This window comes from Ctenopharyngodon idella, chromosome 6, assembly GCF_019924925.1.
Source record: "Ctenopharyngodon idella isolate HZGC_01 chromosome 6, HZGC01, whole genome shotgun sequence".
Lineage (NCBI taxonomy): Eukaryota > Metazoa > Chordata > Actinopteri > Cypriniformes > Xenocyprididae > Ctenopharyngodon > Ctenopharyngodon idella.
The window spans coordinates 18,180,859-18,325,037 of NC_067225.1; the positions used below are offsets into that span (position 1 = coordinate 18,180,859).

General features: G+C 36.9%; 3 protein-coding genes across 14 annotated transcripts in view; 2 read left to right on the plus strand and 1 right to left on the minus strand.

Moving 5' to 3' along the window:
* Window positions 1-573: 573 nt before the first annotated feature.
* Window positions 574-53,152, plus strand: tprg1 (tumor protein p63 regulated 1). 2 transcript variants are annotated; one of them, XM_051897515.1, is made up of 6 exons: window positions 574-780; window positions 30,976-31,224; window positions 32,277-32,368; window positions 35,690-35,866; window positions 49,531-49,684; window positions 52,350-53,152. In XM_051897515.1, exons 1-6 carry the CDS (start codon window positions 589-591, stop codon window positions 52,542-52,544), a joined length of 1,059 nt encoding a protein of 352 aa, XP_051753475.1. In that variant the 5' UTR covers window positions 574-588; the 3' UTR covers window positions 52,545-53,152. The 2 variants fall into 2 exon arrangements, with proteins under 2 accessions (XP_051753475.1, XP_051753476.1); XM_051897516.1 differs by lacking the exon at window positions 574-780 and adding an exon at window positions 30,172-30,333.
* Window positions 53,153-87,079: 33,927 nt separating this feature from the next.
* On the plus strand, window positions 87,080-138,235 carry tp63 (tumor protein p63). 10 transcript variants are annotated; one of them, XM_051896836.1, is made up of 14 exons: window positions 87,080-87,094; window positions 100,785-100,919; window positions 101,333-101,462; window positions 120,065-120,313; window positions 128,821-129,007; window positions 129,106-129,221; window positions 129,383-129,492; window positions 129,598-129,734; window positions 129,966-130,048; window positions 130,660-130,784; window positions 134,781-134,923; window positions 136,279-136,465; window positions 136,571-136,664; window positions 136,871-138,235. In XM_051896836.1, exons 2-14 carry the CDS (start codon window positions 100,840-100,842, stop codon window positions 137,171-137,173), a joined length of 1,944 nt encoding a protein of 647 aa, XP_051752796.1. In that variant the 5' UTR covers window positions 87,080-87,094; window positions 100,785-100,839; the 3' UTR covers window positions 137,174-138,235. The 10 variants fall into 10 exon arrangements, with proteins under 10 accessions (XP_051752796.1, XP_051752799.1, XP_051752797.1 ...); XM_051896839.1 differs by lacking the exon at window positions 87,080-87,094 and adding an exon at window positions 92,229-92,458 and having other exon boundaries at window positions 136,315-136,465; XM_051896837.1 differs by lacking the exon at window positions 87,080-87,094 and adding an exon at window positions 92,230-92,458.
* A 66-nt stretch (window positions 138,236-138,301) lies between these two features.
* tbc1d23 (TBC1 domain family, member 23) overlaps window positions 138,302-144,179 on the minus strand; it is an 18,425-nt gene continuing 12,547 nt past the window's right edge. For both annotated transcript variants that reach the window (XM_051896835.1, XM_051896834.1), the window contains 4 exons: window positions 143,188-143,276; window positions 142,723-142,858; window positions 141,454-141,648; window positions 138,302-139,738 (listed from right to left, as the gene is read on the minus strand). In XM_051896835.1, coding sequence (XP_051752795.1) covers window positions 139,654-139,738; window positions 141,454-141,648; window positions 142,723-142,858; window positions 143,188-143,276 — 505 coding nt within the window. In that variant the 3' untranslated portion in view covers window positions 138,302-139,653. The remainder of the gene's footprint in view (window positions 139,739-141,453; window positions 141,649-142,722; window positions 142,859-143,187; window positions 143,277-144,179) is intronic.

Sequence of the window (144,179 nt, forward strand, 5' to 3'; positions counted from 1 at the left end):
TGTGAGAGACTGATAAATTCATACAGAAAATGTTTACTACAAGTTATTGCTGCTAAAAGTGGATAAGCAATTGAATCATAGGGTGTCCTAAGTTTGTTACCCACGGCTTTCCCATCTTGGCTTTATTTTTATTAAATAAATAATGATACAGTGTAATATGTCATGTGTTGTTGTTCATCTGAGGTTTTATTTTCCAAATTTTAAGAACTGCCAAGGACAAGATTATTTTTTTATTATGTCCTGATACAGAAAATTGATATGGAATTCAATAGGGTGTCCTAACTTTTTCACATGACTGTATATATATCAGTGGCATGTAGTGGTGTTCTGAAATATATATATATTTTTTTCATGTACGTGTGCACCGTTTACCTAAGGAAGTGATGGCACCAGGATGCACTGTTGGACAACGACAAGCCGGTGGAGGGACTGTGATGTGGTGGACAATGTTCTGCCTCATGGGAAGGCTTGGATCATGCCTTATAACTATTTAACAAGTTTTTTTTTTTTTTTTTTTTTTTAATCCCTATGAGAAAAAAGAAAGGAAAAAATATTTCCAGAACCAGTGCTGAACCAAGGGCAGCCAAGATGTCACTTCTCTCCAAGAAAAACATCAACGACAGACTGAAATTCAGCAGGAAGTACAAGGACTGGATAGCAGAAGACCGGTGTAAAGAATGGCACCACATCATCCTGCAAGAAGGACTTCATCCAACGATCCAGGAGCAATTTGGTGATAATCTGTGCATTTTACAGCATGATGGAGCACCATGTCACAAGGTAAGAGTGATAATGAAGTGTCTCAGAGATCATTACATTGAAATTTTGGATCTGTGGCCAGGAGACTCCCCGGATCTTAATCCCATAGAGCAGTGGTTCCCAACCACGTTCCTTGAGGCCCCCCATCACTGCATATTTTGTATCTCTCCTTTGTCTGACACATCCATTTCAGGTCTTGGAGTCTCTACTAATGAGCTGATGATCTGAATCAAGTGTGTTTGATTAAGGAGACATGGAAAACATGTAGCGTTGGGGAGCCCCCAGGATTGTGGTTGGGAGCCCCTGCTATAGAGAACCTGTGGTCAATCCTCAAAAGGCGAATGTACAAGCAGAAGTCCACAAATTGTGATAAACTCTGAGTACTAATAAAGCAAGAATGGATCGCCATCAGTCAGGATTTGGTTCAGAAGCTGATATCCAGCATGCCAGAGTGAATTGCAGAGGTTACGAAGAAGGGTCAACATTGTAAATACTGACTCTTTGCATATATTGAATGTTTTTGCCAATAAAAGCTTTTAAAACTTATGAAATGCTTAGCATTGTTTTCTGTTGTTTTATGTATACCATAGAAATGTTAAAAATAATCTACAAATACTACAAGTATCACACAATGTTTATAGTTCGGATATAACTCGGATATAAATCATGTTTTCATATGAAAATCATATAAATTTATACACATTCACCACCAATTTGGAAAAAGTGAAATAGTGAAATAATGAGATCGGGTCCACATATTGTTGGAACGCCACTCTGCCAATCAAATTTAAAGACCAGAGTTAACTTGTAATACAACAAATATAATTAAAGTTAACATACTGTAATGTACTGTTTTTAATCTCCAAAAAAATTAGATTTTTTTTGTTTGTTTTCACTTTGTTGTGATAGTGAATGTGCAGTAAGACATGAGAAAAAGGTCAGTGATGTGGCAGAAATGCTCATTTTCTGCCTGAGGGTTGATATTTCAATTCTGTTGTGGTCCTAATTTACCCTCTGCTGTTGGCTTTGATTTTCCTCTCAGTGACTCTGTCCTCGAGAAATGGCAATTAGCTGTGCACAGCTAGCAGGCTGTTCAGTAGTCTGTTTAGAAAACAAAATAATGAGATTACGCTAGGTAATTAAACCCCCAGTTGTGCTGTGCACTGTGCTTATCTTTAGCGTAGGTGGACTGGGCTGTTGGTTGGTAATGCAAGGTCATGAGGTTTCATGTGTCTGCATTACTTCAAGCACCCTGCAAATTTACAAAAAAGGGTCATATAAAAGATGCTGTTTAGCTTAAAGGCATTGTTCACACAAAAAATTAAAATGTTGTCATTACTTATCGTCATAACTGTACTTATCCTCATGTTGTTCCAAACCTGACTTTCTTTTTTCTGTGGAACACTTTGAGTAATGCATCAGGCACTTTCTATGCAAGTACGATGAATGTGCAGTGAAACTTTCAAGCTTTAAAATGCACCATAAAGTTATTATAAATCCAGTTCATAATGTTTGTACTACATTCCAAATATACTTTATCGAATAGCTTTCTGTGAGGAACAAAACCAACTTTTAGCCAATACTTAATCATTCTTTTGAGTCAGATCTCTTCAATGAATCAGTTAATCCAATTAGCAATGCGAGTCTAAGTGATTCATTTACGAATCTGACATTACATTTCAGTGAATAATGATGTAAAGAGATGGTAACCAAAATAGTGGTAACATTTTTCAAAATATATCTTCTTTTGTGTTCTGCAGAAAAAAGAAAGTTGTACTGATTTGGAATAATATCAGGGTGAGTAGTCGATGAAACTGTCACTTTAAAGTGAACTGTCACTTTAAATATTGGTCTATTCTTCACAGAAAGCTATCATATGACTTCAGAAGTTTGGGATTGGAATGTAGAAGTCATATGGACGATTTTGTGTTCAGTTTATGGTGCTTTTGTGTAGTTTTTGAGTTTTAATTCAGTGTATTTGCATGAAAAAAAAAGAGCCACCAGAGCGACATAAGAGTGATTGTGAAAAAGTGTAAAAGTGTTTCATATGTTATTTTGTTCCACTGAATTTTTGTCAATCTCTTGGTAAAACATTTCATATTCCAAATTGTATTAGATGTAACATATTGATGTATGTCTGAACAAGTAGCTTACAGCTACCCATGGGGTACTACATGTATCTCAAGAACTGTCTGAAATTAATTTGTCTGGGCTATATTAAGGAAGTTGCTGTCAGATTCAAGAAGATACATTTAACGCTTGAAAAAAACAAAAAATCTCAAAAACCTAGATGTCTCTGTAGCAATGGAGAACCCAGGCCACTGCATTGGCAACAAGGCCAAAAAAAACAATATGATTTCCCTCATCAGTTCCTTCTCTTGGCGCTCATGAGTAATAAGCACATGAGTGTTTGCTCTCACTAGCTATTTTAGAAGTTCAAGCTGTCTGCTCTGCATTGACAACCATTAATCAATTATGAGCTCTGCTAGTGCCCCTCATAAAGATTTACTACCTCATGTTCATTTAATTCAGTCTGGCTGCACACTCTAACATCAGCATCCAATGAAAGCAAGAGCTCATACTTTTATGGTTTCTCAGTAACTTTAAACTCTTTTCCCAAAACTCAAAACAAAGCAACAGAGAAGTACCCACTGAGTCAGGGACCATTAGAGGTTGAGATATGCTAAGATATTTTTGTTTTCCATGCTTTCATGCAAACAGTTTGCCACCCTGTGAGAACCTCTGCATTAAGGTAACAAAGTCAGTTAAATTTAATGGCTGGTGTTCTGATTGGTATCTTAAATTTTGAAGGCTAATTTAGGTTTTCTTTGATAGAACTTAAGGGCCAATGCTGAAGAACCTTGTCAGCTTTTCACCCTTGCCATTTTTGTCATGCAAGCCTTGACAACTTTCCTGTGTTCATCTTGACTGTTGTGTTCTATAAAATATCATACTATACTGGGAAAATCCAGGCCATGCCAGCTTAAGGTGGTCAAGCTGGGGTTTTTGTTTGTTTTTTTCTTTTAACATGGACACTGGTTTAATATTGGTTCAAAGTGGTTTATTAGGTCAAATACAGGTCCATCAGCTGGTAGTTCATTTGATCGACCAGCTATGACCATTTAGAAACACTTACCCTGTCCAAATACCCACACTTGCGGTCTTTGCACTTGACCACTTGTCTACTTACATGACGTATTTCCTGTATTTGGCTCAAGTGTTCAAGTGGGCGAGAAGACTGCAAGTGTGTGTAGAACTTTTGATTACCCAATGGGACACACTTATAGTCTTGCAAAAAATGCAAGCGTTTACTGCTTTTTTTTTTTAATTATTATTTTCAATACTTTGCATTTTAAAATACACTTCTAAATGTCTGTTCAGTGGTCGCTATGTAACTAACAGAAGACACAATTTTAAAATTGTGGTGCTTCTTTAAGTGATAAAAAGCAGTTGCAAATGATGTACAAAATACACATAGCCTACTCATCTTTGCTTTAGTAAAATGCAACACTTTATATTTTACTACCAAATTATATGTAATATATAATTAATTTAACTTGCAGTCGAATGTTTTCCTTGACATCTTGTGATTTCAGGGCATGTGAGTTCCCGAACATAATGCATGATGGGATACGCTAAGCCTCGAATACCGCTCCGAAGTGGTATTCAAGATAGTGTGGGTTTAGTGTGCATTAAGGGTACTGCACTTGGGGCATTTTTAAGACATGGGACAGTCTTGCGCACTTGCTTCCTGTCGCGTACACACGCTCTCAAGTGGCCAAGACCGCAAGTGTGGGTATTTGGACAGGGCAAATGTAAAACCAGCTATGGCCTTAAAGGAACAGTTTTTTTGTGTCATTACTCAACCTCATGTCATTCTAATCAATGAATCGGATGAACCAGTTCACAAAAACTCGACTGATTCATTCATGTATCAGATAAATGATTTGGTTCTTGACTCAATTTGACAGCCCACCACAATGTTACATTATCAGTGCAGAATGACTTAAATTTCATCCATTCCTCACTCAAAGCTTCAAAATAGTTGGAATATGGTGCGTAATTTGTATGGACTGTTTTATGGCACTTTTGCGTCCTTTTTTAAGTGTGACAGCCCCAGTCCTCATTCACTTTAAAAAAAGTCACATGGGTTTTGAAAAACATGAGGATGTATAAATAATGACAATTTCCATTTTGTGATGAACTATCCCTTTAAGCTGGTTTTGTCATTTTATTATTATTTTCTTTTTCAGAAGAGTAGATCTACTTTTTTATCTTCTTTGCTGTGTAATAAAGGATGGCAGACCATTTATGTGAAGGCATTAATCCTTAGTCACTGCTTCTTATTCAGTGAAATGTGTTTGACAGCTTCTTCTTCTAACCTGACCTGCTCAGAAAGGAATGCCTCTGCCCTTCAAAGCAGCTCGATGCGCTTTCCCGTGTCACTCAGTTATGTCCTTACCTTTGATCCTTAATCACATCATCCACTTTCAGCAGCGGCCTGCACTGCACTGTTAAAATATATTCTCACCCATTTACTTTATTTCACTTGATGAGATACAATCGGTAAAAAAAAAAATCACAGCCTTTTACAACGGCAGGAGTTCGTGAGCAGTTCCTCGTTCTCTTTCTGGATCAGCACGGTCTTTGTGTAACCTTAACTAGTAAGCCGGTCTTGGACGCTGCCTGTTTTATATGCACCTCAAACCGCCCCTTAGATCCTGCTAAGTCTACTGACTTTACCCACCAAAGCACCAGGGGCCTCCTCTCCAGCCCCATCTAAAGCTAATAGAGTCTTCGTAAGTTTAAAGAGATCCTTCACTCCATGACCTTCTAACCTTTAAAGACAGCTGCGCGGCTCAGTGTATGTAGTGCTTCATAGATTTTCCACCCCCCTCCTGAAAATCCACATTTATTAAGCATATGAATATTGAATGACCACAGATAAATATGGTGAATAATTTAGCGCGGCCGCATGGCACGCACGCTTGATTTAGATGAACTCAGTCACTCGCTGATGAGGTTCACGACGCCCATGTGAGGATGCTGGTAGCTGCTGAAATATTCATCCCTTCCATGAAGTGCAATTAACTCAAATTTCTAGATACTTATATGTTTGTGTATAAGTAATGAGATCATAAAGCCTCTTTAGTTCTGAGCAGACATATTAGTTATTATTCACCGTACTACCATACTATTTTTCAAAACATTAACATGCATTTGATCACTCTTGGTTAATTCAGTCTTTTAAAAATTACAGTGCCTTTCAATATGCATGTAATTCATGAACAAAGTGTGTGATTAAATCTAGGCCAGGTTCCTGGAGACCCTTTATCTAATAACCTTAAATAAATCACAGAGCGAGATTATTTTAGGCCGCGCCACTGTAGTACGATCGGATGCATGCATTTATTGTTGGGAGAATGTTCGCTTTGATAATGTGAAATTCTAACAAAATAAATGTTTAACGCTATGAATAATTTAGGCCTTTCTTATGAAGAGCTAAGTTTTTAAACACCCAGGACATAGTTATATATTTGTAATTTTGAAATGAGGAAGGGATAAGGAGCTAAAAGATAGCATGCCCATGTGGCTTGCATAAGTTCTGACAGCTGAGAGTACTAAAACAAGAAGCCTTCTTTGAAAATCCCTGGACTGAGAATTATTTGATCACGCATAATAACTTCAGCCATAAATGGTATTAAAGCTTAAAATGCATATCCTTTGGATAGAGAACAAAGCGCGTCGAAACACAGGCGTGATAAATTATTCAGATCAAACTTGTCGAACTTTTCTCCCACCCCATGTTTGAAAGTGCATTGTGCAGAGATGCTTCAAACTCTCATTCTCCTCCCTTTTCTTTGTCTCATATACACATATATAAACTGTCTGCCCAATTGCACGTCATTTAGGGTGATGCACATTGTAATCCCTAAAGAGAGCTTTTTTGTTTATACTGTGCATATGAGAACATGCCGAGGATCACAATAAATATTGGTATATATATATATATATATATATACATATATATTGGTATATATACGTATATATATATGTGTGTGTGTATATATATATATATATATATATATATATATATATATATATATAATTATTTGGACATTTGAATAATAATACTACCAACCTAAATTGGATCAGTAACAAAAACGAATGTGTTCCCTGTGCCTCTGGTTCCCTCCTACACCAAACAGTGACGGTCTTGCTAACAATTTTGTCAAGGATTAAGTGGTCCTGCTTAAGGGGATTGTGGGATTTGGCAGATTACTGCTCTGACATTTGTAAATAAACAGTGGAATTTCAGTTCTTCAGATCCTCACTTGTAATCAGCTGGAGGGATTAACTAAGATGCACTAATCAATTAATTAATAAAAACATGCTGACTGGTGGTACTTTCGTTGTCTTTTATTTTTTTAAACACACATCCTGTTTTTAAGGCTTACGGAATAAAGGCTGTGGGAAAAGTGCTGTGTACAGTATATTGCCTTATCATTGCATCATGAAAGCACAAGGTACAGTTTCTGTATGGGTGGTCGCCCCAGTTTTAAAGAGTTTTAGGCAAAGGATATACAATTTTGAAAGATACAACACTGGCCAGCTTGACACCAAGTGCTGGGCTGATTTATCAGCTAGTAGAAGTACAGTGGCTCTTCCCTGCACTCAGATGTCTCATTGAACTGTTAGTACAAGCGAACAAAGTGGGAATACTTTGTAGATCAACCAGAACTCATAATAAAGACTATCAAGTGGAGCTAGTTTTCTAATTTGCCTCTGCTAAGCGGCTTTATGAGAATTTTGGTAACACTTTATTTTACAGTGTCCTTGTTACATATCTTACATGCACTTACTATAGTAATAACAGCATAATTACAAGCAACTATCCCTAAACCAAACCCTAACCCTAATTATGTAGTAATGCTGTGTTCAAGACCTCCTGGAAAGTTCGTATTTATGTGTTGGGAAGTCATGTTTATGACGTCAGGTGTGTTCAAGTCACTTTCGTCAGAGCAATGGCAGAGTACCTTAATTAACTACACAAAAATACAGGAAGGTGTTTTTAAACTCTAATTATATAAAATGAAGAACAATCAGGTGTGTTCCCCAACTTCTCAAAGAAAGCTTCCCACTGGAATTTACGACTTTGTGGTGGCGTTCATGTACGTTCAACTCGTGAATATAATCTTTCCGACATGAATTGAATGAACCATTTGTACATGTTGTTCATCAATATTACTCAGTACTTAAATGTATAATTAAGGCTTGTTCACACAGAATGAGATGCAGTGCTCAGGAATGGTTTTTAAAAAAGCGCAGCTTTTGCAATAGACGTGATGCAATAATGGCAATAACAAACAAATAAAACAGTTGCCACGCCAACTTGCTACACTGTAAAGGACACCTAAAAATAAAGTGTAACCAGAATTTTCTTTTTTTTAACCAAGTGAACCTTCTGTGCAGTTGTTCGGTGTAACAGCTCTTGCAGTGTTTTTTACTTGCTGTTTAGAGATGATGTGAAACATGATGAGTGTTCAGAAGATGAACATCTGGTTATGCCAACCCACCAGCAATTTGTTCAAAGGTATTTTCAGCTGCAATTTTCATCAAAATCTTTCTCTCACCATGCTATCTCCCAGCCTTTCATAAGCCAATTGTTACATATGCAAGACAGGATTGTAAGATTGTCTGTTTCATGACCCTCTTCTGCTTGTGTGAGGGAGTTGCCTGTGGCTTTGTTACAAAGGAATCTTTTCCTGAGGATATATAAATCAGCTGTGTTTTACAAAGGATTCGTTCTTCAAAGTCTAGAGAGCATTGGGTTGTTTTCCCTCTTTTTTCTCATTCTTTCTATAAGATTCAGATGCATGCATCAAAGTATGTCTGTTTATGATTGTGCTTTATTAATTTGCAATATAATCCCTACAAAGGCTTCCTGGCATGAGCACCTCTACAGTATATGCAGTCACTAAATACCAGGCCGTAGAGGTGATGCTTTTTATAGTCTCACATTAATGTTTAAATCTCAAGCCTTATGAAACGCTCAAAATTGGCTCGTTTGCTTCTGGAAGTCTCTTTTGAAATCTGAATTTGCGGATGATTCGGCTGCTAGTTTTTTTTTTTCTTTTTTCTTTTTCTTTTTTCCTTCTTAATGTAGAACATTTATTGCACATTTCATATGATTTTTTTCTGTGAAAAACTGCATTTTAAGCACAACCCCTTAACCTCCATTCCTTCAGTCCATGAACTCCTTTCTGTCACAATGCTGAATCAATCTTGTCTGATAAAACCTTCATGCTCCTAGTCCATCTGTTTGTCAGTCTTCCCTGTGACAGAGGATCTACCCTCTCTAAAATCATTAGCTGTGCTCCGATTCACAGGGTCCCTACGCTGTGTACACTGCTCCTTACACACTAAGCAGGGTATATCTGTAGTTGACTTGACCAAATTTGTTCACTGAAGGTGATCTACAGTAACACAAACAAAAGTTAAATTTGAGCAGAGGTGAGGTTTTGAGTATAATGGTGTAATATCTGTAGAAATAAATATAAATTGATTATACTGTATATTAAAGTATGGTAATTTGTATATACACTGTGGTTTAAAAGTTTAGGTTTGGTTAGATTTTTAAATGTTTTTGAAAGAACTATCTTTTAAGCTTACATGAGGATGCATCTATTTGATCAAAAAGTTAATAAAACCACTAATATTTTGTAATATTATTAGAATTTAAAATATTTTTTTGTTTTACTCGGTTTAATTGGTGGAATTAATTAAATTAATTAATTTAATTAAAGCACCATTAATTGGTGCTCAAGAAACATTTCTTATTATCAATGTTGAAAACAGTTGTGCTGCTTAATATTTTTGTGGAAACCATGATCTTTTTTTTCTCATAATCCTTTGATGAATAGAAAGTTTAAATTAACAGCATTTATTTAAAAATATATTTTTCTGTAACATTGTGAAAGTCTTTACTGTCACTGATCAATTTTAATGCATCCTTACTGAATAAGTATTAATTTCTTTTAAAAAAATCTTACTGGCCCCAAACTTCTTAACAGTACTTTATAAAACAAATTATTTGATAATATATAATGTAAATATATAATATATTCATATATAAACACATATCGAAGTTGATGTACATTTCTTTGGATTGAGCGTAAATTCTCCCTCTGATTAAAGTGGACATGAAATGGATTTTTCGATAGTCTTTTCTTCTCTATTGTGACTTATATTTGAGTGAAACTGCTTCTGGAATGAGATAAAATGTAGGGCAGGACCATAGGAAGTTAGGTGTTGCTACCTGAGGCAGATCTGAATGGCAGTTTGCGGTCGGTTGTGGAAGATATTTAGCCCCACCCTCAGTATGTCATATGTCATGAAGAGAACAGGGTTGCGTCCAAAAACTTGTTGCCTCACTGCCCTATCCGGCAATAACTTTGCAGGCAGCGTTTGCGCATGAAGGTACCTCACAAAACTGATTTCGGACCGACTTCTGAGGCAGCGTATAACAATTTAATGATCTACAGCAAAATAGAGAGAGCTTTGGTGAAAACTAAGCGAATATTTAGCCTAATTACTACAATAGTAATTTCTCGCTAGAAATTAAATCAAAATTGGAAAACGTTGGTTAAAAACATACATTTACATACAAACTGATCACCAACCCCAACTTTCACACGCCATCTTTATTTATTTATTTATTTATTTATTTAAGCTTACCTGTCACAGAATCGAAGCGACAGGTTTGTGGGATATCAAAATCAGTGAAGAATACATATATGCTGCCTTCAAAAATCGATCAGATGAAGGTATCTTAGGAGACAGGAAGTGAAGCTAACACTGGATTCGGACATGCCTTGATGTCTTCCTACCTTGCAATGCATCCTCTGAAGGCAGCATTTTTAAGATTTCAGACACAGCCCAGATGTCGTTTAGAGGGGGAGTAGAGGTTAAACTTTTGTATTAAAGATTATGAGTGCACCTGAATTAAAAAAAAATAATGATGTGCACGGATAAATCATTTTAAACACGGCAACATTGTGTAAAAAAATAAGAATTGTAAATTTTCATTTCATGGTGACTTTAAAAATGTCACCTAAAATGACTGAATTCCCTGTGAATTCCACTTTGCAGGGCACAAGTGGTTGATTGGAACATACCTGTTGTGTCCCTGGCCCTCCATATCCAGGTTCAAGACATAAGCAGGTGGCCAAGAAGGGATGTGACAACACAGCACTGCCGGCAGTGCATGATAAAGTGCACCTGATGCTTGTTCTGCTTCGTCACCACTGCCATAAATCCAGCATTGTGTCTGTCTTTTGTAGAGACTTGTCTCCCCACACATGTCCCAGGTGTCGTCGAGATCCACATATCCTAGCATCAGGGGTACAAAAAATGGTATCAATATTAAAAAAAGTTTATTTATATTTTTAACACATATATATATATATATATATATATATAGGCTGTTCTTTTTTTTTATTCTTTATTATCATTTTTGAATGTCAGTCAAAGAAAACCTGGCCCCTAGAGCACCTTTCCTGCACAACCCAGCATCAACATGCCAATAATTGAGAATAAGGATGGTGTTTTGGTGTCCACATGCAATAATTTTATAGTGTATATCTATCTATAAAAATGATATCTGGCTCATAACACTCATAAGTCTCACCATTTCAGAGAACATTTGCATTTGAAAAATGCTATTTTTAATGTGAGATCAGCTGGTGAGCATAGACAGATGCAAAGGCCACATTATGGTGTAATTGGTCTTGCTTGTTTTTGCCACAGACCCATTCACGCTCATTATTGCACTTTTAATTTCATAAATCCTTATATGGCTGCACATAACGGTCAGTAATTGTGAACACAAACTGTGCAAGTTAAAGCCCCCTCTATGTCGAACAGCAGTCAGGTGTGCTGGGGGAATGTGGATATAAGCGAGAAAACATGTTCCTACAAGAAATCTCATCCGGACATGAATTGCCTTGACCTTTCAGTTGCTAGGGTGCACTGTTAATTCTAATATGTAACTATGACAACCCCCGCCTCTGCGAGCTGCTATGACGCACTGGCCAAATCGATAGCACGTTGTTCGTAAATGTGCCCTGGCTTAACCTCTGGGTTCTTCAATTTATTTTCATTCACACTGCCTCACACACACACACATGGAACAAGGCAAGTCATCACTTAGCAGTGGTTTGCTTTTCTGCTTATCACACACATTATCTGAAGGATGTTTTCTGCAGCAATCAGAGGCACAGCATGCGATTGGTTCGGTCCTATTATTCGGACACACAAGTGCCTTCCTTTTATTTTTGAGAAATGCTCATAGAGCCAATCAATACGCTGTACACTGGGATCCATTCGGTGGCAGAAATTCCAGTCACAAATCTTGATTGTTTTTAGGTCTCATCTGACGCTTTGAAACTGAATGCACACCAATGATAGTGAGTAAAAAAAGATGAAAGAGTGTGAGTGTTTAATATTGGAATCTTGATTGAGCCCCTTCAGTGACATAGCTTTAAAAGATCCAAATCGCTTCATGCCTTGGGGGTCACGCTGTCAACATTTCAGAAAAGACATGCTTAAATATTCCTGACACCTTTTATCCTCTAGACTAGAGTGCATCTCAATGTTCTAAAAGGCTAGCTTCAGATGCGTTACATCGGCTTTGTGGGAACACATCGGATCTTGTCAAGTCTTGTTAATTATTCAGATGACGAGTGAAACAGCATCATCTCGGCCCTCATTTCTTTCCGTCCTTCTTTGCTGTTTTTTTTTCAGTCACCTTCATCCCTGTGTCATGTAAGCAAAGGTTTGTAATTTCTGTCTTTTATGTAATTAGATTACACATGAAGTTGTTTCTCGAGTGTAGATGGATCATTTGATGGGTTTAATTGGACTTTCACTGCTCAAAATCGACTTGGCAGCCATAAGCTCTCTGAACCCTTTGCCCTGTTAAAGTTTAATGGTGTCTCTGGGGGCAATTCTGATTTCCGTGTTGTGCTGGTTACTCGCATCCCATGCTGGCCATGCATGTTTGGAATGCTCCTCATCTTCATGGTAAATCATTCAGAAGCTACATGATCAAAGACATCTGAAGATGTTGATAGAGGTTTAGGGTTTGCGCAGTAAAGTGTTTCGTTCCTCCCTTTTCCCTGCCGAGTGGCAGACTCCATACTTAAAAACCAATCGTGTGGATTAATCTCTACATTACACCTTGGAAGTACTGTACATCTTTAACAGTTTTTTTTTTAATACACTCAGAAATATTTTCTTACTGTAGTCTTGGCCAACCCTATATGTGTCCTGCAAAACTATTTGTGGCATAACTTCCTAAATACAAATCATGCCACAAATTTAGCAAAATGGCATTTGGTCTGGCTCAATCCTGATATATAACTTTCACTTTTTCACTTTTTTTATCAATCAGTTCCCAAAGAATAAAGCAAAAGTGCCTCCCTGATTTAATTCTCATTGAACATTGAGTTACAGTCTCTCTCTCTTTAGGTAATGTATTTAGGAAGTTATGGCACAAATAATTTTTGAAGAAACATGTCATGCGTTGCACAAGACTACAATTAGTAATTATTTGTCACTTTGTTCATAACCATTCATTCCACAGAAATGTTTCACAAAGTCAGACAAAAATATTTAATAAATATTAATAATTATCAACTCACGCACATAGATGTATGAAACACTATATTTTTTTTTCTCATTGAATATTTTCAATGAGTTCCATTTCAAAATCCATCAAATGATAGAAGAATACACCTCTCAGGCATAACATTATGACCACTGACAGGTGAAGTGAATAACACTGATTATCTGTTCATCACGGCACCTGTTAGTGGGTGGGATATATTAGGCAGCAAGTGAACATTTTGTCCTCAAAGTTGATGTGTTAGAAGCAGGAATGGGCAAGTGTAAGGATTTGAGCGAGTTTGACAAGGGCCAAATTGTGATGGCTAGACGGTCTGCAGTGGTCAGGTCCAAGAAAGGAACAGTGGTGAACCAGCGACAGAGTCATGGGCGGTCAAGGCTCAATGATGCACGTGGGGAGCGAAGGCTGGCCCGTGTGGTCCAATCCAACAGACGAGCTACTGTAGCTCAAATTGCTCAAGAAGTTAATGCTGGTTCTGATAGAAAGGTGTCACAATACACAGTGCATCGCAGTTTGTTGCGTATGGGGCTGCATAGCCGCAGACTAGTCAGGGTGCCCATGCTGACCCCTGTCCACCACCGAAAGCGCCAACAGTGGGCATGTGAGCATCAGAACTGGACCACGGAGCAATGGAAGAAGGTGGCCTGGTCTGATGAATCACGTTTTCTTTTACATCATGTGGAAGGTCAGGTGTGTGTGCATCGCTTACCTGGGGAATACATGGCACTAGGATGCACTATGGGAAGAAGGCAAGCTGGTGGAGGCAGTGCAATGCTTTGGGCAATGTTCTGCTGGGAAACCTCGGGTCCTGCTATCCATGAGGATGTTACTTTGACATGTACCACCTACCTAAGCATTGTTGCAGACTATGTACACCCTTTCATGGAAACGATATTCCCTGGAGGCTGTGACCTCTTTTAGCAGGATAATGCACCCTGCCACAAAACAAAAATGGTTCAGGAATGGTTTGAGGAGCTCAACGATTTGAGGTGTTGACTTGGATATGTTGACTCAATCCAATCGAGCATCTGTGGGATGTGCTGAACAAACAAGTCCTTCCATGGAGGCCCCACCTTACAAGACTTAAAGGATCTGCTGCTAACATTTTGGTGCCAGATACCACAGCACACCTTCAGGTGTCTAGTTGAGTCCATGCCTTGACGGGTCAGGGCTGTTTTGGCAGCAAAAGTGGGACTATCACAGTATTAGGAAGGTGGTCACAATGTTATGGTCATAATAAGGTGGTCATAATGTCATAATGTCTGGACACCCCTAACATCTGATTGGCCACCCCAGGTGCCACCCCAAAATTTAATTCAGTATGCTGGCAGTTTGAAGCTGATTGAAATTTAATTTCACCTCTTGTTAAAAGAAGCATTTATTTTGACGTGCGGCGACGTGGCATATTGATAATATATATTAACGTTGAATATTAAGAGAAACTTAACATTAGTTGCAAGATTTGTCTTTCTGTGGATTGAATAAAGTCTATGCTTCATATAATAATAGACTATAGATCGCCCTTTCTCTCTCCGTTTGCACTGTTTTGGACCCTCTGAAGTAGCCATGGCCACCTGGCCACCCCTTGTATAAAACTCTAGGTCCACCATTGAAAATGTGCCTATGTTTATTTGTCTAACGTGTTTTCTGACTTTCATGAGTGCTTTAATGTTACATAGCCTTTGTTTTCATGGAGGGTTCTGTAGAATGTTTCTGATGTGAACTCAAAGTTCCCGTTCAATGATTGGTTGTGTTTTCTGTTAGAAGTTGCATTTTGTCCAACAGGATGAGAAAAGTGCTTCAGGCTCACAGCCCAGAGGAGGATTTAAGTAAGGGGTGTATCCAACACATGATCGTACACGTGTGCGGCTGTGCGCGTACTGTATGTGCCCTGGCATCTTATTTTTGGTCTCAGCATTTAGCGATTTATATAAACATCTTCAAGTTTGACAGAGAGTTAAAGAAAGACAGAAAAACTGTTGCTGTTATGGACAAGGAATGAGCTGTTGAGTAACAGTCTAACAGTTTAAATAATAAAGATGAAATCGTACTTTCTGAAATGACTAATTTTTCTGAATCGGTTTCTATGCCAGTGCATTGTTCTTTTCCATACATTTATGTGTACATATGTTTTGTTGGTGAGTATATACCTGTTGTTATTGTCAGAGTGATAATTCCTCCCAGTTGTCCCCTTTTCATGTTCCTGTGCTCAGTTCTGGCCTTGCTCCAGAGTACAACTTGTTCTTGGCTTCAAATGATGGCTAAACTATGACATCTATAAAACATACACACACACACACACTCACACACCACCCAGCCAAAATAAAATGAGAACAGTAAGTTAAAAGAATGCTTCACCCAAGAATGAAATTTCTGTCATCATTTAATGACCCTGATTCATCTCTTCCTCCTCCTATTTTTTTGCAACTGGCCAGTGCTGGAAGTTGGGGACATTTTTGCAAAAGTTATGCATCACATGGTTTCCTTTGCAATGCTTTAATAGCCAAAACTTCAACACTGGAATCAGATTTGCATGCGGGGCTATAACAAGGGAAGCTAAGTGTCAATTTTTCTGTGTCAAAGAGGATATATATATATATATATATATATATATATATATATATATATATATATATCTATATATATATATATATATATATATATATATATATATATATATATATATATATATTCCCCTGAATTTCTGAAGAGCTCAAGTTCCTCACTTTGTTTTATTTTTTGTTTTGTTTTTAACCATGTGAAGCTTTTCAGCAATTCTATCATTTCTGTAATTGTTTTAAACATCTTTATGAGTTTTTTTGTGTAAATGTCAAATACAGAAAGCCCTCTTTCCTGTTCAATTCCTAGTCTATTTGCGGCAGTCTTAATACAATTATTCCCCTGCCGTGACCTATTTAAGCCAAGACTGCTGCCAGCCATTAGTGTTGTGAGAATTCACTAAGTTGCCACGTTGAGAGGTTCTGAGAGGTTGTATGTTTCAAGTACACACGTAGGTGGAGGTTCAGAGACCTACTGTTTGTCATCATTTAAACTGTATTTTTTCTGTTGCTATGGAAACATGCTTCTTTTTTTACCCTTTTATGAAATGGATTTGCTGCACCTCAAAGCATCCTTGTTGCTGGATAAGAATACAGGTATGAATTAAGTCTGGTTCAATACTTGTCCTGTGCCTTTATGCAATATTAACTGGTTAATAGCCAGTGACCTAGTGGTATTAAAGATTAATTACCTGTTTAAGGCTGAAATGATACGCCATGAAATTTGAACCTTAGATTTAAATGATTGGTTCACCTTTCCAGTACTAAGAATGTCTACTACAGATCCACAGACACACAATCCTAGGCCTTGATATGATACATTACCTACCTCTATGTGTAGTCATTTCTCTGTTAATATCTCATTAAATCAAACTAAGTCTGTATAATATAGTGCCAGTTATCCATGGAAACGCAGACCAGCTCACAATCGCATAATTTAAACTGCTTTAATCATTTGATTGCTGTTGCTATAATTAAACAGAAATCAGGCTCTCCATTTTACTGTTAATGTCTCTTTATTTGTGTTTACAACTGAGTAAGATTGCTCTAATTTCACAGGGTGTCATTCCCGGGACTATCTGTAATCTTTAAATTAATAATGAATCATGCTTCAGGAAATTCCCAGTCCTTTATCTCCTCCCAAAGGGCAGAAACTGGTCAGCAGATGGTTTCAAATATAGCAACATGAGCAGATTCTTGGTGTATTGCAGTCAAACTTTGATTTAGGGTTTGCTTTGATATCATGTGACTCATATTGACTGAATTCGGCATACAGATTCTATGACCTTAACTCAAAAAGTAGTTTTGTTTGTTGTATGTAGCTACTGTATTTTCTGTATCAAGCAGACTTGAATACCATTGGCAAATGGTGATATGAAAATACTTCACTTTGCTTTTTGTAGTCCTCTCAAACGTGAAACGTTCAACTTTACCCATGGATGCTGTTGTGCTGCTGAAATCATTAACGTACGTGCGTGTGTGTGTCTGAGTCTTTCATCTTGTGAATTATATTCATTAAAGGAACAAATAGCAAAGAGAAATAGCAAACTAAACAATAGCTATGCTTAAGAAATGTCCCACGAGCAAGAGGGCTGTTTTCAAGAATATCACAACGTAATCATCAGGTCACAGCTGCGATAATATTAGGATAAGCAGTACAAATGCGAGTGTATGTTTCTTTTATACAACAGTTCAAAATAAGTTAATAATAAGTAACTTACATGGAACTTACACGCGTCTGTTTTTGGTACAACAACGAAAATAATTCCAAACGAAGACAAAGCAACATGAACCCTTCTCTGCAACTCATAGTGTGTTTCGTTCAGTTGTCGCCACCTACTGGCGCAACGAGTCACTGAAAAATGCACAGACTGAGCACGCAAGTACAGACAAACATTAAAGTCACCATGAAATCAAAATTGACAATTATTTTTTTAAATGAAATATTGCAGTATTTATTGAGAAGATTTAGTGATTTATCTGTGCACATTTAAAAAAAAAAAAATAATCATGTGCTCTTGTTATCTTTAACCAAAACAGCTTCCTGTCCCTCTTGCAACATGTCTTATGTTCTCTGATGATGTGTTTTCTAATGTGAGGGCAGAACAACTAGTGATGGGGAGGTGACTCCAAAAGAGTTTAAAATCGAGGGGTCGAGGGTCTGTCCAACTTCCTTCGTCCACTTAATGAAGTTGAACGCACTTCAAAATGGCGATAAGGATTCCCCAAATGGGAAAGTGCTTAAGTTTTCCATGTTAACCTAATTTTGTTCCATGTTAACTAACCATAAATCATTAAAAACTCACAGAGAATAAACATCAATAAGCACATTATTGTATGTATTTCTGTTTGTATTGTAGGCCTATTTATTATTTTTAGTATCTTTAACTCTCCTGGCCAGATTTTTGCACCTAAATAAGTGATGATCATTGGTGATCAAGCGCCATCACCTGACCTTTATAATAAGGTGAATTCATTAAAAAAATACATTGGGTCTGTCCAAATACTGACATTTGCAGTCTTTGCACTTGACTTGACCACTTGTTTGCTTACATGATATATTTCTGAAGTTTGGCCAAAGTGTTCAAGTGGGCGTTAAGAGTGTTTTAAGACTTTTGTTTACTTAATGGGACACACTTAACCAGTATGTTATTGTGGTGCATCACTTGCAATTGTTTTACAAAATACATATAATCTCTGCTGTCTCTGCACCAATAATGTGCAACTTTAGGCTTTACATATGTAACATCTAATTAATTTAACTTACACTGGAAAGTTTCTTAGACGTGACACGAAATCGGCTCAAGTTAGTTCCTGAACGTGATGAATAACGGGATACGCTTAGCCTCAAAGACCACTCTGAAGCGGTATTATATATAATGTGGATTTAGTGTGCATTAAGTCTAGTACGCTTTGGCATTTTTTAGACCTCGGACAGTCTTGTGCACTTACTTCTGTCGCGTAAATGAGCTGTCAAGTTGCCAAAACCGCAAGTGTGGGTATTTGGACAGGCCCATAACCTTCTTTCTTGTTTATTTCATTCTGGCATAACATTTGCCCACTGCTGTTTCTTGTGACCTCTGTAAAATGAGTTATCGGCAACAGCCGTTTGATAGGCTACTCAACATTTCAAGGTAATGTCATCGTTAAATTTAAAGGTGCAGTGTGTAAAATTTGGGAGGATCTATTGACAGAAATGCAATATAATATACATAACTATGTTTTCAGTGGTGCATTAAGACCTTACATAATGAACCGTTATGTTTTTATTACCTTAGAATGAGCCATTTCTATCTCATACACCACGGGTCCCCCCTCCATGTCATGTTGCCATTATGCGCTGGCATGTTTCTACAGCAGCCCTAAATGGACAAACACTCTACAGAGCATGTTTAGTCACTATGTTGTTCTTCCTCTAAATCATTTGTGTTTTTAGAGGCAGCTTGCATCGTCACAACGTTGAATACGCACAAAGTAGTAGTAGTAGTAGCAGTCGTCTGGTTTATTAGAAGCAGAGACTGTTCTTTGTTAGAAGTAAGAAGAAACCTCATTGCTTCACACAGGCTACTCTGCTGTCTCAGACGACGACATTTTTGTGTTGTGTTGGCCAGACGGCCACCGTAGCCTCTCCGTAAGGGAGGGGTGTGCGGCGTAAGTTGCACTTCGCAACCTCACCACTAGATGCCACTAAAATTTACACACTGCACCTTTAATTAGGACTGTCACACTAAATGTGTGTAGTTCTGATAAAAATACATTTAGTGTGTAATAACTACTGCAGTCTTGTATTATTTCTGACCCTTTTTTGATGTTAAGTCAATGGAGTCGAGGAATCGACTCTGAAAAACCTGGAATTGAACAACCCTAGGGACAACCTGTCACATGAGATCGCAACAAATCCCTCCTTACATTATTTCTTGTTCAAGAAGCGGTTTCACTCGGATATATGTCACAATATTCCTAGTGTTGTTGGATTGTGTATTAGCCCTCTTTTAAACCCCAAGTGGCCAAACACATTTGCGGAACTGTTCTATAAAGCTACTATTTCTTGAATGTTTATGCAAACTTCTATGATACAATGGTATGCATTGTATATGTAAAAACCTCTGGGCCTTATTCCTGAAATGCGTGAAGCATGTCTGTATGTACATTTTGCCTTTAATTAATGGAACAATTTATGAATGAAAATGTTTTAATTTCCACAGATATTAATTGTTTATGTTTCATGAGTAAGACAGTACCTGCAAGTCCCAGCACACACTGCTGTTGTGTTACTGAGAGGCATGGAAAGTACCCTTGGGGCTGTGTGTAAACATGCACATGTCAGAGCATCTAAGCCCAGAGGGGCAATAAGCCTCCCACTTTCCTGACCTGCCTGTTGAATTTACTGGTTTTACTATCAAATCACATGAGCGAGCGAGAGAAGGAAAACTACAGCAGGAAACAGTCCATCTTCTTGGAGATTCCTCAAATAAGAAGATCATTTCATGCTCGAGTCATTTAAAATGCAGTTACGTTACATAAGCCCACGACTGATTGCTAATTTCTTAGGGTTCTTCATCTCCACATCCTGAGTCGCTCAGGTTGACAGGTTGCATTTATTAACAACAGGACTGAGAAAGAGTGTGGAGGACGGAGGAGACCGCAGGAGGTGTCATTTTTCATCCCCCGTGGTAACCTCATCGGTCAGAACAGAATCCGACAAGCATGTCAGAGCAATCTCCTCAGTGCCTATATCTCCGACTTCCCTTTTACTGCTGCCCTGCTCTGCGTCTCACTGCACATCAGGTCCCAGAGGGCAAAAAGATGTGGAAACACAACAACAGTCAACAAACACAACCCTAGCTGGCTGATACCCTCCTTACACCTGTCATAAAACCATTCTGCCTCCTGTGATTCTTCATCACGAGCAAAAAAAGTTTTAGGTACCCAATCTGATTTCGCAAATAAATGCTCTGAACAATTTTGAAGCTTTTCTCGCCTTTCTGTTCGTTTCAAGCAAACAATACACATGAATCCTAAAGGAAAAGTAGGTCACTGGAAGGTTATTTTTAGAGCCTAACGCACACTCCTTAAAAATGGGCAACCGCAGATGCAGAGTTTCTGTACGAGACATCAGCCGAATGTATCAGGCAAACATTTTCAATTTGCCGGCGAGTCGAGTTAGCTATTAATCCGGTTTCAAACTTTAATGCCCTCCTGCGGGGATGAGAGGCCATGTCAGAGCAGAGCGCGCGTGCATGTGTGTGTGAGGGGAGAGCTGCGTGGATTGTCTTTGATGGTCGAGGGACGTGTAGGGTTTGTTAAACCCTCTAAGTGGACCCTGTTTCATCAGCCTCTCAGCTCTTTTCCTGCTGAGGTGTTTTACTTTCACTTTGCTTTAGAAGGAGATGCTCTCATGTATGCTTTCAGGTTTTTAGCTGACTGATTAAGGGTGACACAGGAATGAATCGGGCAGAAATGCCGTACAATTTAGCTGCCCAAATGCAGTATGCTACACTGTCAGAAATATACACCGATCAGACATAACATTATGACCACCTTCCTAATATTGTGTTGGTCCCCCTTTTGCTGCCAAAACAGCCCTGACCTATCGAGGCATGGACTCCACTAGACCCCTGAAGGTGTGCTGTGGTATCTGGCACCAAGATGTTAGCAGCAGATCCTTTAAGTCCTCTAAGGGGCCTCCATGGATCAGACTTGTTTGTTCAGCACATCCCACAGATGCTCGATTGGATTGAGATCTGGGGAATTTGGAGGCCAAGTCAACACCTCAAACTCGTTGTTGAGCTCCTCAAAACATTCCTGAACTATTTTTCTTTGTGGTAGGGCGCATTATCCTGCTGAAAGAGGTCACAGACGCCAGGGAATACCGTTTCCATGAAAGGGTGTACATGGTCTGCAAAAATGCTTAGGTAAGTGGTCCAGTTCTGATGCTCACAGGCCCACTGTTGGCGCTTTCGGCGGTGGACAGGGATCAGCATGGGCACCCTGACTGGTCTGCGGCTATGCAGCCCCATACGCAACAAACAGCAATGCGCTATGTATTCTGACACCTTTCTATCAGAACCAGCATTAACTTCTTGAGCAATTTGTCTGTTGGATTGGACCACACGGGCCAACCTTCGCTCCCCACGTGCATCAATGAGTCTTGGCTGCCCATGACCCTGTCGCCGGTTCACCACTGTTCCTTCCTTGGACCACTTTTGATAGATACTGACCACTGCAGACCGGGAACACCTTACAAGAGCTTTAGTTTTGAAGATGCTCTGACCCAGTCATCTAGCCATCACAATTTGGCACTTGTCAAACTCGCTCAAATCCTTACGTTTGCTCATTTTTCCTGCTTCTAACACATCAACTTTGAGAACAAAATGTTCACTTGCTGCCTAATATATCCCACCCACTAACAGGTGCTGTAGTGAAGAGATAATCAGTGTTATTCACTTCACTTGTCAGTGGTCATAATGTTATGCCTGATCGGTGTATATAGGCCTACTAGGTGAGAGGATCACTTTGTTATGCAGTGCGCTACCGCAGCCTATCCAGTCATCCAGCACACTGCAACCCTACACAGTTACATACTCCAGCGCTTCAAACACATAAGGAGCCCAGGCCCAGTAGAGCAGAATGCAAGAGGGCAACCAGGCTGAAAATGTACTGTAATCCTATAGGCATTGTGCGGCCTACAACACAAGCATCTGCCGTTAACTCCAGAGATGCCGAATTAGCCTTATTCGAACCATGTGGAGAATTTCTTGGACTGCTGAGCATTTACATTTACATGTGTCTGTGTCCACTTCCTGATGTTTTGGGGAAATGAATATTTGACTTCAATAAAGGAGAACATTGTTCTTTTCACCATTATTTACGCACAGATCACCTCAGACAAAGCAGCGAGCGTGGGGAACTGTTTATTTGTATGTCGTTCACGTGCTCCACAAAGAGCAGGTGCAGGTATGTTTGTAGTTTGCCACTGCTGCCCAGAGGGTTGTGTGCACACATTTACAGAGTTTAACAGCAAGACAAGTGCAGAGGTGTATGGGACCATCTGGACATGGAAAGAGGGTCAGTACACTCAGATACCTCAGGGTAAATACACATCTCACAGCAGATCACCCGTGAAAAAAGGAGAAGTCATTTAAAAAGGAAACTTCCCTCAAAATCCCTCTAAAAACACGGTTGTTAATTACTGTGCTCCTCAATCTCACCAGTTTACACCACCTGACTAGCAAGAAGGATTTCTTTCTTTCTTTTTTTGGTTTGTTAGTTTACTTCAGGCCAAAAAAAAGTCAAGTGAAGTGGAGAGATACTATGTGGGCCAGTGCAATAAGGAGGCAGCCAGAGTGAAATGAGGCAGAAATTAAGCTTAAGATGGATTAGAGCAGATCCGATCAAAGTTTTTGGACTTCTTGAAAAGGGTCAAAATGTCACCCCGTCACCCAGCGGTGACCTCAAAACAGGCCGGGGTTACAGCAATGCTGTGCTTCAAACAAATCAGATGTGCCATACAACATAGCTTCATTTTCTTCTGGACTTTTTTGGGAAAGAAGCTGCCTGATGTTCAGCACAAGGTGCACAGCCTCTAAGGTCAAAACAGGCCTATGATATTAAATCAGTTCATGACAGATCAGCATTTGGAAGATGAGATATTCTTTGTAATTTTTCTGCCTCATCAAAGCTTATTTTCATCATCGGATATTTTTAAGGGCAGGGATTAATCATCATGAGGGATTTTCATTAGGAATGTAAAGATATCGTGGATAGATTTATTTGACCCATGTCCCCCACAGCAGAGTCCATTCCAAACTTCTAATAGTAATCAGACCAGATCATCTCAGCGGAGGCCTGATCCATTCAGGTCAATGAGAGTCAACAATATATTAGTAGCAGCACTGTACTTCTCTCAGAGGCAGCTCGAGCACTCCCTCCCCAGTGTCTGGATGGTGTACAAATCAAACTTGAGAGAACACTGCCACCCTGTGCCCAATGCAGGAACGAGTCTTAGATCTGCTTCTAATGTGTGTTAGAATTGAGACCAGCTGCAGTTTTCTGACACTACACGTATTTTGTCTTTGATGAGTGCTGGCTTACTGGGGTTTTGGCTAGAGGTCAGCATTTAGACAACAATAAATAATAAAAACAATGAAGTCTGGGTGTTATTCACCATTCATGTTTTCAGTTTCTAACTATGGAAATGCTGAGAGTGGAAAAGTATGTCAGGGTTTTCTATTCTTTAATGTTATACTATAAATAGAACAGATGGTTCTTTTAACAGCTTGATGCCTTCTAAGGAGGTTCAGTTCTGATGTGTAATATTCATATGAATTCATATCCTCTCTATTAAAAATATAAATATATAATTAAAGAATAAATAATTATTCCATTTGAGGAACAGCAATTTAATGATTCTACAACGCTTTACAATAAGGTTTGATTCTTTAACTTTAGTTAATGCATTAGGTATCATAAACTATAATTTTACAGCATTGATTAATCTGGGTTAATGCTAAATTTTATATAATACATTTATCATTTCAAGTTGCCTAAATTAACATTTTAATGTACTGTATTATGAATGAATATGACCAAGTCAAGTCACATTTATGTATTTATTTAGTTAGTTAGTTAGTTAGTTAGTTATAAAGCACATTTCTACTGCCACAAGTGCAGCCCAAAGTGCTGTAGAAAGCATTCAGAGAAAACCAAACAAATACAATACAAACACAACTTAAAATACTAATAATTAGCTCTCTCCTGGGTCAGACTCAAAAGCCAAGATGTAAAAGCATGTCTACAGAAGATAATAGTGTCATTATTCAGCTCAATTTAGTTCAGTGTTGTTTCGATTCGGTTCAATATCTGTCTCAAAGTTCATTAATAATGAAACAATTTCAATAAACAGCTCTATAGAAGGCAATAGTGTCAGTGTTGATTCAGTTTAGTTCAATAATAGTGTCGAAGGTAATGTCATTATTCAACTCAATTCAGTTCAAATTTTTTTCTCTTCCGATAGTTCAGTGCAGTTAAATCGATAATATTACTGAATATCTCTTGTCTTTTAAATTACAACTGAGCAAGCAACAATGAACAATGACAATTACCAATGAACAATAGAATGTGAAATAAATGACATAAACTAAATTAAATGGTGATTAATTGCTGTCCATTATTTATAAAATGTCACCAGTGATTCACATTTGAAAGATTTGTTGTTCCTTTGCAGTCATTTGTCACATTCTGTCACAATGCAGCAGACTAAGTTGCGTCACATCAGCTTGTGCAACATTGTTTACCTTCCTGGACATACTGGCTGACTCTGAGGAGCTGCTTTCAGGAGAGGTAGCTGTCAGCAGTCATTTGGAAGAGGTCTCTCTGGACTCTCTGGTCAAATGTTCTAGCTCTCCATGTACAGGGATACTGTACCGCTGTGCACGGTAGCTTGTCTGCCCCTTACTTGTCTTCTGCTCTAGTGTTGATGTGATACATTCAAGTGGAATACAGATGGATGAGCATAAAACCATACCCTCCAGACATATCAGGGCAAGGCCAAGGTGCTGAAGAGGCAGGTTACTGCACGGTCAGAACCCTGGGAGCAGTGATAATATGGGTCAGAGTACTAGCAAAATTAGCACTGAGTTAGAGAAAAATTATTCAAAAATTTAATCCACATGCAGTTTTGATCTCCTATATACTCAATTCCATATATCCATATAGCGTCTTTAAAAATAGTGTTTACAAACTTATTTATATACATATAATTTTTTGTTTGTGTGTGTGTGTGTGTGTGTATATATATATATATATATATATATATATATTAAAAAAGGGTTAGTTCCTGTCCTTGATTCTGATTAGTCAATAGCTGTTTTATTCACGATAAAACACGGCTATGACTGCTTCACCCAACGGTTCTGTGTATCACTACACAACACCCATAGCAACCACTCTTAGCAACGTAAACTGTATGTTCTCAATTGATATTGTTCATTGAAGCTTACTGTATTATGTAGAAGAGTATTGTGAGAAAGAGATCGAGTGAGCGAGTTTATTACCTGCATTTAGATTTAGCATTTTCCTTCCGGTCAGTCCTATGTTCATAATAAAAAATCTGTTTAAATGTCTGATGTATTATCTTGTCCTTTTAACAGTTAAGGGGTTTTCCCTTGACTGACAGCGCTAGTCAAAGCATTTGTCAGTTGCGTCTTGTTCCGTGTTCACAACAATTCCATCTTTTCAAATGTAAAAGTCTTCGCTACTGACTGACTCACTCATAAAGACAGTTTTTGCCGCCATCTAATGGTGTAATAATGTAACTTCTGTTGCTGTTCATGGTCAGGGACTATTTTTTCCGGTGGAAGGAAGGCTTTTAGTAAGAGTTTACTTCATGAAAGTTGCATTGTTACGTATTCTTGGCTTTAATATTTGTATTGTGTGGTAACCGTTTTATAAAAGCAATAAGGTACTCGAGGCTATATATATATAATATATATAAATATAGGCTATATATATATATAAAATTTATGTTTCCTATAAAGAACTTTGTAAACACTGTTTTTCAACTTTACTAAAGTACTTTCACTAAAAGCACCCAATCCTGTGGAGGCAGTTAATGCTGAATCATGTTGGAATTCACTCTCAATTGGGAACCCAGAAGAATGTCGGAAATAAAACAGCACCTCCTAAATCATAAAAATAGGCAGAGCAGAGGTTACGGGTAGAGCTGCATAGAGAAAAAAAAATGTGACGTACGACTAAAGAGGGACAGATTACTGCGTTGCGCATGGTGTTATTGCTGGATGTCATCCAACTGAGTGATCAACTGCAAAGTTAATGAGGCCTCATAACCATGCCTTTACACCCTTGCACAACATAACCAGTGGCAAAGGTCACTCTGCCTCAGAAACCCTGTACACACTCATGCAAGCTTATAATCTTCATATTAAACAATAAATACAGTCGCACAAATGCAAACAACATACATTCCCACCACACTCAGTTCAGCTCATTCTTGCTCAGTAAACACAGCTGCGGACGCCCCCGGGGCATTTAAGGTTGTACAGCATCTGCTGATCAGGCGCACTGTCCTGAACTTCATTTAAGCTTCACTGGCATTTGGCCCAACAAGGATAAACATGCAGTCGTATAATTGAATTACAGCGTCTCCGCCCATACAGGAAAGACAGAAGATCGCCACATGCTTAAGCTGTGCAACGAGGCATTTGAGCAGCAAGTGAACACATGGCTATTGCAAAGGTTTGCTAGTTCCAAAACAGCAGTTGTGGACGGTGAACACAACTCAAAATACACGTGCAGTGTGCACACATATAAATGATTCCGCAGTATCTAAAGGGCACATAAAGGGGTCATGCGATCATGCGAATGTATTTTTTTGACAGGTAAAGAGGCATATGAGGTTTTCTTGTTTTCTGCTCTGAATATCCACAACCTCATTTGTCTATATACAAACAGCCTTGATGTAAATAATGATGCTGCAATGGTGTATATAGGAAAATTAACAACTGTGTTGAGCAGATGGTAAAACATGGTCCAGTGTTTTTGTTAGGGATTATTATTCAGCTGCACTGAGCCTGTTCATTTCAATTAAGCTGACTTTACAATGTCTGACAATCCAGAATGAGACGTCACGTTTCCTCAAGTTCCCTCTTGCGTGCTGTTTAAGCCACTGTCATTTACTTCACTAAATAAGCATAATTTATAATGTTTCTCCGTGGTTAATAAAGTTATTTTATTCCTAGCTCCTGGGGAAATTTCATCGCTTTATGGGTCATCAAATCTTATCCGGTTTAACATCACGCATATGGAGGATGCGCATTGTGGATACACAAAATACATTATATGTTCCCAAACATCAGGGTTCAAATAACATAATATGACAAATCCAGGGTAGATGTGAATACCCTAGTTCTCAGTGACCCATAAGATCTGTGTTACAGGAATACAGTAAGAATTAAAGCTGCAAGCAGCGATGAAAGAGCCCTCGCACCCGGGGCCACTGCCACCCCGAGGCCTTAGGAAAACAGTGAACAAAGGGCGACATGCATTTAAGCGTGTAAATATAGGAGAAATATGGCAAAGTTATTTTGCCGTGCCACATTTCCTGCTGCCAGCAGGTGGCGCTTTGACTACAACTGAATATAACATGTAGATGTCTTCAGGCTAAGACTATTATCAAACATTTGAATTTTGGGGCAGATCGGACACTGTATGCCTGACTTACAAAAGCTTCCTGTTTCATGGCGAAACATCAAACTTTGTCAGGCCGCCACAGACACACAATTCAACGAAAACTCAAGATCTTTGCAATTTAACATCACTAAGCCCTTAAGATTAGACTGACCAAGTATGATGTTGTTCTGGTTAAATCTCAATGAGGAGTTAATCACAGTGTAAAACATGACATTTCTTGTTGCTTAGCAAGTGGCACTATGACTGTAACTGAATATTGGCATGGAGATGTCTTCAGGCCAGGACTCTAATTAAACATGTGAATTTTGTGGCAGATCGGACATTGTATGCCCGAGTTACAACAACTTCCTGTTTCATGGCGAAACACCGAATTTTGTCAGGCCGCTACAGACATGCCCTTCAGTGAAAACTCAAGATCTTCGCAATATAACGTTGCAAAGGCCTTTAGATTAGACTGAGCAAATATGATGTTGATGTAATTAAAGCTCTAGGAGGAGTTTGTTAAAATACAAAGTCTGGAAATGGCAAAAACTGCAAAACTTTTGCAGAGAAAATTCTAAATATCTCCCTTCCTCTTTGGTTTTCAGATTTTGCAACAACAGACTTTTTTGTTGGTATTGGGCTGTTACAAGTGTCTACCGAATTTCATACCTAGCCTTTGTGAAACATACTGTTGCGCAAAGGGCACTTAATTTAAATTTTGTAGGTGGCGCTATCAAGCTATTTTGCCACACCTAATTCTGAAACCCATATCAGACGTAAATTTTCACCACTTCTGATGCGTGTGCAATGGTTCATGAGTTTTTGAGCATGTTTAGAGCCTCAAAAAAGCGATTCATTTCGGAGAAGAAGAAGAATTGACCGAGCAATTACAATAGGGTCCTCACACAATCGGTGCTCGGGCCCTAATGATACAAAATGCAGTTTGATCTGTAGACCACAGACAGTATCTTGTTTGAAGAATGCTCTGTTAGTCTTCTTCCTAGAAAGCCATCTGCCTTAGAAGAGTCAGGTTCTATTATATTAGAGTAATAAGATAATTACTGACACAATATTTAGTTTGCAAGCTAATAAGAGTTCGTGACAAAGCAATTTAGACTTGAGCTGAATGCAAAAGCTGCTCTGTGGTGGCTGCTGAGTGTATTACTTAGATGATGCATTTGAAAATAGAATCTTATTGTATCATGCGGGGGAGTGAAAAAAAAATTCATTACAAAGTGTCTCTCTCACACATGCACACAGTTAATATGCTTTTGAAAGGGAATTGTTACTGCACAGATTTCATTTTTTATTTTTTTTAAATTCCCATCCAGCAAGTTGAATAGCTTTCTCTAACAGGCCAGCTAAAGAGCGGCGTGTGGCCATGAAGCGTGTCACGTCAAAAGCGATTAGCAGGAATGGAAAATGACACCTGAATGGTGAAGCCTTTTGATGCATTATGGGAGGCTCAAATGCTCAAGAATGCAAACCCCAAACATCCCACTCAAATAATTGTTTAACTGAATATTTGAGGGATTCGATTAGCTGCTTGAATTGGTATTTTTGGGAGGACATGTCTAAGGTGGAACATGAGCATAAAACAAGAGTAAACTGCACAATGTGTCTGAGGCCAGTATGTGAAAAGCATGCGGGACAAATTGTAGGCTATCCATGCCCCTCACTGCCAGAAGATTAAGCAAAAGTGTGAAATCCTAAATGCTGTCGAGAAAAATACAGTTGCCAGTTATGTCTTATTGTGTATCTGGAGAAATGTGGGTGGCTTGGGCTAGTTGAATTATTGATGTTAAAGATGGGAAAGTAAAAGACTGTGTTCCCACAGTCTGTTTATTTAAGGTGTCCAGAATTAGATATTGAGATGAAGAGACTTATGAACTAATTGGTTCTACATAAAAATCCTGTTAGCCTACTTGTGGTTGGAATCAATGCTGTAGCCTACATACTGTAGCTATAGCGAGGCAGTTGCTGTGATCGTAGGGAGGTTTCGTTTTCTGTTCAACGCCCATGTCTTCAGGTCATCACGGAATATCACGGAAGTAGGAAATAGTTTCTGGTGCAGCTGACGCGCAGTCCAACCGTCTAGTAGAAACATAGCAGGTTGATTTAATTCTTGCAACATCGGTAAGATACAACATTTCTTCCCCGCATTTCATAATAAATCTATAATAATAACTTAAGCAGTGTCATATACTTCGATTAATTTTTGTTGTCACAGAATAGAGATGGAAATTATAACAATTACTGGTTTCAATTGCTATATTCCATAAACGATCCTTTTAATACTATTTAGGACGACAAAATAAACGTTTACGGCATTTATAGCCTTCAGGAGTGTGTTGCCAAATGATAATTTCAACAGAAAAGATAACAAATCGGAAATAAAAGTAATACAGTTCTTGCAAAAAGATTTGTGTTACAAGACGTTTCATGGGTTTCTAACAGCATGACAACATCACACAGTTCTTGGTTCATTTTATTTCAGACATGACGAAAGTGATTCATCAGTGAGTGAGTCAAACTGATTCATAAGTGTTTGGATATCTGACACTATTGCTTATTCACTAGAATGAACCGACACAAAAGATTCATTGTTTGGGAATCGAACTATGATCGAACTGCATGTTTCATATCGCTGAATAGTGCAGTCTGAGCCTTTTTCGTTTACGACACGTTTTGCTTGTTAAACTTATAAATTCCGTATCTATCGTTTATGCTTTATGGGTGTTTTTAATGATTGCTTTTCAAACAACCTTATCTTTTTAGGTCACTATGTCAGAGAAAGACGAGGAGACATTCAAGTCTGTGGACTTGGAACAGCAAGCTCAAAAGTCTCCGGAACCGGACATACATCCTCAACAACCTCCCAGTGAAACAGACAAACCCAGTACACCCAGTGCATCTCCTGTAGAGGCCAAGGCAGAAACAACCCCCTCTCCACGTACTTCAGAGGTCAAAGCTAAATGGAAATCATCCGCAGAACAGTTTAAAGTCAAGAGATTTTTTGTCCTCAGGGTAATGTCTATACTTTTTCTAACTGGTCTCTCTTTTTTCTCACTGAAGGCTCCGTTTTCTGGGTTGGCCGCAAATTGATGTTCTACTGTGTTTGTAATTTTTCTGACACATAGCTAATCTACACTTCTTTTGTATATTGAGAGGTGTGGTGCAAACAAATCATGGTTGCTTTGCAGTACAATAGAAGGCTGCAGACAACACCTTTTTTAATACCAATATCCTCCTACTCAGCAAACAATGATAGTCCTAATACAATTTACTCATCCAGTACTGACTGCCAAAATTCAGTAAAACTTATGTTCCTCACCTGCAGATCACTGAAATCTGTCTTCCTGTTTTCTATTTCCTCAGTCTACCTGAGGTAATTTGATTAGCAAATAGTGTCTGTTGGTCAGCTCAAAGACCATATAATTTGTTTTGTGAAGGTTGTGAAATGGGATCACTCATCCCACTTTCTCTGAAATAATGTAATATTTATTACATTGTAATCAGTGGCATCTTTGGCTCTGTGTTCCTGGTGTGGCACAACACCAATTAATAGTTTAAATCAAATCATTACACTTAAATCAAACTGACTCTCACCAATGAAAGTCACATTAGGTAATTTGTAGGAACTTTTCAGTATACATCTGGCATATGAATTAATTTTCATTGGAAATCACATCAAGGCTTACTTTTTAAAAAACGTTTTAATCCATTTCAACGTTTCTTGTATTTGGGCACAAGAACATTATGAAATGCTAATATTTGGTCAGCGTCAAACACACCTTTTTGAATAATTTTTGTTATATGAACTTCGAATAAAAGGGATGTGACATTCTCCACTTCTCCAATGATTTACTGAAAAAATGTAAACAGTTGGCTTTAACATCACAGACATTGTTTAACAAATAGAGTTTTACAAAAGTTTAAGAAACTCAGAACAAGTTTAATTTGCGGAAAACAATATTTTAACTAGAGTCCCACCTAACGTACCAGCCCCTAATGTACAGATGCCACTGGTTGTAATATGACTTAATGAAGTTGAATTGTTTTGCTGTCTCACATTTTAGCCTGGAACATTGGACCAAGGCCTTGAAGATGTTAAATCTCTGGTGAATCCCACAGAAGATGGTCCTGTTCTGAGTGTTTGGCTTATGACTGAGTAAGTGTTTTCTCTTTCACTGAAAGAAAATACCCTAATTTAAGAGCACTTTTAAGTAACCATATATTAACTGCTCTGCTAACGTGCAACATTCATGTGGAGTAAAAATAATCTCATTTAGTTCTTTCATCACATGGTGCTTACTCCAGGCCGCAATCCATTATCTCACTCTGTGTTCTGTAAATAAGTAAAATGTACAGGAAATAAAATTAAATAAACAGGTAGCAGAATGGGGCTGCTAAAATACATTTTGATAAATGTGTTGGCAGATGTCAACTTCTATCTGTCTCTGAGCAGGCTTTCAGGAAACAGTTTAAAGGCCTTGCTCTGTGATAATTAATAATATATATTATATTTCCCATGCTCTGGACTGGTACCCAGAAGTGTGCACACACACAGACTTATTTCCAGCAATGCCTGAGCAGCTCTGTGGTTTGAGCTTAGGCTTGAACAAAAGATGAAGTTCATGGAATTCATGCTTTTTGACTGCTATAAATTTCTTATGGAAGACATTGTAGGAGATAGTTTTAGCTGTTCCTTGGCTTTTGTGCTGTCAAAACAAAGACATTTGAAAGACATAATATATAGGTTAGTTAGCCTTAAATTAGCTTTAAATAGTCTAGTATTCCACTTGTGTTCATTATCAAAGGATTCATATAACATTAAATGCATTATCTTGCCCTGTGCATACCCCCACATTATGTGCATAATTTAAAATAAATGTAAAATAAGCTCTTACAAAAATTTACAGTACCATGTAAAAGTGTGTGTGTGTGTACATGCTTATATTATCTCATTTAGTTCTTTCATCACATGGTGCCAAATGGTCCCCACAAGGATAGTAAAACCTGAGATCACCTACATTGTGGGGACCAGACAGCAGTCCCCATTGGGGAAATGGATTAATAAACATACTAAATGATGTTTTTTTGGAAATGTAAAAATGCCGAAAGTTTTCTGTGATGGGTAGGTTTAGGGATAGGGTTAGGGTTAGGCGATAGAATATACAGTTTGTACAGTATAAAAACCATTACATCTATGGAGAGTCCCTACAAGGATAGTAAACCAGTAAACATAGACAGTGTGTGTGTGTGTGTGTGTGTGTGTGTGTCTGTGTGTCTGTGTGTGTGTCTCATGTGTTGTTTCTGTCACTGTCCAGGGGTACATTTCCCAAAGCCAACCATGGTTGCAAGTTCCGGCGTTACGAATAGAGTTCATTGGAACTTGCGAACAAAGTTGGTTAACGATGCTTTTGGGAAATCCCCAGATCTGATGTTGTGAGTAAAAGAGAATACATGCACATAGAAGTATATACATCTTAATACAAGTCTTGTGTGTTTTACCTTGTCATCACTGAGTAAGTTTCACAATTCCTTGCTGAGAGAAAGTTTTAAGAAATGGAGAACATGCACAACCTCTCGCTGTTTTTGTCTCATGGGCAGGAGCTCTCCATACATACACTTTTCACTGGCCAATTGGAGCGAAAGCACTGACAAAAGAAATGAGCTTTGGTATTTTGAAAAAAAAAAAGAAAAAAAAATTCTTATAAAAAAAAGTTGCTTATGCATCAGTTATGCATTTTCCAAGCACATATCTTTGTTTTGGCATAACATCTGCGATTTAAAAATGTAGGCATACATATTTTAAGAAGTATGCCAAAGGCAATTGCAGAAATTTTGAAGCTTTTAGAATATGTAGGCCTAAATAATTGAGACCCACATGCTTATAGAAATTTTTGTGTGGAGGAACTCACCTTTCTTGTCACAGTGAAGTTCAAGAATTTTGCTTTTAACTGTACTCTTACATTGGGTAGAATAAAAGATACATTGTCAGTTTAATACAAAGTAAATATTTTCTACATAACATTTTGATTATTGACTTTAGTGCAGTGACAATATAAAAGCCATTTTTTGGCAACTATTTTAAACAGTATAAGGGTGTCTTTATATATGGAAATCTGTCTTTACATTTTAGGCAAGGGGTCCTTCACAAGGGGATCATCATACTTGACATGAAAAAGCCTGCTTTTGCCATTTAGAATAACTGAAATAGAAACAATACTGTGACAAGATTCATTCATCTACATGTGCCAAACTAATCTGTCAAACTCTAAATTAACATATGTCCAAGAACTTGTTTTAGAATCCTTCTGTGCTTGATCAAAGCTGTAGAAGGATTGTGAGCGACAGATTTATGGGAATGTAGGCCAGTGCTGGTGTAGTTACATTGATGTACTGTATGCAACACAGCAGAGGTCTGCAGTCGGGCCCGGTAGGGGACCCATGCTAACATGTTCTAGAGAATCAAACTCATGTTAATTAAAGATGCTGTAAACGATTAGCACTCTGGAGTTCCTGCCAGACTGCCACAAACACACCATTGAGACATATTTCAGTGTGAAGCAGCAGAGCAGTAGCACATCATCTCAGTTTTGCAGCAGAAAAGCATTCTTATGTGACAAACTGACAACTGCTCTGAAGTTGAGTATGGCAAATACTCCAACACCCAAGTTAATAGGGATGCACAATATGTATCTATATCATACCAGTTAAGATTTTTAGTAGTGGTATATGCTCATTTCCAATATGTGTAGATTCAGATTACCTTTACCATCATGTAATGATGTTAATGTTTAAAAATATGAATAATTTAATAACATTGTTAATCCTCAAATTTCAAAATAAAAAGCAGTTTTTCATACTGTACATTATAATATTGAAATGCAATTAATTTAAAGCATTTAAGACAGTTGAATATCTTATATTTCAATTTAATTAGACATTTTATATATATATATATATATATATATATATATATATATATATAATGGTTAGTTCCTGTCCTTGATTCTGATTGGTCAATAGCTGTGTTTTATTCACGATAAAACACGGCTATGACCGCTTCACCCAACAGTTCTGTGTATCACTACACTACACCCTTAGCAACCATTTTTAGCAACGTAAACTGTTTGTTCTTAATTTATATTGTTCGTTGAAGCTTACTGTATTATGTAGAAGAGTATTGTGAGAAAGAGGTCGAGTGAGCGAGTTTAGTACCTGCATTCAGATTTAGCATTTTACTTCAGGTCAGTCTGATGTTCATAATAAAAAATCTGTTTAAGGGGCTTTCCCGTGACTGACAGCACTAGTCAAAGCATTTGTCAGTTGCGGCTTGTTCCATGTTCACAACAATTCAGTCTTTTCAATGCAAAAGAGCACTGCCCACAAAGGCTTTGGCTCTGACATTGGCCAGAATTTTTATATTGTGCATCTTTACAAGTAATACCCATATTTTTAATGCTCTTTCCCTTTTCCTGTGTAGGATCGATCATTGGAACAATGAGAAAGAGCGTCTGGTGCTCATCACAGAGAACAACCTCCTTGTCTGCAAGTATGACTTTGTCATGCTTAACTGTGAGCAGATCCAGAAGATTCCACTCAACATCATTGACCGCATCAGCCATGGTGCCTTCTGCTTTCCACCACATTCCCTCCTGAAGTAAGTACCACCCTTTCCCTCATTAGTATCAGTTCATTCACTGTTGAAAAGGTCACATCTCAACAATGCAAAAAAAAGTCTCTGAATGTTCTTCATTTGCCAGCAGTTCCTCAACTTTTACCCGTACATCTGATTTTCATAGTTTCTGATCAACTGTGACAGTCAGAACCAAAAATACAAGCACAAAAAATTCTCTACGCTCCACTGATTGTTATTTTGCCACCTGTTGCCATGTGTAATGAAGCTTTGCACATTCAGGAACCCTCAGAAGTTCTTTTTCTAAGAAACATCTTTCACACTGGCTTATTGCCAGTTCTGTTAATCAGTTGTAAATTCCTCCCTACCTTTTGCATGTCATGCTTAATTGCATGATAAGAGGAAAGTCTGGTGAGAGATACAGCACGAAGAGAAGTGCTCCCTATGTAGATGACAACCTGGCAGGGCTTGTCGAGAATGAGAGATGGACTCATGTTCTGCTTCAGTAAGGACATTGTAGATGTGATAACCACAAGTAAACACAGGGAGAAGCCAGTGTTACCTTAACTGCTTGGTGGTCTTAATAATAGCTAGCTGGACACCTGGTTGAAAATAGTTGGTTATTGAAAAGATATATCAATAGAAGACACACTACTGTTCAAAAATTTGAGGTCAGTAAGATTTTTTTGTTGTTGTTTTTGAAAGAAATTAATACTTTTATTCAGCAAGGATGCATTAAATTGACTTTTGCATTGTTACAATAAATAAATAAATGAAAATCAAATAAATGCTGATCTTTTACTTTCTTATAATTAAAGAATTCTAAAAACATGTATCACGGTTTCAACAAAGTGTTAAGCTGTACAACCGTTTTGAACATTAATAAAAAAATGTTTCTTGATCACCGAATCGATATATTAGACAGATTTCTGAAGGATCATATGACACTGAAGACAGGAGTAATGGCTGCTGAAAATTCAACTTTGCCATCACGGGAATAAATTACATATATATATATATATATATATATAGACTTAACATTAAAATCTTACTGACCCTAAACTTTTGTATTATATTATATTATATTATATTATACTTTTATTTCACATCAAAATTAATTCGTATCTGAATAATAAGTTATTGGATTTATGTCAGTAACATATTTTTGTCATAAGACTCATAACTTTAAGTTGCCACTGAAATGCCTAGGTGTTCCAACTGGGATCAGCAACCTGTAATATTCTCACATTAAAGCACGTAAAGTATGTTTGTGAATATTTTAGCCAGTGGCTTTTGACTCTCATTCATTTCTGTACTTTTCTCCATCCTCAATGTGCCGCATAAAGCCTTAAACAGACAAATGAGGAAAAATCTGAGACCATGAGTCATTTTTCCTAACCGTATTAGCAGTTTTTACAGGGTGATAATACCCACAATCCAGCAAGATTTAACAAATGGTATCAGAGGGGAAGGAGGCCAGAGCCTCTTTTCTTCTCTTAATTTTTGTGTGGAGGGATTATGTGAATGGAAATGGGATGTAAGGAGGACTTTATAACGCAGGGAGGGGAGAGCTGTCAGTACAGCTCTTGTGTAACCGATTAGTGGTAGAAATTAATGTAGTCCTTTCATCCAAACCTTTTAAAGCTGGCTCAGGGGACACCAACCCAAGTAAAACTAATTTGATGAATAAAACGTAATGTGGCATGAAGTGCTTAGGAGAGGCAGGCCGTATTGGGCTGACTTTATCTCCCCACATTACATTCAATTATAAATAAAACGCCACTGAAAACCACCCTAGAGTGCTGGAGGAGAAAGGCAAGCTTTAAAGCCACTCTCTTTCTTTTTCCTTCTCCTTGCATTTTTGCTTAATAATTTCTTGCCATCTCCCTCATTATTTTGTCTTTTCTTACTCTTAATCTCATGATCAAGCTGTCTGCACTTCTCTCTTTCAAACGACTGGGCATGCAATTCTCCGCTCATGTTCTCCTTTTTACTCACAACACACCACTTAAATATTATTCTTATTAATATCCAGGCTGTAATTTCCTCTACAAGTCTCATTAACTTTAACCACTCCAGTTGACAAGTCCTTCATTCTGTTATGGTCAGTCACCTGTTAGATGGCACCTCAGATGTTTTTGTACAGAGCCCCACTTACAGTACAGTAGTGGGATGGCAGAATACCAACAAACTCAAAAAGGCAAACCTCAGTAATTACCTAACACCATTGTCCGGCATCAGTCCAATGAATTAATGAATATTGAGTGAATGGAACGGCTTAGGGCTCTGTGCTCCATATGAAGTATGATCTTCATGTCAGCATGTATAAATTGTGATGCTGAACTTAACGAAAATCCAAAACAATGCCGTGTGCCGGGCTAAAAGTGCTAGTTGTAAGTGCGTACTTATTGAGAACTCGTGAAGAGCTTATAAAATGTGTAAATGAGTCAAAACAACACCAAGAATTCCCTCATCACTCACACAAACAAAGATCTGCAGCGAATGGCAGCATTCACACTTGTTTAAATGAACTGCACTAGAAGAACAACAGCACCAGAGTCCGTTGTAATCGGACCAAACACACCCTTAGTGTGTGACTTTTTGTGTAGCTGTGTTTGTGTTGCTTTGAGCCATCAGATGTTGACACTGGGGAATTATTTGGCCATTAGTTTATCAGCTGTTTTATATTTTCACATATTTTAAAATGTAATTTATTCTTGGGATGGCAAAGCTGAATTTTCAGCATCATTACTTCAGTCTTCAGTGTCACATGATCCTTCAGAAATCATTCTTAAATGCTTATTTGGTGCTTTGTAATTTTTTTCATTATTATCAGTGTAAACTGTGATACATTTTTGTAACATTACAAATGGTTTTACTTTCACTTTTGATCAATTTAATCAATGTATCCTTGCTAAATAAAAGTATTAATCATTTTTTAAATCTTTTAAATGGTAGTGTATATCTTTATACTATATTTATATCTATATCTATAGCTATATTTATGTCTACCTGTTTTCACATTTAGATTACTTTATTGTCATGTAGCCTAGTAGCACTTTCATGTACTGCATACTGTTTTAGCAGAACAGATCCCAATATGAATATCCATTTTGGTTCCACCATGGCCAAGTTATATCATGGGTTATAGTAAGAGTTTACTCCAGATGTCTGTAGGCCACTGATAACTTCCCTTAACTGCAGGGAGAATGGTTTATGGTGGTTTTGAATGAATCTTAGCCCCATTGTGGTACAAAGAGAGTTCATTCACTGTGGCTGGATGAAGAAGTGTGCAATGTTTTCAAAAAGTGCTTTTCGCCCAGACTGTCTAGACAAGGTAATTACCCATCTACCCTGCACATCACTCATGCGTCCTCGTGTGTAGCTCGTGCTGACAAGCTTTTTTTGAACCTTTTTACGGAATGTTGCTATAAAAATATATTCAGCATTTCAAGTGTAAAGAGGATGTTTATAAAATGTTTATGTCAGACTTGGAGGCAATTTTTCAGCTTTCTGTCAAATGTAAACATACAGAGAACGAAATATGCAATTAAGCATGGAAGATTGTCATTACAAAACTTGGATAGGCAAAGCCATAACCATATATTGCCACAGAGAAGACATAGAGAACAACTAGTTTTCTATGTTAATATATTTTAAAATGTAACTTATTCCTGTAATGGCAAAGCTGAATTTTCAGCAGCCATTACTCCAGTCTTCAGTGTGACATGATTCGTTAGAAGTCTTTCTAATATGCTAATTTAATGCTCAAGGAGGATTTCTTGTTGTTTAATAACATATTTCTTCACATACTTTTGTGGAAACCGTGATCATTTTTAACAGGATTATTAATTAATGCATAGAAAGTTCAAAAGAACAGCATCTATTTGAAATAAAATCTTTAACAATCTTAATTAGATAATAACATCTTTTGTAACATTATAAATGTCTGTGTTGTTACTTTTGATCAATTTAAAGGGGTCATGAACTGCATTGTTTTATTGTTTTATAATGTTTCCTGGGTTGCATTTATAATGTTAGTATGATTTTTACATCAAAAATTGTCATAATTTAGAAATAAAAGGCATTTTTCCTACCCTGATTTTAGCCCTCCGATTTGAACGCTCTGTTTTAAGGGTCGTGTCTGCTGTGAGACTTCATTGTAAACGCTCACTGTCGCATGTCCAGAACTCAGCCACTGATAAACTTGTGCTGTTTGATTGACAGCTCCAGCGATTGTAAAGGGAGCGTTCTTTGATTGCTTTCTATATATAATTTAGGGCCAGATTTACTAAACGTGAGAGTGCAATTTCAAAAAAGCGCAGATGGGAGTGGAAATTTCTTTGTGTTACCTACTGACAACCCACAAATTAAAGAACACAGGCACAATGCAATCTACCAAGAACAGCGCATATTAGTATCTGGTTTAAGACATATTAAATAATGCCGCAAATACCAGTAAATTGACTAGCGCAAACATTAGTAAATCGTGTTGCATGATTCATTTAAATACTCTCCTCCCATAAATTTTGCGTCTGAAAGGGAAACTCCTACAAATGCATATGAAATAAGGTCAGCCGCAAAAATAACTGTGTCCATGCCTTTTCAGCGCTATTTTTTTCACTGCGTTTCTTTAGTAAATCCTGACAGTAGTTTTTTAATGTTAAAAGAAAGTTTGCGCTGGCGCAAGCTGTTAGTAAATCTGGCCCCTAATCACAGTTTAAATTATTTTCATCCTACTAAGAGAAATGATGTGAAGTTGACCGTTTAGTCACTGGTTTAATTTACTGACAAATAGACAAAGAACATCTGACTTTACATAAATCATTTCATATCAGAAATCACAGATCACAGATCAGGCATTAGAATTAACACAGTTACTTACATGTTGTTGCATTACTGTCGAGTCCATATCGTAAAAGTCTGTTAGCAAAGCCTGCATCGAAATTGTGACTGATTTACCAAAGAATCCACAGTGAAATGTACTGAATACAAACAAATAATGCTCAACTGAGACATTCATATGGTTGAAAATACATAACCATATTCCTAGCATTAGGATCCTTTGAAAGGTAATGTTATTTTTAGTCCTGTATCGCTCTTCTCTCCTCGTATCACTAACAAGTCAGTGGGCGGGGCTAACGTTGAAATGATGAAGTAGGTGTTGATTTCTTCTGCAGAGGTGGTCTTTCACCAGGCACATTCCACAACGAGTTGTTATCTGGGCTTGCTTACAAGGAAAGCTGTTTTTGGACTAACAAGGAATTTTTCACTTCTGAAACTTACATAATATTCTTATAGTATGATGATCTCTTACATGTCAAAAGCTCAATGAAATTTGATTTCTCAGTTCATAACTCCTTTAATGCGTCTTGCTGAATAAAATTATTTTCTTTTATTTTCTTTTGAATGGCAGTTTACATGCACATTATGTATATAACTTTAAAATTAAATAAAATACTGAATTGAATATACAACTGAATATATGAACCAATCCACCCCATCACATTACTGGACACTGAAACTGACTGAGCTGAGCTCTTGTCCTTAAACGCTTTTAATTGTTGCTGCAATTGTTTTTCATAACCTGTGTTATTTTAATGTTTCTTGTATGTTTATAATTGTATAAATGTTGCTGCCTCTTGGCCAGGACTCCCTTGAAAAGAGGTTTTTAATCTTACTGGGACTATCCTGGTTAAATAAAGGTTAAGTAAATAAAATAAATAAAATGAATCATTTTGCAATTTGCTCAGCAGAGGGGGCAATTTCACACATTTAGACCAGCTGTGCACAGCATCCACATTCAGTACATATCCGTCTACAACTGCACTGTAACCAAAACCACCTTGCACACATTACCTGATTAAGAGCAACATTGCCGATATAACTTCTGAATTATTCTAAGCTTTTTAATTTTGCAGATTTCTTAGACCTTGCAATTGCCATCAATCTGAGCTGTTTCCATTAAGTGCTCTGGGTGGGGTAAAAACTGCACAAATAACAGAACTGTATTGCAGCATTCATTGTGATTGACTTCCTGGGAAGGATTATCTGAAGTTTACATAGGGATTTGTTAACCATTTCTTAACTATGTGTCAACATGCTAGTGCTTGTCAGGTCATTCACTGTATTGACTGTGTCCACTGTGCTCATGTAGAATAATGTGTCAGCACTGTTTGGACCTGAGAGACTCTGGGCTAATTTGTCATTGTCAGGAAGCATAGTGCTAAATCTCTAAATCTTGTGGTGTTTTATATGGAGAGTGCTGATTTATGCCAGATTGCAATAAAATATTGCCTATATTAAACAGAAGCATTATGATGCATCATTTCTTGGCATACGCTTTCCTGGATTTTCACCTCCTGAAGGAAATTAGTCACTGGAATAAGGCCCCACCTTGTATTTCTTCCTCTCGCCCTTATTCTCTTGCTCTGAAATTTGTGCATGTATTCTGTTTTTCAATGTTGTCAAGTAAAAGACTGGCTCATGGATGGCCCACCATGGTGAGTGGCCATGCTGCTCAATCGTAGGATCTATTGAGCAATCTGGGGATTTGTTTGTTGGCTCTGGCACTACGCGAGCCTCTTGCCCTGACAGCTGTAGCAGACCTCTGATATTCATCTAGTGTGTTGACTTACCAGTCCTCAGCCATACATAAGTGCAGTCGACCGCTACAGGAATTTCAAGACGCTGCACCAAAGATTAACTAAGAATACTTTTGAGTGTGTGTTTCTTGTTGTGTTTATTTTTGAGTCATTCTACAATTGCAGTGACATTTCAATCTGGAAATTTTTCAAAAATGAAAGTCATTAATCCTAAATTAAATCAACTGTGCTATTTAAATAACTTTATCTTCTTTCTTGTGTCATTTGAGGTTATGATAAATGATTTACCATTGACTGCCATGTTCTTGTCAGTGAGGTTGCTCCTTATTAAAGCTACATTTGTGAGTTCTCTTAAAAATATGCAACTCATTGTTCTTTCAGTGGCACTGATATAATGAGGAATGAAGCATTTTTCTATAAAGGTTCTTTTTGGTGTTTCTGTATTTCAGTAATCTATAGATTCTAGCATTGAAGGATGAAATGATGAAAATTTCTCCAATGTTTTTCGAATGTTTATCTGGTAAGCCAATCATATAATAACCCTGATGTCACTGAGTCACTATCAGAGATTTACGTCAACCACCATTTGCAGATACCTTAGAAATCAAGGAGTAGTGGCATATAATGAATCACAACTGATGCATAAGTGTCCAAAATCTTGAAATAAACCAGATTACAAAACAACTAAAAACATGATGAAAATTAATAGACAGGCAGTCAGTTTATAACATGAGATGATATTTTCACACAAAAGCAGTTTAAAGGATTAGTTCACTTCAGAATTAAAATTTCCTGATAATTTGCTCACCCCCATGTCATCCGAGATGTTTGTCTTTCAGTGGTATGCGGTGGTGTTTTAAAATGAGGAGGCAAAGTCCTCAATTTTTTATATATATTAAATGTAAATTTATGTTTACACAATTTTCCTGGTTAAATAAACATACATAAAAAGAGAGACCAAATACAATTCTATTTTTTACTTTTACACTATGTAATGTTCTGTTTATTAAAACCATATATATATATATATATATATATATATTATATGGTTTTGTATATACACACACACACACACACACACACATATGATATATATGTATATGTATGTGTGCATATATATACATATACACATATACATACATATATGCGTATATATGTGTATGTAAATATATAGTAATACAGTATATTTTATATATATATATATACACACACACTTGTACACACTGGTCAGTGGTCACAGACACAAAGATGTACCTTTAATTTCATCATGCTGATTGCTCACTAAAAACCCCCGGAGTCATCATGTTTTCAGGCCATTTCAAGTTTGATTTTGACATGACATAAAGCAGTGATATTTAAGTGACAGTTTACTTACTTTTTATTTATTCTTCCCATTAATGCCATCTTTGTCTTTATTCAGGCTGATTTGACGGGAACGCACGTGAAAACAAGAGGCGGGATTTATCGCACGAACCAATCATGTCCAACCATAACCGATTATATCCAATCATAGCACGATGGAGGCACTGCCTCCTCTCACGTGACTTTCCCCCATTCATTCTCAATTACCCCCCATTCATTCTCAATTACCCCCCACAAAACCCACCGCACGCTTTAGGGGTTCTGCTTTATTTATGTGATCAAGGGAGGCACGAGAGACGCGGACTCCCCGCTGTAACTTCACCTGCATGTGTCGCTGTTGGACAGTGTTTCTTTAAAAAAACAAGCGACTTTTACACTTTTTAATATCAAATTTTGTAATATTTGCATTGTTTTATTTGTGTAATATCAGTTATTTTCTCATGCACTTTTTTTGAGGAGGCACTGCTTCCCTTGCCTCCTTGGAGGAAATGCCCCTGATGTTTTTCTTTCTTCAGTCGAAAAGAAATTAAGTTTTTTGAGGAAAACATCCCAGGATTATTTTTCTATATAGTGGACTTCACTAGGGTACAATGGGTTGAAGGTCCAAATTGCAGTTTAAATGCAGCTTCAAAGGGCTCTACATGATCCCAGCCAAGGAATAAGGGTCTTATCTAGCGAAACGATCATTTTCTAAAAAAAAAAAAAAAAAAATGTATATACTTTTGAACCACAAATGCTCGTCTTGCACTGCTTTGCGATGCACCACACATTACGTAATCACGTTAGAAAGATCACGCGTGATGTAGGCACAGAGAAGGGCAAGATGAGCATTAAAAAGTATATAAATGTTTATTTTTTTTAGAAAATGACTGATCGTATCGCTAGACAAGACCCTTATTCCTCGGCTGGGATCATGTAGAGCCCTTTGAAGCTGCACTGAAACTGTAATTTGGACCTTCAACCTGTTAAGTCCACTGTATGCAGAAAAATCCTGGAATGTTTTCCTCAAAAACTTTTTTTTTTAAAAATCACTCTTTTTCATCTTTATGTTTGAGAAACATTCCTGCAAGTACAGTACATTTAGTGTACTGTACACTAAATGTAATGTTTCCTGCCCACCATTGTTCCAATTTTATGGCCAGCAGGAAACATCAAATTTACTGTGACTTTATTTCTAGGAATGCACTCCTGTGTGTAACGCGTCTCAGGGAAGCTTGTGCGTCATGCATGACGGATCTTAGCATCCATTTTTTACCTTCTCTTTTTCACCTTTTCTTTTCATCCCTCCCTTTCCCTCCCCTTCTCAATCTTTCTCAATCATGTAGAGTGATGGAATGAAATAGTCTGTGCATATGTGTGTGTAAGCGAGTGAGTGGCAATGATCAGTGAAAGCTCAAGCCTGTACCATAAACAGTGAATGTCCCAGCCCGCTGGCTGCTGCAGCCCAGCCCTCTGCCTGTCTCAACTGGCCCTCACGTACTGATAGCTTACCTCTGGAATCATCTGGATCAACTCACACACACAGTAAAATACACAACTGCTTTTGCACAAACGATGTATGCGTGTGTACTTGCTCATGTACACACAAAGCACACTTTACGCTTTTAAGCAAACATAAAAAAGCCTTACATACTCAACAAACAGTCAAATTTTCAGCCTTTTTTCTGAGTCGGGCTTTGTGCCACCCCATAATCACCTTTCCTCTCTTTTTCTCTCAACACAACAGTTTATTCAGCAGGGTGTAGCCCACGAGACCTCAGCAGCCATTGTCAAGGTCTGAGAGTGTTAGTGTAAACATAGGCAGCATCGGGAGAGCTGGAGACACAGCCTTGCCCTGTAGTTATGTTTTTTCTATCTAAAGAGTCGTTCTTTCGCTGTAGCTTTAAGGTATGTGTGTTTGGCAGGAACTGCTCCTGCTTAAGGTGTGTTCTGGAGTCTGTTGGTTTTTGCCAAAATATGACACACCTGGAAATGCAACGCGCACATTTTAAGCAACTGTGCACATGTTTGGATTGATTGTCTCGTGTTGAAGATATGCATCTGAATTAATAAAAGGCTTTATATATTTATGTAAAGATTCCAAGCAGTGACACCTCTGTGTACACTGAAAACATAGGGTCATGTGCTCATTTTTTTCATCAATTATTTTGCCCACTCTCGTTTCATTCCATACCTGTAAGCTTTTCATTTTTTTCATCTATATTTTCCTTATAATAGGAATACCTTTGGTTTGTGTTATAACCGATCACAACGTGCCAGTTTGATTAGATGCTATTTACACTAAGTGAAAATAGCATATTTTCTTAACAAAAGATGCCATTTACACTAAGTGAAAATAGCAATATATTCTATATAGCAGCATTTTCTTAGCGATATGCTATTTAAACTAGGTGAAAATAGCCTAGCGATAGTTTCTATTTTACATGTAAAAGTATCAGTTCTTTGCAATCAGAGTAAATAGTAATTAGATGCTATCTATACTTTATGTAAGCAATAAGGAACGAGAGGCTGTGCTGTATCATGAATAAGTCACGGCTGAAGGGTGTTGTTACCCCTTTAGCCATGACTTATTCACGATACAGCACTAGCCTCGAGTACCTTATTGCTTTTATAAAACGGTTACCACACAATACAAATATTAAAGCCAAAAATATGTAACAATGCAACTTTCATGAAGTAAACTTTCACTAAAGCCTTCCTTCCGCTGGAAAAAATAGTCCCTGACCGTGAACAGCAACAGAAGTTACATTATTATGCCATTAGATGGCGGCAAAGACCTTTATGAGTGTGTCAGTCAGTAGCGAAGACTTTTAAATTGAAAAGACTGAACTGTTGTGAGCACAGAACAAGACGCAACAGACAAATTCTTTGACTAGCGCTGTCAGTCATGGGAAAACCCCTTAACTGTTAAAAGGACAGGATAATACATTGGACATTTAAACAGATTTTTTTATTATGAACATAGGACTAACCTGAAGAAAAATGCTAAATCTGAATGCAGGTTAAACTCGCTCACTTGATCCTTTTCTCACAATACTCTTCTACCTAATACAGTAAGCTTCAATGAACAATATCAATTGTGAACATACAGTTTACGTTGCTAAGAGTGGTTGCTAAGGGTATTGTGTAGCGGTACACAGAACCGTTGCGTGAAGCAGTCATGGCCGTGTTTTATCGTGAATGATAATTGTTTAATCAGAATCAAGGACAGCAACTAACTGCTTTATAAATTGGCAGATACTATTTGCACCGCAGTATTTTTGTACATTAACAGGAAGCAATAATATCATAGTGTGTAAATGATTATATTTATTAAAATTATTAAATGGATGCTGCCTTATTGGGATAATAAAAACCCTCCCTACACCTTCCCCTAACCTACCCAATAAACACTTTTAATATTATTAAACACTTGTTCACAGTTTATTTCCACTTTTAGAACATTATTTCATTTTTTATTGAAAATAAATGCGAGCTTGGCAAAAGGCGGATTCGAATCTGCATCGATCATGTTAAAAGTCAGTTCTGCAAGCCTTACTCACTACTGCTGTGCCACTGAAGACATTAAATTCCACATGTGTTTTTTAAAACTTAAGTGGCCCAACTAGACATTGGTGGGCGGAGCTAGTGTAAATAGCATTTGCCAACAAGGAACGTAAAAATATAAACATCATGACATACAATTAACTACTTTAAACATTTAAAAGTTAAATGCATTGACATGACGTACAGTGTCTTCAGAAAATAACATTTCGAATAAAACAAAAAAGGTAACGGGTAAAAAATGTTGGCAAAAGCGTAATGAAAATTGTAATATTTGAGAATAATAATTGATTTAAAAATGTCTAGAATGCATGCTGTCAGTAAATGAGGTTGTATTACGTTTCTTTCTCATGTATCCTGCCTTAATAGTATATGTGTGACATAGATTATCATATAATATCTTAAAACCATATGATTATGACTGTGCAAACTGGATGTATCCATCTATGAGTTCAGAAAAACGAAAAAAGACCTCCTGCGGCTAAACACTGAATGCTTTGTAGTGATTACAGTAGATGCTTGACTTTACCTGGAGCCCAGTCTGTCTGTATGAGATTGAAGGAGGACCGCTAGGTCACTGGTTACGTATGTTTAACTGCCATGGTGTTGTGCTGAAGGGCATATCAGTCTCAGCAAGACACACAAGAAGTGTTTTTCTCAGGCCACTCGTTTATCAAATGTCACTAGTGAAGCATAACTTCTTTCACTTCCATTTCAAAAACTCTGTCTAGGATAGAAAGTTCCTGAAGTTGAATTTATACCAAGCTCATTCCATTAAATGCTAGCTTTCACGAACTTCTTAGATTTCACAGATTTCACAGGTTACTAATCATTCTGTAAACATGTAAAAAACTGTGAAATGTTTTTTTTATACTTCCTCGTTCAGAATATCCTAACCAGGCGTGATGCATCAGATTTCTGGTAAAAACGCAAAAAACGCTGTGTGATGTGGCACAGTAACAGCCATTCAGAACATATTCAGTGTTTAATATACATTTACGAGGAATGTGATTTTAAACCAATGACATTTCACTGTGGGCGGGGCTACCTGTAGCACTGACACAGAAATAGAAACCAAACAATCAACAAGCAGGACAAAAACTCAAATTAACAGGGAAAACAATTTATTGCTTCATTTATTTTGTTGAACCAATACATGATGCAATACTTACAAATTGGTGTTAAATGAAGAATGTCTCTTAGTGCGACTGCATGGACAGTTGTAGAAATCACAGCCTTTCATACCATGACTGATGGAGAAATGGTACATAGTCTATTGTGAAAGATGCTTGTAAAATATGGAAGGGTGCCAACACATTTCAAAGAGCGAATGTTTGGAGGTTTTAAAGCCCTGTGTTTGCTGCCAGGCTGTCTCTTGTCTTCTGAGGTTTCATCAGCCTGGAAAATAAAGACATCCCCTCTAGGCTTTTCATTAAAACCTATTTACTTAAAATGGCAAAAGAGAAAGGCAGGAGGGATGAAAGAAAATCTGATGAGCGGAGGGAATTGCCTCTAAGCTTAGCAAACATTACATTGGCCTGTGCATAAAGGAAGAGAAATGGTGACAGTTTTGGTAGGGAGGGAAGCTGGGGGGTCTGGGGTCAAGCTGACCTAATTGAAAGCATGAAATTGTGAATCACTGAGCAGATAATGCACTTGTTAGTAGTAAGGGCTTACAGATGTAGCAACGAAAGACGTGCCACTTGTTCCTGTTTTTGTACAGTTGAGTGCATTTTGTGCATGCTTAAGTAAACTCATGCAACTTATTTTTTGTAAATATAGAAAAAATAGAATAAATAGAAAGAATGAATAAATAAATACAGTAGAAATAGAAACAATAAAATAAATAATAGAAATAGAAACAATAGAATAAATAAAAAATAGGAAAAATAGAATAAATAAATAGAAACAATAGAATAAATAGAAATATAAAAATAGAATAAATATATAGAATTTGACAAATAGAATAAATAAATGAATAAATAGAATTAGAAAAAAAAATATTTATTTATTTATTCTATTTATTTTTTTTTCTCTCTGAACTTTTCTGTGGACTCCTATAGCATTTCCTATTAGAATGTAGAGTTTAGTGTAAATGTAGATTTCTCTAGCAATGCTATCGTTTATCTGTCATTGTTTTCCAGCATACAAGCATTACGATATGTGTGTGTTTTTCAGGAGAGAAGGTGAGGGTGTGCGGGTGTTTTGGGATAAACTCAGGGAACCATCTTTCACGTCTCGTTGGAATCCTTTTGCTGTTGACTATCCTTTCTGTACATTTACCTATCACCCTGTCAAGGGTGCCAGTGAGCAGCTGGGTCGCCTGTGCGAGGTGAGTATTACAATGCAACACACAGAATACGTTTATCACAATCAGGTCTCATTCCTTACCTTTGACATATTTCTATAAGATCTTTTCCTTTTTTAGTCAAACTATCAGACTTAGTAACAACAAAACCCTTCCATTAAATGAGCCTACTTATCCACTCTCAATTGCTGTTACTGTGAGTATTACAGAATCTGCCAAAGGAGTTGTAGAGGTGGAGTAAGAATCCACAATTTCTTGGAAGTCGACTTAGGAAGAAATGACGTGTTCAGTTAACATTAATGGTGCAATATTTATTTCACTACATGATAAAGATTTCCGTGAATGACTACTTGATGCTTGAGGCAAGGTTACTTAAGGCAGCGTTTCTCAAAATGGGGTCATTCGAAAACAAATGGATTCAGTGGAAATTTCCTGCATAAATAAATTGACTAAGTTACTGACTATAAGTATTAATGTACGAAAGGCTCGCTAGTTCCACCTGGACGTGTTTACGGGACAGTTCACCCATAAATGAAAATTATTCCATGATTTACTCACCCTCAAGCCATCCTAGGTGTATATGACTATCTTCTTTTTTTTTTGTTATCTATCTATCTTCTTGTTTTTGTATGCATATAAAAGTAACCTCTTTTGTTTATATCTGTCTTTACCTTGCGAAAAAGAAGTACACATTAGTATACATTTAAAAAGAGTACTTAAAGTACTTAAGGGTTAGTTCACCCAAAATGAAAATTCTGTCATTAATTACTCATGTTTTTCCGCACCCATAAGACCTTCATTCATCTTCAGAAGATATTTTTGATAAAATCCGATGGCTCAGTGAGGCCTCCATTGACCGCAAGATAATTAACACTTTCAAATGCCCAGAAAGGTACTAAAAACATATTTAAAACAGTTCATGTGACTACAGTGGTTCAACCTTAATGTTATGAAGCGACGAGATTACTTTTTGTGCGCCAAAAAAACAAAATAAAGACTTTATTCAATGATATCTAGTGATGGGCGATTTCAAAACACTGCTTCATGAAGCTTCGAAGTTTTACAAATCTTTTGTTTCGAATCAGTGGTTCGGAGCGTGTATCAAACTGCCAGAGTCACATGATTTCAGTAAACGAGGCTTCGTTATGTCATAAGTGTTTCGAAACATTTTGAAATTTCAGTGGTTCACCACTGGGGGGTGTGACTTTGGCAGTTTGATACACGCACCAAACCACTGATTCGAAACAAAAGATTTGTAAAGCTTAGAAACTTCATGAAGCAGTGTTTCGAAATAGCTCATCACTAGATATTGTTGAATAAAGTGGTTATTTTGTTTTTTTGTCGCACAAAAAGTATTCTCGTCGCTTCATAACATTAAGGTTGAACCACTGTAGTTACATGAACTGTTTTAAATATGTCTTTAGTAGCTTTCTGGGCATCTAAAAGTGTTAATTATCTTGCTGTAAATGTAGGCCTCACAGAGCCAATGGATTTTATCAAAAATATCTTAATTTGTGTTCTGAAGATGAATGAAGGTCTTACGGGTGTGGAACGACATGAGGGTGAGTAACTAATGACAGAATTTTCATTTTTGGGTGAACTAACCCTTTAATAATACACTTTAAGAGAGCATACTTTAGTGCGAACGGAACGTAATGTTTCCAGACACTTAATTATACGTTAATTGCAATAAATGAAAATATATTATAGCTTAAATTTATATTAAGTGCTATTAGCTGAAATTAGCTGAGCTAGAGAGCTTTTTTTGACCCACTTAAATGTGACTTAAGTACATCTTTATATGTAATTTCATAATTTCTCTATTGCCTTTGAAATATATTTAAAGTTTATATATTTGTAATTAATTACACATTTGTAAAGATGTTGCTATTTAGTACATTTTTAAATAAATTAACTATAAATATAATATTGAATAACACACTACAATTACTTTACATGTGTAGTATGTTATCCAACATGCATTTCTTTAAAGCATGACAAAACATTACCAAAACATAATGATATAAAACGATAATAATTTAAAATTTAATTACATTATCAGCAAGGATATAAAGGTACTTTTAAGATTTGAGGTTCACTACAAGTGCACATTCGATACAATTAAGCTCTTCTTTCTTTTGCAAGGGATATGAAGATAAACTGATATTCCATTATTTTTTTGTTGTCATTGCAAACTATCTGAAGTAGCCCTTATTATGTCATGATCATCTTAATAAACAAGAAATAAAGCCCAAGTCTGTATAGAAAGAGCACTTTCAAAAACCTGTGTTTAAAAATTTTTTAAATTAGATTTGTTTTGGTCCCTGGCTCACTCAGCGTGGCTGTGGGAGGCCCAGGACAATCTGCTGCCCTTAAGTATGTATGTAGTTCAAGGTGTGAGCAAAGGGTCTTATGCAGGTGACCTCACAGATCGCATAACCAGTCATTTGGACTATGGGGGTGTCTAATCCCACAGCCACATTCCCATTCCTCACATTCCACCCCGCCTACTGAGGTGAACAGCAGGTTCAACAAAAATGAAGAACAGTTGATAAAAAAAGAGAAAACATAAACACGAATGTTTTGACAAGCAGAAACCACCAATCTGATAAACATGAGTTGAGTTAAATTTAACTGTGTGTTTTAGTACTGAATAAATGACTTCTTCAAATTTTTCTTCATCATTTAGATTCAGAACTTCAAGGAGGAGCTGACTTTGGCAGCGCAGAAAGCCCACAGCAAGAATCCTGTCCCTGGGAAAGCCAACGGGGTTCTTGTGCTGAATCAACCCATTCTAATCGAAGCATACGTGGGTCTGATGTCTGTCATAGGCAACCAAAACAAGCTGGGCTACTGCTTAGCACGAGGCAATATCGGTTTCTGAGGGCACTTTGAGTCTTCCAATAATTGTTTACACTAAGTAAATTTCATGCACCAGCTAAGCATGTGTAATATATACTTATTTTGGATAATTTAGTATATTTTAAATCATGAAGAATGTGTCATTTTTATCCCTAAAATACATTTATCTATACTGTTAATGTCCATCAAACCTTTTGGTTTCATCTATATATTTTAGCCCCGAAATCTTTTTAAATAACAATGTCAATCAGGCATTTCCTTTGAGTTGTGTCATAGCATACAAAGTATGTTGTCCCTCCTCCTACGACTTCCTGTGTAGAAATATTTGGTATGTTATTTCTCTCCAGAAACCTTGCAATGTGCCTTTTCTTTCTTTCTTCTTTCTTTCTTTCTTTCTTTCTTTTACTGATATCCTACCTCATCACAAGGCTTCTTAAAGGCCAACTGATGCATAAAAGTACATAATTCATTTTTGATTGATGGTTTAGGGTTTTATTATTACAGCAGAATGCAGTACTGGATTTCCCCTGATTGTGTAATTAGAACATTCACTCAGTGGTCTTGGTATGTTTCTACAACAGAATGTCAAACAAACTGTAAAGCCTTTATAAAATAAATGCTAATACAGAATCTGTCACAGATTTTCAGTTATTTTTGCACTTCGTTTCATTTTCATGGACTTTTAGTTTGTATTAATTAGTTCCTTTTGTCTAGTCTCTGGCTAGTTGTCATGATTACTGGTATGATTAGTCATTCTGTTCAGCTGTTTGTCATTATTTAACCTTGTCTGGCTGAGTATTTAGTTCCTGTGTTTTCAGTTCTGTTTGTTGGTTGTCGTTAATGCATGTCCTGAGTTTGACTATGGTTTGCTTTCAAGTTATTAAAGTTTATTTTGCATTCGTCTTCATCGTCCGGTCGTCCGCCTACACCAACGCTTAGTCTACGTGACAGAAACATGCTTCATTAGTGCTGAAACTGTATATTTTCATTAACTGCAATTAGATGTAATTTAAACAAAAGTGTGCTTTAGATGTGCTTCATTTATCTGACTAGTTTGCGCTGTTTTGATTTATGGGGCATTTCTAATGTGCCCCCAACAAGCTTGAAACATGTAAAACAAGTATAAAGAATGTATATTTTACAAATGCTAATTGTTCCACTTAAAACTGGTACCGGTGTGGCCACCCCAGTTAACATGGTGTGGAAAAGTCACTGAACGTGGATACTTTTCAGTTGTTTTATTACAGTTTTTCTCAATTACTAACAATTCATGAAACAGTTCAACATTTCTCACAACTATAAACAATCTCGTAACTACAAACTTTGTCAAATATTTCAGCCAAAAACAAATTCTCTTTTGAAAAAATCCTCAAAACCTCAGATCACACACAAAATAGACTTTCCTGGCTAGAGAACACTAGTGAGATCAATTCATAACTCTATAACAAAAACCACTTGGGATTCAGCAATGTTTTTGCAGTTTGATGTCTATTACAGTATACAACATAAATGAAAGAGTGCAGATATAGTAAAATACGAGTTTTAGGGGGAAAAAAAATATTTTTATTACACGACTGTAAAGTGATCTTAGAGCAGGTGAAAGGCACTAGAAAAGTTCGAATACCAAAGAATTGAATATGAACTCAGTATGCAACACATACTGTCAATTACAGAAGAGAAGAAAATAAATTCAGCATCCTCTGCACCTTTGGCCAAATTTCATTACAGTATACAGTACTATAGCTGTTTCTTGGTCAAAAGACTTTCTCTACCTCCCTTAGGCAGTCATTTCTAAGTTCTGCAAAAATACAGTAGGCTACATGTAAAAAATTGGCTACAAATAAATTTGACAATCACAAGTTTAAAGGATGTACAACATGTGCTACAGAGTTTACTGTACAAAGTGAAATTTCCCTAATCTAAAGTACTTTTACTGTGTACTATAATTATACTCTCTGTGTATGTAGAAAAAAAACCCACAAATACCCTAGACGATTCTTTCTCTCTCCAGTGTTCGGATGCTTAAAGCACATAATCACACGTGCTCCTATTTATATTATCCTAAAATTCTGATTGGGGTGTCATCAGTTTTGCTACATTATGTTTACTTGTGGATAAATGTCTGCTATTTGAGTTAACATTGTGATTCTTGAGTTAATTATGTGTTTGTGTTTTATGAATGAGAATTGGAATGTGTGTGAAAACAGGTTAAATGTGTTCTTCATTTTGAGAACTGAAAGAATGGTTTGGGAAATTGTGTCAACTGAATGAATGAATATACACTGAGGCATGGACTCCACTAGACCCCTGAAGGTGTGCTGTGGTATCTGGCACCAAGATGTTAGCAGCAGATCCTTTAAGTCCTGTAAGTTGCGAGGTGGGGCCTCCATGGATCGGACTTGTTTGTTCAGCACATCCCACAGATGCTCGATTGGATTGGGATCTGGGGAATTTGGAGGCCAAATCAACACCCCAAACTCGTTGTTGTGCTCCTCAAAACATTCCTGAACCATTTTTGCTTTGAGGCAGGGCGCATTATCCTGCTGAAAGAGGCCACAGCCACCAGGGAATACTGTTTCCATGAAAGGGTGTACATGGCCTGCGACATTGCTTAGGTAGGTGGTACGTGTCAAAGTAACATCCACATGGATGGCAGGACCCGAGGTTTCCCAGCAGAACATTGCCCAAAGCATCACACTGCCTCTGTCAGCTTGCCTTCTTGAAACCTCGCTTGAAAAAACCTGCAAGCTGATGCCCAAGTGTACCTGTAAGCTGTTTTAAATATAAAGGGTGGTCACACCAAATATTGATTTTATTTAGTTAAAAGAAATTGATTAATAAAATCTATTTATGGCAGTATTTTTGAAAGCATCCTCACTTTACAGCATTTTTACACAAGTGCCTAAAACTCTTCACAGTACTGTATCTTTGCAGGTCGGTTTCTTCAAGCGTCTTGGAGACACGGCCACAGTTCTTCTGGATTTAGTTTGTCTCAGTTTCATCTGTTTCTTCATGTAATCACAGACAGATTCGATGATGGTGAGATCAGATCTCCGTGTGGAGCACCAGTTGTCGTCAGACTCCTTGTGTATTCAAAAATCTCTCTGGATTGTTACAATTAATGGCAAAATGAATGTTTAGACATTTAAACCATTGTTTTTTACACAGTAAAACCTCCAGTGTTAAATGAACACTGTTAGTGTTAAATTAACATTGCCAGTGTTTACATATTCCACACCGGATTATATAAACACCGGGTGACACTGGAAGTGTTAATTTAACACTGGATGTTTTGCTGTGTATGCACTGGTCAGTTTATAGATTTTTTGGGCAATTTTACTTCAATAACATCTTGTTACCTGGAGTGATAAAAAGAGATTTCCAAAATCCCCTTTGTAAAAACCTGTAACTCCATTGTGTCAGCAAAATGAAACAAGAATTTTGAACATGGTTTTAAACAGATGGTTTTGAACAGATCTCTGGTCTTGAAATGCATGCAAATCAGTGCATACTGACTGAGACAATGCCTTGTTTGCATATTTAAACATAACATTTCAGAAAACTTGTAATACAAAACAACTGTCTTAATGTACTTGTCAGGATATGCACACTGAGTAAGAGGGTAAGAAACACTTTATTGGTCACATAGTGGATGCAGAAACAAACAGGCGAGTAAATACTGGTTATTGCAGGTGATGGATGTTGGAATGATATTAAAGAAAGTCTTTCTCTCACAGATGCAGGCTGGAGAGTAAACCGTTGGAGCACACATGCACCTCAGTATTTTGGGATGCAGGTGAGTATAGCAGAAGAGAACAACACACTTGGAGAAACACGAGGGAGAATAACAGGCAAGTTCGCTGGAGAGAAGTCACAGGTATGGAAGATCAGGAGATTGCAGTAATTGATCTGTTTCCTAGTTCAAGGCTAGACAACTAACTGAACTGAGTTGTGTGATTTTATGTGGTGGTTGATGAAGTGTGCTTATGAGTGACATTATGGATGATCAGAACTCTGACTGTGATTGTGATCGTTGAGTGGCGGTGGTGAGAGAGCCTGGTGAACCTGTGACAGTACTGCGATTAATTATCTGGGGAAGTATGGTGATATAATTTTTTATTATTATTTAGCTGTGGTGTTTTGCCCTAAAGTCGGCATGAAATGGAAGTTGCAATAGTCTTTTCTTCTCTATTGTGACTTATATCAAGGTAAAACGGCTTCTCAAACAAGAAAAAATGTAGGACAGGACTTAAAGGATTAGTTCACTTTCATATAAAATTTTCCTGATAATTTACTCACCCCCATGTCATCCAAGATGTTCATGTCTTTCTTTCTTCAGTCGAAAAGAAATTAAGGTTTTTGATGAAAACATTCCAGGATTATTCTCCTTATAATGGACTTCAATGGCCTCCAAACAGTTGAAGGTCAAAATTATAGTTTCAGTGCAGCTTCAAAGGGCTTTAAACGATACCAGACGAGGAATAAGGGTCTTATCTAGCGAAATGATCTGTCATTTTCGAAAAAAATTTAAATGTATATGCTTTATATAAACAAATGATTGCCTTCCAAGTGTTTCCGCCAAAACCGTACTTTCGTATTCTTCAAAAATCTTACGCTGTATGTCCTACACCTTCCCTATTCTACTTATGGAAAAAATGTAGCTGTTGAATGTTTGACCTTCAGCCATTTGGAGGCCATTGAAGTCCATTATAAGGAGAATAATCCTGAAATGTTTTTAATCAAAAACCTTAATTTCTTTTCGACTGAAGAAAGAAAGACATGAACATCTTGGATGACATGGGGGTGAGTAAATTATCAGGAAAATTTGATATGAAAGTGAACTAATCCTTTAATTTTGTAGATCTGGAATTGATTGGATCGTTGAATTGTGGTTTGCTATTGCTGTGACTCGTGGTTGTCATCAGAGAAGAGAAGAGAAGAGAAGAGAAGAGAAGAGAAGAGAAGAGAAGAGAAGAGAAGAGAAGAGAAGAGAGATGTCGCTGCAAGATGCTTACACAGTGCACATTGGGTTGTGCAAGAGAACATGCAAAATAATATGCACAACATTTTTGGAATAAATGGATTAATTTCTTTATAGAATAAAATCATACATATGATTTTCGTTGTTTACTACCTTTCTGCAGCACCCTCTGTAAAGTGGGATCTGCACCCATGACCGGTACATGTGGAGAATGCAGACTTAAAGAATGTACACCATAGCTCTGGTCTGGCAGATGTTACGTGTTAATCTCTTGTTTATCTGATTACATTTCTGTAGGCTGCACAATGGCACAGTGTACGCTGCTACCAGATCCCAAACCAGAAGCTCTGCGAATATATGTGCATTCTTTCCATTCATCAACCTCCCACAATATCCATTTACAACAGAACAAGCTTATGGCTTGCTTCTACAATACACTGTTAGTTTTGTACACGATCCCAGCCTTTTCCAATGAAACGATGCAGAGTTCTCACCATGAACGTTTATATTTTAATCTTTAAAGGGTTAATGCTTTTCCTACGAATGTGGGGACGTGTCTCGCAATAAAGGATCAGGCACTGCTGTCCCCTCAGGCAATGGCTTCTCATCCATGGTATCTCCACCTCTGCTCGTAAAAGATCTACGGAGTAAACCTTGGATCATATGCCAAATAAACTAAGAAGACCATTTAAAAAGAGACAGAATAAACAGAGTGATGACACTGTTCTGTGAAAGTGAGTTGGATTTCACAAGAGGATAAGTGAAAGATAAATAATATTGCTGTTTTTGATGGGAGTGTCCATATTAGCAATAAACCTTGTTATTATTGTTGTCATGGTGGCAAGATATATCACTTTCACTTCACTGTAGTGTGCAGAATCCACTTGGTTGATTCCACTTGGGAATAGTGAAATAAAGCAGACAGACCAGTATTGTATATCATATCGCTTTTCATAAGTGCCATTTTCATAGATTGACATCAGTGAATTGAGCTCTTTGTGGTCTGCTTTCTGTTTTTCTTCTTGCATTTTGTAAGCACATTTATGTCATCCCTGTAATTGCGATGTTGTGTGTTGTAGAGCAGTGTTTCCATGGAGGCTGAATGATAATTGCACTTTTTCAGTTGTCTTTTGTTTTTAAAAAAAAATCACCCAATAAACAAGAGGAGTGCATGTGCGACCTACAAGAAACTATTTAAATTGTCCGAAAATTTTAAGTGAATAATCTAGCCTGTTGCATAATCTAGGCTGATTTGGGAAGATATTCTAAATACATGAAATTGTGATTAGATTTCTTAAATTCTGTGGATTTAATATATATATATATATATACAACTTTACAAATGTAATATATATATTAACAACTTTATCTTGGATTGTTATCTTGTTGCTCCAAGCTAAACTGTAAATGAGTCTATGCATCTTTGAACTTTTACGTCTTTTAAAGACATTTGACAAATAAGTTATTATACATATTCTAGCTTGAGGCCATCAATGTAGCCCTTAACAGGCCTTATATAACCTTATCAAGAACAATATCAGTATGATTCATGAAAAAGTAGTAGCCCTATATGTATTTGAATAATACTGGATATATAAACATCCGCAGTAATCCCTGTGCTTAGGTGTGGGGTACTTTGTGGGTAACATGTAGCACACAGAGTTCCTCAGTTAATCATCATGAAGTTTCATAACGAGAGAGGTTCTAGCTGCATTCTTCCGTGAAAAGGTAAGACGTTGCCCATGGCTATAGAATCTTTTTTCCCATATTTTTTTTTTTTAAACTGAATCACAGCCTCTGACAAACTGACATCATTTTGTTTTTTTCCATGTTTAGTAAATGGGTAAAAGTTCACATAGAAGAGCTGTATTTTGCCATCTGCCTTGATTACCAAGTTTATATTTACAATATTACTGTTGTTCTCAGGGGCAACTGTCCCCCCTCCAACTGTTTTAGCAACAGTTCTTCTACCCCTAATTGATGGTGTGTGTTGCTTTTCATTTCTTTAACAAACATGTAGTAACCATAATCATACTCCAGGATGACAATGTCAAGATTCATTAGGCTCAAATTGCGAAAGAATGTTTGTGAGGGAGCATGAAGAATCATTTTCACACATGAATTGGCACTTCTGAATCCAGACCTTAAATTCATTGAAAGTCTTTGGGATGTGCTGGAGTAGACTTTACAGAGTGCTCACCTCTTGCATTGACAATACAAGACCTTGACCAAAAACTGATACACCTCTTGATGGAAATAACATCACAATAATTATTTCCATCAAGAGGTGCATTGATTTTTGGTCAAGATCTTTCAACGAATTTAAGGTCTGGACTCAGAGATGGCAATTCATGTGTGAAAATGATTCTTCATGCTCCCTTCCACCCATTCTTTCACAACTTGATCCTGATGAATCTTGGCTTTGTCATCCTGGAATATGGCCATGATGTGTCTCCTTACATGGTTGTTTAAGAAATGAAAAGCTACACACTCCATCATAGGGTTAAAAGAACTGTTGCCAAACATATAACATGCTAGCAACATAATCACTGCAATAATGATTTAGTCATAGACTCTTAAGCATATGTCTATTGAAATTCAAACGGCGACCTTTTCTTTGGCCGGGCAGTGTATTTTAGTGGAAACTGTGATAATTAATACTTGTATTAAAGGGATAGTTCACCCAAAAATGAAAATTTGATGTTTATCTGCTTACCCCCAGGGCATCCAAGATGTAGGTGACTTTGTTTCTTCAGTAGAACACAAATGATGATTTTTAACTCCTACCGTTGCAGTCTGTCAGTCAATGCATGGCAATGGGAACTCCATCTATAAGAGTCAAAAAAACATGCACAGACAAATCCAAATTAAACCCTGCGGCTCGTGACGACACATTGATGTTCTAAGGCACGAAACGATCGGTTTGTGCGAGAAACCGAACAGTATTTATATCATTTTTTACCTCTAATACACCACTATGTCCAACTGCCTTGAGCATCCGGCGTGTGAGGTCTGAATGCACTCTGACGTCGGAAGTGATGTCTCACACTCATTGATGTATACACACGAGAGATCACTTCCGGCATCAGATCGCGTTTTCAGACCTCACACACCTGATGCTCAAGGCAGTTGGACATAGTGGTGTATTAGAGGTAAAAAATTATATAAATACTGTTCGGTTTCTCACACAAACCGATCGTTTCGTGTCTTAGGACATCAATGTGTCGTCACGAGCCGCAGGGTTTAATTTGGATTTGTCTGTATGTGTTTTTTTGACTCTTATAAATTGAGTTCCCATTGACATACATTATACGAGTGACAGACTGCAAAGGTTGGAGTTAAAAATCATCATTTGTGTTCTACTGAAGAAACAAAGTCACCTACATCTTGGATGCCCTGGGGGTAAGCAGATAACATCAAATTTTCATTTTTGGGTGAACTATACCTTTAAGCAAGGACCCATTAAAAGTTGTTTGATGAATCGAGTTCAAAAGAACAGCATTTATTTGAAAATGAAAAAGTCTTAATAGTTTCACTTTTGATTACTTTAATGTGTCATTGCTCAATACAAGTATGAAATCCTTTAAATCCTACTGACCACAAACCTTTGAACGATAGTTTGTATATATCATTTAAGATGAGAGACAGTGTGTTTGTATGGCATATGTATTGCCTTGGAGGGTTTTGTGTCTTCTAATAGGTCAAGCGTCAGCGGAAAGGCAAATCATGTCCTCTAGACAGCCGCTTTAGGTTTTTGTTGTGATATGAAAAAAGACTCCCCATTGCCCTTGAGTGGAATTTGATTGGCAAAGTGGCCGAGGGTGGAGAAGAGTTGAAACTTTCAAGACACCCATGACCCCACATGACCTGTGTAACACCACCGCAACACAGCATGCCTGGAGCGAGTAATACTATACAAACAGTCAATCGCCAGCCTGACGTTGCACATTGCCTGTAGCTTCCCAGTCTCCAACAAACAGTTACTCAGGTCACATATGAGGCTCTAGAGAAGAAATGATATATCCATCATTAATTGTGCTGTATGTAAAGTTCTGTATGCTCACAGAAAACAGCAGAATAACTACTCATTTCTGTATGAAAGCCAGTGTCTGTTGTAAGATTTAAAGTCAACACGAAACAGCTATGTATACTTGATGAAAAAATGCAGGGTGTGACTTGATTTTGTCCACTGGGAACTGATTGGACCATCGGATCATTGCTATTATCTCATGTGAGGTTGTCCCGCCCTCACACCAGTAAACACATCATCAGAGAAGAAAAGAGATGTCGCTGCATAAGGGAGGGGAAGTTATTTTGATGAAAGATTATGAAGGCACATTAATTAAAAAAAAAAAATATATATATATATATATATATATATATATATATATATAAATATATATATAAGAAATACTGCAATATTCCATAAAAAATAAGAATTGTCCATTTTGATTTAATGTTGAATTTCAAGTCACAGTGTTAAATGCTCTAAGATGCAGTGCCTCAGGTCAGACTAGTGCCACTCCGTCTCAGTGTCTCGGAGCATTGCTTGTTTGTTCAGTAAACACGAGGCACCTGTTTGCGGAATTCAGGTTGCCAACTAGACCAGTCCAGTGGCATTTATTATGCCTAATGACCCCTGCCACCTTTTCCTTTTCGCTTTCTACCCTTTCCATCTGTCAGCCATACAGCTGTGTGTTAGCATGTACCGGGGCAGGCGACGCAGATAGGGATACTTTGTTTTTATTTATCTCGTCCTCACCCCCCTGTTTCTGCCTCAGCTGTCAGTGTTGTGTCTGGAGTGTGGTGTCAAACGTAGCGGGGAATGGGACACTTGGAAAAGACTCAACTTTGCTAGCCCTCTCAGCTATGCAGAATGTAGAGGGGAGAGAGGAGCACGCCCTGGATTCAGATCATGGAAAACAATAGCTATGGCAAAAATGTCAGGACACCATTGCTGAGTTGCTGGTTTGGCGTCATCACTGCAAAATAACAGCCCCTGTCATTTTGTTTACAACCATGAATTATTTTCATTAATCTCTAAATGTTAAAAGATGATTTAAGATTACATACCAGTTTTTTTTTTTTCTTTTGGAGATTTATAACCTCTTGACATGCAAAGATCACAGACAGCCCCATGTTAGTTAACATTCTATTAATTGGAGGTTCAAGATCTACACATTTAAGGAATATATTCCCAAATATATGGAAATATATTTTTATCTGTATTATTTACTCACCCATATAATACTAAACCTGTATGACTGTCTTTCTTCTGTGGAACACAAAAGGTGATTTTAATAATATATTATCCTTTTTTTCAGTATAATGAAAGTGAACAAGAACTGGGGCCATCAAGGTCCAAAATGCCATAAAACATTTTAAAATCTTTAGTCTTTAAATTGGTCCACAGTACCTGAATGCTATATTTTTAACTCAACATTCAAGACTTCCGAAGCCATACAGTATTTTTATGTGAGAAACCAGTATCTGTGTCTGAAAATAATTATTTTGAGATATAGATATTTTTTAAAGAATCAGATGATCCAGTTCACAAAACTACTGAATGATTTATTTATTTATTTTTCTATGAACCATACTGATATGTTTCTCAAGTTAAAGGGTTAGTTCCTTCGTTCATATTTGGAACACAAATTAAGATATTTTTGATGAAATCCGATGGCTCAGTGAGGCCTCTATTGCCAGCAATGTCACTGAACCTCTCAAGATTCAGAAAGGTACTCAAAACATATTTAAAACAGTTCATGTACAGTGGTTCTACCTTAATATTATAATTAGAATACTTTTTGTGCACCAAAAAAACTAAATAACGACTTTTCAACAATATCTAGTGATGGCCAAATTCAAAACACTGCTTCGAAGCTTTACAAATCTTTTGTTTCAAATCAGTAATTTGGATCGCGTATCAAACTGCCAAACTGCTGAAATCACGTGACTTTGGTGCCCTGAACAACTAATTTGAAACAAAAGATTCGTGAAGCTTCAATGCAGTGTTTTGAAATCGGCCTTCACTAGATATTGTTGAAAAGTCATTATTTTGTTTTTTTAGTGCACAAAAAGTATTCTCGTCGCTTTATAATATTATGGTTGAACCATTGTAGTCACATGAACTGTTTTAAATATGTTTTTAGTACATTTCTGGATCTTGAGAAGTTCGGTGTCATTGCTGGCAATAGAGGCCTCACTGACTAATCGGATTTTATCAAAAATATCTTAATTTGTGTTCCGAAGATTATCAAAGGTCTTGCGGGTGTAGAACGACATGAGCGTGAGTAATAAATGACATCATTTTCATTTTTGGGTGAAACTAACCCTTTAAATTCACTAACTCAATAATTTGGGCATAGCAGTTAGCAGAGGGAGATTTTTAGTGAATAATTACTAAAATCTGAGTCTGCTCATCAGACACATCTATATGACTTCAGCAGACTTCAGCCCACAAGTCAGGCGGAGTACTTCATTGGGGTTTTTGGCATCATTTTGAAAGTTGAAATCTTCCGTTCCTATTTATTGTAGTTACATGAAAAAGACCGACCACAATATTATTCAAAAATTCTCTTTTTGTGTTCCACAAAATAAAGTCATATAGTTTGGAATAGCATGAAGATAAAGAAATGAACAGAATTTTATTTTTGGGGTGAACAAACCCTAGCATATCCAAAAGAAAAAAAATATATATTATTTTTTATTGATAAATGGAAAAAAAAAAAAGGCCTGTTTTTTTGTCTCATAAAAAAAACTTTAATCAAATACATCAATAAAGATCAAAAAAATTATAACTGTAACGTACACGTTGTTAAATCCTACATGAAACTATATCACAAATCACTCGGCCAAGTGCCAACTACAAAAAAAAATAAAATAATGGAAATTGTACATTAACAGCATAGTGTTATGTATTATTATGTATTAAAGTGGCTACACCTTTGTTGATTTGTTTTCTATATTTATTCACTTTACCTTTTCAGGACATTTTCTGTCAAATAAATTATGACTGCACTGAAAAAAATGATGTAGGATTTACTTTGAAACTATTTTCACTCAGAAATTGCTAGTAACTTTTACAAATAATTACAAAGAAACAGCAAGTAACACATTGAATTAAACATGACATTTTTTAATGAAAAGTAGAATACTGAAATACTATTTTTTGAATTATTTACTAGTTGTAAAACATTTTCCAGTAATATAATTGTTTTATTTAGGAATTCAAAACATCATTTTTACAGTGTGGGATTAAACTAGAGCCCCATGGGGAAATCAACTTGTAATCAATACGCATGAGGAGACGGCCCATCCCGTGAATAATGGCTACTTGCGCAACCTGTTATCTTAGCAAGAAGAGGAAAAGAGGAAAGAAAAACAACACACCATGAAACGATAAAGATCTTTGATTCAGAAAGACATTAGTCACTGCCTTTACAAGAAGATGACAAACAAGGGTTTTCTTCTGTAATTTTTCTCATGAAAATACCCACATATCTATGTCCTTTTAAGCTCCCCAAAGGAAAGATTGTCATTAGACGTATGTTTCCTTTAGCCCTGAAAAAGAAAATAAGCAAAGTCCTTAATTGCTTATGACTTTTGAATGAATCATAGATTTGGCATTTTTATGCATAGCTTATTGCACACAAATTCTAAGTAACCTCCAATTTCCTCCATTTCCTGGTAGATTAATACAGTTTTATAGTCCTTAGTGATATTTGCTCTGTATCAAAGCTGTTGATATAGGCCGCACAGCTACTGAGACTGCAGGGGGCCAGTGTGAGGCCTGCTGACAGGCGCTTTAAGGGAGCAGATCTGTAAGAGAAAGAGCAGACGCTGCTCTGGGGCCCACCCTAAGCCCTGAAGGTGCGTTAGTGCACACTCCATCCCTCCTGTGACTCCAAGCAATCTCAATCTTTATGCCCCCCAGTGTAACCGAAGCCCCAAAAATGCACCCACAGAAAAACCCCTACGTGCCTAGCTGGTTTGAGCGTTTAGGATACCATAGCTAGCGAGCAGGCTGCAATGCAAATGCATTCCACCACAATCTCTTACAATTTTGCTGAAGTTCTGTGTGGTAAATATAGTGTAAGAATTGTAGAGTTGAACATATCAGATATTTAATTACCTCTTGTTCTGTCATGCAGTGCACCTGCATGTTTGTTTGACATCCCTGCAATTTATCATCTGTTTTTATCCCACTTGAAGTCAGCATGCCACATATTTAAATTTCATTTATGTGATTGCTTGCCAACAGGGGGCAATGCATGCCTTTATCCAATGCAATGGAATGGAATCCAGTGCAATGCATTGTGGCAAGTTTGTAGTCACTGAAAACCAAACAAGCAGTTGAATCAGTGACACTCACTCAATGTCCTAATATCATAATGATACAAAGACCCATTTAAAGATCATTTGTCCTTTTTATGACAAGGCAAGTTCATGTTGTAAAATGTCATGTGGTGCGAATACCCCCAAAACTAATGATATTTGCAAACAGTGTTTGGGGAAGTCACATTACAATATTGCGTAATTGCAAAATGTAACTAATTGTGTTACTTAGTTACTTTTTATGGAAAGCAATGTGTTACATCACTTTTGCGTTACTTTTTCTCACCTGGGCTGGGCTTGCTTTTTTGTTTTTTAATAACAACAACAACAAAAAAAAAGTTCTATTTTTGGCAAATGTTAAGGCCCTTTCACACCAAAAGTGAAATGAATAAGCCTCAGGCTGAAGGAAATGCATATTTATGCCTGTACAGTAGAGGGCGCAGCTCAAACAAACCTTTCAGCTGTGCTGCCATTCTGGATTAAAGAAGAATAGGATACAGGAGAATGAAGTTCAACACTCTTATTTCTAAATCTAATCTAAAGTACTTTTTGCTTTTTAGTATGGTTGAATTAGATCATTGAAGGTCAGCAGCAAAGACACTGGTTAATAAAGTGAGATTAAATACATAAAGTATATTTGTGTAATTTAATATAGTTAATTATTACAGATTTCCATAAAATTCTGAGATTGCATTTCACAGTTTTTATTCATTTTGAGGCATATTGAATGTTTTTGTGCATTGAGAGGAGTAAATGCATGTTCACATTTAGTCTAGAACTACAATAAACCATCATGTTCACACAGCGCACACAACACCTCTTTATTTCTCTCAACATGGAGACAGGAGAGCTGTTAGTCAATAAAAGTGAAAAAGTAACTTACGTTACTTATTTGAAAAAGTAACTTAGATATTTTGTTGTAAATTTTAAAAAAAATAATGCGTTACTTTACTAGTTACTTGAAAAAGTAATCTGATTACGTAACTCAAGTTACTTGTAATGCATAACCCCAACACTGTTTATAAATAAATAATTTATGATATTTGTAATGTATACATCATTGACCCAGTTATTCTTTTTAATTTGTGGTTCTTCCGGTTCTTCCGCCCTTATGCTGCCATATAAAAACCGCTTCCACATTTCTAAGCAGTCTTAAAAAGAAGCACATCATTCTGTCATGTTGTGTGTTTACTTTGTAATGATGCTAAGCACTTACTTCAGTAGAAACATTTTCCTCCACCAGTCTTACATGCCGCATGGTCTGAGTATGCTCAATTAAAAAAATAAAAATAAATACTCATAAACTCATAAAACCTGAGCCAGCTAAAGCTCAGGTATTTACATTCGGGCTGCGTATTGGTGACCTGAACTAGGCCATCCTCTCACACCTCAGCCCCTGTGGCCCTTAAGCCTCAAACCCCTATTGACAAGTGGGAGAGTTTATGAGCCGGGTTAAGATGTCAGCGGGTGCATGAGTTCAAGGAACGCTAACGCCCAAAGTGCACGCCACCATATCCCACACCCCAGCTCTCCACCCTCCCTCCATCCCCCTGTACCCTGGAGCTTTTCTCTTTCTGACCTCTTGAAGCAGAGCATTGTGATTGGGATCTATGTAAATGAGAATCACAACACATCTTTCAGCATATCTCCTTTATTTCTCGTTTCTGTTGGCCTTGTTTTGTGTACTTGCTCACTCTTGCTCTCTCTCTCTCTCGCACTGCTACTGTTTCTCTACTGCTGTGTCCCCAACAACCCCTTGCAAATCATGCAAATATGTCCTCCTTGAAATGGTTGGCATGCCACTCGCAGATGTCCGTGCGGTGGGAGATAAATTCGAGTGAGTAGATGAGAGCGACAGCTGGGGGGTTACAGTTTCACCAGATGTCCACTGGGTGCTAACCCTCAGTCAGACATGAGCCACTCTGGACCCTCCTCCCTCTTGCGCTCTGGATGTATTTGGGATACATGGTAAATATTTTTTCTGCGCAGAATGACAGGGGGAGGAACGGGCGGGAGGAGAAGTGAGTTGAATTCTCTCAGGCGAGAATCGCATGGCTTGACACATTGCAGATTGAAATGATGGACTGTAGTCTCATAATTTACATTAATAATCTGTGTGGTGCTGAGAGACTGGGGTGCCTTGTTTAAGTAGATTCACATCTGTAACTTTGATATGGGGCATCACTATAAGTCTTTTATAGTAATACAATTTTAAAATCCTGACTGACTTAATGGCACGACAATGATCAATAAAAAAAAATCTCTTAAATACTACTGCAGTGTATGATTTTAAAGATTTTTTATGTGTTTTTATATATTTATTTTTTAATATTAAAAGTGCTGAGTGGCCTGGAAGTTAAAAACAAAAAAGGTAACATGCTAATTTATTTCTCATAATTGTGACTTTTATCTCCCAGCTGTGACTTTATATTTCACAACTGCAATTTTTCCAAAAAAAAAGTTATGCTACCACCAAGATGAAAAATAAATTTTTATTAACCAAAAGACTGTTAGAGACAGGTTTTTTTTTTTTTTTTTTTTTTTTTTTTTACATAGTTAAGACCAGGAAGAACAACACAGTACAGCACGTGCAGACATTGATTCCAGTGATCACATGATTGATTGTCATGTGACCTTTTGTTGATTAATGACTTGTTTTTAATCTATTGTAAAAGGTACAATATGCAAACTGCATGCATTCATGACTCAGAGTGCAACTGGGGTGCTGGTAATGATGACACATCCTCTGACTCCTAGTTGACACAGTTTTTAATAGTTAAATGGAGCATAAAAAGAATAAAACACATTGTTCATTACTCATGTTTTAATCATGGCTATATTGTGTTGATACAATATGGGTGTTTTAGTCATCATTTATCTTATATGAATAAAAAACGGTACATTTTAATGTCACTTTAGAAAATTTTGTGATTTATAAACGATTTAATTTCATATTTATGTTGTAATTTTACTCATTATTTTTAGTATTGGTTCATCGACAAATAACTTTCTTTCACTTTAAAAGCAAGTTAAGATGATTTTGAATTTGACAATGTAATGTCAACAAAATGCTTTATTTGCTGTGTATATATATGATCATTGCAGGTCTTCTCATAAACATTTGTTTTTCCAGCAAAGGTCCTTGCTGTGTCACTATACAGTGGAAAGTTCGATGATTTTCTGTCTTCTGTGGTAGGTTTGTCTCCAGTCAGCTGAATTTGCCCTGTGGGTGCACAGCCATTAAAGAAGAGTCGGGAAGAAGCCAGGCAAACCTGTTTTGCAGCTCATCTGGTTTAAATGAACACATTGGTTGAGTTTATTTTAAAAAAAAGTGAGGTAACCCGTTACCTTAAAAATTAATTAAATAAACCATGTCAAACTGAAAAAAAAAAAAAATACAAATAAATTAAGTTTGTTTAAAAGAAAAGAAAATGTGTTGTGTTCACTTTTTTATTGTTGGACTAACTTAAGCTGATACTATGCTGGCTCAGAGCGCATTGCAACATGAATAAATTAAGCAGTTGCTTTGTTTGACCCCATTAATAGTTTTATGTTTCACAGTAGTATGAAGTTTATAATACAGGTTTTAATAATAAAATCATCTGGGGTCGGGGGATGAGTGAAAATTCAACCTGCCTAACTTTGCAAGAACTAGGACACTGAATGAATCAGCATCAACTTTCATATCATTTCCTGCTCTTTGATCTCCAACATTTGTATTTTCAGTAGTGTTATGCTAATTTCATTTGTGAATGCTATTTCCAGCGATGAGAAACCTAAAATGATTTATTATACCTAACATTTAAACCAAAAACAGATTTGTGTTAATCCAGATAATATAATTAAATATGTTGTGTGTTCGTGTCTAGTTAACATCAAGAACAATAAATAAACAAATAAATAAATAATAACAATTATAATAATGAGTAAGTGTAGTTAGCACATTAGATCATGGCAAGGCTAACCATCAGACTGATATACAGGTGCTGGTCATATAATTAGAATATCATCAAAAAGTTGATTTATTTTACTAATTCCATTCAAAAAGTGAAACTTGTATATTATATTCATTCATTACACACAGACTGATATATTTCAAATGTTTATTTCTTTTAATTTTAATGATTATAACTGACAACTAAGGAAAATCCCAAATTCAGTATCTCAGAAAATTAGAATATTACTTAAGACCAATACAAAGAAAGGATTTTTAGAAATCTTGGCCAACTGAAAAGTATGAACATGAAAAGTATGAGCATGTACAGCACTCAATACTTAGTTGGGGCTCCTTTTCCCTGAGTTACTGCAGCAATGCGGTGCGGCATGGAGTCGATCAGTCTGTGGCACTGCTCAGGTGTTATAAGAGCCCAGGTTGCTCTGATAGTGGCCTTCAGCTCTTCTGCATTGTTGGGTCTGGCATATCGCATCTTCCTCTTCACAATACCCCATAGATTTTCTATGGGGTTAAGGTCAGGCGAGTTTGCTGGCCAATTAAGAACAGGGATACCATGGTCCTTAAACCAGGTACTGGTAGCTTTGGCACAGTGTGCAGGTGCCAAGTCCTGTTGGAAAATGAAATCTGCATCTCCATAAAGTTGGTCAGCAGCAGGAAACATGAAGTGCTCTAAAACTTCCTGGTATACGGCTGCGTTGACCTTGGACCTCAGAAAACACAGTGGACCAACACCAGCAGATGACATGGCACCCCAAACCATCACTGACTGTGGAAACTTTACACTGGACCTCAAGCAACGTGGATTGTGTGCCTCTCCTCTCTTCCTCCAGACTCTGGGACCCTGATTTCCAAAGGAAATGCAAAATTTACTTTCATCATAGAACATAACTTTGGACCACTCAGCAGCAGTCCAGTCCTTTTTGTCTTTAGCCCAGGCGAGACGCTTCTGACGCTGTCTGTTGTTCAAGAGTGGCTTGACACAACAAAACCCATGTCTTGCATACGTCTGTGCGTAGTGGTTCTTGAAGCACTGACTCCAGCTGCAGTCCACTCTTTGTGAATCTCCCCCACATTTTTGAATGGGTTTTGTTTCACAATCCTCACCAGGGTGCGGTTATCCCTATTGCTTGTACACTTTTTTCTACCACATCTTTTCCTTCCCTTCACCTCTCTATTAATGTGCTTGGACACAGAGCTCTGTGAACAGCCAGCCTCTTTTGCAATGACCTTTTGTGTCTTGCCCTCCTTGTGCAAGGTGTCAATGGTTGTCTTTTGGACAACTGTCAAGTCAGCAGTCTTCCCCATGATTGTGTAGCCTACAGAACTAGACTGAGAGACCATTTAAAGGCCTTTGCAGGTGTTTTGAGTTAATTAGCTGATTAGAGTGTGGCACCAGGTGTCTTCAATATTGAACCTTTTCACAATATTCTAATTTTCTGAGATACTGAATTTGGGATTTTCCTTAGTTGTCAGTTATAATCATCAAAATTAAAAGAAATAAACATTTGAAATATATCAGTCTGTGTGTAATGAATGAATATAATATACAAGTTTCACTTTTTGAATGGAATTAGTGAAATAAATCAACTTTTTGATGATATTCTAATTATATGACCAGCACCTGTAGTACATGGTGACCCAGGCTGGTGTAAATCCAGCTGCTGAAGTGTTTATCACCATGAACTCTGAAGCCCTGTCACAAATGGCACCCTAAACCCTCACGGTCTTCCTCTAAGTCCGCACTTTCACGACGTAATGCCTCTTTGACTGCCGGGTAAAGTCCTCTGCGTAGCTCACAGTGGCCCTGTCCCAAATGGCACACTTCATGTGCACTTTCGGTCTTGTGGACTTACAATGGCTACACAAGACCGTAGGGTGTCCCATTCGTCATTTAAGCTTACAGAAGGGTGCTCGTGAGCGCCCCCCTTTGCGGCTGCTATGCGCCCTCAATGCACACTTCTGCTGAGCCCGCAAGACTGTGAGCTATGCAGAGGACTTTACCCAGCAGTCAAAGCGGTATTACATTGTGAAAGTGTGGACTCAGAGGAAGACCGTGAGGGTTTTGGGGTGCCATTTGGGACAGGGCCAATCTTGCAGGCTCAGCAGAAGTGCGCATCGAGGGCGCATAGCAGCCGCAAAGGGGGCGCTCACGAACACCCTTCTTTAAGCTTAAATGACAAATGGGACACTCATTTTCTGTGTGTACGTTCATTCTATGAATCACACGTACGCACATCTGAGAAATGATCGTAAGATCAAATTTAGGACGGTTTCTGCGCAACATTTTATAAACGAGGCTCTGAATCTATCTAATGGTATATACCATTAAGGAGTGCTTCTAAACTCCCAATATGCAACCCAAAGGTTTAGCATTCTGAAACCAATCAATGATATCATTAACACACAGCATTGCTTACTTAGCATATTATAGTTATTTATTTATTTATTAATTTTTTTTGGTTTTTTGTGACGTGAAGGCTAAGTATGGTAACCCACAGTTAGTGCACACACATTAGGAGTAGTGAGTAGTGAACACACACACACTGCAAACCATAGACACACACACCCGGAGCAGCGGGCAGCCATTTTTTGCAGTGGTGCCCATGGGGAGCAATTGGGGGTTAGGTGACTTGCTCAAGGGCACCTCAGTCATTTCCTGCCAGTATTGAGAATCAAACCCACAACCTTCAGGTTACCACTCTGGCTCTCTAACAATTAGACCACGGCTGCCCCCCATGAAGAAAAGGTCATTTGAAGGAGATAGTGATGTGAGTGGTTTCTTCATATAATTTATGTCAGAAATATATAAATCTGAGATGAATGGATAATCTTTACAACCTCTCCAGTGTCCCTTGGAAACATACGTACACATATACACACAAAGACACACACACACACACACACACACACACACACACACACACACACACTAGCAGCTGGTTGTCCTGATTGCCAGGTGACGTTATCTCATAGGAACCTGGCCCACCTTACAGTGTGAGTGTTCATGTACACACACATACACACTATTACCTCCCTCTCACCCAGATCAGCTTTCATTCTCTTCCACGGCAATGTAAATTCCTTGAGCCAATCCAATTAGAAAAACAGAGTACATGGCCTTTGCATCTAACTGAGCCCATGACTCCCCATTGCATGTATGAAAAGATTTTGAATGTTAAGAGCCAATGGAAGCACAGTTATTGTTAAACATTGTCACATCGACATGCTTTCTTAGAGATGACTCACAATAGAAATTTATCAAAGCGAACTGAATGGCTTGAACTGTAAAGTAGCCATTGTGCTTCAATCCATCTAACTGCATATGTGGATACAGGCCAACACATCTGCCAAAAGCTGATGTTTGGCTAGAGTTAATAAAGTCTGTTGCCATAACAACTCACAAATATGTGGATATGGCCTCAATAGTCATGTAGAGTCAATGACTTATGGGAATAACTTGTAATTTTGAAACAAGTTGCCCTTGATACATGACTTTTAGCCTTCAGCTAACTATTGAGCTCAGTAAAACCTATTTGCTTGCATTAAAGCAGCCCTTTACATCATTTCATCCCGTTTTATTTTTAAAGCCTATCCAGTGACAAAAGACACCTTAGAGCTTCTCTCAAATTACGCATGGATATGTGGTAGCTCATAGACCATGGATAAGATGTCATTGAGATGCCACATCATGTACTACGCATACATTCATTTTAATGGTTTGACGGGGGAACCAATCACACTTGTCACTCAGTTGCCTGGATACCAATCTCATGGTTGCTAAACACCAGGCCATAAGTTTTACATCATGAGCTATTTTTCTGAAAGTTAGAATATCAAAGATAGGGTTACCTCACAGAAGTGCTGAGCCGGAGACACCTGCTCAGATGTGTACAAGGGCTGTTAAAAGAGATCTGTTTTTACACGACCCCTTACTGCAACAACCCATAGGGTACACATGAACACTGTCAGCAGTCCGAGGTCGTCGCTTATTTTATATTCTAAAGAAGAAAAAAGAATATGACCAATGGTGATACAACACAATATTTGTAAATCAAAATTTCAAACTTGACAATAAGCACTAAGTTCATTTAAAGGGACATGAGAAATCAAATTTTCCTTAATCTTTTGATATATAAGTAGTCATTCTACAATTAAAACATCCTGCAAGTGTCATAGCTTAAAACATCCTCTTCAAAAAAAAAAAAAAAAAAAAAAAAATTTAACACCAGATGCAAACATCACATCAAAAACAAATTGAACCCATTAAAATAACTGACACTGTCTACACTGGACACAGCATATGCCCGTTCAATTTCTGATGTACTCCACGCACATGAGCTACTCCCAACTACAGGAATGCTGGATATGATGCATCCAGTTTAAACAGCATGTTCTGTACAGACTTCAGAAGAACCTCAGCGTCAGGAAGAAGTTGAAGGTTTATTTTTATCCCAGATCGTGTTGGAAGATTATGATGAGAGTTTTCAAAGTGGCCAACTTCTAGCGACATGAACAACAGTGACCATTACCAAACAAGACCACTGGGTATATTAATCAACACAACAAAGTTAAGAAAATGTAACCTTAAGCAATGGTTCGGCATCGTTCAGAGGGGGATTCAAACCATCATAGCAGCATCAACCATCATAGAAGGCAGCAACTCTAACAAGGACGCTAAAGACCACAGCCTCTAGTGTACATCTAAAGAGCAGGGAGTGAGATTATACAGCTCTTATTAGTTGGCCTCCTTTATACTCATCCCCTAAACCTCGCCTCCATCTGGGTCATGGGCCTACCCACACCATTCCCAATAGGATTCGAACCAGCATTAATTGGCATCCCTTACAAAAAAGAAGTATACTTCAAGTTCATTTTATTAAGTATACTTAAGTAATGTTCAAGTATATTTTCAAGTATACTTTATGTAGTAAGTATAATAATATCAATATACTAGTAGAAAACTTGTAAGTGTACTATTTCAGTACTGCTTGGGACTAAATTGGCCCACTTTTTAGTATATAAAAGTATTTGTTTAAGAGTACTGTAAGTGTAAAAGTAGTAAACTTTAAGTGCACAACTAGTTCACAGCTACATTTTTCATGTGTACTGCATCTGTACTATAAGTGAATTTGTAAGTATACTCGTAATTTACTATTTTAACACCTATAGCACATTCTTTAGTTTATGAAAGTACACTCTGAAGTATCTCTCAGTAAACTACTAGTTTAGGATTTTATACTGCAAGTATACTTGTAAGTTTTCTATAAGTGAACACAGCATCATACTTATAGTTAACTATTTATATATTATTCTTGCACTTTAAGTATACTACTATGTTCCTATTTAGGTATTAAATTTTTATACTTTAAATATACCTTTAACTCTTTCCATTTTTAAAAAATAAATTTATTCTAGCTTCACGGATCCTTTTTTATCAACACTTGAATTAGGCTAAGTTTAATAAGAAAGGCAACATTTTAAACAAAAAGCTGAGAAAATCGTGTTTTTATCAAAGACTTTATCCGGATGGAATTCAGAACGTTGATTAAAACACAGATGGAGTAGATCGAGTTCATCAACACCTCCAAAGTTTCACAGTCGTTTCCTCTTCATGGGTTCAGCATTTCATTCGATAACGTTAGGCTGTTTAATGTTTGATGATCACGCTATTTTACATTGGCATATGCAGTCTTCTTATCACTTGTTTCTGCTTCTTCTTCACCTGTGTTTTGATCCGGAGATTCCAACCCGATCTCACAGCAATTCGTACATATTTTACGAGTTGACAAATTCGTATGAATTCATACTAATGATCTACCCCAAACCCCACCCCTAAACCTACCCGTCACTGGGGTTTAGACAAATCATACAAATTCAGTCGTACCAATTCATACGAATTAGCCACCTCGTAAAATATGTATGATTTGGTCGTGAGATAGCGTTGGAGATTCTGTACTCTTTCAGAAGATGCTTATAGCGCCCCTACCGTATAACAGTGAAAACATGGAAAGAGTAAAGTAGATTTGAAGTAAATTCCTATGTACACTACCAGTGGACTAACCTACACAAAAATTCTGATTCTCAGAATTATTATTAACATATCTGTTTTCTTTATAAATCAATATTTTCAAACAATGTAAGTTTATACTTAGACTTTTCTGTCAGTATAAGTCAAGTATACTTAAGTGAAATTTTAAGTATATTTCTGAGAAGTACATAAAGTTGACTGAAAGTATACTTTCTTATTTTTAGTTTAAATGAAATATACTATAGTACACTTGAATAAACTTCTTTTTCGTAATGGATGGGAGGCATCTGCACTAACTTAAGGGCAGAGGAGTGAGGTTTACAGGCACAGCTCTTCATAACCGGCCTCTGTTACTCTTAAGCAAATGCAGAGTAACAAATGATGCATGTACTGATTCTCATCTCTAATATGATGCATTATGCACTGGTGCATAATGTTCTAGAATGTTTATTTTTTAGTGGCATAAAAACATATTTGATGGCACCTTGATAATGATTACAACCAGAAGTAATGCCTACTAACAACCTAGTGCACTAACTGCAACATTCAGCGATGCTGGCGGTGTGAACAAGGCTTGAGATCTGAGGCTTGAAATGACTGTTGTTGAGAACTATGAACATTGTGTCATGCTTACTGAGTATTTTTTTTCTCTGTAAATGGTAGAGAAAAAAACAAAGTCCAGAAAAACCTGTTTAAACGAACAGTGGCTTACCCATGTGTCATAATGTGTGCTCCAATTTTTTATATTATCAGTTGAAAGGTGTTTTTGTTTGTTACCTCTTTGAACAAAAATTTGTTCAACAATTGATCATTAACAATTAAAATCTTATGATAATTACTGCACTGTAATTAAAAAAATGTTGCTTAGATAACCTGTGAATATTGTCTGTGGTACATGCACATGATCTTTAGTTCCTTACATACATTTAACCTTTGCGTCATTAACTGAATTTTGTTTAATTAAACGGGCACATGCAAAAGAACAAATAGAAAGGTTAAAAAAAAGTGTGTTGTGTAAAAACAGCAGTATTACACAGTTCAGGAAAGGTTACATGTTTTTTGCAGCTGGTGCAACACAGCTGCAAGACAAATAACAAAACAAATCATTTGTTTTGGTTGTGGACTAACAGCTCCTACTAGATGTGAATTATTCAGCAATAATCCCAAACCAGTTTGTCATTAATAATGCAACAGAGGATATAAAAAAAAAAAAAGGAAAGAAAAAAAACAAATCTGGTTCCCACCAAAAGCTGTCCTACAGGATGATTCAAATTTGGCATTTCGCCTTTTACTCCTTGCCACCAGCAACATGAATTTTCCCATGAATGGCGACACAACTGATTTTAGGTGGAGAAGTCACTGTGACAAAAGTGAGCTGAGGGTAGTATAGTGTGATTCACAACGTGGGAAAGTATTCATCTTTGTCTACAGTTTTATACTAGAACAATAACAAGGTGCACAAACTAGTATTATCTCTTTAATGACAGCATGTGAGAAGTGGAGTTTTTTTATATGATGCTTTATGTTATTGTTTCAAAAATGTGAATCACTTGTTACTTGGTCATTTTTAATAGCATCTATTAATTTATTCAACACCATATTACAAATGCAATTTTATATATACTAACTTCAATACATCTTATGATGAACATGTTTTTAATTTCTGAATTAAAATGAAATTTATTATTTTTATTTTATTTATTTATTTATGGCAGAGGGCATAAAACAAAGAATGGCAGAGTGATACAACTGTCCTGATCATAATGAAGAAAACAGCCTCAATACGATAAAAAAAAAAAAAAAAAAACCTTATTGACATTTTTATGACAAGCTAAGATTAGTTCTGGTTGACCGAAACTTTATAGAGCAGCAAAGCAAACACACACCTTTTGAGGTGCAAGTTAAGGAAGGAAACTTAATGAAGAGAAAATATAACTGCACACTCTCTTAAGCACATTTTATTATTACCAGGTTGACTTTTTTTAAAAGACTTTTCTATTTCTTTATCAGACACTCTCATTTGTCATTGTTACAATAGTGTTTGTTAATTTGTTATTCCCTCTATAGCAAGTGAACTATTTCACCACTTATTTTGTTCTTAAAAGGGATGATCCCTCTTCATGTTTAATGTGACAGGCTGATGTAAACACTGGTGAGTTGCCGGGCAGTTTTGGAGTTGTTCACAAGCCTCTGTACACCATGAATTATCACCTCTCAAACACTGCACTGAACACCGGTCCCTCTGACTCATATGGATACCCTCACCATTAGTCACAGCAGGCAATACAGACACATACGCATACGCTTGACCCCTACACAGTGCCTGAGAGTGGCTGGCGTATGTTCGTCCCACGCAGTGTACGCTTGACCTCATGTTGAAGACCGTCCGCACCAGCTGCCCCCCGACAACTGCTTAGTGCCAAATGCAAGCGCAGGACAGTAATAGGTGGTGTGAACTGCCGTACCATGATGTATAAAGGAAGATAAAGGCATAAAGACGAATTAGGAGGGATGATGTACTTTAAATTGCATGTGCTTCAGTCATTGCCTAATAAACAACTACTTTTAACCCATCTATGCAAGTACAGATTAACATGGGTTTAACCCTGCAGATCAAGCCAGCAACACTCTGGTATCTACACTGCAAAGAGATAAACAGCGCATTAGAGATGTGACATTAAACACAGGCCACAGCCCACTGTAGAGACTGACGTAATCACTAGGGCCCTAAATGAGGATGTGTATTTCATATGAAGTAATAGGGATAGAGTGACTAACATCCAATGTCTGCATGTTAAGAGCAATTAACACCGCAGTGATGTAAGGGTTTCATGTGTCATCTGCAATATCACTTGAACTCAACTAGAGATCATATTAGTAATGTTATTTTGTCCTCGCTTGGAGAAAAGGGACGGTAACCACTACAGTGTATGGGCCAAATCTAAATGATTTGTTCAAATATAGATGTTTATGGTGAAAACGAGAACTACACTACACTAATTTCTCATGATCTTTTCATATCCAGTAGCCAAAAGAGTGTTTGTCAAATTTTGGATACTTAAATCACAGAAATGTATGTACAAAATAACAAACCAAGTGACATCTGTAAACATCTGCTGCTGGAGCTTTCTCAGAGCTATTTTTAAAATGACTTTAACCAACTGGTCTCAAAGTAAATGTATTGATTTTCTCAGATCCCATCACATAGGTGTCCAAAAAAGTAACCACATTTGTACTGTGTAGTAAACTTAGTGGTCAGTATGTTTAATAACCAGAATGTAACCAAATAGGTTTTGTCTGTTTTAAAGTCTGCATGAATTTGCAATAGTCTTTTCTTTCTTATTGTGACATATCCAAGTGAAACGGCTTCTTAAACAAGAAAATGTAGAGTGTGACTTGATTTTGTCCATCAAAATTGATTGGCTCATTGGATTGTTGTCATTGGCTATTGCTGTGATCTTATGTGAGTGACATGAGGGCATTGTCCTGCCCTCGCGCCAGTAAACACATCATCAACGAAAAGATGTCGCTGCAAGTGGAAGGGGAAATTATTTTGATTAAAGATTATGAGGGCACATGAATTTTTAAAAAAAGCTAATGATGTTAAAGGATTAACGGATAAATCATTTATAATAAATACTGCAATATTCCATAAAAATAAGATTTTTCTTTTTCATTTCATGGTGACTTTAAATTTGCACAATATATCTATTTGTCACAATTATGTTCAGTTTAGTTTTATTCATGGAATTTTAGTTTGTAATTCTTCAGTTCTTGTGTTCCTTTGTTTGATTCTCTACCTTTGTTGGATTACTTTGCCTGTTTGGATTAAACTTCTTATTGGATTTTTATCCAGCTGACTCTTCGTCTGTTTGTTTGCTACACACACACCTGAAAGTGAGACAGATGACCAGACCGCCCCAAAAATGGACGATAGGGCAAAAATTATCATCCTGGCTCAGGAGAGCCATGATTTTTTTTCTTTTGTATAGGACTCTCTTGACGACGTGACCCTAAAGACCTTGTTCCAGATCGGGGCTACTTTCAACCACCCCATGGACCTCCCAGACACCACAGAACTGGACTGGAGGGAAACCGTCATAAGGTGTCTGGAGAGCATCGTGTTCCGATCTGGAGCACAGCCAGACCATGGAGGAATCATGTGTGCCCCCTGCAGATGTTGATGGTCAACCTGTCGCAACAAGTGAGCCAGAGCCTGAGGAAGTGGAACCCCATCTGACCAGGGGAGCGAGCCCGCAACACCAATGGCCGAGGGAACGAAGAGGGAGGCTGATGGACTCCAATGGGGACTTGTCGACTCCCACCCTATCTCGCCCGGTATCCGAATCTTTATTGCCTATGGAGAACTTTAAGGACTCTGATTCATCAGTCTGTTCAGAAATGTTGTGTAAGGACAGCTTGTTGAACATTATGGACTGGGACATTAACCTGTGTGGACTGTGTTATGATTACTGTCAGTCTGTCAAGTCTTGTTTCATCACCACCACCACAGAGCTCAGCCAGTCCTCCAGCCCCGTCACTGCCTATGTCGCCAAGCTGCTGACAACCACCATCAGTGCCCGTGCGGAAGTATCCTATGGTTCCGCCTCTGGCCTCTGATCATTTTACTCCATCTTGGCCCATCGACCTGTCAGCTCCATCTTGGCTCCTCCCACCATCAGCTCCACCAGAGACCCTCGGCCTAGTGGCTCCACCCGGTTCCCTCGTCCCACCGGCTCCCCTTTGGTCAGTCGTCACACCACTTTCACTACAGACCTGCGGGTCGTCCGGTGCCCTCCGACCCTCCACCCCTTCAGCTGCAGCAGGTTCCCCCTTCCCTTCAGTCTTGCCGCTGTCCTTGGGTACTCTGGCTCCTCCTCCGATGCTTGTCACCGCGGCTGCACCCAGGTCACCGGAACCTGCGCCTGTAGATCTGTCGAACCACCATCTGTGCCTGTGGATCCACTGGCCTCCTGTCCATCAGTCGGCCCCCAGATGTCGACAGCCATGCCATCTTCATCTTGGCTCCTCTCTCCCTTAACTCCGCCATGGGCTGTCGGCACTGGGAAGCTCTGGGTCTGTGCCATAGGACATTATACATCTTTGCCACGGGGTTTCGTCGTCGGTCATCAGTCACCCCTTCTCCATTGCCACTGACCACCATCCCTTCGCTGTCCCCTGTTACCATCCCTGCACCACTCCTTCGTTCACCTCCTAAGCCACCTCCATCTCTCTCTCTCTGTTTATCTTCAGTTACGGCGTGAGGTTGCGCCTTGCCAGAGGGGGGCGTTCTGTCACAATTATATTCAGTTTAGTTTTATTCATTGACATTTAGTTTGTAATTCTTCAGTTCTTGTGTTCCTTTGTTTGATTTTCCCACCACTAATATGTTACCATGGACACTAACTATCATCACAGCTGTTTGTCATTTAGCTCATCATCACCATTGTGTATTTAAGTTCCTGCTGTTCATTTAGTCTTGGTCTGGTCATGTTTATATTATGGTGTGTTTCTCTGCCTTTGTTGGATTACTTTGTCTGTTTGGATTAGACTTCGTATTGGATTTTTATCCATCTGAGAGCCCGTCCACAAGATGCGTTTAGAATCTTGTATCGTATCTGTGTTTCGTCCAGATGGATTGGGCGTTTTGGGAGCCTGAAACCACTATTTTTTTAAATGATGATGTCATTACCCTACGTCTCAACCGCTACTTCACGTAACAGCAACAACAACAACAACAACAGCAGACTACATGCTTGTGTTCGTGCCGCAGAAGCTACTGAGCCTATTAGCTTTACTAAAGTAAAGCTTTATTTCTAAGCTTTACTAAAGTTTGTATACAGTGCGCAAGGTTTATGAGCATGCTCCAAGTCTTATTCTCAGTTTTTAGTGTATCTCTGTGGCAGAATTACCACGCCACATACTGATCTGGCATGTATACTACATCGTTTTGAGTCAGTTTCAGTGGTTTGTGTGTACGCAGATATTTCTTGAGATGAGGAACAAAAAAAATCGTATAGGGAAAGCTCTGGCTTCGTGTGGATGTGACTCTTCGTTTGTTTGCTACACACACACCTGAAAGTGTGATACTATTATTTTATGCTTTTCAACATAATTCTTTTTGTGGAATGTTTTACTTGTGTGTTTGTGCTATATTTCTTTAAAATATATTATATTTTGTGTATAATGCCTTTATAATAGACCTTTAAATGGCAGGAAACTAGTGGTGATGCATGTTTAAAAATGTTTTCCCATTTCATTTTTTACAGCACACAGCTGCTTTATGAATCTATTGTAACAAGAAACAACTCATTAGTGATCATCACAGACCACAGATGTCTATGATTTATAGCTTTTTTCAATCTCATACACAAGTGTTGTGTTCATAAGTGAATTATGTTGTGACTATTTTGAAGTATTGTGTAATGACGTATTGTGTGAGAGAACGGAAGTGGGTGAAGTTTGCTACTCCTGTCTTATGTGCTTTATTGCTGCTTACTAACTCATAACAGATCCCACAAATTGGCGACAAGGATTAGGCATATAAGTTCAATTGTTGTAAAGTTGCAGTACTCGTGGTCTCTGCTGAAGATCTGTGCCGTTGGCTGTCATGTCAACGAGGCCTTCACAGAGGATTGTCTAGTAGACATAGTCTCTTCTGACATTCAAGGCTGCATTTTCTGCGTTTCCGTATTTATCCTGCCCTACAGCACTTATGCATGCCATTTCAGTAACGTTGTGCTGTTGCAAACTACAGCCAGGCTGGTGTTGTGTTCAAAAGCCTAAATTCCGGTGGTTGGGTGTTTGTCAGCGGACGTTTCCCTACATGACCACTCAGTTCCTGCTATGTTCTTTATTGTGGACAAAGGGACACCACTTATTTGGAGGGATCTAATGTCTGCACTGCATGCAAGTATTGAAAACAATCAAGTCCTGCCTCCTAAAGCCCTTCCTTTGCCTGCTTCTACCATGCTAGTCTTTCCGTTCACTGTTGCTGAGTCAACTAAATTTGGATGTGCTAAAATCATTATATACCAGATAAGGCTTGTAGTGATGTGTCAGAGGAATTAAATCGTTCGCGAGCAGCTGGGGTGATAGAACGCATCGACACCTCTGCATGGGTGACACCAATTGTTGTTGTTGTCAGTTAAAATTAAGATGTGCGTTGACCTCAGAGAGTCAAATAAAGCAGTTATCGTGGACAACTTTCCATTACAACACTCTCTACTTCAACCTTACCTGCTTCTCCTGCAGATAATATTGTTGCTCCAGCTCCTGTTGATGATGAGGAGTTTGTTGCTTTTCTATCTGCCACCTGTCTGCTGCTGATGTTGATTCTGCATGTGTTTCTTGCCCTGCTCTAACCACACACTTTGTACACAGTTTTCTAATGGTTGGCCTCCTTCACCCAAGGGACTGGACTGTGTTGTTGCCGTACTATAAACTGAAACTGGAACTGTCTGTTAAGGACAACTTTGTTCTTCCGAGGCTTACTGCTGATTGCACCTGCTGCTCTTCAATTTGTGCTGGTCTCCATAGCGAAGGACATCAGGGAGTTTCACACATATGTCCACAAATTATACCACAAATCTAATTATTTAGAGAATCTTTCTCATTTTCTAAATCTTAAACACACAAGGGAAAACTCACTATTAATTGCGTAACTTTACCAGGGGCGTCACTAGGCCCATTTTAGGAGGGCTTTAACCCCTCTAAATTTTCACCCAAAAGCAGAAGCAGAGGACAAAGTGTGTGCATTTATTAATAGATTGTCATGACATCTACATCTGTGTAGTTCTTTGTCATAAATGCAGTTTACAGAATGATACAGGACCAATACAAGACAGTTTCCCATTCTCTGCAAAAAGTTTTCACCACGTTAACCTTTCACCACATGTTGTTTTCCTCCAGCGAAAATGTAGCGCTTCACACCCATGAAGGCATTCTTCAGAAAAAATTTAATTTTAAAATTTTTAAAATGGCATAATAATAATAATAATAATAATAACAATAATAAGTCGTTCTATGTGACAATCTGAGGTTTTCACTGCAGACAGACAAAAGATAAAATTCCAGTACAAAGTTTAATCCAAACAGGGCAGAGAAACACACTTAATGTGAATATGACCAGACCAATACTAATTGAACAGCAGGAACTTAAATACACAAAGGTGATGAACTAAATGACAAACAGCTGTGATGATAGTTAGTGTCCATGATAACACAGGAACTGAAGAATTACTTACTAAAATCAAATCAAACAAAGAATCAAACAAAATCAAATCAAATCAAACAAAGGAACACAAGAACTGAAGAATTACAAACTAAATGTCAATGAATAAAACTAAACTGAACATAATTGTGACAGAGGGAGAGATGGAGGTGGCTTAGGAGGTGGATGAAGAAGTGGTGCAGGGATGGTAACAGGGGACGGCGAAGGGATGGTGGTCAGTGGCAACGGAGGAGGGGTGACCGATGACCGACAACAAAACCCCGGCGGTAAAGATGTATAATGTCCTATGTCACTGCCCAAAGCTTCCCAGTGCTGACAGCCCATGGCGGAGTCATGTTGACGAGCGTCAGAGGTGGAGCCAGAGTACCCGAGGACTGGGGCAATGCCGGTGTGACCGAGGACAGCGGTGAGACTGAAGGGAAGGAGGAACCCGTTGCAGCTGAAGGGGTGGAGGGTCGGAGTGCAGCGGACGACCCGCAGGTCCATGACGAAAGTGGTGGGACGACTCACCAAGGGGGAACCCAGTGGAGCCACTAGGCTGAGGGTCTCTGGTGGAGCCGATGGTGGGAGGAGCCAAGACGGAGGAAAAAAGACATGTGACTTTGCAATGTAACTGGACCAAACAGCGGACCGATCTTGTTGCACAGCATCTGAAATGCTGTTTTTGGTTATGCTGTAATGCCTGAGCAAAGCGCCTCACACGATTGCGTTCACAAATACCAGGCATCTGAATGCAAGATAACATGACAGCGTTTATTGTTTCATCTGCACGCTCTGAGGCGCAAATAATTTATTATATATGAAAATTATTATATACAATGGCTCCTATTGCAGAAACTTCCGTTTTTCTTAGTGATATTTAGCGCCAGTGTATCAGGAAGTGACGTTTTTGTTTTCTTTGACTCGCTGGATGGAAACGCTGCTTTATTCGCAAATGTTTTATGCGATATTCAAAATTTGCGCATAAGTTAAATACGCAACTTTGGATGGAAACATAGCTATTGATGCGCTCTCGATATTTGCCATTAAAATAACCACAGAAACCACTTTAAATTAACTATCAAAATAAGGATAAAGTCGCGTCTGATAGTTGCAATCACTTTTCTATTGGTTAAAATGAATGGAGAATATCTCGGAAAATGGAAAATGCTGTCGCTGGACGCTGGGGCTGATGCCAGTCATTGGGGTGTATAGTACCCTCAAACATTAAAAGGAACCTGATGGAGGACACGCTCAGTCAGTCAGGCTGCATGTCCACTGGAGCAGAACAAGCGACCAGAGCGTTTTTAGATTCATTCCTATGGAAGTTGAGCGTCACGCTTAACTTATGCACGAGCGTGAGGCTCAACTTCCATATGAATGAACCGAAAACACTCGCTCCACGCCAACGGACATGCACCGTCAGTCAGTCAGTCAGTTGGTCTCTCTCGCGTGCTCTCTCGCTGTTTAGTGCCGTTGACCGTCCTCGTCATCCTCAGTAAATAAAGTTCTTACAGTAACGTACGTAAGAGTGCTCACAGTGGGTCTGGTGGAGAGAAATCCCCCACTGACTGCAAACGGGTATTCAGATCTGCCTCCATTTTGTTAGCAGCGCCCAACTTCCAAAGATCCGAATCAATTCCCGAAAGACAAAATCAAGTCCCGCCACAGTAGAGAAGAAAAGACAATCGCAACTACCGCTTCATGCTGACTTTAAATACGTTTGTTTAGCTGACCATTGATAGCTTGCAGACGATCGCTATGCAAAAGCTGCGCGTGCTCGTGACTCTTTAGCTTCGCCCATGGCACGCCTCCAGGCGCTCGGCTGTTTTCGGAAAGACTCGGTACAGCGTATGTATCTTTTATAAATATGATAAAACTAAAGACTTTTCGGATGCACTACTGCTCTAATAGGTACTTAAGATTAACATGAGATTGGCAGAAACTGTGTGTGAGCCCACCTTTAAAATTTTCCCCTGGTTTCACAGACAAGGCTTAAGCTAGTCCTAGACTAAAATGCATGTTTGAGTTGTTTTAACTGAAAGTAACTTGCCCTGACATATCTTAAAATATGTCAGTGCCATTGTTTTGTCTCAAGATGCTTACCAGTAATGTTTTTTTTTTCTAGGGCACATTCATAAAAGCTACTTAGATGCCTAAGCCCTGTCTGTGAAACCAGGCCATAATGTGTTAAAAGTTATATGTAGGGTCCTATGAAATTTGTTTTATATTTCTTCCTGAATTCCGTTTTTTCCATTTTAATTTTTCTGGATTCCGTTTTTTTCAGTTTTATTTTTTTTTTTGGACTCCATTTTAATGGTTAAATTTAATTTTAGTAATCAAAAAGCATGTCTAATTAATGGAAATAATGAAACCTATCCAATTTACCAACAATTTATTAAAAGTTTAACAAAAAATTAATTTTTTTTAGGGCCCTATGATATACGTTTTATTCTTTCCCCTCAAATTCTGTTTTATTTTTTACCAAATTCTGTTTTCTGTTTTAACTTTTCTGGATTCCATTTTAATGGTTTAATTACATTTTAATAATCAAAAAGCATGTCTAATTAATTTAATTCTTAAAAACAACAAAATGTATTAATTAAAAAAAAAGTATTTTTATGAAATGTTTTTTTTTTTTCAGAAATTCTGTTCCGTATTTTAATTTTTCCAGCAATCAAATGAACGCATACCATTTCATTTATCTTTTAATCATGAAATTAAACTTTTTTTGTCAAACAATGTGCTGCACAACAGAGCTTTACTGTTAAAATTAAAACATGGAAGAAAAACTGAGATTATTCCTTAAAAAGATAGTTTTTAATAATTTATTATTAAATTAATTTATCTAAATTCTACCGAACTTTTATTTTGACGGGTTGCCAAGAGCTTTGAGTTTCTCTCTGTTTATAATGTTAGTTTTCTCAAACGAAGCGGTTAAATGCTGATGAAGTGACTTTGAGAGCGGCTCTGGAGATGAATTTCGTGCGTTCATTTCCTCATATAGTGAGGCGACAGAGGATGAAAACATCGCGAGCGTCGCACTTGCTTCAGTGTGTGTGCGTACATGCATCATTCATCATGTCATTACGCGTTATATACTATATTTCGTTTTTATGGCTGGATTCCGCGATTCCGTCCGCGTTTTCTGCATCGCGGAAATCGACCCTATATATGTGCTTTCTATATTTTTTTATAGTTCTGTTTCTGGAATATAACAATTTGGCATATTAGCATTTCATGCCTTGATTCGGTCGCAATGTGTATCCAATTAATAATATTGTATTGCATAGTAGAGTAGGCTACCTCAGGGATGACGTGTTTTTGTAGGCAAAACCCGGAAGCGAGTTAGCATTTTAGGACTTCCGGTTCCATTGCCCCAAAGTCAATTGGTTTTTTGAATGGGTTTTTGCTAAATCGCCTGAAATAAGGTCTGTGGTTAACAAAGCCTCTAAATATTTTCACGTTTTGATCTATCACATAAAACACACCAGTTATAGCCCGCTTGTAAATTTTTTTTAAAACCTTTATTGTGTCTTAAAAACGGCGGTTGCTGACAAATTGCTAAAAGGGACTACCTCCTTTGGCGGGGACTTTAGACGTCATCATGACAAACAGGACATTTGGACAGCATTTCTCATGAAAAAGTGGATAAGTATTCATACACAGTGCAGATCATAATCAGCGAGCGTGTTTTAATAAAGTTTGAGGAAGCTTGGTGGTGGTGACGTTGATCCGCGACCATGGTGTGCTGTAGTCCTTTTATAGCCTACTGTTAGCTTTTTATATCTGACGACTTTATTTAGGCTTCAAAATGTATAAATGTTGTGTTAACTTGTAAAGATTATCTTGATAGACAAAACGTGTAAGTGTCATAACCCTTTGTTAAAAACAGAGCTCATTTTTTGCGATTTTCCAAAAGTCTATGGGAAAAATGCTTTGGCTTTCGATCGAGGGAACCTGTGCGCCGCTAACTTCTGGGTTGGCCTACAAAAACACGTCATCCTTGAGGTACTCTATACACTTATAAACCTTTTGTAGCCCCGCCCATTTTTCAGCGCCATCGCCGCGCTTGTTGTTGTATCCTGTCTTCCAGTTTGCATGTCCACAACATGAAGGTAAGATCTTACGGATTTATGAATTAACCGCTTTAAAATCTTTCCGGTGTACTGACATTTATAACATCCACTTCAAACATTACAATGCTTATGATAACTGTCATCAACTCTACAATAAGTAAATCCACTTCACCTGCTAATTACTCTTCAACAGCGATGCCATAAAAATATACAGAGCTACTGCAAAAACAGAAGTTCAAACCACATATAGATCAGTGGTTCAAACAAAATTCTGAAGATGGCTGCATGCTTGTTTCTCTGGCGCATAAGGCCTATACTATATGGCGCATAAGGCCTGTTCTGTTTTGTGCTTCATGAGGTTGTAACAATTGTTGTGTCTTTTGAAAAACTATGTGATTCTGCAAATCCCTTAAGAATGCAATAACCTGCTTACACTGGCAGAATAAATCAAAACAAAACTTTGATCATTACCTGAAAATAATTTGTTGACATATGTTTTTATTGTCACGGTAAGCATACAACAATAACTCTCTTTGATCTACAAAGCTGGTCTTTCATGGGAGCCAGGTATATATTACTGATTTAAGTTTTACAAACCTTGTGTACACAACTTCATTTCGAAATGGACATATAGAGTCAGTGACTCAGATGTATATTAAGTAACTGGTCTGACAGATTCAGAGGCTGTGTTCAAAATCTCCCCCCAAACCCTTATTCACTATTTCCTACATTACTCCACTAATATAGTCCACTCGAAGGAGTGAATGAAAACGATTGAGTGAATTTGGACACTGAGTGTGCCGGAAGGGCTGCCCCTTTTGTATAGTGCTTGCTGTTTAATTATCATTTGAAACGTAGCAATTGACAGCTCCAGTAGTAAGATGAAAAGATTTATCTTGAACTCTCATGGAAACTAGCATGTATAATACCATAATTAAACAATTTTCTAATAAATGAAAAAGACATTTATACCAGTATGATATTACGCTGTACCCACATTGGACCAGCGGTTTGGAAAATGGATGGATGGATGATTCAGCTGCAGGCACCATCTTCTGGCAAGACACGGGAATTCATTAGGCGTGACCATCACAGTGCATTATGGGTATTCTCTAGCTGTTGAGTGTAATATTAGCTGTGTCTAAATTCAAAGGCCTCGGACTTCAAAGGCCACGAAGGTCAGACTGAGCGTTGAGTGCAGTTGAGTGTACATCGGTTGTACACTTGTTATTGCGGTGCATTATGGGATTGAATGAGTGCTCTCAGTAACGTCCAGTATGGTTCCGGATACCAAATGGCTGTCCCCACAAATAGTGCCCTATTTAAGGGTATAGTGGGCGACTTCGGACACAGCCAATGAGTTCATTCAGTGAAGGATTCAAACTGATGATTTCTGAGTTTGAGAGTCTTTTTGAACGACCAGATCCTTTTTTGTGAATCGGACTACACTTGTCACATCACTCGCTTGTATGTTTTTGCTTTCAGCCTACGAGGATAACTCGATAGAAAGGCATGTTTTCTTGCAATTATTTTGTGCTAAATGTTTTTTTTTTTTTTTTTATCTTAGCACATTCTCGGATTGCAAACTCATTCACAACACAGGTAAAATTAATTTTGCTGTGGCACTGAAATATTCTACCTTCTTAAAGAGATGCAGAAAACACTTCTCTAATGCTTTAGGTTATTTAATATTTATCAAGTGCACAGTGAAAGTCTGGGATTGTATTGAGTGACAAATAAGTTAAAAGTATTTTCACTTTGGTTGTGGGTATGTGGGAATCTGCCACCATCCATAAACTAAAAGCAAGTACAGCAGGGCAAAACATTTAGTTAAAGTTGGATTCTGTTCAGGAATGGCAAAATGGGGACACACAATTTGCAGATGTTTGTAAAGTTATCTGCCTGGGTGTGTGCAGTGTATGCTTAACTGTGTGTTGGGTGTGTGTAGGGGGGTTGGTCTAAAATAACTTGCTGCTTGGCATGTGTAGGGAAAGATATATCAAAGGACATGAGACTGTGAGGTTGCTGGTCATTTAGTTAAAGCAGAGACAGTCTTATTAGGTCCGTGGCTCTACCATTGGAAAAAGCGTAATGGTTAATTTGAATCACGTGTGCCTTGATAACCAGTCACATTACAGCCTTAGTGTCATTGAATTTGACTGTTGTACAACTCTGACAGAAATTCAAGACATTAAGGCTGTAATGTGATTGGTTATCAAGGCACACGTGATCCATGAGAATAGCTGAATCCTGCCTGTCGCAAAATTGTTTGACTTCTCTTGATGCCTCTACGTCATTGACATCGATTAAAAAAAGTTGGAAACTTTGGTTAAAACAGAAGTTACAATATTCAAGGACAACCTGTCACTCACATGAGATCACAACAATAGCAAACGGCAACGATCCAACAATCCAATCAATTCCCAATGGACAAAATTGAGTCCCACTCTACATTTTTTTTCTTGTTCGAGAAGCCGTTTCACTTGGATATATGTCACAATAGTGAAGAAAAGACTAACACAACTTCTGTTTCATGGCGACTTAAATTAAGGGCACATGAATAAAAAAAAAAAAAACATCATGATATGCATGAGTAAATCATTTATAATAATTACTGCTATAATATATATATATATATATATATATATATAAAACAAATTGTCAGTTTTGATTTCATTTAATAATAATTACTGCTATATATATATATATATATATATATATATATATATATATATATATAACAAATTGTCCGTTTTGATTTCATTTTGACTTAACATGAAGTTACGTTTTTATGTATTTTTTTCCTCAGTAATCTTTAATCAAAATGTAATATTATGCTCTTAACATATATATCAGTAACATATATATATTATTCCAAAACCTTTCCTTTTCTGCTAACATCATTTTGCATATAGACTATTGGATATAACTGCAAATCTGCAATCAGATCTGGTTACATTCTGGTATGGGACTTTCAGTTTTCAGAATCCAGTCAGTTCCTAATGGATAAAACTGTCCTTCATAGTCCTGTCCTTCATTTTTCACTTTTGTTGTTATATGTCAGATTAGTAAACTAGGTTGTGAACAAGAATTCATGTACAAACGACCTATGTCCTGAAAACAACAGTCCACATTATAAGGTTTCCCTTTATAGAGCATTGAGGGTGGTGGAATAGGATAGAAGAAGGAAGACACTTGACTGAGGCTCTCTTTAAAGGTACAAAAGTCCGGCACACTGGATCGTGTTCCCTGGATACCCAGCATCTATTTATTATCCTTCTCCCCTCTGTGACCTCCCCTTTATTTTAGACCTCTGATTCATCTGCAATTCAACCCCTAAAAACCGCAAAACACCTCTAAGTTTACAGCCTCTGGACTATACCATCGTCAGGCATAAGTCAAGTGAGATTTTTCAATAATTTCTGTGTTTATCTATGGATAGCTTGATTTTTACAATCCAACTATGTGTTGTGCTTAGAGAACACTCAAAAACATACAGTAGCAGTTCTAATTTAATTTGCCTTGTAGAATTGGTAGCAACCAACAAGCTGACATCAAGAGGAGAGCATCAGTTTGAGTTTATAATGTTTGTTTTATTCATCTGATTCAATGACAGCAGGAATCTGCCAATTAAGATTAGTTTGTCATGTCACAGGCGCTTGCTCTGCATGTTAGCGGATGAAGGGATGCAGGGCGATAAACTTCTAACACAGAGTTTCAGCCCTATTGACAGGTCAGGAAGCCACCGTGGTCACCGAGGGCTATTTGATGTGACATCTATTTCACCTGATCAGGTTAAAATAGAAGTTAGCGGCTTGTGTGATGCAATCACCACGCATGGCTGAAAGCTCCTGGGATTCTAGATAGAAACGGCAGCCAGCGAATGGACAGCGGAATGTGCTTTTCAGGTTAGTGCTTAGACAGACATCGCTGGGGACATGGACTAGGAATGGAATGGGTGGGGGTTGTTGCTTAATATCTATATCCTAGCAACTGAATGGGTATGATACCATGTCCAGTTGTTGTCAGGGATTGGTCAGCATGTTGGCATTGACGCCACCCCTTTGCTTGTGGGCTGTAGAAAGATTAAACCAAAATTAAAACATCCTCCACACTTGATTCACTCCTGTGCACTTGACCTTCTAGCACTTTAATCTGCCTCACAATTTCTTTTTTGTTTATGTTTTTCATGTTTTTCGTTTATTTATAACTCCAGATCTGCTGTAATACATGTGCTTGGGCCGCTTGCCGATAACCTTGACGACCTCAGTAAAGACCCCAGTCTGGCAGTATGACCTCTCCTTATGCAGCAGTACAATTCTGCCCAGAGCGAGCCTTTCAACGGTAAGACAGGAGCTACTGTTTGCGACAATTTGTTGGCCAATTCTAAAAAGCCATTTCTAAGGTCACCAGGTTTATCTTGACAACTTGGGCATGCACACATGGTTTTATTTAGTTGCTTCATTTGTAAATAGATATAGGCACATATTGCAAAGCAACATGTGGCTGATTCTATGGTCCAGTACAGTGTTTTTTTCCACTCCTCATTAAAGAGTTGCTCTCTGGACTGAGACGTGCTGGAGGTGCTAACAGTTGTGTCTGGTCTCCAGCTGCTGCCTGGCTATGGTATTTATAGGTGTAGTGTTCTTATGGCGAAAGTAAGCGTTCGTGCAGTTTAAGGTGAACTGTTGAGATACTCAAAATCCTCAGTCTGCTTGCTTGTTAGCTCTTCATGCACTTGCTACTGGACAGTTGTTTTTGTGGATCTGTACAGAGTTCAACTCTAAATAAAGCTGTATTAATAGCTAGGGATTCAATTCTCATGCTTGTATCCGTTAATGACGTTCTAATGTAGTATTCCATTTCAATGGAGTATTGGCACCTCTTTAAAAAGGCAATTTAAATATTAATTTCATATACTACATACTTTTTCAAATGCCAGCTTTCCTTAGCTGCTCTGAATGTAAATCTCTCAATTAAATAAATTGTTATGGTATTTTGTAATTTGGTATGTTGACAATAATCACATGGGAAGGTGGAAGGTGGAAGGTGGAATTAATGATTTTCAGACTATTCATGTGAGCATATGCACTTTTTAACAAAAATATATTGTTTAAATGTACTTAAATGTAAAAAGGTTGCTACTCTAACACACAAATTTCAGATGAAAGCCATGTAATTAGTACAGTCATGTTAAATTATGCTTTAAAAGAGCTAGTTGTCACTTTCTGTAACATAAACATAACTTAAAGTCTTTGCTATTAAAAAAATTCTCAGGAAAAACATGCAGTTCATTAGTGAGGCATGTTGTCAAACTATATGAGGATTTGTATTTGTTGTATTTATTGGCAAAATAATGTGACAAAAAAAAACCCTGACAATTGATTAAACATAACTGCAAATATAAAATACATTAATATAAAAGAAAGAATTTTGGAAAACAAACAAACAAAAACTATATATATTTAAAATTATATATATATATATATATATATATATATATATATTTAATATGGACTTAAAATCTGTAAAATTTAAAACATGTGGGGCAACTTGACCCAATAAAAGTGTTAGTTAAACTTGCCCCGACCTGAAAGAAAACAGTTTGGTTAAAATCTGCCTTAATTATAGTTTTGACACTTGCCTAAATGCCAGTGTGATTTTATTGTGTTCATTTATTTACCTAACAGCTAAGGCAAAGAATATGACACAATAATATTTTAAACTAACGTACAAAACTACTGTTAGAGAAATCACACTTGTATTATTGGACATTTGATATAAAACCGTATAGTTACTGTTATAAATCCCTTGTGACAACTTCCCTCTGTGACAACATGCGGTCTCCCTTACCACTATATTGTTAGGTCTTAGCTCTTGAGCACATGTGGGTATACCTGCAGAGACAGTTGTTTTTGTGACTAATCCAGCTTCAATCAGGAGGTCTAATCTACACCACAAAACCAGAGAAACAGACGAGTAAAAATAACCAACAGACGTTCTCAGAATAAAATGAACATGCATTTCCTTGGAAGTCAAGTGCTCCAAATCTCTTCTAACTGAATCCTACAAAATCAGACTCAAATATTTTAAATATAATCCAAACTTTAGTTCTTAGACCCTCTTGGAGTGATTAAATAATCAAATAGGGGAAAATGTTGAGTATATTTTGTGACTGACCTAAATTTAATTACTTTTAAATTGTAATTAGTTCCAAACAGTTAAATCAAATTGTCACACACCTGTTTTACTCTGTGATGCTTGTACATGAGATATTGAATGAATTTTCCTTATTGGCAAGCAAAAATTAATGTTTTCAATCATACTTTTGAAAACTAATAAATTACAAGTGCAGAGTGGAGTAAGTCCATATGAGATTGTATAACTTTGGGACAGTTCAATAGAATTTGGGTCCATTCACAATGAAAGCACGCATCTAAATGGAGGAAAAATCATGAGGGCCACTATTCTTTTGTCTGAGCCACCACGTCCATCCTGCAGCCCCGGGTTTGAGGGATGAGGGAAGGGTCGGTAGATTCCTTTGAACGTTACCTGGCCTCTGATTAATGAAGATAGTGGAGAAGCTCCTCTCACTTGTCTCCCCAGATTGTAGGGCTCTGTTTGTTTTGATTGCATTTTCATCGCTGGATGTGCCCAACCTGTCAGGAGACAATGGGCAGCCCTGTTAAGCTGTGACTTTTGACCCCGTCCTGTCTGCGAGGGGCCTGGTCTGTGTTTAAGTGGACGCAGTGCAGCCTCTCCCTCAGGCAGAATGCATAACTCCCCCAGTAACCAGACACCCACCCACAGCTTCCAAAGAAGCTACCACTAGAGATGAAACCCACCCTACAAATATCCACAATGAAAAACTACAGTTGGCTATTGTCTCCAAGAAGTTTATGCCTTTTTTAAAAGGTGTCAAAACTGAAGCTAAGCCCTAAAATAATTATTTATTTCACTAAAATCTCATTTATGGATTTTAATACCTGTTATGATGATAAGAAGCATGATTCCTTGGCTAAATTTGGGATGCGATGACTGACATAATGACGTGGCAGCCACTGTGTTCAAGCAAAATTCAGAGGAAATCTAAAACGTGTTTCGGCTTTGGTAATTTGACAAAGAATGACAGAAACACTGCGTGACTCCTGAATCAGGTTGTGCTGTTTGTTTTATCAGGCTTTATGAGTGCTATTTTGTTTGATCCAATTATTAAGTAAACATAAATTGTCTATAGATGTTTAATTGATGAAACGGCAATTCCCACTTTAGCTGATGATGGATCAGAAATTTGCCCATAACCTTCACCTGTCATTTCTGTGGGTGTAAATCAAAGCTGGATATTTTCGCGCATGGGTGCTGCACCTTTTGTGGGACCATGATGTCATTCTTGGCTAAAAATCCCTGTCAACCGTATTGTATTTCTAGCTACTATCTAGCATCCGTCGATCCTTCGTTTTTGGACCTTTTGCAGAGCGTGCATCCTCTCTCGACTTTAATTGGATAATTCCTCTGGCACAGGTTTTATGATGATGATAATGATGATGTCATGACACTAGGGCTGTCAACCCAGCTCTGAGCTCTCAGCCAGGGATCTGAAACATGTCCTGTCGCAATGTGTGACCTGAGACAGCAGCCACTCAGCACCTGCTGGAGACCTATATAGTCCTCATGCTCTCACCAACCTGTAATGTTGACAATATTAAATGCAATAACATATCAATGAGAGAAAGTGAGACAAGTAATCCCTATACAGAGAGCTGCTGGAACCTTGTGTAAGGTTATTAGCCACTACATTCTCTGACATAAGAGAAGTAGTATCTTGTTTTGTGGTTTTGTTGAGTGTGATAGCAAAAGCTAAATCTAAGCGTACTGACAATTGTAGAGCCATTTAGCACTCTCAGAGCACTATAAATGAAACATAGTCTGCCATGATATATGATATAGATGACATACCCCTGTGACATAAACACTTTGCTTAAGTTGCTTCCGCCTCTTTATAGCTTGTCACTTTTTATTGCATTGTTATGAGCCTTTTTAGAGATAATTAAAGAACATGGAAAATTAATTGAAGCTTAAAGGGTTAGTTCACACAAAAATGAAAATTCTGTCATTAATTACTCACCCTCATGTCGTTCCACACCCATAAGACTTTCTTTTATCTTCGGAACACAAATGAAGATCTTTTTGATGAAATCTGAGAGCTTTCTGTCCCTCCATAGACAGTTACGCAAATACTACTTTGGCACTTCACGATCGCTTTGTATGATGAACAGATTGAATTTAGGCTTATATTCACATATAAACATTCATCAACTCACACATCAGTTGTTGAATACGGAAGCTCAAGCATGTATCCTTGATGTGTGCAAGAACCAATGAGGTTCATTCTTGGTGTTACGCAGCATGTTTGGAAGAGGTTTGTTCTCGCGTGTCAAGCAGGTTCGGTTGAGCTTCTGTTTATGTTCGCTGATCAATGATGATGATCAATTTATATGTGAATAAAAGCCTAAATTACATGTTCATCATATAAAGCGATCGAGTCTCTTCAGAAAATTTGGACTAAACCACTCAATTCATATGGATTAGGTTCATGATCTCTTTATGAAGTTTTTGAAGCGTCAAAGTGTCAGTTGCGTAGCTGCCTATGGAGGGACAGAAAGCTCTCAGATTTCATCAAAAAGATCTTCATTTGTGTTCCGAAGATGAACAGAAGTCTGAAAAGTTAGAATGACATGAGGGTGATTAATGAAAGAATTTTCATTTTTGGGTGAACTAACCCTTTATTTGTTGCTTCATGTATTTAAAACTACAGTGGTTACTTCCTTAACCCCATTGAAGGGATAGTTCAGCCAAAAATAAAAATTCTGTCATTATTCACTCACCCTCAAGTTGTTAACAAACAGTTGATGGGCCCCATTGACTTCCATAGTATTTTTTTTTTTTTTTTAAATACTATGGAAGTCAATGGGCCCATCAACTGTTTGGTACCGACATTCTTCAAATATATTCTTTTCTGTTCAGCAGAAGAGAGAAATTCATATAGTTTTGGAACAAATTGAGGGTGAGTAAATGATGACAGAATTTTCTATCTTTTGAAATGCTAATATTTTTTAGTATTTTTTTTAGTATTTTAATAACACTGTTAAATGTAATCTTTACCAAATCTCAAAAATGAAGATATTTTTTACACTATTCATTAGTTGTGATACGTATTATTTATTTATTTATTTGTTATTATTATTATTATTTCAATTGTTTATTATTTTGACAGTATAATGTTGAATTTTAATATTGTCTATTTATTGGCATATGGTATCTGTCATGATCAGTGCGTCCTTACTGGGAGGATTAATTTTTGTTTCAATAGAAAAAAAAAAATCAAAAGTAAGTCAACCAATACTAAAAAATATTACCTATAATGATAGAGTGCTGCTTTTTATGATAGCACAATCTAATTCTGCAGGAAATAATGATTTATAGTAAGATTAATTTTTCATAACAGTGAACTGCGTCTTTGATGCATGCACTTTCTAGGTGGCTACATTGACTTTTGTTGCTTTTATAACTTTTTTTTTTTTTTTTTTTTTTTTTTTTTTTAAATAAATAGCATTTTAAAAAAAATGACATCTAATAAATATTCTGAAGTACCTTCTCTGTTTGTTCTTGTAATGGGTGATGGATACATTAATACAACTAACTATATGAATAGCTGTCAGTAAGTTAGGGCCCAGATTTCATTTGTATTTGCTTACTCCCTTAAAAGCCCCTCAGACTGCTCAGGTCGACAGTGTAAAATGCAGAGAAGTTTAGATTTTTATCTTACAATGGGAGGTAGGATTGCTGAGGTATGGACCTGTGGACGCACCGTGACAATTGACGCATTGGGCTTGGCATTTGTGTGTCTTCCAGTGTGCCAAATGACAATATCTATGAGGCTTAAAGTAAACATTAGCATTGAAAAAGCTTTTATCCCCAGTGACAGGCCTGGCAGCACACCGTTGTCCCAGTAATTCAACTCTAGCATTCACTTTGCGCCACACCTCTTCAGCTGAACAAAGACGAAAAAAAAAAAAAAACTGTATACCCTGCTTTTCTTCTGAAGAGCTATGTTTGGGGAACCCATGGAAAGAAAAGGGAAAAGAGGAATTTTTGTATGGTATTGAAGCTGAATTCCAAAAGCTTCTTTTGCACCTGCCATTTTTTCCTCCTTTAGGGAATGGATGTAGTTTTAATTGATTTTATTACATTGTAAAAAGTGAACTGGCATTTTCCCCCTTAAAGGGATAGTGTGGGGGGAAAAAAAGAGAAAAGGAAATTCTGTCATCATTTACCCAGCTTCATGTCATTCCAAACCTGCATGTATTTCTTTCTTCTGCACAAAAGAAGATATTTTGAAGAGCACTGGGGTCAAAACAAAATAAAAGATAAATACATAAAATAAAATAAAATAAAATACAAAACAAAATATACTCTTTTGTGTTCCACATAATAAAAAAGGCATACAGGATTTTGCATTTATCCCTTTTGAGAAACACAAGAATTTATACTTGAAAATGTGATGATCCACATTCATTAGGTTAAGTTTTTTACTAGTTCGTCATATCAAACGCATACAAATGTATGTAAAAAAGCTTTGTGATGCTATAGGGAGAATAAATACTATAAAAAGAAGTTTTTCTTCAAAGGCTGGTATCGAAGTGTCAATTTACAGTGACATCAAAAACTAGTGTTGCTTTGTATCTCTGTCTAGGATACAGTAATTTGACATCCTTCAACCTAAAAGCATTCAGCATTTATTAGGCATGCCTACATAGCTTAGTATATTAATATCTCCCCACCGCACAGAATGTAGGGGAATTCCAGCCCCACACCCGAGTGCCAACGTTAGATTATGGGTTGACACCCCAACTCCCAGACGCTCACACACACACACACACACACACACACACACACACACACACACACACACACACACACACACACACACACACACACACACACACACACACAGACAGACAGACACAGAGATACATACATTTACTACCTTCAACCCCCATCCACAGCCAAGCCCAGTTCAGCCACACACATTCCGAATGCTGCATAGCGGTGGTGTTGCTATCATATAGACAGCAAGGGGGAATTCCGCTCTGCTTGGTCCTCAGCGTGTGCTGCACCTCAGCAGGAACAATGAGACGCCGGGCTCTGGCTTGGTGTCATATTTCAGATGGAGAGGGTCATCGTGTTTTCACTGACAGTCTTATTCTTTCTACTGCTCCTAAATGTCATGTTAACACTGGTTATTGGTGTTGCATTAGACAGGCACAGAGCATGGCCTTTGTGGGGGGAGAGGTAATTAAGAATGGGTTGTGTTTTTACATCCTGAAGAAGTGCAACGCCTTCTTACCACCATTAAAGGGATAGTTCACCCAAAAATAAAAATTCTGTCATCATTTACTCACCCTCAAGATGTTTCAAACTTGTATGAAAATCTTTCTTCTGCTAAACACAAAAGAAGATATTTTGAAGAATATGGGTAACCAAACAGTTGATGGACCCCATTGACTTTTTTTTTTTTTTTTTTTTCTCGGTACTATGGACGTCAGTGGGTCTCATCAACTGTTTGGTTACCCATATTCTTCAAAATATCTTCTTTTGTGTTCAGAAGAAGAAAGAAATTCATACAGGTTTAGAACAACTTGAGGGTGAGTAAATGATGACAAAAATTTCATTTTTGGGTGAACTATCACTTTATTTTTAAAATCAATCTGTCTGTAAAACCTAATAACTCCACTCCTCCTCATATATATAAAGGTTAATGTTTAATGTATTTGAGGAGCAGAAAAGAGTGTCGTAGTCTATCATTTGCACTCACTGCCTCAGATGCGGCCATTCTAATAACGGGGAAAAAAAACAGGACATTCGCTGGGGGGGGGGGGGGTACTTACTTTTCATGTAAGTAACCAAAAAACCCTAGCAAACGCCTGACAACACCATAGAAACCATTCATTAAACCATAGCAAACACCTGGAAGTGACTTTAGCCAAAGTCCCTTTAAGAAAAGTCATTTCACTCGGCGGCCATCTTTGAAACGCCTCTCGGGCATTCAAGTGCAGCTCCTATCTCTTTGAATGGGGAAACATCAAATTCTCCAAAGTTGTTTGCCAAGCTTTCGATTAAATTTCATATTTGAAATCACCAATGAAATCTGACAACAACTGCCTCATAAATTTTGTTTCTAAATGCTTGAATCATGACAAAAAAAAACGGTATTTTTCAGGCTAGATCAAGCTAATGCGCATGCGCAGTCCTAAATGCGTGTCTCGCGTCTCATTTCGGAGACTGACTCTGACTGTTTCTATAGGAACCGGAGCTTCTAACGGCTGCTGCAGTGACGCGATGATTTTACCAATCGGCAATTGGTTCTTATTTAGAAGGGGGGACTTATTCCGCCATATTGCGCGCTGCACTTTCTCCCATTCAAAACAATAAGAGTGACACGTCTTGTGTTATTCTATAGTCTTTGCTTTAGCATGGGCAAAAACAACACTCACATTTTCTACAGAAATTTTGTAATTAGTTTATAATACAATGTAAGTGTATTCAAAAATTGTAGGGAGTGTATGACGACACAATTTTTGAGTTAACTTTTGTTTCCATCTATCTCTAGATTGAGAGAACCAGCAGCTTGTCTCTCATGGGCTGAAGGTTCTTTCCTGGCCTCCATGTCACAAGGCCAGGGCTCTCAGGGTACAGATATCCTCGGACAAGACGTCCTCAACCAGCTACTGGAAATGCTGGACCAGTGAGTTATGAAGTACCTTAAAAATTCATGTGTACTTTCATACATAATACAGTAACACACTTTACTTAATGTATAATACATTTTAACTTTGGTTACAATTATTTATGTAAGATATCTAATGCTTTATAAAGTGCATTATGAATACCTTTATGATGGATTATACATAAATGCTTTAAGTAAAGTGTTATCCATAATACTTAATAATACCACTATAAGCAGTCACACCCACTTATTGGATAAATGATATGGCATTTTATTCAACTTAAGCTTTTTTAATAAAGAAATTAATAAATGGGACTGAGTAGATAATGTTGGAATATATATATAGTGATATTTAGTTTTTCATTGAATTTATTTATTCATTTCACCAGTGTTCCCCAGTAATCAATCAATTTTACTGGTCTCTGTTCAAGGTCTGCACTACATTCAATGCAGCCTATCGAGCTCAACTTCTCTGAGGGCTCTGCTGTCGGATCAGCATCCAATACCATACAGATTAGCATGGACTGCATCACGATGCGTGGGCCTGAGGAGCCCCTTACAGTGAGTACTTCGTTTCACCTAACACACAGTTATTCACACTAAAATTTGCACATTTAAAAACTACACCAACATGTAATTAAATAACAATTTCACTTCTCTGTAGGATATTGCTGTGTCATTACGATCTAAACAGTTACTATGGGACTATTCTTGACACATTTCAAGATGTCAGATTAGGTAAAATGCAAGTTCTGAACTTCCTGAATGAATATATCTAAGCTTTATATGGGAATATTCGTTTTAATTAAGTGTTTCATTTTTTAAAAGGAGGAGCTAAGGCAGGTAGTTGATAACTGGTTATTGACTTAAAATATCATCCAAATATATACCGTTTATTACCGGTAATAGTGATGCCTCTAGGTAGGGCTGTGCAATTAATCGTATTTTGGATTTCAATTTCGATTTTGGCTTCCAACGATTATGAAAACAAGATAATCAAGGTAAAACGATTAGTGTACCGCTACTGCATTCCGTTCAGCACACCTTCCTTTCCTCCACAGTGGTGCACTTTTATTCCTCCCTAAACCAAACTTAACATCCAAACAGGCCGAATAAGAGAGGGATGTAAAATGCAGTCTGCTGTTGCTAAACTTTGGGACGTGCTTGATATTAAACATAAACAGTGCTATTAAAAGCGCATTAAGCCGCGAAACGGATGCTGTTCCCTAGGCGTCCACCTGTGCGCGCTCCGAGACAGTGCAGAACGCGCATAAGCAAATGGCTTCAGATACGCGCCTAAACAGTCAAATAGCCAACATATATCATATATCGAAATGCCGTTTTGGTATGTATCCTCGTAAATGCAGTCGGTTATGTCTTAAGTGTACACTGAGAAAGTGCGCGTGTGTATTGCTGCCTTCAAGTGCTATTGGAAATTTTATAATTGCCACTTCTGAAGTCGTGATTACGAGCTCATTGCATTCATGTTGCGAAATGAAAGGGTATTCATGTGCAATTTTTACCTAGGAAACCCGTATTTACCATAATTCCGAGACCTCGTGAAGGCTGCATAACTGTAGGCCTATGTTGGGTCCGTGCAGCTCTTAAAGGGACAGCAGCCAACATTAATGATTGCTAAAGTCATTGTTAATCTAACAAGAAAAGACAAAGAAAAATCACTCCCTGCTCTTGAATGAATAACTTTAGTTTTAAATAAGAATTAGTCTATATTTAATGTATACAGCAGTTATTTTACATTCTTTTGGGTATTACTTATCTAAATACCACTGTTTGTACATCTATCTGAAAAACCTAAAGCACTGTTTGTTTCATTTGTATTTTTGTTCTGTTGTATTTTTTGTCTGCTTTGTTTGTAATTAGTTTCTTTGTTCTTATTTAATTGTTGATTGTTTATTGTCTTCTGTAGCTGTTTTGAGGACTTTTTACTTACATTAATTAACCCAGTATTAGTTTTTGCTGAAGTATTGATAATTGTGAAATTTCACTGACATTTAAAATTACTCATATCATGATTTTTGCCATAATCGAGCAGCCCTACCTCTAGGCCTTTTTTGCAGTATGTTGTTGAATTTTCGGTAATTTCACATAGCATAACACTACAAACAGTATAGATACTTTAAAAAAAAATAAATAAATAACATAAATAAATAAATAAAAGCAATTAAAACAAAATCTTTAACACGCTTTGCAATACTTAGCTTATTTTCCTACTACGTGTAGTACTGAAGCATTTAATTGTTGAATATTTCCAAAATCCCCTGTACAGTTTAACACAAATGTACATGGGGATTTTTTGAAACCTCCCACTGAATGGTCTCAGACAAGCTGTTTTTTGATGGAAGCAGTAGATAGTTAGTTTTTTAGTATCATAAGAAGAATTTCTGTATTTTTTATTTTATTTTATTTTTTTGGCCAAAATGTTTTAGCTCCTTTTTTGTTTGTGTGTGCTTTTTTTTTTTTTTTTTTAAATGTAATTTGCTTTTAAATATTAAAATATTTGCATTTTATTGAATGCACATATGGATTACTTAAGCAGAGAAACGCAATTGTTTTATCGCATATGAAACTTGGTTTTGTTTAGTCTGATCACTCAAGTGAATAATTTCAGTAGTGGGGAATTCAGTGGTAAGCCCCAGCAGAAACAGTTAATTTACACTTGTGTGTGGGGGTGTTCCTGTTTATTGGGGGTGTTATGGGTTTTCCCTGGTCATTCTGGATAGTTTTGGTTGCAGCAAAGTCAAATAATATGTCCAGGTCCGGATGAACAGTGCTAAATATAAAAGTCCTGATGACGATAGCCTTGCTTTGCTACAATGGCGCATCTGATCTGAAGTGCTTCAGATGTAGCATTGTGTCATGCAAAAAAACAATTTTTAAATTGTTATTATTGAATTAAAAATTTAAGGGACTGAAGTGGATCAATGAATTATGAAGATGGAGATTTACAACAGCACTACACATCAGACAATTTCTTCTTTGGTGTAAGTTAGCATTTTTTTTTTTTTTTTGGCTCTGTACTCTGGACAAGATCTGTTTCTAGTTAAAACTATTTAATCCTCTTCTTTTCTAAAATGTAAATCTTGTCAAAATTAGTTAGTGATCTTTAACACTGTTTAACAACTGCTAATTTGCTTAAAATTGATGTAAGTCAAGGAAAATCGACGTATCCCTCGGGCAGATTCTATCAACACGTATAGTTCTAACATTGTGTTTATACAAAACAGAAGAGCAATGGAAAGTTTGACATTAAGTGTATGACCTGACGCTGAGGCCTTGTAGATTTTCTCTGGGCGCAGAGGAGAATTAGGTGGTTGTGGTTCCCCTCCCAGCAGAGGAATGCAGTTGTCCGGTAGTAAAGATGGGGAAAAAAGGGAGAGACTGAGCAACGCTTTGCCTCTCTGGCCCTGAGGGATTATCTTTTCTCTTGATCTGGTGATTAATACCCCCCATACAACACCACCCGCCCCCATCTTCCTCGCAGTAAAGATCGGGTGTGGTGCGCAGCATGGCACGCTAACACTCCGTCCCTTGCCAGCTAGCATTCATGTTGATCGAAAAGGTGGAAACTATGGCAACCTGCCAATCGCTAATTAAACTCTGAAGAACAATCTTTTGAATGAAAGACAGCAGTGGGCATTGTTGCCCATCCCATTAAAGGGATAGTTCACCCAAAAATGAAAATTGTCATAATTTACTCACCCTCATGTCGTTCCAAACCTGTATGACTTTCTTCTGTGGATATCTTGAACAACATTGGACATTGGACAAAAAATACTGAGACAGAATTTTCCTTTTTGGATGAACTATCCTCTTATGAATGATCTGTGAACTCTTTCACCAAAAGAAAAAGAATTAAGAAAAGGGTTCGCCGCCCTTCATTAATTATCAAATGATGTGCACTGTTTGGCGCCCTCGGGGTCTTCTGTGTTTGTATTGTGCAGGGGTTTTATGTTTTAATCTGAAATTGCTCTTTCTTGTGGAGGTGTGCTTTCTTTGTAGCTGCAGGGCAACAATTTAGTGCAGCACCTGCCGCTGTGAGTAACTGTGGCTTGCGTCCTATTCTGTCTGTGTGAGATCGGGGATAGGGGAGGAGAGTGAGAGAGAGGTGTCGAGTCAGGTAGAATGGAGGAATGTGACAGGAAAGTTTATGTTCTGACATCCAACAACTCAGCTGATATCATGGCATGATGGTGTGTGAATCGTGGTGAACTCAGAGCTAGTATTTTTGTAGATGATGGAATATTCAAAGAAAAGGCAGACAACATTTTTAATATTAAATGTGCCAGCAATAGTAAATGCAAATTTGTATAAAGTTGTATCCTTGTTGGTGTAAATGACAACTGCCATATAGGCCAGTGCAACAGAAACATAAATTACTGTGTGCACCTTTTAAGAGTTATTTTCTTCAAACAGTTCATGTGTTAGATTTGTTACTACCCTCAATAATTAGTACTAAACCAGTAATTATTGTCTTTTTTCAAATCCACTTTTTCATTAGAAGATGTATTTTTCCACATCTTATTAAATTTAAAAGATATTTTAATATATTAAAAGAGATGATGCTCAATCACATTCAAGTGCATGCACATGTACAAAGTTTGGAGTCGGTACGATTTTTTTAACGTTTTTGAAAGACGTCTTTCACAAAACGGCTGCACTTGTTTAATACAGTAATCTTAGACTAATCTTAGTTATTGGTAATATAATAATGTTAAATTAATAAGATTAATAATCTTATTAAGATTAGATTAAAATTCAGTAAAAAAAAGAGTAATACTGTAAAATATTAGCCTGTTGCAATGTAAAATTACTATTTTCTATTTTAATATATTTTTAAATGAATATAAAGTTCTGAAAAAAAAACAGCATTTTTATGAAGTAGCAATTTTGGTAACACTTTATAATAACTCATGCTATGAAGCATTAGTTAAGCATTAGTAAATGGTCAATTCATCATTTATGAAGAATTATTAGACATTAGTAAGCAGTTTATAAATACACCTATAAATGCTTTGTTCTTGATTTATAAGCATATTTATAATGTGTTTAATAATTGTATTTCCATACTTTATTAATGATTAATTTATCATTACTAAATTATGTATTACATTATTTACAAACCAGTTATTCAGAAGTTGTCAGTGGTTCATAAGATCATTTATAAAGTGTAAGTAATTGATTAATAAACTATTTAAATGTACATTTATACATCTTATTATTCAGACATATAGTTACTCAGTGTGTTAATAAATGCTTTACTAACATGTATTCCTACTGTAATTCATGATTAATTCAGGTAGTTAAAAAACATTTAGTAGTGGTCAGTTAACTATTTTTGTGAGCTCATCTAAAGTGAGGACTATTTATGCCTCGCAAAGCTTTTATAAAGGAGATTTCAAGGATACAGAACCTAGAAATATTCATTTCAGGCAAAAAAATTAAACTTTACAATGGGTAACTTGATATAAAATTAAAAACAAATCTCTGCAATGTTACAGAAAATAAAAATTCCTCACCACCTTCAGAAAACATAACTGTGCAGTAAACTGAAACTAAGCCTTTGATCTGATATAAAAATATATTTCTGTAAAGTGTAAACATTGCTGAATAAAAATTATTTAGATTACAGGAGTGCTAAAATACAACAAATAATTTTTTTTATAAAAAATAATATTTCACAGTGTCAAAACTACCTCAGTACTAACTTTAAAACATTAAAGAACTGCAGTGCAGAAGATCACTGAACCTTTAAATCTTCTTTGTAAAGCTTTACGAGGCATAAACAGTCCTCACTTTAGATGAGCTCACAAAAATAGTTAACTGACCACTTCTAAATGTTTTATAACTACCTGAATTAATCATGAATTACAGTAGAAATATGTGTTAATAAAGCATTTATTAACACACTGAGTAACTATTACTATATGTCTAAATGATAAGATGTATAAATGTGTGTTTAAATAGTTTATTAATCATTTACAAACACATTCTAAATGATCTTATGAACCACTGACAACTCCTAAATAACTGGTTTGTAAATAATGTAATACTTAATTTAGAAATGATAAATTGATCATTAATAAAGTATGAAAATACAATTATTAGACACATTATAGATATGCTTATAAATCAAGAATAAAACATTTATAGCTGTATTTATAAACTGCTTACTAATGTCTATTCATGCTTTATATATTAAGAATTGACTATTTACTAATGCTTAACTAATGCTTCATAGTGTGCAGTTATTATAAAGTGTTACCGAAATTTTTTGTATCATTATAAATCACTGTCAATTTTGATCAATTTAGTAGGGCTGGGTATTGACACCATTTTCAAACACTTAAATTACACTCAATGTTTTTTATAATAAATAAAGTTTAGAATTACATAATCATATTTCTACTCTAATTCATTTTTTTTTTTTTTTTTAATCGTGGCTGTCATAACTGATTTATTCAAACATGCATTAAATATTGGAGAACATTAAAAATTATAATGAATATGTAACAGTTTTTCTAGCTGACTAATGTGTTTATGGTCACTAAATATGGTTTTTCTGAGGTAAATGCGACGTTATTTGACATTGTTTACAAGCTGTTTTATTGACTTCTTTCCGAGGTTGAAACACTGATTGAGCTATTACACAAGACATGATACGGATTTTGGTAAGTTGTACTGTATCTTTTAACGTACCTTCAGATGTTTATTCATGTTTATTTTGCGCTGTAACTGCTATTAAAGCGGAGAGGATCATGTTCTCATGAGCTCCATGCTGCCGCTTCTCTTTAACTGAGGCGCTAAAGCGATCTGTCACGACACATTAAACAGCGCCAAAACGGTATTTATTTTTTGAATCTCATAATAAGATGGACGTCATTTGAAATCTGAGACTTTGCTTCATATCAAAAGTAACAAAGCACAAAGATTATTGCGATTTATTGGATGGGAGGCGCGCTACATGTTCTGTTCATTCATCAACTGAAAACAGACTAGACTAATCGATTCTTGGGTTTAAAGTACACATGAAATCAAAATTGACCTTATTTATTTTGTTAGCTCAAATTGCTAGTTTTGTGGTGAGCAATTCATCCGTGCAAGTCAATCCACACAAAAAAAATTTTTGGCTTTGTAATATTTAATCAAAATCTGAAAATGCTCCTCCCCTCTGCAACGGTGCCCCTTCTTTAATGACATCAGTTTGACGGCTTGGGTTGAAAACGCTTAAACCACTCCCCTCTGACCGTTAGTCTGCCTATGAGCGAGAGATGGAGAGGAGGAGCGTTAAAATAAAACCCTGCCCTCTATTCAATATTCTGTTTCACTTGGAAATATGTCACAACACTGGAGATAAGTCATTTGCAACTTCCGGTTCACGGGGACTTTAACAATTGATATTGGTTCGTAAAAAAGCGAATCGATTAAAAATCGAGAAATCAGATATTTTTTACCCAGCCCTACAATTTAGTGCATCTTTGCTGAAAAAACAACTTTGAATTTTCTATGTATAACAAAACAAACCAGCTTTGTACACTTCAGTTCAGTTATTAAAATTATAATTAAAAAATTTAATGAACAATTGTATAAATAACAACTTATTACATTGTTACATTTTAAAGACAGAAAACTAAATAATATGTATAAAGTTTTGTCTGTTTGTGTGGAAGACAAACAGAACTTGCATATGTATATATATATATATATATATATATATATATAAGACTCCATTCAGAGATAATAACTCCACGGCAGTAATAATTTTCCACAACAGCAACAAACCACGGTGCTTTTTTTGGTCCTATCAAATGTCTTAGCCAATCTAACTGATATCAAACTAAACAAAGTTACACATTAAAAGATTCTATATTTTGCAAACTGGTTCATTTTGGAGCATTGGTGGAAGAGAATGGCTGTCCATTAAGTAAATTTGTTGGTCTGGGTGTTGCTGAGCAGCAAGAATTCAACATAATATATCCCTTGAACACATTAAAGGTGGTGAGGCAATGGTTTGTTTAGGCTGTGTTGTGCCCTAGCCCTTGATTAGTCATTTGTAGTGTTCTTTTCAAGTAGAGCCTGACTCAGCATTAGGCAGGAACACATAATGTAGGCGTGCTTCCTTACCGCCGTCCATGCATTCTGTAGCTACTGTTATTTTGTCCTTAATGTTTCTTGTGAATTATTTAAAATTATGATTTTTAAAATTAGTATAAAATCTAATTTTTACTGATAAAATCAGTCCTGTTCCCAATTTTTATTAATGTTATTTAATACATTTTATTTATTGTGATGGTTTTCATATGCTGATTCATGTCCTGTTCAGATAGTCATTACAGTTGTTCTTCTACTATTTTATGTGCCGCTCTTTTCAACTCTTGATTTGAGATTTAACTCCACAGTTTAAATCCCGACTGCTAAATCACTGCTGACTCTTCACCCCACCAGTTTGCCTCAAGCGCAATGAAAAAGTACTGCCATGTAAACATTTACCTCATTTATTCCCCTCTGTCTCTCTCCTTTCTTTCTCTCTCTTCCTTTTCCACCTACCTATTTTTCTCTCTTACTAATATACATCAGGGCATTCTAAATATTATATTCCTGAATAGAAAACTCAGTATAAATGCAAAACTAAAGGAAGACATTATAGCACATATTTCTTAAGACTTCCTTCTCTGTCTCATACTGAAAATCATAGCAGCGACCTTTAACCTGGTTTGATTGAAAGGCTCTGCATGTTTAAGTGATTGTGTAGGAGTTGGCATTTTTTAATTTGTCTTTTTTAACCGTTTGTGCATTTTCTTGTCAACGGCTAATGTGGTCCTTTTTTTGTTTTTTTTAAATCGTACATCATGTTGATTTGAAACTAATAACTTTTAACTAATAACAGAATACAACCATCCCCCGAAAACTAGACAAGGATCAAAACAGGATAGTAAGGACTAGTGCAAATTATGCTGTAAAACAATTCTTAAGTTCAGAGTGCAGGTGTTGACTTTTTCTCTGTGATGTCCACAGGTGTTTAGTCTTTAACATCACAAACAGCTTATTATCCTGAACTGTAGCACTGTTACCCATGAGCTAGTGAACTCAGTTAAAGCAGACTGATCCATAGAGGAGTTTCAAAAGCTAAAAAATAAAATAATTGAAAATGAAATGACAGTCTTATATAATATTTTAATTATAATAAGTAAACTTATAAGTACCAAATATAGTACTAAAATATAAAAATATAATAACATGAACTTCTTACCCCTCTTTATTTCTCACTTCTCTCTAAAAATGGTGATGCAGAGTTTTTTTTAACAGGTGTCTCTCAAAACACAAGCCACCTGACACATGACACCTCACTAATCCTAGAGTTGTAAGCCCAAACAGTCCTTTAAGTGTCCATATAGATCTAAGTGCAGCATCCTTTGTCTGAGCCACCGGGAAGCTTCGGTCGGGTTCACCAGCTTTTTTGCAGAGTCTGTTTATTGCCTCACAGTGGTTGCCTAATTTAGCCTAATTGTTTTGTATGAGTGTATATATATATATATATATAAGACACTATAGTTCATTTATGTAAGTGATAATAGCAAAATAAAGTGAACTGTGACATATTATACCCAAAAATTCTACCAGTAAAATTGAGAATTTGGGTCCAAAAATTATTCAGGCACTTTGACCTGACCATGTTTTGTTTAAGTGTTATCTGACATAATTAAGATTATTTTTTTTCTGACACATTTTAACTCTGAGATCTTGTCATATTTTATTACCATTTTTTTAAATTATAGTGAATAAACTGTATTAATGAATGAAATGTTCAAGGTGTTTGAATAAATTTTGGTTTGACTGGATACCTTTTGTATACCTCAACAAATATATAATCTACATATTGTGTATTCTGTTTTCATGAATGGCCATACCTCTCTAAAGCTTACTTCTCCTGACTGCAGTCTCTGGTATAATTTGTGATTGTTAGGTGGGTCAGGTTTAGGGGTCCAGCCCTTTAAGCACTGTGACTATTGTCACCTGAGGCTGTCCCTTAATGCTGTCACCTCTGACCCCCACGGGACACATAAATAACTTCTCGGCCAGGAATAGCATTTAAAGTCGGTGCAATAAACCCTCCCCCAAAAAATTGTTTTACATATTAACATCTGTTAATACAACATACAGACAGCACAAACAATCTTAGATCATGACAATCAAAGAGCAGACAAATATTGTGGAGAATACACTACTGTTCAAAGTTTGGGGTCAGTAAGATTTTTTTTAATGTTTTTAAAGACTAAAACTGTAATATCTGTAAAATTAAACATACAGTTTCCTATTTAAATATATATTTATTTGTAATGTATTCATGTGATGGCAAAGCTGAATTTTCAGCAGCCATTACTTTAGTCTTCAGGGTCACACACTCTAAAAAATGAGTTAAAAATAGCCCAAGTTGGGTTAATATGGACAAACACAGCAATTGGGTTGTTTTAGCCCAGCAGTTGGGTTAAATGTTTGCCCAATCTGCTGGGTAGTTTTATTTAACTCAACTTTTGTTTAAAAATTACTGTATTGCTCACTTATAATTAACCCAAAATATGTTAGAAATTAACATGTATTAATATGTTTAATAAATTAGCATTTATTCATAAGTTTAATGAATAATAATTAAACAATAAACATGTATTTAATTGCTTATTAATAAATGTTCACCTTTTGATTATTATTGTTACCTCTAGTAATTAAGTTTCTGATTTTTAATTTCCAACGTATTTTGGGTTCTTTTTAAGCCGGCCTTATAGTAGTTTTTAGAGTGCATGATTCAGAAATCGTTCTGATATTTGGTACTCAAGAAACATTTCTTATCAATGTTGAAAACCATTTTGCTTCTTAATAATTTTGTGGATGCATTTGCTTTTGCATAGGATTCTTTGAATAGAAAGAACAACAGTTTAAATATTTGAAATAGAAAACTTTGTAACAAATTAAAAGCGTTTACTGACACTTTTGATCAATTTAATGCCCCCTTGTAAATGAAAGAATTAATATATCTTACTGATTGCAAACTTTTGAATGGCAGTGTATGTAAATTTAACATTCTTCCGAATTTCTAATGAATTGATGGAGCTGGTTTTGCTTCCAGGACTTTTGATACTTTAGTTAGAATTTTTTTTTTTCCCTTCAGAGAACATTGCATAATGAATATCAAATATAATATAGACAATAATAAATTGCTTATTAGCAGTATATTGTAAGTAAGTAAACATGGAATATTTAGCTGTGGTCTTTTAAATGATTTCAGACTTTTGCGAGAGGTACAGTCAGCTTAATCACAACACCTGAGTTGGGTTAATAGCAGAAGCCCACTGTGATTTCAATGCTACAACAGTGAGGGCCTTAGCCCCTATTGTAGATTGCAACCAGTGTTTTTCTAACATAATGCTACAACAGTGAGGGCCTTAGCCCCTATTGTAGATTGCAACCAGTGTTTTTCTAACATAATTAGAAGTTTGTTTAGCTAACCCTAATTACCCCCCCCCCCCCATCAAAAGTGCTCTGAATAACAGCTACCCCCAAGAGGGTGTGAGCTACTGTTTTTGAAGAATTTTAAAACATACTCTGGGTGTTAGATGGGGGTAATAGTTCAAATGTGCTTTTTGATGCTAGTTTAATTCTTTATCATATTCTTGACTCATAGTTCATTAATGAGGCAGTTTGCCCTTCTCAGAGGTAACTATGTTGGCATGAGACTGCTGTACAGGGGGTTGTGGTTGGCAACCATACATAAGTGAACAATTTTCTCTTAAGCAAGTCTGTTAAACACACCAAATTTAGCACATTCGATTGGTACAAGTTGGTCTACAAGTACATCTACAAGTTGGTAGGTTTGCAAATATAGCAACTTTTGCTGATATAACAGATTATTCAAATTAAATGAAAAAAAAAAAAAAATCATAAATGAGATATATGTAGTTCACAGTAACAGCTCAATAAATTGCATGACTGCACATGACATTGCACTTATGTAGTGTATAAAATTACGTTAGTACCTCAAGCTGAAATGGGGTTTAATGGCCTTTCTTTCTTCTGTATCATCTGATGAATCTAACATGAAGACATTTAAATATTTACAAAGGAGTGGGTTGGTTCTACCCTATCTGAAACAACATTAGTGTGTTCAAAACAAATCTACACCAGTGATCTCTGATAGATACAAGCTGTCAACTGTAGTCCTATTGTTTCTGATGAGACTGTCATAGGGCCATGCTAGAGGCTCTTTGGGAGGTTGGGAGAGGCTCATTCTTATGCAAACAGGGACTATGGATGCTACTTCTGGAGAGAATTTAGTGCTCTAAGGTCTTTTTAGAGTTATAAAGAGTATTCCAGAATTCTGTTTCTGGAGGCTCCATGTTTCAATGCAGAGGCATTTACTGTATCTCAAAATACCATCATGATATTTCTACATTTTATCATCATGTCACGAATTACTGAAATCATTAAAGTTTCAAACAGTCTTATTAATTATTTCAGTAAATAGAAAATCATATTTATGTATACTTTATTTGATTTTGTGTATAATAATTGGGTTTAATAATAATTTAAATAAAAAAGTAAATTATTAGAGGTGTTTCATTGCTTATTTGAAAAGAGTTTGATTTACATTATAATTGTTTTGAAAATTGTTAATGGAAAATTTAAGTAAAATAAAATCACTTTATTCATTTTGTAAAAATATTTTAACTTAGTCTTTTTTTGGTATAAAATATAATATGTTAAAAAAAAATAGATAGTGAAAAACGAAAGCAATCTGCATTGGAAGGCGTCTAGGTCTGGTTGCATACTCCTTAGGGTTAAATCTTAAAGGAAGTGCCACAAGACAGGCAACACCTTCCCAAAATTAGGGTGTGGTATTGGACTCAGGTATTGGACAGGTAATTTCTCAGGACCTCCCTTTTTGTCCCTGGTATATATGCCTATCCCATTGAATTCCTATAGAGACTTTAAGCCTGTCCCGTTCACCTCTGTAGCCCACATCACACTTTTAGGGGATAAAAGGAAGAAAACAAGGGGTAAGAATCCTGGAGCCTGTGGAGCAAACAGCGGCTGCACTGCTCAACCTCAGCGCCAATATGTTGTACCTCGAGACCAATCCTCCCACATCATACAGTGAGGTAAGGCTCTTACGCTACCATTGCCCATCTGGAGATTGAGGTGGTCCCAATGCTAAATTTTGGGTTCTCAGGGAACCTTGTGGAGTGACTGGCAAGAGTGGCATCAAAAATAGGCCTTACAAAGGCCTTTTATCCTTTTTTATAGTGTTAACCAAAAACATTGAAGGGGATACTGTTACTTATGAAAATTTTGTGATTTGTCGTCCTGGTCTGACACTTTGCATTTGAATTTATTTGACTTTTTTGAAAAATATTTGTTGGTTTTGATTTCTTTGCTCACATGTTCGCTAAATTTTTTGTATTGACACTTTAGAAAGTGAAATGTTTGCATTTAATAAGTCATGTTGGTTGAACTGCGATAATGGATTTTACAATGGTTTGTGGGTGTGAAAAATCGGACATGTGTGTCTACAGATAAAAATCAACATGTATTGCTTTAATGGTTTGCCTAGCAGCTGTTTTGTCTACGGCGTACTGCTCTTAGGTTGAGTCAAGGTATTTGGCAAATAATGGATTTGTCTGAGACGGTGAGACTGATAATCTTGTTTGTATAGAACAATAGGCTGCGATTGGGCAGTTTGCTTTGAGAAAGTACTCATGGAGTCTACTTTTACTTAACTTTAATATCACTTATTGGATGGTTACTTTTGTTTACAAACAGTTTCAACAGGGTTTTTTTTTTTATATATATATATATACACATACAAAAATTTTTTTTTTCCTTTCGGTTAATGGGTGCAAATGTACTTAAACATCCAGAAGTCATTATATTGCTATATCAGGAAAGAAAAAGAAGATTAATACTTTAAGCCAGTATAATTGAGTGAGGTGACAAACGGATCATGATTTCACAGCTAAGCTTGAGTTTCGTGTCAGGTTGCTAATGTGTTTTCGAATGGCCATGGATGAATTTGCGCATGGGTGTATTTTGTTGAACTGCAGTAATATGCTAACACTGAATCTTCTTTATTTCTTATATGTGGAGAGCACATTTAATCAATCCCTACAATTATACTGTTTCAACCTTTAAAAAATAGTACAATAATATTTCTTAAATTATTTTTTTAATTAAAAAAAAAAAAACTTCTGTTGCATAACTTGTCAACTGAAATTTCATAGAACAGAGCATTCTTTGTATTGTTACTGTATAATGCAACTTAAATTTATAACTGAAATGTTCTAAGCCATCTGAAATTGCGGACGGATCTGTTTGTTCTCTAAAAGCACCCCCATTCCTTCCTGACAGGTGGTAGTTCAAACTGTGATTTCAGTGCTGCCATTCTCTTGCACAAAGCTGTTGTCAACACAACACCGTTAGCTCAGAGACAAACCTGTTGGTAGAAACACAGTCCGGTCCTTCCCCCCCCTCCACCCCCTTGTGCTTTTAAAGCTGGCTTTAGGTAACCAATCCACTGCCCACACAGCTTTGATTAATGCTTTTAAACGCTCTGTCTCTCACTCTCTTTAATCATGGTAGGGGTTATGGGTCCGTAGACATGCATGTTTTGTGTTGTAAGAGGAGACATGGAGGTGCAAGGAATTTCAAAGAAATTAGATAGTATTGTGTATGTTTTGATTTACCACAAATATCTTTTAAATGATGGTTCAGATAGATCAAATTAGCTCATTTCTTGGTTCAGTTCCATCTTAAACTATGTTTTTTTGGTGAGGTTCCTTAACATTTAGGTAAGGTTTAGGTCTTTGAGAGCAGGTTGGCCCTTATGATGCATCCATCTTTCTCTCAGCGAAGGGTCTTCAGGTTAAACTCCCGCTCGTCTGAGTGATAGATTGCGGAGCCGCTTTGAAGAATGCGTGCATCAAAGTGATCCTGAGAAGTCTAGGAATTGTAATTGTTTTAACTGTGGTGGATACAGATACAATCATCTGCTCTGCCCAGCCCACTGGGTATGAAGTGTGAAGAGAGTAAGAGCAATCCCACCTAACCCCCCTCCACCTTCTTCAATTTAGTACTTAATGCTTTCTACCCCTGTGGTCACTCATCAAGGCCTCACAGATGTTCTCAACACCCATCCCGGGTTACAAACTGCCCAGGTCACTGGAACACACCCAGGAATGGCAGCCATTTCACCCCCTCAGGCCAGGGCAGCCTCAGCTCCTGTCACTTCTCTTGAGTTAGGAGCCCTCAATTTGCTCTCAAACTCTAGACTTAAGTAGTTGTTAGAATGAAGTAGTAGTAATTTAGTGGTTTTGGTCATTAGGATACTTTTTGTGGAATCAGGAACCAAGACCGGTAGCATTCGAGACTGGTACTGCTGACACCTGTCAACAGCACATTGTTGGAATACATTGTTAAAAGGTGGAACTTGAGTTATTCGTTTGACCTGGAATTCTTTGAAGACTGACATTCCAGAAAAACTGAATTAAAACTGAAAATTGAAAACTGAAATATTTATGATTTACTCTTGCTAGAATCATTTCTAAGAAACTGATGATCATTGAACCTTAAGATTGCCTTGATTTCACAAAAACATCCATGTGTGCATTTAGGCACAAGGGCAGCAATGGAGAGGGTTTTGCTTGTCAACATATTATAGTATTACATATACATTTACGTATTAGGCAGAAAAAGTTATCCAAAGCAACTTGGTATTCAAGATTATACATTTTATCAGTTCACACATTCCCTAGGAATCAAACCCATAACCAATTACCTTGGTGTTGTTGGTGCCATGCTCTAACGTTTAAGCTAAATATATTATATTGAGCTCAAATTTTATTTTATTTTATTTTATTTTATTTTATTTTATTTTTTAAATTAAAACTCTGCAGGAAGGTAGATCTCCAGAAGAAAGAGTTGAGGTACAAAGGTCATATCAGCATATATCATGGCATTTCAAAAGCTCCATCTTTTTATTAAAGATTTCACCTGCAGCCTTTTCTTTTGGAAATCATTCAGCTTTCTGTTTAATTTTTGTCTCTTCCCATTCAGTTATCTAATCTAACAAATTATTCCAGTTTGTTCATCAGCAATCAATGCATATAGTTCAAACTTTCACTGGTATTATAAAAGCCGAACCTATCATGGCCATCTGATTTATGACGCTGCTAAATCATCCACACATCCCAGCGGCTCACTCTCCAAGGAGGCTATAAACAGGGCGGTATTTTTAAGAGCAGCTAAAGCAGTTGTTATATGGTTGTTGCATTGTGGAAGAGTAGTATTAGATAAAAAGGTGCTAGAGAAAATTACACACTGATCAAAAAGGTGGACTATATGCTGAATAAAAAAAGTTATTACTGTATGTTTTGGCTACACAAACTTGTTGAAATATGATTTTGTATTTCCTCATAGCATGCGCACAGTTGGTAAACTTTCCCTCAGTGCTTCCTTCAAAATTATTTGAGCAGCTCTTAGGAAGTTTGGGTAGTTTCACAGATGTGACTTGTTAAAATAAATCATAAAGCGTAACTGCTTATGAGTCATTCAGTTTACCTCGGAATAATTTTATAGTTTTTATAAGCATCTGAGCATTTTACTACTACACTACACACGACAAGTTTTGGAGCCTAAACTTTGCATAAATAGGACTCTCAAGCAAAGATGTTATAATGATTTCAGCAGTGAATTCCTCTCTACACTTTAAAACTTACAACATACTTTTTCCTAGAAACTTAATATTTTAGAGTACATTTTTTTAGCATTGCTTTTTCTCTGCATTTTACAGTGTACATGCCTGATGTAGATTGTAGATTAGATGTAGATTGTTGTCCTTTTGTGATTATTATTATTTATTTTTTTTGTGATAAAGCCCAACTTTAATTATAATTTCAAATGAATGCTAATGTAGTGCTAATGGCTTGAAGTAGACGGAGCACTACATTAGACTTCTGCTTAGACCTCTGTAGTGGGATCAGACACACAGACTGACTTGCGTGGTCTTACTGTCTCTAAAAGATTCCATTATGTCCTAATTGCTCCATTGTAAGGACGTGTGTGTTTGAGAAGTTCTGTTGAGGCCGGAGGGTACAGCTCTAGTGTTTGGGTCCTCTTTGTGTGGGTATGTGTGTCTGCTCTTACAATACGCTTCTTTTCATACACCAATAGACCTGGTCTATTGTTTCTTCAGACAGGCTCTTAAAAGCCTGAGACTCATTGTTTCCAGGAGGCTGAGCAGACTCGTGGCACACACACACACACAATGACCGACCCCTGTCTGTACAGTGCAAATGGTACTTTTCTTTTCTAATGCCCTACGGCACTGTTAGAGAGGTATTCTGAGGTGAAGTGACCCACTCTCAGGTGTGTGGATGTACAAAATGCGTTTTTTTTTTTTTTTTTTTAATAATTTTTAAAAATATATTTTTAATTTTTTAAATAATTTCTTTCAAGACTTTTTAAATAAATTTAAATATTTTTTAAATAGTTTCTTTCAAGACAAAATGGACTCATTAACATTTTTGGGATTCTCAGATTTGGGATTCGACAAATATAATTGTTATGCTCCCATGTGCCCCAATAGCAAAAATCCAGCAGTTTTATGACTTTCCAAGAAAGGAAAAAAATATTGAGAGATTGATTATGTTGGTCTGTGGTTTAGCAACACACAACATCGTTAACCAGTTTTCTGTACTTTAATGCCTAGAAAACGCCAAGTATAGTGTTAAATGTACATAATTTTACACTTTTAGTACATAAATGAAAATATAAAAGAACTTATATTATACTTATGCTATATTTATGAGGTTAATAACTGTGGGAACACAGTCTGTGAAAAGGTTCCATCTTTGATTGTGCCCCACTGGTGATTCTCCTGAGCCACCAGCAGCACCAGGAGAATTTTATGGGGAGGGAGTGAAAAAGAAAGAGACAGGAAAAGAGAGAGAAAGGGGAGAAGCGTGCAAGCTGGACAGCTGTCTCCATCCATGCCTGAAATAAACAAGGGACTCGGTTGAGATTAATGACTGTCTAAAGAGCCACACAACCATGGCACCTCATCCAGGAATGTGGCGTATATAAATGGAAAGGAATGGACTGGAGGAGTGGGGCTGGAAAAGGCTGGCTTACCTCCAGAACATTCTTCCTTCTCTCAAATGACAGTCATTTTAATTCCTCTCTGCGCCTTCACTGGAACAAGGCAACAGGAGCCGTGTGAACTGTGTATCGCCAATTCACTGCCCGTCCCCCTCACTGACCCCACCTTCCTTTGTTATTACTGCATCTTCCAGTTCATTTAGTGTCTTCATTCATTCCTACAGAACCCACCAACAACCTTAGAGCAATTAAGCTGTGCTAAAGACTTAATTGGTCCTGAAAATGATGGTTGTTTACATTGTAAACAAATGCAGTTTCACACCTATGGAATAAAAATGACTGGCATACATTTAGCAATAGCTAATTTTGAGCTAATTCGAAGTGTCATATATAAGACCCTATTTGTTAGCCAAATTTGTCGATTCATTGAAAATGTGGGCATTATATGCTTAGTTGTGAATCCTTCCAGTCTTAATCATGGCTTTGTTTCTAATAATTTAAATAATGTTAATTTTTAGATAAAACTCTTAGAAAACATTTGAGTGAGAGCATAACTGAAAAGTTTCATCGAATAAATTAATAGTTACATAATGCATCACTATTCTTGTGGTAATCCTTCTCATCTGTTATGATTGACATATATGATGCTGTTATAGAAGGACATTTACTGCCTTTCTTTACACAAGTACACAGACATGGCTGTTTGATGAACAGTTTGATAAAGAGCATAACCTCTTGGGTCATAATTCTCTCTGACTTGCACATACTGTACAAAGACTTATTTAAGTCTTCCAAGCACTTGCTGTTGTGCACATCATCTGTTTCTCTAAGCCCACCATTACATCATAGCCTGATGTATTAACATCAAAAGAAGCTGTATTGTGGCAACAACTCATTAATGTTTTGATGAATATTGTGTCTTTGTTCATATGACACTGCTAATACCATAAACACTTGAAAAGATTTTATACTGATAAAAATACTCCCTGTTTTTCCTCTAGCCACAGTATACAAGTCTGGGGCTTCTCAACAGCATGGATCAAAATGGTGGCTCCACCTCCACCAGCCCCTACAACAACGATCATGCTCAGAACAATGTAACGGCACCATCACCCTACGCCCAGCCCAGTTCCACCTTCGAGGCCCTGTCTCCATCACCTGCCATCCCATCCAACACAGACTATGCTGGCCCACACACCTTTGATGTGTCCTTTCAGCAGTCCAGCACAGCCAAATCAGCCACTTGGACGGTAAGTCATAGCAACTGTGTTGTGTGATGACTTATGACTTTTATGTTATTTTTTTTACATTGTTATATATGAAATATTGCTAGTAAACTACAAACAAAACACATTTATATCATTATACTATTCACACACACACACACACACACACACAGGTTTGTTTTGCTATCAAAGCGAGGACATTCCATAGGCATAATGGTTTTTATACTGTACAAACTGTACATTCTATCCCCTTACACTACCCCGCTCCTAAACCTACCCATCACAGAAAACATTCTGCATTTTTACATTTTTAATAAAACGTTGTTTAGTATGTTTTTAAAGCTATTTTAAAAATGAGGATTCATGAAATGTCCTCATATTTCATGTTTACGTCGTAATACCAGTATAATACCCATGTCATTATACAAATTTGTGTCACACACACAAACAAACAAACAAACAAACAAACAACAAATCAATTTCTATTCAGATACCTTTTATTAATGGGGTAAGGGATTAGAGCCAAATCAATACAGGGGCAGAGAGGAGAGTATGTTGTCCCTTAAATCTGTATTGGGGTTAAGTGTCTGGCTTTAGGGAAACAACAAAATATTTCTGCACCTGGAAATTGGACCTCCTGCCCTCTGGTTACAAATCATCTATATGGCATTTGGAGTGTTTTGCTGTGTTATGACAATGTATTGTGGTTCTGTGTTACACAAGGACAAAGACTGATGTGATGTGCTTATTAAAGCAGTTGATTTCTGCTGTCAAGGGTTCTTCCTCTAGGAGGATAGTAACTTTTTTGTCTGTCTGATCTCAGCTTTAGGCACTTCTGTGATCTATATGAAAGTTGTCAGTTACAAAACTCTCTCTGGCTGAGAAAAAAGACCCCTTAGGTTTAAACTGGCCTCATTTACAGCACAATGGGAGTAGTACTTGCCATCTTTTTGATGATTTTCTCAAAGTCAAAATAGGTTAAAGTTAAAATAATAAAAAAAAATAAATTCATTAACTGATTAATACTTGTAGGCAGCAACTAAATTAAAAAATAAATAAAAACTTATGAAAATTGAAAATTATTTTAAATCTTTGAAAATTAAATATAAAAGACGAAAGGAAAATTCTATTCAAAAAGGGCCGTGACTGACCCCTGCTGGTGAGTTGTTACTTTTTTTCACGGACCGCTATGTCCACATAGCGGAAACAATGCGCACCAGTGAGCATTACAGTAGTTGTGTCACTGTCACTTTGTTTTGCACAGATAGGTGTCACCCCTTTCTGATCAAACCGACTAAACTTGCTAGGCAAGTTGTAGTAGCGGGGAGCAATCCCATCAGTCCGCTGAGCCTTACGTCTGTCAACTAAAAAGTACAAAATGAAACTGGCTTTCGGTTGGACAATGCACCCTAGCGGTTGCTAGCTAGTTAAAGCTAATTAAGGTATTATTAACCTCATCTTCACACCGTTTCTTCACTTTTTTGCTGTATTTTATGATAGCAATAACAACAGTTATTTTTTTTTTGCGCTAAATGTGATACATTTATTTCTGACAAGGCTAACCTGAGTGCTTCCATTGGAGTTATTTAATCACCGACATTGTATGAGATAAATGTCTACCATTATTTGAGGTTAATTGATCTCAGCTATTATAAACCAATGTCTAGTTAATCTTGAATTTGGCAGATTGTGGTCTTGAAAAACCAGTGAGTCAGTTGCGGTAATGCGGTCTTACATCTTTGAGTAAACAAGTTGAGCGGAGATTGGTTTGTGAGTTGCTCAGTGCTCATTGGCTACAGTGCAGTGTGGGATTGTGACATTTACCCTATTCCCACAACAGCTCTTGTCATCCTCACTTCTTGACTTCACCAATACAGCAGCAGTTGTCAGACACCTCACCATACTTAGAGAAGACTTCTGGGTGTGAGAAAGACACCACGCCCTTGGTTGTCTCATTTAAGTTGTCCCTACTCATTCATATTTCCGTTTCTCACAGTGAAAAGAAAGCTGTGAAGAGTAGACTATCTCTTCTTTTAATTTAATAACAGTTTAGCAAAATGAAAGGTATTTGTGTGGGTTACGTTTAATGGAACCCACACTTGTTCTCCATACACAGCTCAATCTAATCCTGCATATAGCTTCCACGACACACACCCACACACATATTTCCTGGCATTGCATCCTACCGCTCATCATTTATGGGAATGCTTTTGCAATCCTTCCTTTTTTGTTGATGTCAATGATAAGATAGACCATACATGAACCTTGTTTGTTCATTTTCAGTGGAAGCCCATCCCCTCGATCATTTTCAGTTCACTTTTTTGGCGAACTGTTAAAAAAACTGTTAGTTTTTTTTTTTTTTTTTTGATGTTCTTTAGAGCAGAGCCTCCATTTGCATTTTACTGTCAACCTATCAACAACACATCCAACGATACGGCGCGGTTTTGTTTGCTCATTGGTTCACCTGTATAGAACTCCATGACCGAAGGAATGCGACCACTAGAGTTGTTGTCTCAAGAAGTGAGCTGGGGATTAGAAGAATGGGTCAGTAATACTCGTGTAAATACTCCATGCCTTCCTCCTGAACCCTGCAGTGCCAAAGGGGCTGTTCCCTGCTCAATGAGTAAAGCTTTTCGACTGCGTCTCTCATAATGCCGCAGGACAAGGAGATGAGAACGAGGATAGAGGTTGGGGGAGGACAGAAGCGTTCAAAGAGACGAGTGTTCCAGCGAAAGGTGGCAAGACACAACTTGTTCATGGAACATCTGCAGGCCCGTCCCACGCCTCGTGAGATGGAGCTGAGACTTGTTTGTGTCAACGAGCTTGTCGAGACTCGTCTGACATTGCCACGTAAAGCCCTAAAACCTAGAGCAAGCAGTGGAAAAAGAAAGAAAAGGAGGGAGAGGTTAATTTAAAAAAAAAAAAAAACTGAGGTTGAAAAGATTTTTATGATAGGGAAATGATTTCTAAGAAAGGCGTATCTAGAAAAGGCCACTTCTCTGACAGGTTCTGTTTGGAGATTTGTTGTTCTTGTTGTTTTGTGTTTTTAAACAATGAAAGATTTACCTGTGCTTTTAAAGACCATGCATAAGGTAGAACTCAAAGAGGAGATCAGTCTGTCAGCACCAGTATAGCCGACACGTCTGCTTTAGCTCACTTGCACGATCATAATCTCCATCTTCTCATGCAGTCAAGATACAATGGTGCTCTCTGAAAAGACCTGGCATCTACTTATTAGAAGTGACCTTAAAACCCACCTTTTGTGTGACACCTTCAGAGCATAATTGAATGAGAACAGAACTGCAAACACCTTCATTTTCAGCAAAAGAAGAAATAAAGGTAGCTGTGAGGAAAGAATTTGGCAGCACTCAGGGGGACCATTGAGCAAAATTAGGGGAAATCCAGCATAATTACACCAAAGCTTGTCACACGTTTTCTGGGAAAGATCACATTTCCAAAGCATATAATTTAATCACAGGGCATTAACTAGTGCCAGGAAGCATGGGGGCATTTGTTTACATCACTCAAGAAAGTATGAATCTGATGAGGGTAGTTTGCAGAACGATCTCCCTCCAAATGCACTATGAACAGAGTTACTGGTTTAGGTTTGAAAACCAATTGCATTTAAATGTTATGTTCCTTTGGCTTCATCCTTTTGTGCACAAAAGGTTTGATTTTCACTTTCGAACCAGTTGAAGTAAATATGCATAAACACAATGCAAAGTTTTCAAGCATTAACAGCAACATCATGGCTGTTGATTTGCTAATCAAAACCGTGACTGCATCCCTCCTGCTCACCAAGTGGTGCAAACGTGCAACACAGCAAACAGTTGTTTCCCATGTATTCTAGTGTAAAGAGCAGTTTTACTTTGCCCTCAACATTGAAATATATTAAGCACAAATAATGAGCAATGTCCTGTGAAATTCGCCTTTGAACATTTGCATTTTCCTGTGTATAATTAGGATTTGAGTGTAGGAGTTGCAAAAGTTTTGCTTTCCAAACTTACCAAACAGGTGTTTTTATCAACACTTTTCCCCACTGCGCCAAAGGGAGAGAAAAAAAAAAAAAAAAAGATTTCTTTCCCAATGAAACAGGTTTTGGGAGAAGCAACAGGCGTGATGGTACATGTCAGGTATGAGGTGGGACAAGACCAGAGGCGCCAGAGCGTTGGGCCAACCCGCCTCGCCATGCTGAGACACGAAAACAGCCTTAGCCCGCAGCCCTGCTCTGCTCAAACACACACACTATAGCTGCAAACTTGTCACAACATGTACAGCACTGTATGTGTGTGCGTTTGTTGTATGTGTGATCGCGTTTGTTGTGTGATTGCGGTTTTACTGTGTGTGCACATAAATCTCTGTATGTGTATAAATCTTTTGACTGATTTAGTGCACATATAATTAATTTCAAAGACAATGAATCAAGAAACATTTGGACCATATTACCAGTTTTTTATTTTATAATTCAGTAATTAACAATTTTACATAATTTTACAGTAAAGACTGAAGGACAATTAAAGGAACTGAACAACTTTAAATATGATGCTGCATTACAGTCGTGCTTAAAACAGCACACTCATTTACACTGTAAAAAAAGAATTGTTGGTTTAACTTAAAGTAAGTTACCTGGTTACCTTAAAATTCTGAGTTCAGTGAAATTAAAAATTTGAGTTCATACAATGAAGGCGATTGATGTAATCAGAAGAAACTCAAAACATTATTATCTAAGTTGATTTGACAAAAGAAAAAATGTTGATAACAAATCATGAAAATATTTATTTTTTTTTTTACAGTGTAGGCTGATTGTCAGCTGATAAACTGTAGAGGTGGTCTGCAAGAATTAAATGATCACTTTAAAAGTCCCACTACCATCCCTTTTTTAAACATCTTGCAGTTCACCAAACTGTAGTGTAGAATTCTGGGTAAACCTTTATAATAAAGTTCAGTTTGTTAACATTTGTAAATTTATTACGGGGTCATGAGCTAGCAACAAACAGTGTACTTTTACCACATCAGTGTTATAAACTAAAAATAAAACTATTAAAAATAATTTTCAGTAATTAATAAAAGCTGAAATAAAATAAAATATCAATATTAGATGCAAAATGTAAAATAAAAATAAAAAACTTTGTTGCCTTGAAATAAATAAGTATAAGTACTAAAATGGCTAAAACTGAAATAAAGTAAATTAAAGCTAAATAGAAATATTAAAAAAAAAAAAAAAAAAAAAACTAATAAAAATGACAAAAGCACATAACAAATTTACTAAAATGTAAACTAAAATTAAAACTGAAAATATAAAAATAAACGTTAATTCAAAATATTAATAAATACTAGCATACTAGCATTAGATAATAATGAAATAACACTGTAATATATTTTAACATTGGATATATTTAATATAAAATGTATGAACAATAAACAATAGTATATTTATAAATGAACATTAACCTGTTAATGCATTAAAAATTATTATTAGTATTTTATAATACCTAATGCATAATGTTGACAATTTGATCCTTTTTGTAAAATGTTACTAAGCTCCTTTTCTGTTCAATCAATTGTTACATTCCCAAGCTGTATAATTCCCATTGGAACCCATGACTGGAACATAATTACACGTTAACACCACTGTGCCCCTCCCTGTAAAACAGCCAATGCCTCCAATTCATCAGATCACCATGTGGCCCCACCCTTCATGTATGTGTGCGTGTTTTGTGTTCTCCCTGTCAGAAGCGTCTCATTTGGCCCTAAGCAAACACGGGAGTCTCCACACATATTTGCATTCTTAAAATTTGTTGCTTTAGGGCTAGAATTGGTATATCAACTGCTTTGTTTGTTTGTGTGGTAAGATTTGTAGGTTGAAGTTTACGATGTTTGTTGTCAGCATGTCAAGCTTCTGTCATTTATATCTGTCTCTGGCTTTTTTGCTGGGCCTCTATGAGACTGACCCTTTGGCATTCATGTCTACAACACTCTCTTTGGTCCTAGAGGATCTTCCCTCTCCCCTTCTCTCACTCACCTCATTTAACTGAATGACAGGAGAGTACAGGGCATATCAAGTTGGGAGCAGAAGGGCAATTACAGTTATTTATCTTTTTTTTTTATAGAACACCTTTCAAAAAGTGTGTTCAGTTCACGCACAAAACACCTCCATCATCCCTTGGTGAAAGCACCCTGGCGCTAATTTAGTCAGAGCTAAAATGGGTCAAGTCAGTTGTGAGAGTGCAGATGATGAGTGTAGGTGCTCTATGCTGTTGATTTTCTGATGAAGACATCCTCAGCTAATGCAAGTGATATGACAAGTCAGGGAGCCGAAAATATGGACTGTACAGGCCTATTTTCAGTGTAGCTGACAATTTATACAAAAAAGGTGCAGTTTGTTAACAGTTCATGCATTAGTCATAAACTAACAATGAATTTGTGCACAGCATACTATAAATTATAATAATGATGTATGTAGAGCAATTTATTAATCTGTTATTTTATGTTTTTAAAATATTAAACATGGTTAAACATTAAACAGTTTATAATGTTAATATACTATTGTTCATTCATAATATTTTTAATTTGGAAATGAAATAATGTTTATTAAACCTGTTAAAAATGTATTGTTATATGTGGAAATTAACATTATTTTAGATTAGCAAATGCTGTTAAAAGTATAGTTCATAATACCAAATGCATTAACTAATGTTAACACATTGAACCTTAGTATCTTGTATACTCCACTGTGGTCTTGATGTATCAGTAAAATCATAGACTGTATGGGGAGGCAAATTCTTCACAGATTATTATTTTCCTTTTTTTTAATGGCATTTTTTGTTTCGTTTTTACATCATCCAGATTGTTCTACCAATTCCTTCAGGAAATGGCCATGATTTCTGCGTGTGTGTGTGTTTGTTCTTGTCAAGATTGTGTAATACTCTGAAAGCTCACAAGCAGGTGTTGGGACGGGCTCCTCTCATTGGAACATTTCATATCAAAAGTTAATAGAGATGGAATTTAATGTGGCATTGTTCTTCAGAACAGCCCCGGGCAATGTTCACATCCCTTTTATATCTTTCTTACCTTTTCAAATGAACTTGACAGGAAAGATTTCTTCACAGTTATTTTCCATATACTTGATACGTTGCTTTCAGCACAAGAATTCATTTCAAAGCTGCAAAGAAAATTATGGTCTGTGCTATTTTTCTTGAAAAAGAAGTGATGTGCAACCAGCCATTATTATCTACAATAGAAAATCTATGGCATACCATTAGGTTTTGCAACATTGATGGTGGCTGAGTGGTGATTTGCAGTTGTCACAATGCTAGCGGTCACGCTATGTGAGTGTCTATCTTTCTTTTTGACCTATTGTGTGAGGTAAGACAGTATCTTAAACACTTGCTGATGCTGTAAGTATGAGTAACACCTGAGTGTTAGCCTGTGGTGATGAGGATGAATCAATTGTGTGATGCAATTGTGATTTTTGTGGTCAGTGACTCCCTGAACATCAAACTGTCATCAATGATGAAGAGGATGTTGGGAAATACAGTTGTGATTACCTCATAAGATTTCAATATAATAATGATATGATCATTTAAATGTTAATTTTCATAACATTTAGAAACAATAAACATAGAACTCCAGCAGAGTTAGTTTCTGTGTAAAAAAAAAAAAAAAAAAAAAAACATTCTTACATAAATTGTTGATTTGAACATGACAATTTATATAGAAATAGCATTATGAATGAATTAGACCATTGGTTCTCAACTAGGGGGCCGGGGCCAACTAGGGGGTCTCAGAAAACCAAGAGGCTACAAGCTAAAATAACCAAAAACAATATAATTCACACCTAAATTTCTGGAAGGCTTTTTACTTATTTTTAATTCTAATTCTTTTAGTACTATTTTACTTTTCTAATTTTTGTAAATTAAAAAGGAAGTGGGGTCTGCAAATATTTTGGGCAGTGGGGGTTAAAAAAAGTTGAGAACCACTGATTGAGGCAGAAATTTGTTCAACTCATGTTTTATGAATAAGGTATATTAAAGGCATTTAAGCTCAAGACTAAGCTTTTCATTGCTCAACACCAGAAGTGTTATCACATCATTTTTACATCAGATTTCTGCAACGAAATGGGTCCTGACATCTTCATAGATAAATCACGCTTCAGGTGTTTTGGAAAGCACATCTCAGTGTGCTTTGTGTGCTTAAACACAGGTATATCTTAACCCATGACAGCTGTAGGACAGAACCAGAAGTCCCGCCGCCTAATGGCAGCTGCTCTTCCCTTTAAAGATGGTTATATGGCGCTTATTCCACTAAAGGGTTGCCAAACTGCAGCTGTTTTATCTCTGCATTGGCCGTTTACGAGAAAGACTTTTTTACATTAACACAAAAGCTCAGAAAGACAGCAAACATTTTAGTAATACTGATTAAAATGTGCTTATATTGTTAAAATAGCAGTGCAGTGATATTACAGATACGTAAAGTAATATTTGGATGTTTTTTTGACAGTTACTAACCAAACTCTTCTGTGTTTTCTTTAGTACTCCACAGAGCTGAAGAAGCTATACTGTCAGATTGCCAAAACCTGTCCCATTCAAATCAAGGTCCTTACTAACCCACCTCAGGGTGCAGTCATACGGGCTATGCCTGTCTATAAGAAAGCGGAGCATGTTACTGAAGTGGTCAAACGATGCCCGAACCATGAACTGAGCCGAGAGTTCAATGACGGTATGTCACTCTTCTAAGTTTGTACTCTAGAAATATGATTAAATGTGCTTTTAATCTTCATCTTGGTGATATAATCGACTGACTTTTGTGTTTAATAGGCCAAATAGCCCCACCCAGTCACCTGATTAGGGTTGAGGGGAACAGCCATGCTCAATATGTGGAGGATTCCATTACTGGGCGTCAGAGTGTGCTGGTGCCTTATGAGCCCCCTCAGGTGAACACTTATCACACACAACACACACAACAGACACACCTCTCCCTACATACCCTGCCTACCTGAAATCATTGCTCACAGATGTTCATTTAAAACAACATAACTGCTCTACAGAAATGAACAACTGTGTGGTGTATGACACGGTTGTTCCCTATTAACAGGTGGGCACAGAGTTCACAACCATCCTATACAATTTCATGTGTAACTCCAGCTGTGTTGGCGGAATGAACAGACGGCCTATTCTTATCATCGTCACTTTGGAAACCAGAGAGTAAGACAATTTCAAAACATACTGAATTGTACTGAATAAAATATCCCTTATTTGTGGGAAAGGAAATATAGAAACATGCATTAATTTCTTCATTGGTCTCTCCAGTGGTCAGGTTTTGGGCCGACGGTGTTTTGAGGCTCGTATCTGCGCGTGTCCTGGTCGCGACCGCAAAGCTGACGAGGACAGCATCCGCAAACAGCATGTCAGCGATGGCACAAAGAGCAGTGAGGGTACGAAACGCCGTAAGTAGTGCTGGGGGCTGGTGACTGGGCTTTATCTAACACAAATACATTGCATGTTTCTTCCTAGGTAGTCCTCTCAACTCTGTAGATACTGCATGTCCTTTTCAACACACACACACACACACACACACACTGCAACTTTTCCTTCTGTCCTGTGCTTTAGCTCTGCATCTTGTGCTTGCAGATCTTCTCTTGCAGCTTTTTCACTTCCTCTATCTCTGTCTTCCACAGTTTTCCGCCAGGCCTCTCACCTGTCTCAGCACCCCTCCATCAAGAAGCGAAGATCCACCGATGAGGAAGTGTTTTGTCTGCCTGTGAGTATCTCTACTTTGTCTGCAGTATTTGTGCATCAGATTTTAAGTTATTAATTTAAAATAAAATACAAGTCTTAGGTTTATTAAAAAACACCAAACTACATGTTACATTATGTTATCCTTTAATGTGTTACTTTTAAACTGTGAAAATGTAACTATAATAATGTATTATAACTATTATGATAACAATTAACAATCATTTATGAAAATATAATTCATAATTTGTTAACATTTGTTAATTAGGTACACTATCAATCAACTAACAATAATAATTTTACAGCATTTATTAATCTAGGTTACTGATTTTTTTTCCTACACATTCTATAACATTTTTAATGTAGACTACTAGTATTTAGTAGTATTTTTTAAGTATTTTACATATTTCAAATTGCATATGAACAATAGTGTATTCATAAATTAACATTATTCTAGATTAATAAATGAATTATGAATGCCTTTACAATGCATTAAAACTTTCTTTTTACATTCATGCTTCATAAAAAGTGTTACAGAAATATTTGATACTGAAAAGATAATAAATAATAAAGAAAAAATAATGTAAGAGTCTGACATCCAGACTTACCACTCCTCTCTCCCTCTCTGTGCTTCAGATTAAAGGCCGTGAAATCTATGAGATTTTGGTGAAAATCAAAGAGTCTTTGGAACTCATGCAGTTCCTCCCTCAGCACACTATTGAGTCATACAGACAGCAACAGCAGAACCTACTGCAGAAACAGTGAGTACCTTACACATGCAGAAAAATGCAGAGGGTGATTCTGCCTCATTGGAAATTGAGGGAAAAAAATTATATGGGGAACTGATCCACAGCTCTTCATTTTTTTATAATGTGACTAGGCAAATACTACACTGTGCTAGCAAGGTCCACCCACAAATTGATATTTGTGGCAGTGTTTTAATAACTTGATCAACCTGCTTGCTTTCAACGCTCGTGTGTTTGATTTTGATTGCTCATTAACTGACTGTGAACTGACTTTGCAATTTCAATTTGATTTGTTTGATCAGCCGTTAATTTCCAGCTTCTATGACAGACCCTAAAGTGCAAACACTGGAAGTTAACATGGCAATTTAATTTTCTCACAATGATAATATAATCTTGGTTACAGCATGAATGTATGTGTTTGGATTGCATCTGCATGAGATTTGTGTTGTGCATCATTGATGATGTTGTTAAAAGATCAGCCCTTAATCAAACCCTGCTGTTATGGTCAGCAATTCACACAATATTAGCTATGTTTTGCATTCTGTATGGCTTCTCATTAAGGGTGTACCTTGCTCTGATTTATTTAGATTTTTTAGTTGAGATTACCACAGAACTGCGTCTGAGTCAAACAAGTTTATAGTCTGCAGGCAAATTTTTATTGGTCTTGATGGTAAATGCAAATTTGGCCTGCTCTTAACCTTTAGCATAGTTTCCTCGGAAACATATTCTGTATCTGCTGTAATAGTGCTCAACAGAGGGGGAGGGAGAGACCTGTAAATTATTTCTTAAATGAGCCTTGTCGCCCTTCAGTAATAAATGCTTTTGTCAGCTTCTTTCATTAAGAAACCAACTGATGTCTGGCAATGAGAATTTAAATGTCAATGTTTTCCTTCCTGTAAATTTCCTTAAGACCGTTTAAACCATCCACACCCAACTGAGCTGTTCAGTCATGACGTCATTTTGTAGGTCAACTGGATTCACCATGGATTCCCTAGGGAAGTTCTAATGAGTTTTTAGAATAGCTTTTTTTAATTATGAGTAAAATAAAAATTTGGTTACATAATCTCACAGATTTTTTGTTTTGTTTTGTTTTTTTTGGGGCAATTTTAGTCATTATTAATATTGTAGAACAAAATGCGAAAATCCTTTAGTAATATTAACCACGGACCACATTTACTTTTAAATAAATAACAGCTAGCCTACACTAAAAACACATAGATATTCCAAAGGGAATCCATGGTTTAAAAATGCTAATTCTCTACTGGGTTTTAGGACAATAAACAGCTCTGTTTAGTCAGTGTGAGAAAATGTGAAAGAAATGCTGGTGATTTTAGGGTTAATTTGACTTTCAGACTCTGGTCTGAGCTAAATGACTAGGTAAGAATGACCAAGTAGCCATTATGTTTTAAACTGTCCCTTTGTACAAGAACAAGAAAAGAGCACACAGGCTGTGAAATGCGCATCGTTTGACTCTCCAAAACTATTATTTGAGTAGCCTGTTAATGCAGTACACATCCAAAGCATCCCTGTACTGATTAAATAGGTAGTTTATTTAACATTTCCTGGCATAAATGTGGTTTGATCATTTTCAGTTTTGTCTGCATGCTGTTACTTCTCTCTTCTTTCATAAACCTGTTTTTCTAACTTTTTATATCTTTTCTTTGTTTTAAATAAAGTTCCTTCTGTCAGATTCAGCGGGTTGGTCGTTTTATTTTGTTGATTTCCTTGTTCTTTCTTACTGTTTCTACAGTTTAAAAACTGAAATTACTTCCATAGTTGCAACTTACTGCCACCTTGTGGAACGTTTATGCAAATGCAAGAAAAATGCTGATGGAAAAAAAATATGCTTCCTGATATCAGATGTTTCAACATAGTTTGATTTTTTTTTTTTTTTTTTTTTTTGGTTGACTTATATCTTTCAGCACTTTTAAATCATATAATGTAATTTTATTCAAATGAATGAGGCTTTCAAGATTTGTAGATGCATAAGTTTACATGATTCCCCATTTCTATATTTTCTATATATATTTTTTGTAGTCTATATGCAATTCCAGTTTGATTTACCCATCATCACCTGCTCATCTCTCTCTCTTTTATTTCACGATACACTGTAATATCTGTTTAAATGGTTTCATCTTTTTCATTTTCCTGTCATTTTGTTATTTCTCTACCTCTTATTCTCTCTTCTCTCCTCACATTTGCCTGCATTTTCCTATCTTTCTATTTCTCACTGTCTATCTTTGATTCTTTTCTACAGTCTGTTAAGGGCCCGTTTGCGCTCTGAGCTTCTGGACCCAATAGGTGAGCAGAAGAGGCGCTTCAGTGCTTCCTGAAAATAGGAATCACATTCCTCCTCCCTCAGAGCATCCTTCGCTCATCTATCTCCATCTCTTCTTCATCTCATCCTCTACCCCTCAAGGGGCTCCTTGTGCTTCTCCAAAGTGTCACCTGTGGTAACTCCTAGACTTTTTACACGCCACAAATATAGGTTGAACACAGGATTTTGTTTCTACCACCTGAAGACCTCGTTTTAAATGTGAGCTCTCAAGTGAAGTCATTTTAGATATTTTTGGAAAGTCCATTGCATGATTTTGTCCCTCCAAAGTGTATTATCTAGACTGTGGCGCTTGTTTATCAGTTGAAATGATCCGTTTGTGTGTTAAATTTGCTTACACTCAACCTACACTCAGATTTAGTTGCATTAGAATACTTGTTCAATAATCTGAAGTGTCTAAAGTTTCTTAAAACATTTCATTTTCCGTGTTTGATGTTTCTTAAAGGGCCCTTGTGACTGAGGCGACTTGTTGCCTCAGCATTTTTTATGTTCTGCTGGTATTGCACAGAAACCCATTGCACATAATCAGTATAGCAACTTCTCAGCTGACCACCTTATTTCTGTCTTTCTCTCTCTTCTTTCCATCTGTTTTTCTTCTTTCTATCTCTCTAAATAATCCTGAATGTCGAAACTGACCAGGAACCAAGCACACACCTTTTTATGGGACTCATAGTTTTTCTTTAAGCTCTTGATGATGGTTCATCTTAAATAGCTTTTTGTTTTTGCCTCTGTCTTCATTTTATTATTGGAGCTGGACTCATTGAGTTGTCTATAAATGTGGGGGGATAGACTTTATTGATGACTGACTTTTGATAATGCTGGTCATGTTTTGTAAAGTGTACTGCTGGGCAGTTTTTTGTGCATTTTGTCTTGATTATTTGTGCATTTTCTTAAAAAAATGTATTTACTGCTATATACATGGCAGTTAAGAGAAAAGGAAATGAATGCTATAGTGTTGACAGATCCTTTTGTTGTTTCATATGAAATTAATGGTTGTTGTATTCTCAATGGCTCTTGCACTTTTGTCAGTTACTACTATTCAATAAATAACTTCTCTGCTTTTGTGTTCCTATCCCTACACTTCCTCTTTATTCTCTTTTCTTCTCCTTTATCTCCTTATTTCTTCTTTTTTCTTAATTTTATAGGGCCTTTCAGTCAATAGAGCATTTCAAAATATCAATGAACTTTTACAGTATGTGAACAAAGAAAGCCACATATGCAAATTAAAGGATTAGATCACCCAAAAATACAAATTATATAAAAATATATATACAGAATCATAAGTGGGAGAGTAATTTTTGGGTGACTTAACCTTGTAAGACCATATTACACAAATATGTCATGTAAATTAACTATAAAGTCTTTTATCTGTTTTTTTCTTTTGTTTAAATTTCTATTTCTGTACACTTAGTACATCAGAATATATGGATTGTTTTTTTTAATATACATGTTTATACCTCTTTGCTGAGAATTGCAAAACAACACAAACATGTTAGAGACCTTTTACAAAGTGTCAAAAACATTCATAGAAAACATTTAATCATGACAAGGTAGCACACTTTTCTGTATATAAGCCTATGCGAAGAGTTCAGTAATGGGAAGTTTGGACGTCCTCTAGAGTTTAAGGCAAATATCAAATGACAGTATGAGAATCTGAATCTTCCTCTCTCCCTCAGGAGCTCTCTGCCACCCCAGCCTGCCTTTGGTTCCAGCTCCCCCACCCTCGGCAAAAACAAGCTGCCATCAGTCAGTCAGCTCATTAACCCCCAACAGCGCAACACACTCACCCCATCCAGCATGGCTGGAGGACTAACTGACAGTAAGGCTTCTATTTAATCATTGATTAAATTAATAGATGCTTACAATCTATCTACAAATGTATCAGAATATGTTAGAACTAACAAAAGATCTTGATCAATATAAAGCAATTTCTGAAGAAAGTTTACATGAAGAAAGTGCCTTCAAACCTTTTCTTAACGAAGGAGTGCTTGTCTGGGCTTGAGAAATTCTCAGTTCTCAATGTCACTTTGACAGACAGTTTCCTTTTAAAATTGAACTAGATCTTTGTGGGACAATCTGCCTTCCCTTCGGCACACTTGCGCTGTCAAAATTTACTTATACATGATAAATATGCATTGTGAAATGTGCTGTGTGAAATGTGCCTCAGGTTTCATGTTTTCTGAAATCACCTTATGCATATTTGGTGCCCTCAGGTGTTTATGTAGTCTTATCTAAAATAAATGCGGGCAGGTTGTGGACAAGGAAATTTTGCATACTTTTATTTTATTGGTAACACTACAATAAGGTTCAAATAAATTATGAACAAACAATGAATATATATATATATATATATATATATATATATGTATATATATGTATAATTATAGTGTGGTATCATTAAGGTATTTTAATAACTCTTATGCTCACAGAGGCTGCATTTGTTTGATCAAAAATATAATAAAATTATTAATAGCCTACTGTAAAATATTATTACTGTGTAAATTTTAATATTTTTTCAGGATTCTTTGATGAACAGATCAAAAGAACAGCATTTATTTGAAATAAAATATTTTGTGACATTATAAATTGTCACTTTTGATCAATTTAATGCATCCTTGCTGAATAAAAGTATGAATTTATTTAAAAAAAATTGTATAGTAGTGTATCAGTTTCCACAAAAATATTAAGCAGCAAAAACTGTTGGGAACAAGAAATGTTTCTTGACCACATCAGCATATTAGAATGATTTCTGAAGAATCATGTGACACTGAAGAAAATTCAGATTTGCCATCACAGGAATAAATTACATTTTAAAATATATTAAAAAAGAATATATATATATACTTTCATATATACTTTGCAAATGTAATAATATTTTACAATATTGTTTTTACTGAGCATAAGAGACTTCAAAAACATTTTAATGATTCCAAGCTTTTGATCAGTTGTGTGTGTATTTTAAATGAACCATTGTTCATTGTTAATTCATTTTTGTTCATTTTACATTTGTTAATTTATACACCTTGAAATGTCATAATTGTATTAGTGTATGCGGAAATTATTATGCTGTAAAAGTATTTTTCATTGTTATTCTGTGATACCTAATGCATTAACTGATGTTAACACCATGAACCTTATTGTAAAGTGTTACCATTTTATTTCCCTTTTTCTGAGGTTTATTACAGTCTCAACACTTTCCCCTCCCTTCAGTGACCCCTCCCATGATGGGCGGCCCTGTTCCCATGAACACAGACATGAGTGCCCTGAGCCCCACCAACCCCCTTCAGCCTCAGTTACAAATGGTGCCCTCTTCTCACTGCACACCTCCACCACCCTACCCAATGGACAACAGTATTTCCAGGTACACAAATACATTCGCAGTAAGTCTCTCTAAAACGGCACACAAGTGAAAGGGAAATTGCATTATTGTACTACTTATTTAAAGCTTAATATCTTACAATTGCAGCTTCCTGTTGAGGCTGGGCTGTTCAGCCTGTTTGGACTATTTCACAGCTCAAGGACTGACCAATATCTACCAGATTGAGAACTACAACTTGGAGGTGAGGAATTTGCCTTTCTCCTTAGTGTCATTTTTTTTTATCATTTCAGACTTGTGAAAACATTTGTCAGGTGCCTGTTTAAGATAACGTTGCCTAGAATTGTTACTATAGCACAGTAAATGCCAGGATTTGGAATGTCTGGGGTGACGGTGAGATCAGAGCAGTGGCTGCTGTATTCATGAGCTCTGTGGTATATCCATCCACAGGACTTGTCCAGGCTGAAGATTCCCACAGAATTCCAGCACATCATCTGGAAAGGAATCATGGAGTACCGGCAGACCATGGAGTTTTCTCCACCTCCCCACATCTTGCGCACCTCTAGCGGGACATCCACTGTCAGCGTGGGCTCCACCGAAGCCAGAGGCGAGCGCGTAATCGATGCGGTGCGCTTCACTCTTCGTCAGACCATTTCCTTCCCTCCGCGGGATGACTGGACCGATTTCTCCTTTGATCTGGCTCCCGATTCTCGCCGCAACAAGCAACAGCGCATCAAGGAGGAGGGCGAATGAACATACTATACATACATACAATGGCAACAGTGTACATTTACTGTACACACACACACTCTCTGTTTTATATTAGCACACTTGGTGTTGGTCCAGAACGTTTCACAGTTTTCCTAAGCAAGTGATGATTTAAAAAAACTGTGAGCCTCATAGTCTAGTTCACTTACACTTAAATGGGCAGATAAAATGCACTTAAAGTCCTTTATGGTTTCATTTTCTACTGGTGGATTTATTTCTGGTTGTCATTTCAAGCCCCTTTATTGAATGCAAGCAGCTGTGGCTGAGGGGAAATGGTGCTTTGCTAGATTTTGTCATTTTTACTGTTTCTTGAGACGAAGCACTTAAGAAATGCTGTTGTTACTACTCATAAAATAAACACTGAACGTTTGGGGTTTCATTCTTTCTTTTCTTTTTTTTTTTTTTTACAAGGCCAAAGGTATATTTCAACATGTTATTGTTCTTTTTTTTGTATAAAAAAACAAACAAAACAAAAAACATTTTCCTCCCAGCAGGAGCTTTAGTGTTAATTGTAACCAATGTTGAAATAATTCCTTGCGGTTGAACAATGTCATTTTTAAAAGGCTGACGTTTGTCAGTTTTGATTGTATGTATTTCAAATCGCACATGGTTCTCTATTCTCACAGAAAGTGTTATTCATCCATTTTTATTTGTGGTGTAAGACTGATGTTGTCATGTAGCCTCTATGTAAACCCTTTGTATCTTCTATTTGTCACAAACACTCCAATACTAGAATTGCAGTGTTTAAGTATTGACTGCTATGTTTACTGGCCTCTAAAAGTATAAAAGTGATTTTTATTGGTACATTGGCCAATGTGTTTATACATTGTCAATGTAATGTGGCTTCAGTATTTTTTTAAACCAATTTCCAATTCACTTGATACTCGTTATTAGCCTTTTATGGCAATATTGTACAGTTTTTTATTTCACTTTCATTTGACAACGGAGTAAACAATTCTTTATCAAACTATTAATAAGGAATTATTGTAAATATGTTGCAATGTACTTATTTTGATATAAACCAAAAATAAAAGAAATATCGTTTAACATTGTTTAACTTTTTTTTTTTTTTTGTATAGGTAACAGGTTTCGTTCAAATAGAATAGTCAGACATGGTGGACCTCATTTTGATTTATTTAAACAGGAGATTTTATCAATAGCATTCTGTGGTTTTTAACAGACAATAAACAAAAGGTTAAAAAGTTGAGCATTGGGGACAATCCAATGAACATCTTTTTAACATACAGGTCATTTTAAGAATCTTACTCTTAAGACTTTCAAATTTTCAGAACTTGCATAGTGTGAGAAACTGACAGGACTATTTCCAAAAATATTCTTAAGGTTACCTTTAGTTTTCCTCACATTCATTTGAACTTTAAGGTTTATGTATAGATTATGTTTGATACTGGTAAATTGTGTATATATTTATTTTTTGATGGACACTGGATTTACAAGCCAGTTTTTCTTTAGTGCTTCGACATCAATACTTGTAGTACTGAATAACTCTCAACAGATGTTGGTCCACTTAATTTAACTCAATTATTGGCATCTTAAACTTTCTAAAGTTTCTCAATACATTCTCTGGTAAACTTGGCCATTACTTATAAGTTAGAAGTCCCATTTTACTGTCAATGTCTCATCAACCCGGTCCTTTTAATCTTGAAAGCTACAATCACAAGACAACTTAATGGAACCAGGAGATCCAACAAAAGGTTAACAATTTCTGGGCATTTTAGTGAATCACTACAAAGAGCAGAAGAGTTGTATGGAAGTATATGTGTGTCACATTCTTGTGCAAGCAACCATACTTTCCAAATATGAAAATTAAAGTATATATTCACCTCAATGCCTGTGATGAGGCTCCTGGTGAATTTGTTTGCTGTAAAAACACTGTTCTGATAAATATGTCAAACTTTTCTCAGTTACATGAGTATTCAGCAATATATGATGTTTAAATCTTCAAATAGCAAAAGAATTAGTGACCTCAAACATTAAAGCAGATAAAGAGCAATAAGGTTCCTTGATTGAGGTTCCAAAACCGTTTTCTCATCCAGAGGACCTGTTTGAGACTCATATAAAAAGCTATAGCTCATTAAGGCTCGAGACAGATAGAGGAGAGATAATAAATCTAACTTGCTTAATTAGGTCAGTTTCTCAAAACAGAAATAGAAATCAAAAAGCAAAATGAACAAAATAACCATTTCTAATGCAGGCTCATATTGACATCTCCATGCCCAAAGTTTTAGAACTCCTGTCAATCATGATGGCAATGTGCCCAAAGAGTCTTGACAGAACTCCATGTCAGTGTTGTCCAGGGAGGAGGTGGGGGGGATGATGACCAAAAAAAAACAAAAACAGTGTGGGAATGCTCTATTCCCTCCTTCCCCCTTCAGGCTGTTTTGGTTGGAGCTGTGGCTGTCTCCTGGATGACCAGTGTGAAGCATCTCAGAGTGATGTCTCTGTCACTAAGAGCTCTCCATAGCATCTAAAACTTTCATGATTTGCTGTTTGATGACTTTAGTGGCATCACCTGCGTTTGGAATTAAATACCTTGAGAAAAGAAGACAAGAAACATCAGAACACTGACACAACTAAATGTGTAAAACATGAGCATTTTCAAAAATGAACAGTTGTTGAGTTGCCTGAGTTATCTAGTTGGAATATAATAATATTTGCTTTGGCAACTAACTGAAATACATTTAAAGGCACAGTATGTAAGTTTCACCACTAGAGGTCGCTTATTCACAGCAATAACAAAGGCGTAGCTTGATGACGCCGTGTATAAGCGTGGAATCATGGGAGTTGTCGTCACCTCCATAGCCGATGAAAAGCAATCCGGCAGGACTCCTGTTCAGAGAATCCGGCAGAAACTGTGTTCATGAATGAGCTAATATATTAAAGTTTTAGTAACATTACTATGGTATGAAACAGGGCAGGGCCCTGAGCCTGGGAAATTTTACGTTGCTGTTTTTATTATGCTTATATGCCGCAGTCGGCCACTCCTTTTGTTTTGTGGTTTATGCTATTTTAAAATAAAGTTACGTTTAATGTTCGCATCCTCCTTCCATGAACATGAACTTTGTTTTAGTTACGTTTGATCACATAAATTCACAAATTTATTTAACTGTAATAAAAACAGCCGCAAGTGCTGAATTACTACTCATACAGGTCATTTTATTTGACAAATTAAAATTGTGGGGTAACGCAGTGCTGCTTTACCTGGTCAAAACAATCGTACTAAAAACACATGAGTGTGTTGAAAAGTTATAACGTTACTCTGTGTGTTTGCTCGGTGGCTGGTATGAGACACCTGTTGCACATTGCAGTAAGAAATTCATTTTAAAACATTGTATGGTGGAGAAAATGCTGTATTATTGTTTCTAAAAATAAAGCTCTTTCTGATTATGCGGTTAGCCACTTGAAAATATAGTGTTGTCTCTGAGGCATGGTACAAAAATGTTACTTGCAGTAAATCAAGAAAACAAGAGGTTCAAACAATAAGACTAACCGTGTTGAGCTAAATAACAATGATTAGTTTTCTGTCGATAAAGGTATCCAAACAGTCTCTCACCTGTCTAATAAAAAACATACTGTATTAAAGCGTCTTTGGTGTTTCAAACCAGAAATCGAGAGTAACGTGGATATGACATCTTTGACAGGCGACGCAATGACACGGGACATTACACTGGTTAAAATAGCTGATTTCTCTGGATTTAAACATTGTTGGAAAAATGTGGGATAATATAAGTACACAAATCAATTATATACAAATATTCCTGCCGGTACTGAGACTCAAACCCACGACTTTGTTCTAGTGGCCTTTGGATATTTTAATCCAAAAATCTTACATATTGTGCCTTTAAGTTGAAGCACTAAAATTACTAACTGGAAAAAATTAAAACAAAAATGAACAAATTAAAATAGAAAAAATAATATTAAATTCAAGTAGTAATAGATAAAAAAAACTTAGTACTAACAAAATTAGTAAAAATCAAAAACTGAAAGTATAAAAATAAAATCCAGTTTAAAATATCACTAAAAACTGCAATAGTATATAAATAATACTAAAATAACATCTGTATCTAGTATACCATGACCAGGAAATAACAGGGGCTTTCGCACTGGAGGAATCTTTTCATAGTTCCTAGAACTGTTGGCGCAACCACACTGGTGGCTATTTCCTAGAACTATTCGGTGCGAAAGCCCCCATAGTGAAAGCAGTTAAAATACATAAAAGTCTCTTGGTGTCCTGCTGTCACAGTCACCTTTCTACAGCCACTATCTCCACTCCTGCAGCATTGTTGTTGCCAAACTTAAAAGTGATGAGTTCTGGATGCTTCTTCTTGGAGGTGATCTTCACCACAGAGTTTAGGGCCTGCCTGGACTGGATGTAAGCAAAACCTTTTCGGGCAGCGATCTCTCTCAAACAGTACATGTGTGTTGCAGTGATCAGCAGATGGCTGTGGAAAATAAAACAATGGAATTATCGATACCATAATACACACTAGAGCAAGATTCTGGATAGATTGAGAATCATGATTTTTTTGTCACAATTCAGTTCATTTGCATTATTATTATTATTTTTTTTTTATTATTATTATTTTTTTTGCCATTCAATGACTTGCTCATTAAGACTTGTTTCATTACTGGATAAATTAGCATTTTTGAACAAATGATTTAATGACAAATATATATTTTTTAACAGTCACTTGTCACCAACTACTGGCGTAACAATGTAATTGATACAGTCTGCCAAGTATGATGTCCCATACTTGGAATTTGTGCTCTGCATTTCACCCATCCAATTGAGTATTGAACACACACCCAGAGCAGTGGGCAGCCATTTTTTTCTGCGGCGCCCAGGGAGCAATTGGGGGTTAGGTGCCTTGCTCAAGGGTAATGGGTAATTTGAGTGGAAGAAAGTGCTGTTTACCTACATTTCCTGCCGGTACTGAGACTCAAACCCATGACCTTCGGGTTACAAGTCTGACTCTCTAAGCATTAGGCTACAACTGGCCTTTAGTGCCTTTCTGGACCTTGAAAGTGGTGATTATATTGCTGTCTATGGACGAGTCATATACCTCTCAGATTTAAATATATTAATTTGTGTTCCGAAGATGAACGAAGGTCTTACGGGTGTGAAACGACAGGAGGGTGAGTAATTAATGACAGAATTTTCATTTTTGTGTGAAGACAGCTGAATTATTGACATTTAGAAATAAGATTGCGTGGGTATTAGAATCGAGATAGCAATCGATCGTTCAGCTCTAATACGCACCCACCAACCATCCATCGGCTGGAGAGCCTCAGTATCTGATGGGCTGAGATCACAGATTTTCACATGCAACAGTATTATTCCACTGAATACTTTGGCCACCAGAGAATATAACATCGCCTTTTTTTTTTTTTTTTTTTTTAATGGAGGAACTGTTTTTCTGGTACTTCAACTTTTATTTGAGGATTTCGCCTGTAGTGGAATCCCTGGAGCTCCAATCCCATGTCTTGTTCTGATGTGCTCAGACATGTGGCCTCACCTTGGGAACATGTGTCCAGTCTCCTTAACTTCATTGCAAGGAATATGGTGCTTCACATCTGGTTTGTTGATCCAAGTCTGTATATTGACAATCTCTTTCCTGTCATCATCTGATATTGATGAACTGTCAATCTCATCTAAAAGGAGGAAAGGAAATAAGAAAACATAAGAAAAAACACAGGGACCCAGATATGAGATGATGGAGTGTACCAAATGTTGAATTTATAAATATCTATAAATCAGGTTTAGTACAATGGTTCTCAACTAGGGGTCCATAGCCCAATAGGGGGCCTCGACAGATTTATTATAATTACACTATTGGCTATTGTTAATGTGTGTGTTATAAATGTGTTATAAAGTTAATGTGTGTTTGATTGGAGTTTGAACTAAACTCTGCAGGAGAGCGCAAGTTGAGTTGCCTGAAGCAGGATGAATGTCCCTTGTTTAGATGGACCTATGTATTTACCTGTATCATACTCTTCCTCATCTCCGATGCTGAAAACAGGCTTCACACCCCTGTATGGCTTCCCCACCCGATCACTGCTGCTTACGTGCCTGAAGGAAAAAAGAAATAGCATCAGAGGTACTTATAAGAACCACTAGAAGAATAAAGGTTTGTCCCTCACACCAGCATTGTCTTTCTTGTCCTAATACAGGCATTCTAAGAGCATGGCAGTGAGATGAGGTTTCCTCTAGGATTAGAAAGGTGAGTACTGTTAGTTGGAAGAGAGGGAAGTTAACATGTTTGCATTTTAAAGCCCCTTTCACCCAGCGCGTTGTTCCCAAAAAACTGCCAGAGTGCCTTCTGTGTGAAAGCAAACACATCCCGGGATTGATTTCGGGATCAATCCTGGTATGGGGACCTAATAACACTGCCGGGATCAGTCCCGGAACGCGCCGTGTGTGAACAAAAGGCAGGACCTATGCCGTAAGGTCATAGTGATGATGTTAAAGCTTAGATCGTTCACCAGCTTAGTGGTTCGGTATTCGAATGTATGTTCGAATCAGTAAAAAATGCACAAGCGTGGTTTCTCGAGAGAGAAACTGCAGATCATAAGCAAACTTAAAACGGGGCGGAGACATTACACATCACATGTCACGTGTCTTTAGGGATCTTTACAGGATGAGTGTGAACGCACAAATAGATTCCAAAAAAAAAAAAAAAAAAAAAAAAAAAATCAAACAATCCCGGGACACATTATCCATGTATTTTCCAGAATCTCTGTGTGAAAGGGGCTTAACAGAGATGAGAATCAAACTGTGGAAGGCCAGAGTTTACAAAGTGAATCTTTTAAGACAGACTACATTTTACAGTAAAACTGAACAACTTCAAAATTAAATCACAATTGCCCCAGCCTTCCACAACAATGATCAAATCTGTATAAAAACAATGAAGGACTGCAGTCTCCCTCCACACAAGTTAGGGGCATCAAAGATGACTCAGACTCAGAAACTGCT

What these genes read in the sequence shown, in the direction of transcription:
- tprg1 (XM_051897515.1), top strand. Translation starts at nt 589, where the DNA reads ATGTCACTTCTCTCCAAGAAAAACATCAACGACAGACTGAAATTCAGC. An exon ending in CCACCACATTCCCTCCTGAA is followed by an intron (nt 35,867 to 49,530) that starts GTAAGTACCACC and finishes TGTGTTTTTCAG; the next exon opens with GAGAGAAGGTGAGGGTGTGC. An exon ending in AGCTGGGTCGCCTGTGCGAG is followed by an intron (nt 49,685 to 52,349) that starts GTGAGTATTACA and finishes TTCATCATTTAG; the next exon opens with ATTCAGAACTTCAAGGAGGA.
- tp63 (XM_051896837.1), top strand. Translation starts at nt 92,406, where the DNA reads ATGACCTCTCCTTATGCAGCAGTACAATTCTGCCCAGAGCGAGCCTTT. An exon ending in CCAGAGCGAGCCTTTCAACG is followed by an intron (nt 92,459 to 100,784) that starts GTAAGACAGGAG and finishes ATCTATCTCTAG; the next exon opens with ATTGAGAGAACCAGCAGCTT. An exon ending in CAGAACCTACTGCAGAAACA is followed by an intron (nt 130,785 to 134,780) that starts GTGAGTACCTTA and finishes TCTCTCCCTCAG; the next exon opens with GAGCTCTCTGCCACCCCAGC.